Raw genomic sequence first — 144,179 nt, 5'->3', positions numbered from 1 at the left:
ATATCCTCTTTCAATGAACTTCATTTGTAAAGTTGAAGATTGTCTGGTGAATTCTGACATTTCCGAAATGTTTCGTCTGTATTTTAGGAATTGGCTCAAGGGTACGCTCTCCAGCGTTGTTTGGGGATGAAAGCTTGTCGCTAGTAATAAGCTGTTCCTGTCCGTCTCCTTTGTGAAGATCCGTGTTTCTAGTTTTCCTTCTTTTACGTAAATTTCAACGTCCAGGAAGTGTATACTGGAAGAGCTGGTAACTGATGTAAACTTGATTCTGGGGTTCATCAGGTTCAACATTGAAAAAAATTGTTCCAATTCGTCCACTGGACCAGTCCAGATTCCGAAAATGACGTCAATGTAACGTGTATAAAGTGATAGGTGTCGGGACCACCTTCGGGGGGTTAATACATTTTCATATTCTAGGTAGAACATGAATATATTGGCGTAGCATGGTGCCATGGCTGCTCCCATGCTAGTTCCTGATACCTATAAGAAGTAGCGTTCTCCAAATTTGAAGAAATTGTTCATAAGAACCAATTTCATTAAAGTCAATACAAATATTCGGTCTGCCTTACAATCTGCTGTTCTTAGGAGCATCCACTCCACCGCCTCTAGACCAGTTTCGTGGGTGATGTTCGTGTAGAGGGATGTATCATCCATGGTGAACAGGATGTCACAGCCTTCCATAAATTCCACATCTCGTAATTTTTGTAAAAAATGTGTTGTATCCTTTAGATATGTTTCTGTATTCTGAATCAACGGTTGCAGTATCTGATCCAAATACTGAGCTAGGGGTTCCTGAGTTTCCTTATCTGTCTGCAGTCCTGCCCTTCTTATTTCAGTCATGATTCACAGTTCCTTGAATTTCTTGTTGCCAGTCTGCAGTTCAGTCCTTGTTATCCTAGTCCTGAGTTTTCTTGCTGCTGGTCTATAGTTCAGTCCGCTGTTCCTAGATTAGAGTGCTTAGTTTCTAGTCTGCACTTCCAATCTCCTGTACCACTGCACTTACATTATTTTCTTCTTGTTTTTCTTCTTTCATTCCTGGTCTCTGTCCTGAACCTTGGTCACTTTGTCTTCTATTCTTTCTCTGGATATTTCTGTTACTGTTCTTGTCCTCACTTGTGCTTCCTTTCTTTAGATTTTGGCTGCTGGGTTTCCCAGAAGTCAATCTCTGCCCCTTTCCTTTGTCACGTTTCAGTATTGTCGCTTGTGCCATATCGTTAACAGTGTCCTGGTTCCTGCTTCAGGAGGCAGTCATTGTTTGTTCAGTTCCTGCTGGACCCGTACAGGCTTCAGTCTTGTGAGTACTGTTTCCTTTTTTGTGCCGTAGGGTCCAGACACAGACACCCATTCCTGCTGCTCCTTTCCATGAGCATTCAGAGTGGGCCTTTAATAGAACCAGCTCAGAAGGTTAGAGTTTCCCCAGACCCTGTTGGAAACTCTTCCTCTTTCTGCACACCCCAAGTGGAAACCTGATGTGTTTGTCTGACTTGTACTCCCTACCCTTTTCTGTTCACTGCCTTTGTTGCCTGTCTGTAGTTATTGCCTATCCTTTCTTGTATGCAGGGCTCCTTACACTACTGTCTCTTGTTCACTTTCCCCCCCTTGGATTTGTTGGAACCTCTCTGCCCTCAGGCCCCTGACACTCAACAATGCTTCTCACAGTTTCTCATGTAGGAGGAAGAATGTTTTTTGCATGCAACATAGTATTTTCTAGAACAGGTTGGACAGTAGTAATCAAGTTTGTATTTGATGGGATCAACGAAAATTGAGATTGATTTTCTTTAAGCAGGTGGTGTCCACTTTTATTACTCTTATGAGTAGATTTAACATTTTTGAGAAAATCCCACATTGGCAATAGCTGCTCTTTAAAAGAAGATAAAAAAAGATTATGAGAACCACAATTCTCAGTTGCTATATTGATAGTTGTTGAAGTACTGTCTTTGGTGCCATATGGAGGAATTTAGAGCCTTTTATCAATATACATCTACCATTAGGCCGGATGCTGTCGTGTGTATGTTGAGTCTGGTTTCCAGTTGCTTAGGGTGCTTGAGAATTTCTGGGTCTATTGTATTAGCCTACTTCTCCGTGATGGTGGTGGTGGGTCCCTGAGGTGTCAAAGGATTTGAAATATGTCTTTCCGGATGACTAATCTCAATTGGCGATGTGGTGGCTTTGGGTCCTTTTAGCTCTGGTATCTCTAATGGAGTGAATGGCAGTTATTGGCCAGGGCTAAAACCTCTCTCGGATTTGTAAGTGTAGCATTGCTTTGATGGACCAGACCTGGGTTTGTCTTCATGGAATTATGTAGAGGTGAAGGAGACAGAGACTTCTTGCTGTACTCTTGCATGTTCCGGTGCAGTTGTTATGTTATGTTATTTTGCTGGCACTGGTAGGTTGAACGCCCTTGGGAACCGAAGTTCAGATCAGTAGACAGAGTAGAGAGAGTCAGAGGTGCGTGTGAGCACCGGTATGTGTGCAGCTGGTGCGGTATTCGTGTAATAGCTGCTTCTTATCAGTAGGTGTGGTGGTTGAGAGATCAGGAGTATGTGTTCGTTCTGGCAGGATTTATCCAGACCGAATGTGGCTGCGTTAGGCCTGAGGAGAACGCCTGGCTGGGCGGTGATGAGGAGTGTGAGGCGGATGTTGGTATGAGAACAGTTATACCGAATGGTGTCATAGTATCTCTATGTACTAGTTGAGTGGTGGTGTAAAGGAGAGAGTAAGCGTGGTGGTGTGATATGATGGGTTATATGCACTTTCAAACGTTCCCTACATTCCAAACCATACTATATACGTCACACAATTCTATGCGCTCCAGTCCGTTCCATGCACTCCTATTCCCTCCATGCACCCCAGTCTGCTCTACACACTCCGGTCCGCTCGACGCGCTCCAGTCCACTCCACGTATTCCAGTCCCCCCCACGCATGCACTCTTGTCAGCACCACGCATGCACTCTTGTCTGCCCAATGCATGCACTCCTGTCAGCACCATGCATGCACTCCTGTCAGCTCTACGCACTCATCCCCTCTGCGCACTCATCCCCTCTGCGCACTCATCCCTTCTGTGCACTCATCCCCTCTGCGCACTCACCCCCTCTGCGCACTCACCCCATCTGCGCACTCACCCCCTCTACGCACTCATCCCCTCTACGCACTCATCCCCTCTGCTCTACGTTGTCCACTGATTACTTGAAGGTCAGAAGGTTTTGTGTGGCTTGGGGGCTTTAGATTCTTTTAGTCACTTTCCATGGCTTCCCACCACCAGACTGTTTGCTTTTTATAATACCCAACAGACAACCAAATATCGAAGCAAGGCAATTGTGTAGAACAGATAAACATAAAGATCCTCCTAAAGAACCGTCAGATCAGAAGACGGGGAAACACGTGTCGAGGACACAATATAAATCAAAAGAGGACAAGTATTAAGAGGACATAAGAGGAACAAGCAAAAAGCATGAAGATAAAGGACTTAAACAAAGTGTAAATAATGAGCACATCAACAGACTGTAAGCCATTTATTACAGTGAAAAGAGGATACAAAATAATTCAAAAGAGGACAAGTATATAGAGGACGAAAGAGGAACAAGCAAAAAGCAAGAGGATAAAGGACTTAAACAAAGAGAAAATAATGAGCACATCAACAGACTGTAAGACATTTATTACAGTGATAAACTAAGTGCACAACTGCAAGACATTTATTGCAGTAATTAGTAACATGAATGCTTAATAAAAAGGCGCCATTTCAATCAATACAGCATTGTTCTGTTGTTTTTTTCAATTTTTCAACCCTTGGACAGCCTGAGGGGAACTGTATTTTGAATTGGGAGCTGCCAGTTTGACTACAAAAAGGAAGAATCTTTAACTAAATAACCTACACACATCAACAATATTGGGCGCCAGTAGCTGTTTTAAGGCTGATTTTCTACAAATATAATTAGGAGTACCAGGCAGCAAAGGCAGACCATTTCTCACCTTAATACTGTTAAATTTACTATCATGTTGAAGAATTTTGCAAATAGAGATAAGGAAGCGGAACGTCTTTTTTCAAGCCAGACTATTAAAGCGACAGCCAATGATGAGACTCATACCAAGTCACTCAGACAACTCTTCATAGAACAAGAAAGATTACTAAAAAAAGAGATGTCAAGATGGTGGGACATTAAAACCTTAGAAAAATATTTAGAAGTAGGCAGAATTCCGAGAGGCCTTAGAATATGTATCTTCCCCTCATTTGAGGAAGACGACATAGACAGCCTAAAAGATTGGGAAGAACTCTTGACAAATACGTCCAAAGAAATGATACATAAACTAATTATAGATGCAAAGAAAACACATGAAAAATTATTGAAGTTAACCGAAACCATTAAAGGACAAATAGAAGCACTAAATATTCCAGAGAAAACTTTTAAGAACTATCAGATCCTCGATAAAATCATAGAACAACACATGGAAGCAACAAAACTTAAAAAGCAACGACAATTTATAAGAGATGAAATGGACTATAAATTCAAGAGAGTATACACCTTTCAGAAACCTATCACCAAACCAGTACAAAAACCAATGCCTCACACGTCTAGAAAACCAAGTATGCAACAAATACTGTCCTCGTCAGACTCAGACTCAATAAGTGACAAAGATTTAGACCCAACACAAGCAACAGCGGAGGCAACAGGTACCCAAGATTCCAGTTTATCCACACCATCGACAACTTTTTTAGAAGAATACCAACAATACAAGAAGATGAGAAGTTACCCAAGTTGGGCAAAAATACCCAACAGACAACCAAATATCGAAGCAAAGCAATTGTGTAGAACAGATAAACATAAAGATCCTCCTGAAGAACCGTCAGATCAGAAGACGGGGAAACACGTGTCGAGGACACAATATAAATCAAAAGAGGACAAGTATTAAGAGGACATAAGAGGAACAAGCAAAAAGCATGAAGATAAAGGACTTAAACAAAGTGTAAATAATGAGCACATCAACAGACTTTAAGACATTTATTACAGTGAAAATAGGACACAAATAATTCAAAAGAGGACAAGTATAAAGAGGACACAAGAGGAACAAGCAAAAAGCAAGAGGATAAAGGACTTAAACAAAGAGAAAATAATGAGCACATCAACAGACTGTAAGACATTTATTACAGTGATAAACTAAGTGCACAACTGCAAGACATTTATTGCAGTAATTAGTAACATGAATGCTTAATAAAAAGGCGCCATTTCAATCAATACAGTATTGTTCTGTTGATATGATGGGTTATATGCACTTTCAAACGTTCTCTACATTCCAAACCATACTATATACGTCACGCAATTCTATGCGATCCAGTCCGTTCCATGCACTCCTATTCCCACCATGCACCCCAGTCTGCTCCACACACTCTGGTCCGCTCGACGCGCTCCAGTCCGCTCCAGGTATTCCAGTCCGCCCCACGCATGCACTCTTGTCAGCACCACACATGCACTCTTGTCAGCACCACGCATGCACTCTTGTCTGCCCAATGCATGCACTCCTGTCAGCACCATGCATGCACTCCTGTCAGCTCTACGCACTCATCCCCTCTGCGCACTCATCCCCTCTGTGAATTCATACCCTCTGCGCATTCATCCCCTCTGCGCACTCATCCCTTCTGTGCACTCATCCCCTCTGCGCACTCACCCCCTCTGCGCACTCACCCCCTCTGCGCACTCACCCCCTTTACGCACTCATCCCCTCTGCTTTACGTTGTCCACTGATTACTTGAAGGTAAGAAGGTTTTGTGTGGCTTGGGGGCTTCAGATTCTTTTAGTCACTTTCCATGGCCTCCCACCACCAGACTGTTCTTGCCCATTGGGACTGTCCTTGTGTCCTTATGTGGTTCAAAGGTCCAAAAGGTACCACAGTCATCGCACCAAAATCAGTCTACTATCGCTTGTGCTGTTATGGACAAAGAGAGTGCTCCCAGACTTTCAATTGGTCTTGTCCATTCCTGTATTAGGATTAGAATCCCCGGGTTCCTGTAAGAGGCAGTGCTATGGGAGTTTATGGGACAGATAGGGACTAAGCATAAATTATGCTATGGATGGATAACTCCAGAAGTGCAGGGTTCTAGCACGGCTAAACCTCCCTTCGTCCCATGAGCCCCACAGATCACTCCTTACCACCTGATATTGATGGCACTGTCATCCGTAAATGTGCAAGCAGGGCGCGACGAGAAAATATAATAAAGATGTACCAATGTCAGCAAGTGTGGGCTGCTTCAAAGGCCTATGCACAGGATGTTCTCCAGGCCTGTTTATGTATCCAATATCCAATACGTCTGGTGTCTTGTGTCTAGCATGTGTACGCCAGGACACATACCAAGGTACTCAGTGTTTGCCCCACGATTCAAATTGATTTCAACATCCAGTTGACCCCAGCAATAGCCCAGATCCAGCAGGACCACAAAAACAAGAAAGCAGGAACAGAGGGGAACAGCCCGCTCCGGCCCCACTCCACTCAAGTGAGCCCTGTAGTACCTTTTAGGGGGAGGCCTGGATCAGGCCCGGCACAGTGTCACCCAAGCCCCTCCTCGATACGCTGGGTGTCAGTGTCTGCAGGGGGGACAACCCATTCTAGCCCCGGTCCACTCTTCCACCCTCCAACACTCTCTGCGGGTCTCTTGATGTCTCTCCAACTCCACCTGCAAATTCAGCTGCACAAATTATCCCAACCCCACCCCCATACTCTGGGACAGAAAGAGGCAACCTGTTTGATAAGAATATTTCATTTCATTAAAAAATAAAAGTAAAAGGTTTCAATTACCGGTGATTTCATATCACAATGCAGGGCGATTACACCTCTAACATGGTTAGAGAATGCAGGCTTGCAATAAAGTGCAAATAAAATACAAGGCAACCTCACTCCATATATCTCAATATTCAGAATAATCACACAATTAAAATTATTGAATTGACAACACGTGTTTGACACAGCAACCTATGTTTAAATTAAGAAATGAATTGCCGCTTTGAAAAACATGTATGTTTAATATTTATACTGTGTATGAATGGTGAAACAACAAGGGCCAAAAAGTATTCGAATATGATCTCACATATTGAAAATACAATGGCAAGGTAACATTGATAAATTACTAGAAAATCAAGTGTTAGTGAAAGGTCAAAATGTAGAGGATAAGCAAGTCAATAATGGTTGAGTTGGCATAATGTATTATGGTTAGAACACCTTAATTCTTATGAAGCTATGAGATTAAGAACAGTTGGGAGTGGGGTTTAAAATTACATTTAATTCGTTGTGACATGTGACAGGGGAACCTGAATCAGACCACATGTTTCTTGGATCTCATACACAAGGCTGTTCCTAACTCTCTATTGCTGTGGGCTATGCATAAAGTTACATGTTAGAGGCGTTTATTATACAAAGGATTGTACAGGGCAAAATAGTTTGTAAACCCGCTGCTAACCTGTGGAATCCCGTGGGTAGCCTGGTATAGCAGATCCTGTTGCTTCAGCTGTACCCTAAGGTAATTCATTAGTAATGTTTGATTCACATATGGTGGGTGCCCTGTAATCTATTTAGATTCTAAGTAAATGTTCAATTTAAAAATGTTGTGAATTATCAGTTTTATTTAATTTTGGAATGTTGTAGTTGAGAATTGGACAGAAGAAAGAATGCCATCATATCTCTCTCTCTCTCTCTCTCTTTCTCTCTCTCTCTCCATCTCTCTCTCTCTCTCTCTCTCTCTCTCTCTCTCTTTCTCTTTCTCTCTCTCTCTCTCTCCATCTCTCTCTTTCTCTCTCTCTCTCTCTCTCTCTCCATCTCTCTCTTTCTCTCTCTCTCTCTCTCTCCATCTCTCTCTCTCTCTCTCCATCTCTCTCTTTCTCTCTCTCTCTCTCTCTCTCTCCATCTCTCTCTTTCTCTTTCTCTCTCTCTCTCTCTCCATCTCTCTCTTTCTCTTTCTCTCTCTCTCTCTCTCTCTCTCCATCTCTCTCTTTCTCTCTCTCTCTCTCTCTCTCTCTCTCTCTCTCTCTCCATCTCTCTCTTTCTCTCTCTCTCTCTCTCTCTCCATCTCTCTCTTTCTCTCTCTCTCTCTCTCTCTCTCTCTCCATCTCTCTCTTTCTCTCTCTCTCTCTCTCTCTCACTCTCCATCTCTCTCTTTCTCTCTCTCTCTCTCTCTCTCTCTCTCTCCATCTCTCTCTTTCTCTCTCTCTCTCTCTCTCTCTCTCTCTCTCTCTCTCTGCCCCCTCCCACTCCTTCTGTCTTTCTGGTTCTCCTTATCTGAAATATGATTGGTCTGGATGTTGGTACGTAATATCTTGTCTGGGTGACTATTTTCCATTGGATTCACCTTTTAACACCTGCCAATACCTTCCTTTTCAGGGTGCCTCCGATATGGAATAGCTCTACTGATTCAATGCTATCATTGGCAAATCAACCCATGAGAATTTTAGAAAAATGCACATCCTAAAAACCTTTGGCTATGAGTGTCAGAAATTAGGAAAGAGTCACATGCTCAGTGTATCCTTCCATAGAAAGTACATACGTCAATGAAATTGTGTTATAATGGCTTTCCTGGAAATGTATATAGTCATTTGTTTTGCTAGATTAACTGTATTCTTTAATATAGTTTATTTGGAAATGTTTTACATATTTCTAAACAGTGAAAATGCATGTGTGGGTAGAACTGCTTAAACTGCAATGTCTCTGGCCTTCTTGTGATGCAAGAAATGCAATGATTTCAATCTTTAACTCTCTTATAAATCTTTCTCTAATCTGTAATGAGTATATATTATGGGATCATGCTTTTCCAAACATGTTTATGTAAATGTCTTATTTGTATCTATAATGATCCAACTACAAACTAGATTGGCCCTTTGCACAGACAAGAAGGTGGACAAGATCTACCTTCTCAAGCTCTTCGCTCATCCGCCTCCAACTCCCTCAGAGTCAGTCGCTTCTCCAAGCAACGAGTTGGTGGTAGATCTCTCTCTTCGGCAGGGGCCTCCCTCTGGAACAGCCTCCCTACCTCCCTGAAACTTGAGGAGAACCATCTCTGGTTCCGGAAGCACCTCAAAACCTTCCTCTTTGCTTCTGCTTTCTCTTCCCCTGTCCCCTGCTGAATTCCTGGCTGAAACTGCACTGGATACCTGGCCATCCTTTCTGATCTCGGGTCCAGGCCACGCCAGTTGCACACCAGCACTGCCTCCCTGGCAACCCCTGCGCCTGGGGACTGTTTTCTGTATCCCTACAGTCCCCCTACCAGCACCTATGTCTTCACTTAACTTGCACATGCCACAAGCTGGCCGCTTTTTATTTATTTTATCTAAATATTCTACTATCCCATGTACTGCACTTCCCCTTTCCCTTCCCCCACGCACTTTTCCCTTTCCCCCCTCTCTTGCACTTGCACGATCTGAATGACACCTGGCCTAGTAGGATCGTTGTCTGTCTTCGCTTTGTTCCCCCTCCCTTGCCTCGTGGTGCCTTGAAACACTTGTGTATAAGCATGTTATAAATGTCATATCATATCATATAATATCATATCATGTTGTTCAAGGCTCCTGTAGGAAAGATAGGTCAGGTTGGAAGATGAGGTTTTGGTTACAGCTCTGAATTGCATGAGTGATCCAATGATTCTGAGGTGGAATGGCAGGGAGATCCACAAGAGAGCAAGGAAGATCAAGAAGCACCTGCCACCTCTGATCCTGCAGCTAGAAGGAGGCACTGTAAGTGATAGTTGTCAGAAAAACAAAAAGAAGTGGATGACTGGTAGAGATGGATGTAGCATTAATTAAAGCTGAATATAACTTATTCAAAAATGTTTTTTTGTGTTTTTACATTCCAGGTGTGAGGAACTGCCATCTGGCAAGCGCGCACAAGCCGTGGCTTTTATAATTTTTTTAATTCCTGGTAAGCGCCCTGAACTTTTAGCGTCTTTTGACCTGGCCTTCTTATCACTACCTCAGAGACAACACCGCATCGACCCTGTTCCTTCTCATGATCCAGCACGGGCCCCTGTTACCCATGTACTGATCCATACTCCTAACTCTTGCATCTTTATTTATCAGCATGAGTCCCTGGCCTGTAATATCCGCACTGCATGAGATGTGCACTCCTGCGCTATGCTGAATTAGCAATCGTCCGAGCCTGTAACAACTGCCTAATGCCGAACGCAAATAGCCTTACGTGTTTAATAGTTTCATTAGAGGTCTGATACTGCTCTACTACCCTGAGATCGGTCCCCTCGCACTACTGTGCATTACCTGCCAGTGCATTGCCTCATCACGGTAACTGTTTTCTAGAGTTGTTTAACTTTTGCATTATGTTATCGCCTAGCATTTTCAGTAATCTCATTGAGCTACACCACTGTTGCCTGTGATGCTGCTGCACTATTTTTAATGTCTGGATAAGATTATCGTTTGGTCTTGACACAACACATTTAATACACCTGACTTGCTAGCATTTAGCCCTTGCTGTGACCTCGCATTTCGCTCTAGTATATTATTCTTACCTTCTCTGCACTCCTTATGTATTGCAATCGTAGCTTCCAAACTGCCCGTATATCGTATGATCTGCATTAGCCTAATGCTGCATATCGCATTTTCTGGAGCAGCCTACTGCTGAAAGCCTATTTTTCGTAATAGCCTACTGTTGCAAAGTGCTACCCAACAGGCTTATAACGCCAGCAGCACACCCATCGGCCCAGCCTCCTACCATGGCCTCTCTAAGAAGAGCGACACTCGCCATGGCTACTTTCCTTCCACTACTCCACAATATCTCACCTTTGAATTGTCTTCCCTCTACTGGAGGACAAAAGACAACACCCTACACACACACACTATGGCTTCCTCCCAACTAGAACCACCTTTGTCACCGATAGAATAGATCACTAGATTTGCCACTCCCCATCTCCTCTTATCCCATGTACTACGCCTTCAAGAAACGCAAAACTAGGTTCTCGCCTGAACATACCCAATGACATTAGTCCCTATGTCGCCTGCCCAACACACTTGAGAAATGCTAGACTAAGCTACTGCACCAGCCTTAAGCTTAAGCCTCCCAGGACGCTGACCTAACAGACTAGGAACTACAAACTGCCGCTGACTCACACTGACACCTTTATTAGCCATGAACGCGTCACGATACCCCATCAGATAACCTCACAGCATCTACCTCCATACAATCAAGGGCACCCTCATTAACGCTCGCTCCTTGGTAGCTCACGCTCCGGACATTGCAGACTTCATCATCGCAAATCAGTTAGACTTCCTTGCGCCATTCCAGAGAACTACAATATCATTCGCTCTCTCATAGAAAAACCGTGATTGGGGGTGGGGTGGCCCTTATTGCAAAAACCAATCTGAACATTAGAGAAGTCACCAACACAGTTCTACCATCTGCTGAACTTCCATCCTTCAAAATACAACTATCTAACACCCAAACCATACTTCTACACCTCATATATAGACCACACGGTGCAATCTCCACCTCCGAGGAGGACATCTCACACTTATTGACAACTGACACTAAACCAGGCTCACAAATTATTCTCATGGGCGATTTTAACCTGGGCCTCAATTACCCTAATGATACTAACGCCACTTCACTCAATGGCACTATCATTCACTCAGGTCTTACACAACATATCAACAAGCCTACACACACAAAAAGGAGATCTTTGGATTGGTTAGCTGATGCCAACTGTGACCTATCCCTGATTGACTTCACTCCTTGTGCATGGACAGACCACCATTTAATCACCTTCTCCTACCCAAAGACTCGCCTAAAACTGCACTGACTATCAGGGCACCTCTAACCGCAACTAGGAACAAAAACAATATTACCATAGACAACCTCAGACCTCTCCTAACGCCAATTACCAACGCTAACCATCCCGTACCGAACGCAAATGCAACTGTCCTCGTAGAACTCTATAACAACACTCTGGAACAAGCCCTTAATCAGATAGCTCCCCTCAAACTAAGAAAGGCCAAACCAACTGCCCGCATGAATAAATGGTTTTCAGCAGAATTAAAAGCCCTTCGTAATATTAAAAGAGCAGCGGAAACCAACTGGAGACGAGCCCCCTCTCTCACATCTAAAGATACATTCTCGTCTGCAGCTTCTACCTATAAAACCGCTATCACAAACGCTAAAAAAGAGATTTTCAACCTGAGAATACAGAATGCCAAATCTGGCAAGAAAGAGTTATTCTCCATTCTAAGAGAACTCGAATCACCAGTGCCACCCACAGATGATTGCATCAAGGATAAAGTCTGGTGCAATAACATCCAACTAGCACTATTGACAACATAGTAGCCCTCCTACAAGCTAAAATAGAGTTAAAAAAGGCTAGCCTTGCCTCCAAAAACCACTGTAGTAGTAAAAAGAGCTTTACCAACCCCAACTGCCCTCCTTTCCATTTCTCCCCAGTCACCGAGGATGAAGTAGTAAATATAATTGCCAGCCTTAAACCTTCAAACTGCCAAGGTGACATGTGTCCTGCCTCAGTCATTAAGTACGGGGCTAAAGATCTAGCCCCCTTCATCACATCGCTGATCAACTCCTCCTTTAAAAAAACTCATCCATACCGAACAACCTTAGAGAAGCCTAGGTCCTTCTCTCCCTAAAAAGCCCAAGTTAGACCCCAATATACCCACTAATTATAGACCCATAACGACCCTCCCCTTTCTCCTTAAAATACTAAACAGAGTGGCATACGTCCAAATACAACGACATTTGGAAGACAATAATCTCCTAGGCTTGCGACAATCCGGCTTTAGACCCAGGCACAGAACTGAAACTGCCCTCCTGGATCTAAAAATCCAAATGCATGAAGGCAAAGACGAGGGCACTTTGGCATCTTGCTCCTGTTGGATCTATCCGCCGCCTTCAACTTAGTTAACCACCAAAATTCTCACTCAACACCTTTCCTCGGCTGTCGCATTCTCACAGAATGCCACCAATTGAATTCAGTCCTTCCTGTCTGATAGGTCGACTAGGGTCTTCACTCCTTCAGCTGTAGCTGACTCTGTCCCAATCCAACGTGGAGTACACCAAGATTCTTGCATTTTACCTACACTTTACAACATCTTCACCAAGCTCCTCTTTAACCGACTTGACGATCTGCGTGTCACATATACCAATTACGCGGATGACACCCAGGTCCTCATCACACTCACTGGGTGCTATGAGAGAGATACTGCAAAACTCAATGAAATCTACCTTGAAATTCAAGCATGGATGGCCACCCACAGACAACGGAACTGCTCATCATAGGTTATCAGGCCCGTCTCAACAAATTGGACACTAGGCAACAATCATTCACCATTGATGGCAACAAGTCTCAAAAGAAGTCAAAATGTTGGGCGTGTATCTCAACTCCACACTATCGCTCAAAAAACAAATAAACGCCACTATCTCATCCACGGCCTACACGAATAAACTCATTAATACCTGTAGGCCATTTTTATCAACCACAAGCTGCCTCACATTGTCTAGAGCTCTGATATTATCTAGACTAGATTATTGTAATACACTCTTCCTAGGCACCACTAATAGTAATCTGAGCAGACTCCAGGTCTTACAGAACAATGCTCTTAGATGCGCCCTTAACCTCCCTCGCCTGGCCCACATTTCTACCATCAGTAAGGAAGTCCACTGGCTCCGCATCCGGGACAGAATTAAACTAAGATCGCTTGTCATCACACACAAATGCCTTTCACTGACTGCCCCACGATATTTATCAGACAAATTCTCCATGCATAGCACCTCTAGACCCACCAGAACACCAACTGAATATTCCCAAATTCAATCTGAAAACAGCAGGAGGATCTAGCTTCCCAGTGCTAGCAGCGAAATCTTGGAAGACACTCCCCTGGACAATCAGGTATGAAGAGTCATTCTAGTCATTCAGAGCCATGGTGAAAACCTGGCTCACTACTCAGTAAGAATATGATACCTGCATGCATATCTATACTGCATTCTGTAACTCCATACTGCATTCTGTAACCTAGTCGGCCTGTACCACGATTTGGACCACACTGTAACCCGGTCCTTTGCTACCCACTGTATTTTCCTTTTATGCATCTTGCATGTGCAACCTTTCTGTAACTATGTTGCTCCACAAGACCAATGTACCCCGTTACCTGAGGGTTTGTCCGCGCTATATAAATAAACAAACTAAACTAAACAATTATACAATTATTTGGGTAACTCATCTCTGAAAGCGTAATCTGCTGATTAGATTCCCCTTTCATAAGCTCCATGCCAAAAGCATAAAATACATGTGTTCCCTGCTGCATCAGCAGCCTGAACTGCAGTAACTGCTCTCAGTGGCACAGAGAAGGTTCAGAGGTCACAGGGGCCCACTTGGCATCTGCAGTTATAGCCATGTCTCGGCAGTGCAGGGGCTGCATTTAAGATATGCACCCCTGTTTCAAAAAACGGCATACCTTTGAGTTTGCTGGCCTGGTGAAATGTAAAACTTTAAATGCATAAGCCATACATGAGTTTAAGCTATGGTGGTCAGCATCGCTCATATTTATCCAAGCCACATCAATTTGATATCACACATGTGTCAGCCCTGTGAGTCAAGTTCAACTGTGAAAGGGTTTTGTGTATTCTCTGCCAGACAGGTTGTCCTTGCTGCTGCTAGCAAGACTGTAGTCTTGGGGTTCCATCTCTTTGTTCTTTTGTGAGGGCAGGTAACACCCACCTCAGAGAGACAGCAACACCACAGAACGCTTTCCCGAGGACAGGAATCAAAGGGCACACCCATTCACACCAACGTGCTGCACATTAAAAGGGCACTTGATCCTATTGATAAAGGAAGCTGATGGGGTTAGTGTAGACGAGGTAGCCCTTTACACCTGGCTCTCTGTCAGCAACAACGATACCCAGGACCTCACAGTTTTGAAGGTCTTCAGCAGTTGTCTGCCAGCCTATCCCATGTTTGGGAGTCCAAGAACAAGGACAAATCTGCTCCTTGACTTCCTGGTTTGGTATTCACAGCACGCTGAGGGACAAGACAGCCAGGATGTCTGTTTTCATTGCATTGAACCAATCGAACTGCTTTTGAACCAGGCTAAAAAAACAGATCCCACTAGAGCTGTCTTTGGAACCCAACTTAACAGTGTGCTTACATCTTTTATCAGTTCGTCAACACATCATACCTTCCAGAGACTATCACCTGCTCGGTCCAAATCAACTGCTCATTGCTGGACCCTGACTCAAACCGCTGGACTGGCACTAGCCAACTCGAACCAGCAGTTACACAAACCCGCCTCAGCCTTGAACTGCTGCTTCATTGAAGCACACACTGGAGCATCAGGATCACCACTTCAAACCACAGAAGAGTAGCTCCTCGTAACTCTTTGACTCTACCCAAGGGTTACCTCACATCTTCAACAGGCTCAATCCCAAATAGATCCTGGTGAGCTGCCCAACCTGCATCTCTCGAACTCTGCCTCCAAACCACTTTGAGCCAACGTATTCGCCTAGCTCAAGGCCAGCTCACAGCTTGGATCAACACAACTCGCTGCACCGGAACTTGGCTCTAACCGCTCACACAACAGCACAAAGCCTGGTTCGACACTGTCTTATTGTAAAGAACACTAAAAAGAACACATCCGGGCTGCTTATTGGAGCCTAGCCAGTCCACCTAAGTCCTAACCCGGCAAAAATGGACACAAGCATTTTTAATTCAAACTCTCAGAACCTCCTACAAATGGACTGCGATCACCGAGAGCATTCAAACCACAAAGCATATTGAGGCCATACAAATGGGGAAAGGGTGCTATATAAATGACAAATACAATACAATATATGAAAATTAAATCACACGAAAATTTTCTCTCTCTCTCTCTTTCTCTTTCTCTCTCTCTCTCTCTCCATCTCTCTCTTTCTCTCTCTCTCTCTCTCTCTCTCCATCTCTCTCTTTCTCTCTCTCTCTCTCTCTCCATCTCTCTCTCTCTCTCTCCATCTCTCTCTTTCTCTCTCTCTCTCTCTCTCTCTCCATCTCTCTCTTTCTCTTTCTCTCTCTCTCTCTCTCCATCTCTCTCTTTCTCTTTCTCTCTCTCTCTCTCTCTCTCTCCATCTCTCTCTTTCTCTCTCTCTCTCTCTCTCTCTCTCTCTCTCTCTCCATCTCTCTCTTTCTCTCTCTCTCTCTCTCTCTCCATCTCTCTCTTTCTCTCTCTCTCTCTCTCTCTCTCTCTCCATCTCTCTCTTTCTCTCTCTCTCTCTCTCTCTCACTCTCCATCTCTCTCTTTCTCTCTCTCTCTCTCTCTCTCTCTCTCTCCATCTCTCTCTTTCTCTCTCTCTCTCTCTCTCTCTCTCTCTCTCTCTCTCTCTCTCTGCCCCCTCCCACTCCTTCTGTCTTTCTGGTTCTCCTTATCTGAAATATGATTGGTCTGGATGTTGGTACGTAATATCTTGTCTGGGTGACTATTTTCCATTGGATTCACCTTTTAACACCTGCCAATACCTTCCTTTTCAGGGTGCCTCCGATATGGAATAGCTCTACTGATTCAATGCTATCATTGGCAAATCAACCCATGAGAATTTTAGAAAAATGCACATCCTAAAAACCTTTGGCTATGAGTGTCAGAAATTAGGAAAGAGTCACATGCTCAGTGTATCCTTCCATAGAAAGTACATACGTCAATGAAATTGTGTTATAATGGCTTTCCTGGAAATGTATATAGTCATTTGTTTTGCTAGATTAACTGTATTCTTTAATATAGTTTATTTGGAAATGTTTTACATATTTCTAAACAGTGAAAATGCATGTGTGGGTAGAACTGCTTAAACTGCAATGTCTCTGGCCTTCTTGTGATGCAAGAAATGCAATGATTTCAATCTTTAACTCTCTTATAAATCTTTCTCTAATCTGTAATGAGTATATATTATGGGATCATGCTTTTCCAAACATGTTTATGTAAATGTCTTATTTGTATCTATAATGATCCAACTACAAACTAGATTGGCCCTTTGCACAGACAAGAAGGTGGACAAGATCTACCTTCTCAAGCTCTTCGCTCATCCGCCTCCAACTCCCTCAGAGTCAGTCGCTTCTCCAAGCAACGAGTTGGTGGTAGATCTCTCTCTTCGGCAGGGGCCTCCCTCTGGAACAGCCTCCCTACCTCCCTGAAACTTGAGGAGAACCATCTCTGGTTCCGGAAGCACCTCAAAACCTTCCTCTTTGCTTCTGCTTTCTCTTCCCCTGTCCCCTGCTGAATTCCTGGCTGAAACTGCACTGGATACCTGGCCATCCTTTCTGATCTCGGGTCCAGGCCACGCCAGTTGCACACCAGCACTGCCTCCCTGGCAACCCCTGCGCCTGGGGACTGTTTTCTGTATCCCTACAGTCCCCCTACCAGCACCTATGTCTTCACTTAACTTGCACATGCCACAAGCTGGCCGCTTTTTATTTATTTTATCTAAATATTCTACTATCCCATGTACTGCACTTCCCCTTTCCCTTCCCCCACGCACTTTTCCCTTTCCCCCCTCTCTTGCACTTGCACGATCTGAATGACACCTGGCCTAGTAGGATCGTTGTCTGTCTTCGCTTTGTTCCCCCTCCCTTGCCTCGTGGTGCCTTGAAACACTTGTGTATAAGCATGTTATAAATGTCATATCATATCATATAATATCATATCATGTTGTTCAAGGCTCCTGTAGGAAAGATAGGTCAGGTTGGAAGATGAGGTTTTGGTTACAGCTCTGAATTGCATGAGTGATCCAATGATTCTGAGGTGGAATGGCAGGGAGATCCACAAGAGAGCAAGGAAGATCAAGAAGCACCTGCCACCTCTGATCCTGCAGCTAGAAGGAGGCACTGTAAGTGATAGTTGTCAGAAAAACAAAAAGAAGTGGATGACTGGTAGAGATGGATGTAGCATTAATTAAAGCTGAATATAACTTATTCAAAAATGTTTTTTTGTGTTTTTACATTCCAGGTGTGAGGAACTGCCATCTGGCAAGCGCGCACAAGCCGTGGCTTTTATAATTTTTTTAATTCCTGGTAAGCGCCCTGAACTTTTAGCGTCTTTTGACCTGGCCTTCTTATCACTACCTCAGAGACAACACCGCATCGACCCTGTTCCTTCTCATGATCCAGCACGGGCCCCTGTTACCCATGTACTGATCCATACTCCTAACTCTTGCATCTTTATTTATCAGCATGAGTCCCTGGCCTGTAATATCCGCACTGCATGAGATGTGCACTCCTGCGCTATGCTGAATTAGCAATCGTCCGAGCCTGTAACAACTGCCTAATGCCGAACGCAAATAGCCTTACGTGTTTAATAGTTTCATTAGAGGTCTGATACTGCTCTACTACCCTGAGATCGGTCCCCTCGCACTACTGTGCATTACCTGCCAGTGCATTGCCTCATCACGGTAACTGTTTTCTAGAGTTGTTTAACTTTTGCATTATGTTATCGCCTAGCATTTTCAGTAATCTCATTGAGCTACACCACTGTTGCCTGTGATGCTGCTGCACTATTTTTAATGTCTGGATAAGATTATCGTTTGGTCTTGACACAACACATTTAATACACCTGACTTGCTAGCATTTAGCCCTTGCTGTGACCTCGCATTTCGCTCTAGTATATTATTCTTACCTTCTCTGCACTCCTTATGTATTGCAATCGTAGCTTCCAAACTGCCCGTATATCGTATGATCTGCATTAGCCTAATGCTGCATATCGCATTTTCTGGAGCAGCCTACTGCTGAAAGCCTATTTTTCGTAATAGCCTACTGTTGCAAAGTGCTACCCAACAGGCTTATAACGCCAGCAGCACACCCATCGGCCCAGCCTCCTACCATGGCCTCTCTAAGAAGAGCGACACTCGCCATGGCTACTTTCCTTCCACTACTCCACAATATCTCACCTTTGAATTGTCTTCCCTCTACTGGAGGACAAAAGACAACACCCTACACACACACACTATGGCTTCCTCCCAACTAGAACCACCTTTGTCACCGATAGAATAGATCACTAGATTTGCCACTCCCCATCTCCTCTTATCCCATGTACTACGCCTTCAAGAAACGCAAAACTAGGTTCTCGCCTGAACATACCCAATGACATTAGTCCCTATGTCGCCTGCCCAACACACTTGAGAAATGCTAGACTAAGCTACTGCACCAGCCTTAAGCTTAAGCCTCCCAGGACGCTGACCTAACAGACTAGGAACTACAAACTGCCGCTGACTCACACTGACACCTTTATTAGCCATGAACGCGTCACGATACCCCATCAGATAACCTCACAGCATCTACCTCCATACAATCAAGGGCACCCTCATTAACGCTCGCTCCTTGGTAGCTCACGCTCCGGACATTGCAGACTTCATCATCGCAAATCAGTTAGACTTCCTTGCGCCATTCCAGAGAACTACAATATCATTCGCTCTCTCATAGAAAAACCGTGATTGGGGGTGGGGTGGCCCTTATTGCAAAAACCAATCTGAACATTAGAGAAGTCACCAACACAGTTCTACCATCTGCTGAACTTCCATCCTTCAAAATACAACTATCTAACACCCAAACCATACTTCTACACCTCATATATAGACCACACGGTGCAATCTCCACCTCCGAGGAGGACATCTCACACTTATTGACAACTGACACTAAACCAGGCTCACAAATTATTCTCATGGGCGATTTTAACCTGGGCCTCAATTACCCTAATGATACTAACGCCACTTCACTCAATGGCACTATCATTCACTCAGGTCTTACACAACATATCAACAAGCCTACACACACAAAAAGGAGATCTTTGGATTGGTTAGCTGATGCCAACTGTGACCTATCCCTGATTGACTTCACTCCTTGTGCATGGACAGACCACCATTTAATCACCTTCTCCTACCCAAAGACTCGCCTAAAACTGCACTGACTATCAGGGCACCTCTAACCGCAACTAGGAACAAAAACAATATTACCATAGACAACCTCAGACCTCTCCTAACGCCAATTACCAACGCTAACCATCCCGTACCGAACGCAAATGCAACTGTCCTCGTAGAACTCTATAACAACACTCTGGAACAAGCCCTTAATCAGATAGCTCCCCTCAAACTAAGAAAGGCCAAACCAACTGCCCGCATGAATAAATGGTTTTCAGCAGAATTAAAAGCCCTTCGTAATATTAAAAGAGCAGCGGAAACCAACTGGAGACGAGCCCCCTCTCTCACATCTAAAGATACATTCTCGTCTGCAGCTTCTACCTATAAAACCGCTATCACAAACGCTAAAAAAGAGATTTTCAACCTGAGAATACAGAATGCCAAATCTGGCAAGAAAGAGTTATTCTCCATTCTAAGAGAACTCGAATCACCAGTGCCACCCACAGATGATTGCATCAAGGATAAAGTCTGGTGCAATAACATCCAACTAGCACTATTGACAACATAGTAGCCCTCCTACAAGCTAAAATAGAGTTAAAAAAGGCTAGCCTTGCCTCCAAAAACCACTGTAGTAGTAAAAAGAGCTTTACCAACCCCAACTGCCCTCCTTTCCATTTCTCCCCAGTCACCGAGGATGAAGTAGTAAATATAATTGCCAGCCTTAAACCTTCAAACTGCCAAGGTGACATGTGTCCTGCCTCAGTCATTAAGTACGGGGCTAAAGATCTAGCCCCCTTCATCACATCGCTGATCAACTCCTCCTTTAAAAAAACTCATCCATACCGAACAACCTTAGAGAAGCCTAGGTCCTTCTCTCCCTAAAAAGCCCAAGTTAGACCCCAATATACCCACTAATTATAGACCCATAACGACCCTCCCCTTTCTCCTTAAAATACTAAACAGAGTGGCATACGTCCAAATACAACGACATTTGGAAGACAATAATCTCCTAGGCTTGCGACAATCCGGCTTTAGACCCAGGCACAGAACTGAAACTGCCCTCCTGGATCTAAAAATCCAAATGCATGAAGGCAAAGACGAGGGCACTTTGGCATCTTGCTCCTGTTGGATCTATCCGCCGCCTTCAACTTAGTTAACCACCAAAATTCTCACTCAACACCTTTCCTCGGCTGTCGCATTCTCACAGAATGCCACCAATTGAATTCAGTCCTTCCTGTCTGATAGGTCGACTAGGGTCTTCACTCCTTCAGCTGTAGCTGACTCTGTCCCAATCCAACGTGGAGTACACCAAGATTCTTGCATTTTACCTACACTTTACAACATCTTCACCAAGCTCCTCTTTAACCGACTTGACGATCTGCGTGTCACATATACCAATTACGCGGATGACACCCAGGTCCTCATCACACTCACTGGGTGCTATGAGAGAGATACTGCAAAACTCAATGAAATCTACCTTGAAATTCAAGCATGGATGGCCACCCACAGACAACGGAACTGCTCATCATAGGTTATCAGGCCCGTCTCAACAAATTGGACACTAGGCAACAATCATTCACCATTGATGGCAACAAGTCTCAAAAGAAGTCAAAATGTTGGGCGTGTATCTCAACTCCACACTATCGCTCAAAAAACAAATAAACGCCACTATCTCATCCACGGCCTACACGAATAAACTCATTAATACCTGTAGGCCATTTTTATCAACCACAAGCTGCCTCACATTGTCTAGAGCTCTGATATTATCTAGACTAGATTATTGTAATACACTCTTCCTAGGCACCACTAATAGTAATCTGAGCAGACTCCAGGTCTTACAGAACAATGCTCTTAGATGCGCCCTTAACCTCCCTCGCCTGGCCCACATTTCTACCATCAGTAAGGAAGTCCACTGGCTCCGCATCCGGGACAGAATTAAACTAAGATCGCTTGTCATCACACACAAATGCCTTTCACTGACTGCCCCACGATATTTATCAGACAAATTCTCCATGCATAGCACCTCTAGACCCACCAGAACACCAACTGAATATTCCCAAATTCAATCTGAAAACAGCAGGAGGATCTAGCTTCCCAGTGCTAGCAGCGAAATCTTGGAAGACACTCCCCTGGACAATCAGGTATGAAGAGTCATTCTAGTCATTCAGAGCCATGGTGAAAACCTGGCTCACTACTCAGTAAGAATATGATACCTGCATGCATATCTATACTGCATTCTGTAACTCCATACTGCATTCTGTAACCTAGTCGGCCTGTACCACGATTTGGACCACACTGTAACCCGGTCCTTTGCTACCCACTGTATTTTCCTTTTATGCATCTTGCATGTGCAACCTTTCTGTAACTATGTTGCTCCACAAGACCAATGTACCCCGTTACCTGAGGGTTTGTCCGCGCTATATAAATAAACAAACTAAACTAAACAATTATACAATTATTTGGGTAACTCATCTCTGAAAGCGTAATCTGCTGATTAGATTCCCCTTTCATAAGCTCCATGCCAAAAGCATAAAATACATGTGTTCCCTGCTGCATCAGCAGCCTGAACTGCAGTAACTGCTCTCAGTGGCACAGAGAAGGTTCAGAGGTCACAGGGGCCCACTTGGCATCTGCAGTTATAGCCATGTCTCGGCAGTGCAGGGGCTGCATTTAAGATATGCACCCCTGTTTCAAAAAACGGCATACCTTTGAGTTTGCTGGCCTGGTGAAATGTAAAACTTTAAATGCATAAGCCATACATGAGTTTAAGCTATGGTGGTCAGCATCGCTCATATTTATCCAAGCCACATCAATTTGATATCACACATGTGTCAGCCCTGTGAGTCAAGTTCAACTGTGAAAGGGTTTTGTGTATTCTCTGCCAGACAGGTTGTCCTTGCTGCTGCTAGCAAGACTGTAGTCTTGGGGTTCCATCTCTTTGTTCTTTTGTGAGGGCAGGTAACACCCACCTCAGAGAGACAGCAACACCACAGAACGCTTTCCCGAGGACAGGAATCAAAGGGCACACCCATTCACACCAACGTGCTGCACATTAAAAGGGCACTTGATCCTATTGATAAAGGAAGCTGATGGGGTTAGTGTAGACGAGGTAGCCCTTTACACCTGGCTCTCTGTCAGCAACAACGATACCCAGGACCTCACAGTTTTGAAGGTCTTCAGCAGTTGTCTGCCAGCCTATCCCATGTTTGGGAGTCCAAGAACAAGGACAAATCTGCTCCTTGACTTCCTGGTTTGGTATTCACAGCACGCTGAGGGACAAGACAGCCAGGATGTCTGTTTTCATTGCATTGAACCAATCGAACTGCTTTTGAACCAGGCTAAAAAAACAGATCCCACTAGAGCTGTCTTTGGAACCCAACTTAACAGTGTGCTTACATCTTTTATCAGTTCGTCAACACATCATACCTTCCAGAGACTATCACCTGCTCGGTCCAAATCAACTGCTCATTGCTGGACCCTGACTCAAACCGCTGGACTGGCACTAGCCAACTCGAACCAGCAGTTACACAAACCCGCCTCAGCCTTGAACTGCTGCTTCATTGAAGCACACACTGGAGCATCAGGATCACCACTTCAAACCACAGAAGAGTAGCTCCTCGTAACTCTTTGACTCTACCCAAGGGTTACCTCACATCTTCAACAGGCTCAATCCCAAATAGATCCTGGTGAGCTGCCCAACCTGCATCTCTCGAACTCTGCCTCCAAACCACTTTGAGCCAACGTATTCGCCTAGCTCAAGGCCAGCTCACAGCTTGGATCAACACAACTCGCTGCACCGGAACTTGGCTCTAACCGCTCACACAACAGCACAAAGCCTGGTTCGACACTGTCTTATTGTAAAGAACACTAAAAAGGTTATATTGACAGCTAACTGCCCACTTTGGCTTGTATTTTTCAGATAATAGTATTCATTTGAAATTACTCAATACATCATGCAATACCTACAGCAATGAGTACATGACTCTGGAGGCACATCTTGAGACTTTGTGTGTGTGTAGGTGTATTACAATTCTGGGGCATTCTAGGGAAGCATAACCAACTGTCTCAATTGCGACTCACTGTCTTTCACAATCTCTTGCATGTAGCGCAGATCACTGGTTTTCTCCCAACATCATAGATTTGAACTGCCCCCTTAGTCCATTCTTGGGCCCTGGTGACTGGTTATGTCAATGGGATCCCCTTTGCATCAAAAACACATCCTTTTAAAGAACATTGTGACTTTTACTTACCTTTTACCCTGATTCCTGATCCACAGTGCTGCATCTTGTTATCTGCTTATTCTGTGCTTTTCCTCAGGGGTGGGTTTTGTGTAGTGTTTTCCATTTCGTTTTTCTTGCATATGGTTTGTCAAATTAAAATACATATGATTTTATAGAACCTTCATTGGATAGTCCTTTATTTTGGACTATTATAATTTGCTGTTCAGTGGCTACTGCATCACATTCACAGCCCATCGTGAGAGTATAACCTTCCCTCAACCAACATTACCACAAAAGGTGAAGGAGGTATATCTCTTAACAGTGACTGGTTTACCTTTATGATTGTGTTGGCACTTGGTTTATTGAAGTGTGAGTGATGAGTAAGCACCATAACCTTACCTCATCCTTGTACTCCTATAGGGCAAAAGTCAATTTGTCACACCAAGCACTTAAGCAATGTTGTGATAGAAGTTTATGTTAGGGCCCGGAGCCTGTGTCACTCTTCAATTGCCAGTAACATTCTAATACATTTGTTTAATGGTTGCTTTAGTGACAGGTAGAATATGTCTTCCAAAATCTGGTGTCATAGGCCAAGACCCACCTACTACAAAAATCCAATCCTTTCTGCATAATGCCTTTTCGTGTGATTTAATTTTCATATATTGTATTGTATTTGTCATTTATATAGCACCCTTTCCCCATTTGTATGGCCTCAATATGCTTTGTGGTTTGAATGCTCTCGGTGATCGCAGTCCATTTGTAGGAGGTTCTGAGAGTTTGAATTAAAAATGCTTGTGTCCATTTTTGCCGGGTTAGGACTTAGGTGGACTGGCTAGGCTCCAATAAGCAGCCCGGATGTGTTCTTTATAGATCATGGGTTGTATAAGGCTACCACTTAATACTTCTGTCCAGGCCTGCATGTCAATATATTTAAGAGCACGAAGCAATAATTTGCTATGCAGTGCCAGATGTGATTCTTATCTGTCGCAGAGATCAAAAGGTGTTTACATTTTCTATATTTTCTAATGACTCTAGCACAACATATGGTATGTTTGCCTCCGATAGATTAAAAAATACCTCACAGATCTGGCTTGTCAAAATATAATGTATTGTCAATATATGGATATTAATAGTAGTTTTAGTTTAACTGGAGGGGCAGCATTTGCCTTGGAAGCAAGATGAAGCGGAGCAACACAGGTTTGAACCCCGGGTCCGCGCTTAGAAACCTCTCGGTATTAAGCGCGTTCTAAAAACCAATTACAATTACAATGAAACACCAATGCATTCTTAAGTTTTCTTGCATGCATGAGTGGAACACAGATGTGCCCAGTTGATAGTGCATCACATCTCCCATGTGTCAATTTGCAAAATATCCCAAATACAGGTTTCTCGTTTATAAGAATGTCACATTTCAAAACAGAATTTTAAAGTGTATGGCATCATAGTTATTTCATTTGTAATGCCCACTTTACACTTGAATTTCCTGATTAATCTGTAGCATATCACTGAGATATTGATTTTCATGCAAGGCTTATATTTACGTTGCTATAGCAGAGTTGCCACCACATGCATTCAAGAAATAGCTGATGTGTTGTTACTTGACAATATAATACTGTGGCATCCCTCTCTTAACGCACTAAGCTTGGGCACAACATTTAAAGCCTTGTCGTTGGTCATTTGATAAGTTAGGCATAGTGGCAGGATTGTATTTGGGGGCCTTATTTATTATGCTCAATCAAGGGCGTGCAACACGATAGACATTGATTTCCATGAAGTTGCAGGCAACACTTCAGCAATTCATGGAGCCGTTCCCAAATATTCTTGATAACATAAAGGAACTGAAATGTGTGCACTTGTAGATTATGGGGATTTCAGTGCACACGCCTGTTGATTATGGTGCTAATATTGGTGTAAAGTGAGCTCTTTTTGCGATTTAAGTTAAAAACAATTATGTGTTTATATTCCAAGATGTAATATATTATGCTTACAATGAAAACAGTTACTATGTTTGACCATCATGCCAGCACTTAAATAAGTTGGGATTGTCAAAGCAACAGTGTTCGCTCTTTCCAACACTTCACTCTGCTCCAGTGCACTGGTGTTACAAAGATCTGGTGAGTGTCTGCCCTTGCGTAGTATCACCCATGGCCAAGCTTCCTTTCAAAATGTGTCAGGCTAGGTGGGTGGTGCTGGGGTAACAGAGGGACACAGTCTCCTGTGCTCCCTTCCCCCACCCCTTCCTGGTTTCACTGTCTTCGATAGCTTTACTGAGGGGCGGGGAGGACAGAGACCGTGAAAGCAACAGGTGGCATGCACAGCATTGCTATATCCCTCTTCCCTGTCCACCTCCTCACTCAAATTAACAATGGCAATTACTGAAGAGTGGGAGGACATTGCCGACGAGGATGGGATAGCGATTAGCAGGCCCGTCGGAGAGAGGAACACCGAGAGATCCGTCCCTCCCATATCGCCCAGTGTTGGGCTGCCCAGTTGGAGTTTTGTGGCCGGGTGCTGCGGCCTCTGCCTCCGCCTGTGAAGGATCGCAGTGAGGTCTGCCTGCACCGCCCTCTTATATTCAGCCGCGGCCTCTGCACCGCTCCAGTGAAGGGAGTCTCTTGGGCAGGAGCCCTCCTGTCTTGTGCATACGCCTGCGATCCCCACTTGGGTCGAGTGCGGGCCTATTGTCGTCGACGCCCACAGAATACTTGCGCTCGTTAGCGCATCAGGTGAGGGGGCCAGGCATCTGGGGGAGGTGCAGGCCACGCCCCCCTTTTTCTCCGCCCACCAATCACATTGTTGGGGAGGCCCTCGGACTAAGAGAAGTGCTGGACCTGCCCCTACTTCCTCTGTGTCAAACAGCAGTGATTGTTTCCCTTTTTTGTGCTCGTCCTCTGCGGGGGAGTGGCATTGTGGATCCACAGGCTGAGAGGAGGTTCTTGGCTCCCTCCTCTTGCACTCAGGATAATCAACAGAGTGTAGATTCGACCAGCTGCTGAAAATTGTGCTTCAACAAGCAATAGCAAGGAGTCCTTCAACAAAAGGAATTTATATTCGAAAAAGGCTGCACAGCAGCATTAATCAGTGCACATATCTCTAGCCAAAGTGTAATTGAGTTTCTGAGTAGAGACACAGTAACTGTGCACATACAAGTCTCTTGTCAAACTGTGGGAGTATTGCACCTATTAAGAGCAGACCAATCAAATTAAGGAATACATAGCAGTCATTCAACATGGCTGCAGCAAGTATGGCAGCGCCTCCACCATTCTTACCAGAGGAGGGCACACCTATCATTAGGTGGGATAGATGGAAGAAGCTCTTTGACACGTATCTTATTGCAATCAGAGGAGACAAGTTTTCTTCTGTTAGGAAAGAAACTATTCTCTTGCACAATTCAGGTGCCGAAGGACGAAGTGTGTACGATGGTCTGCCTGAACCACCACAAGGTCAAGGTGAAACTGACTCGTATAGCATAGCTGAAAAGTAATTGGAAATTCACCTTGAGCCTAAGAAAAATACTACGTTTGAAAGGCACAAGTTCTTCAAAAGACTGCAAGAAGCACAAGAACCAGTTGAAAACTTCATAGCTGCACTGAGGACATAGAGTAATTCTTGTGATTTTGGGTTACTCACTGATTCGCTGATAAGAGATCAACTGGTTCGTTGCACGAATAGTCCCAAAATTCCAGAGAGGTTATTGTCTAGAGACCTTCCACTAGAAGCTGCAGTTGAGATGGAACGAAGTATGGAACTGACAAGCAAGTACATGATAAACATGAAGGCAGAAAAGTCAGGAGGTGAAGTTGCAGCAGTCAAGAATATAACCTCAAGGAGACAAAATACATTCAGGGCAATGAAATGTTTCAAGTGCGGCAGCAATCGTCACGTCGCCTCAAGCATGTTCTGCCCAGCAAGGAACATAAATTGCTTGAAATGTAAGAAGAGGGGTCATTTTACGAGAGTTTGCAAAGAGGCTGGGCAAGTCAATAGTGTAGAAGTGGGAGTTCCTGAACAGGAAGAAAATCATACATTCCCCTTTCAAGGCAGGCATGTATTGGAAGTGGCTGAGCTGTATCCCAAAGGGAAGGGACCGATAGATGTATTCTTAATCGAAGGCACAGTTGTAACCATGAAGGTTGATAGTTGTTCACCATGGACCCTCATATCTAGGAAGACATTTGAAGGTTGTGTTCAGGGTAAGGTTGAACAACTAGATGAACATATGATCGAACCATATGCCTATGGGAATGTGAGGATCAAAGTACTGGGAAAGTTCAAGGCATCCATCGAATACAAAGGATGCATTTGTGAAGCTGATGTGTATGTTACACATGAGGGATCATCCTTGTTAGGGTGGACTGAACAGAGAAATGTGGGAATAAAGATACAGGCCAATGCTGAAAGTCCCATATCTGTTGCTGAATTAAAAGATAAATGGGAACAAGATTATCCCAGAGTATTTTCAGAAAACTTGGGAATGTTGAAAGAATTCCAGCATGAAATTGTTCTCAAGAAAGGGGCAGTGCTAAGGTGCATAAAGTCAGACCCATACCACATCATTTGTATGAAAAGGTGAAACAAGAAATACAAAAACTACTGCAAGGAGGTATTATTGAAAGAGTAGAAAGCTCTGAGTGGCTTTCACCGGTGGTGGTGGCAGCAAAATCTAATGGTGAAATCTGATTGTGTGTGGATTTGAGGGATCTGAACAGAAATATTCTTGTTGAAAAGCATCCACTTCCTAACATCGGTGAGAAGCACACAACACTTGAAGGTGCCAACGTGTTGTCAGTAAAAGACCTATCTCAGGCATACCACCAAGTGCCATTATTGGAAGAAAGTCAACAACTGACAGCGTTTATAACACCACTGGGAACATTTAAATACTGTAGAATGCCTTTTGGACTAGCATTGGCTGCTGCGGTATTCCAGCGAGTAATGGATACTGTACTGGAGGGAATACAAAATGTAAACATATTCCAGGATGATGTTTTGGTATATGCTACTTCAGAGAAGGAGCACGATGAAATGCTTTCGAAAGTGTTGAAGAGGCTGGATGAGGCAGGGCTGACAGTGAGAAGAAGCAAATGTAGAATAAATGTGGAGAGTGTGGGGTTTTTGGGGCATGTTGTGGATAAGAATGGTGTGAAGCCTAAAGAAAGTTTGGTATAAGTGATTAAGAATGCACCCAGACCAGAAAATAAAGAACAAGTAAGATCATTCTTAGGACTTGCAGAATACTATCACAAATTTGTAAAGGATTTTACCAGTATATCGACACCCTTAAGAGTATTACTGAGAAAAGGGGTGAAATATGTGTGGAGTGCGGAATGTGAAGAAGCACTAAAAAGAATCAAGGAAGCAATAATAAGTGCACCTTCAATTGGCAAATTTATGAGTTATGACAAATGTGTGCTAGTGGTAGATGCAAGTGGTATTGGGTTAGGTGCAACCCTGGTACAATACAACAAGGATAATGTTGAAAGATTAATTGCATTTGCCTCACGTTCCTTAAGAGGTGCTGGAACCAATTATTCTGTTATTGAAAGAGAAACACTGGTGATGTTTTGGGCTATACACCACTTTAAATATTTCCTGGGGGGCAGAACATTTGTAGTGAGATCAGACCACATGCCCATGGTTCAACTGTTTGAGAGTTCCAGGTGGGCAATGGGATCCCCAAGAATCAACAGGTGGGGATTAGGGTTACAAATGTACAATTTTGAGGTGTGCTACTTACCTGGAAAGAAGAATGTAGTGGCAGATTTCTTGTCCAGGCTACCAGTGGAAAAGAGGAAGGGTTTGGAGGGATTTTGAAAGAAGAGATGTTGGACGAGGCTGTTGTAGCAAAGGTGGAGTGTGCAGTAACACAAGAGGTGTGGTTACAACAAGAGCAGAAAGATGAAAAAATGAAATTGTTGAAGACATGCAACATGGAGGGGTGGTCAGAAAAGAAAGATTTAGATAAAAACTTCCAGATATGGTGGGAGGTTAAAGATGAACTGTATTGGTTAAATGATAAGTTGTGGAGAGGAAAGTTTTGTGTCCCACCGGAAGGAACGAGAAGCATGTTGATAGACTTGGCTCACCAGGGTCATGCGGGTGAGGGAGCTATGAAGATGAAGTTTTGGCAGAGTTATTGGTGGCCAGGGCTGGACGAAATGGCAGAAATGAAAGTCAAAAATTGTGTGATGTGCCAGTCCAGTGATAAGTTTAAAGTAGTACGTGAAACTCCAATGATTCCTAATACCATTCCGAGTCAGCCATGGGTGAAATTGGCTGTTGACATCATGGGCCCCATTGCAGGGTAGGGAGAAAGTGGTAAATACCTGTTGGTATTAGTAGATTTTCAATCTAAATGGATAGAGTGGGAATCAGTGAGAGAAGTGACTGCGAATGATTTGATTCAATTCTTGGAAGGAGTCTTTATGAGAGAAGGTGCTCCATCGGACTTAGTAACAGACAATGGAATGCAATTTGTTTCAGCAAGAATGAAAACATCTTTGTCAAGCTATGGTATAAAGCACACAAGAACAGCACTGTATCATCCCAGAGCGAATAGCCTGGTAGAGAGAGTGAATAGGTATCTCAAGGGAGGTATTCATATGGCATTGAACAAAGGGCAACCATGGAAAGAAGTTTTGTAACATGTGACGTGGAGCTATGTTACAACTCCACACTCTATAACTGGTGTTGCTCCGCTTGGGTCCCTAAAAGGGAGATAACCTGGCACCAAGTTGTGTCCAGGTTGGCTTGGATTGGCTAAGACAGTGGTTGTGGATAGGGAAGAGATAATGAAGTTGATTAAAGAAGGACAAGTGAAGAACAAAGAGCATTTTGATGTCAGGAAGAAAGTTAAAGCACGTGAGTGGAGTGTAGGCGAGGAAGTATTTATAAAGAATCCCAGATTTGTGGAAAAGTGCACAGAGAGCAAATTCCTTGGACCCAAGAGAATTTTCGCTGTTAGGGATGGAATTGTCGTTGTAGAAGGAGGAGAAGTATGGTCGAAAGGAAGGCTGGCGAAAGCAAATGAGGCACATCAATCCATGGATGGTGATGGAAATGGTCGGAATGAAGCAAATGATCAAATTATGGATGGAAATGGCAATAGTCAGATTGTTACTCGAGTTGATACGACTGGGGAGAGCTGTGTGGATAATGAGAGTGAGAGTGTTATTTCGAAAGGAAGAACAACGAAGAAACCAGGTTGGCTGAAAAAATATGTAAATTGAAATATTTATTTATATATTTGACTTTGATTAGATTTTTGTTAAATTTTTAAGTGGAAATTTGAAACAACTATTTCTCTTGTTGTTTAATTTAAGGGGGGGAGATATGTAGGGATGCCCTGCCTCGCGCCTGTGTTTACATTCCATGTGGTGCAGGCGCGAGGCAGAGCAGGGAGACGGTTGGCGAGCTGGTGTTAACAGGTCTCTGTTGCGGGTCTGCGTTAAATAAAGCTCTTGCTTCATTTTCACCTACCCGTGTCAGTGTCCTCACTTCAAAAGGCACAAGGGGAATCATCCCCCTTCTTCAGTGGGGTGCAAAAATGTCCCATGAAAATGTTTGGATTGCAAGTCAGAAATGAATGCTGCCTTATGGGACATTTTTGCAAAACACACAGGTTCCTCATAGTTTGTCCCACATCAGCATTACCAAATACATTAGTACAGTACTGTTACATCACCCATGCATTGACAAAGCAAGCCTACTGGAGGCGCAGAATGTCCTTTCAAGGGGGCTGTGTGTTGCTTAGTAACATGGGCGTAATTTTAGGGGGGGCAGAGGTGTTTGTTCCCTCCAACTTTCATGGCACACCGTTTTGTTCCCGTGCATTTGGCTGGGCACCTTTTCTTCAGATCTCATGTCCCCTTCACCCCCTGCCCCCCAATATGTTCAGCAAAGTTACTCCACTGCTTAGTAATATGGTCCTAGTGGCAAAGTGAGCGTGTGGAACACCTGCACAGGTTTTGGCTGTGCAGCTGAGTCATCCAAATTAGCATCTGTGCAAACACTGACCCAAACCCTTCAGGGCCCTCGGCAGGTTGGCTGCATTCCATAGCAGTGCTTTCAGTGACTTTTTCCATCATGCAAGGGCCAATAAAGAAACTCTTAGAAGAGTGGGGAGTTTCATCAGCAGTTCCTGGCAGAGCAGCAGCACAGCCCACTACTATATGAGAAGGATTCATGTGCAGCCAAATATATAGCTGGCAACATTCCTGAGCACCATAGAGTACCACTCTGAAATGTGATGCCTTCCTGCACTTCCCTTATGAGCAGGCATATTAGAACTGCCATAGCCCTGTAAACACTGCCTCTCAACCTCCCAGGTTTCCTGGAAACAAATACCATAAAACTGTCTAACAAATTCAGACCAGGAATCGTCACTTATATTTTTCCTTAGCCCCGCAATATCACAGTAGCAGAAACTCAAATACCATTTCCATCTTTGTACAAAGGGTCTTTCTGCCATGTTTCCGGTAGATTTCAATAGACCCTCATCTCTCTCAACAGCTGCTGTGGTTTCCATTGTCTCTTCCACAATGGGCTCAGGGGTTCTCATCCAAGAATGCGGGAACAATACTGGGATTTGCCACTTATCACATTATGGGCCTGATTCATGGAAGTGTTTTAGAATGGCGCAATCCCATAGGAAAACGTTCCATGAATCAGGCCCATATATGTGTTTTTATGCAATGGTTCCCTATGTTTCTCTGAGGCCATTCGTCTTAACTCTATATTTGAACCACACAGTGGATATGTTCTGTATTCTAAAGATAGTAACCCACCGCCCACCCCTCAGCAATAAAATCATTAAAGAGAGTCATGCAGATGTAATTTCTAAAGGTAGAAAAGTCTGTCTGATTTTATGAGCATCCTATAATATCCTTCCCAATTACTGAGAGGCAACCCCTTTTATGCCTCAGCCAATGTGTACATTTGTTTATCAGCGAGTCCTCATGCTCTTTTGTTCCCTTAACCAATTTTGAAACATTGATGAAAAAGAAGATATTCTTGAAAGGGGGCCCAGTAGTAGGGCTCCAGGTTCTATCTAGGGCCCTCAATGATGTGTGCGGTTGTTCCCTTGTGGTTTGGCAGTCACCACCCACTGTGTCAATCCTCTCAGTGTTGGATATTTTACCCGGTCTTCACAGTCCATTTTCAACTATCTTCCTCAGCAGCTGTGCCCGTTTTGCAACTAGATCCTATATAGCCTTATTGATCTTTTTAGATAAAGTATGTTGAGAGGGCCAAATCTAACTCCCTTCTCTTTGTGCACTACATGACTCTGCAATTTCCTGGTCTTCGCACGATTTCATTCTGGAGCACTTGCTCTGGTTTTCCACAGGAGATGGCAGTAATTCCCTCAGACATTTCAATTCTAAGTGAAGAGTTCCAACCATATCTCTTTCATGATAGCTACATATAACATTTTTAGAACATGCATTTACAAGGGCATGTCTAAATCCTGAGATATTACCATCACCAACAACAATGTCATTTTGCACCCGTAAGTGGCCTGCAAGCGGGCTGCTTGGCTGCATGCTGCATCCAAGTCTCTTTTTTCTGTGTCCTAAGAGGTGCGTCGGCAAGAGGAAGGTCCAGTGTCTTCTCGCTCCGTAACATGGAGGAGTTTCCTGAATATACCTATCAAGTAAAGACTTCTAGGAACATTCATGTGCCGGGACTTGTGTGGGACTTGTGCTGGGACATACTGGATCTGAAAGTGGTAGTTTATGAGCACCCTCTTTCTCTTTCCCTTAGCACTCGAGTGATGGTGTGACTCCGCCCGCATCCTCACAGAGACAGCCCACATAACATCAGGAGTATGAGCACCCGCGCGCGCACCCGGAAGTGGCCTGCAAGTGGGCTGTTTGGCTGTTAGGCGGTGAGGAGGTGAGGCGGTGAGGCAGGAGTGGCCAAATTTGAAAGGGAATATTTACTTATTTTTTTCCTTTTTTTTCTCTCCTTTCAGCGATCGCTGGGACTGATGCTGTATATTGAAATCTTGACCGCATAGTGTATTTGGGACACAGTAAACCTTGTTATGTTTTTGAACACAGCGCATTGAGCCATATTTGCAGGGGGAGTGTTCTCTATTCGCATTATTTGCAGATTGCTCTTCATCTTTACTTTTGTGTCCTTTATATTGATCCATTTCGCAGATTTTATTTTAATGTAGTTCTCGAGTAATACAGGGGCACATTTCATTACTTAAAATGAGTAAACTGGTATTGATTTCTGAGGTTGTTGGTCCCCTGATATTTCCATTACTATTAGTGCACCGCGATTTGCTTGTTTTTTCGTGTGTGATTGGAATATGTCACACAGAAGGTCTAGCGTGGAGTATGTTTACCCAAGAACCAACTTTATTGGGCCAGCTACTCGCAGTTCAAATTTACAGGAGACGTGGATTGATGATATTTTATCCGCACCCCTTGTACTTACACCAGTAAAAACATAATGTGAATGGCTATTAACATGCCCCTTCCTCTGTCACTGCCGACCCTAGCGACTTAGTCCTCCTAGACTCAGAAATGGAGGTTCACTCCTCAACGATCTTAAATTCTAGCCACCCCCTTTCTGAAAATGGGTAACACTTTGCGGTCCCTTCCAATCAAACAGGAAGAAATCAACCCACCATCTCGGAGGTGTCATTTATGGATACACCTCCAGATTTCTTCCCTGTGGATGCATTCCTATTAGCTCTATCTCAACATCTTGACAAACCATCTACCCCGCTTAGGGGAGAGGGTGAAAAGGTATGTAGTCTGGAGGGAGGATTTGTGCCACAAGTGATGAACCAAGTGTTAGAGGAGTTGAAAAAACACCCCACTTGTTTTTTGGACATTCGGATACTTCTAGAAAGACTATTGACTGTGGCAAAATCTTCCTCCACTGGTAATACTGGCAAACCTATATTGAATCTACAATCTCCTTTGTCCCAAGGCGCAAAGGAACTTGATGGGACCGGGGAAGACCGTGGCCCAGGGCTAACACATATCTCCTTCTATTGAACCCGCCCCCTGAAACACCTTGTGTCAACTGCCTCAAAAAAAAAAAAAATAAATAAAAGAAAAAATGTCAATGGTTCATTGGGTAGTAAATACAAAAAATCTTCTAAAAATGAATGGCACAATTTCATTAGGGAAGATATAGACCAAACTGAGAGCTTTGGACAGGGTCTCGATTGTGAAATAGTAGAACCATCAGTGATTGATATGGGCGAGTGGTTATTAGCTACTAATTCTCTTTCTACAGAAATGTCCCACAAAGAGAAAAAAGGACAGTCAAAGAAAAAAACTAATAGTAATAAAGCTATGGCATCACAAAAGTGTGATAAACTACCTGCAAATGGGGTTAGTGACTGTGGAGTGTATCAATTGTTCTCAAAACATTTGGGTGCAAATCTTCCCACGTCGCCCGTACGCTCTGTTTCCATGTCACTAAATTCACAGAGCAAAGTTACCCTGAATATTAAAGAACTGCCAAAGTTGATAATTTCTGATGAAAATAAGACCAATCGTGAGCTAGCTGATTCCTTTCAAAATTCAAAGATATCACAAGATGGACCCTCATTGAAAGTTCCAGACTTAAACAGAGGCCCAGTGTTGTCTTTACTCACGGTGCCTCAAGCCACTTTAGAATTAATACCAAATGCATTCAGTGACATCTCCAAAGTGGCTACACAATTTACAAATGATCCATCGATGGAACATCTTATTTGCTCGACAGTAGAGCACATATTAGCTTCTAAGATGAATCTTCCCGACCCTAGCAATAGCGACCGTAAGGGGGAGATTTTAGTCCATCAAAGCACCCAAGGGGTTCCAGGTATGGCTGAATTGGCGGAAGATGAGAAAGAACCCCCCCCCCCCCAAACCTGCAAACAGCACGTCTGGCTTCCCAGGTGAGTGATATAAGAGATAGTATCACTAGTGTGGAGAATAGAGTAGGAATTATTGAATCACCTCACCCAAATGACACAAATGATAGGCTGCCCAAATCTTATCTTGATACTGACTTAAAATTTATTAAATGGAGGCAGCCGTGCCACCTTGATTTTCCGAGTATTATTTTACATCCTTTATTTGATTGTGGTAGACAAGAGGCAATGAATAGAGAGAGAGTGCGGCTTCTATTCAACGATATTCCACCTTTGGCAAATCTATCTTCGGCAGATTTAAAGAGGATAGATTTCATTAATCCTTCATGCTTTGACCATGTACGAGTAGTGTTCCATTCTCACATGGTCTTGACAGAAATAGATCAATTTAACCACAGGGGATATGATACTGTGATTTTTGGTAATGAATTGTCGTATCCTGCTGATAATAAGGAGAGAGAGGACGGGAGATTTTATGTACCTGTGGGGGCAAACAAAAACCATGGTCTCCTTTTAAACCGGTGGAAGACCCTAGTTGGAGGTGGCTTGCTCTATCCTTGTGAGACTCCATCTCTCAACAACAATCGTTAAAACAAAAATTTTAACCAGAGCCATGATTTATTAATACTTTCTTGGAATTCTCGAGGTCATGCCCATCTATCCTCTTCTCCCTCCTTATGTCGGAAATTAAGGGAGCGAAATATAATATGCATACAAGAAACCTGGATTAGCTCTCCTTGGCATTTTGATGGTTTTGAGTCTCGCCACCTCCTGGCCACCAAGGGTGTGAGAGGCTGCCCTTCAGGAGGTTTGCTTGTTGCAATTAGGCTGGCAGGTAGTTTAGTAATTTTGGAGACTTCCCCCCTCCCTCCCTCCCTATGACCTTGGGGTGGTGGTAGAAGTCGAAGATAGTAGCTCTAGAGTATATCTCCTAATCTTAAACATTTACTGGTCTCAAAGGCAAAATCTTCGAGCTTTGATTGTTCAGCTGGATACACTGATAATTGATTTGCTGTATAAATTCGGGGTCCTCCAGGTCCTAATACTTGGGGTTTAAATTCACAAATTTTAAATATAAGTGATGAATCTTTATCATTTGATACGTGGTCACAACATCTAAATTCTCCACCCAAGGGATCGAAAATTGAGATTGATCTAATTTATCAACAGGGCTCCTATAAGGTAAATGAAGGTTGTTGCTGGAATCTCTTCTTTAACACATGGGGTCTGCACTCTTTAAACTACATTCAAACCTTGCACAGTGATATCCAGAAGAAACAACATACAGATAGTCAGGGTCTCTGAGTCCTTCTGCAAGGGTCCAATGGAAGGTCATATAGAAACCCTTGTGAAATCCTTCTTCAGCGCAGTCTTTCTCTGAACACTTTCGTGTTGAGAGAGTCCACCGCACCCTTGCCCCGGTTCCCTGGCCTGGAGAACCACCCCGTACAATAATTGCCCGCCTTCTGAACTACAGGGACAGAGACACTATACTCAGACTGGCCAGAGAAAAAGGAACGCTATACTATGAGGAAAACAGAATTCACATCTACCCAGATTTCGCAGCGAGTGTACAGGCACAGAGGAGATTGTATGAACCGGTCAAGAGACAACTTCGGCTGCGCCATGTCCCTTATGCCCTGATCTTTTTGGCCAAATTGAAGAATCAACATGGGGGAAGGGTGCACTTCTTCAAAACCCCGACAGAAGCCATGGAGTATGTGGAAGCCTTCATCCCACTGCCCATCAGAGACCGCGGGGCTGATCAGAACATGAGACCCCAGATGGGTGAGGAACGACATGACCCTGTGGACTGATTGACACACATGTTATATCCTTTTTAACAGTTGATTAGTTGAGATATTGGGTGGTTCAGACCACAACTTGTATATGCCGGATCGAGAGGGCTCGGGGGCGGCAGCCATGTAGCCGCTGCAAACAAGCCCCAGGAGTACTCAACAAGGGGATGCATAATTAGGTTGGGGATGTTGATGCGGGAGAGAGGTTTAGGGGGAAGAATGTTGGGTTTCTACAAGACATATAAAGGGTGGGGGATTTGGAGTTTGAGTCAAGTTGTGGGAGTTAAATGTTCCAAAATATATGGTCATGCCGGTGCGAATGACACCTCTGCCAAGAATTCACACATGAACACAGTGATAGATGCTGAATGCAAATACATATGTGTATCTAACAGGTGATGGAGTAAAAATGTAATTACTGTCTTGGAATGTTCGTGGGCTCAACAATCTGACAAAATCCAGAAAAATTGGTTCCTATGTTACCAGACATCAACCACATATATTAATGTTGCTGGAAACCCATGCACAAGGGAAAGTCAATACCGATATTCTTACTAATTGGGGCAAACAGAGATACCACACTGAGTACTCCACTCAAGCCAGAGGGGTGCTCACGTTGATACATACATCACTGAGATTTCAATACCCAAACAGCAAGATCGATTCCCAGGGACAATATGTGGTGGTCTGGGGGGAAATATCGGGACAACCTATCACCCTGGTCAATTCCTGCAGTCCCAATATTGACAACCCAAACTTTTACATTACCATTCTTGATATACTCACCACACTAGATGACACCTGGATAATATGGGGAGGGGACTTTAACACAGTGTTGGATACTACGTGGGACAGATCCTCTATTATTAAAAAGCCACCTACTAAGGCATCTGTCACCCTGCGACAGATTCAGGCGCAGTTATAACTGATAGAGGCATGGAGAACGCTACACCCGTATAAGAGACAATACACATACTATTCCTCTGTGCACAACTCAAAATCGCGCATTGATTACTGGCTTCTCTCCTCTACTTCCAAGCATTGGTGAAATGTGATATTTATCCCGACACACTTTCAGATCACTCCCCAATATCATTAGTGCTGGAGCTACGTGATACCCCAAATCCAGCCAGGAGATGGAGGATGCCAGCAGCTAACCTAATAGACCCCAATGTAGTGGAATACCTTCATACTGAAATTGCAGAATTCTTTACTAACAACGAGGGGTCTGTTGATTGGTATGCTACACTCTGGGAGGCATTTAAAGTTTCCGTAAGCGGGGTCCTTCTGTCTAAGACTACGGGGCTTCTGAAATCAGTGAGATTAGAACTGGCGGAGGATGAATCACGGCTGCACAACCTGGAACTAGCATACAGTGAAACCCATGATAAAGACATTCTTGCTGATATCAACAAGTTGTTACGAGATTTTGATAACCTTGCTTCCAGGGAGATACATTGCTGCCCCCATTAGGGCGCGTATATAGGGCAATAAAGCAGGCGGTCCCTGGCCAAATTAATAAAAGTTGAAAGACAACGTAATCCGATTGCGAGCATCCTTACAACAGAGGGCACTGTGATTACAAGGGAGGAGGGAATAAATCAAGAATTAATGAAGTTCTACGCAGAGCTATATTCCAATCGGGACAGTAAAACCAGTATAGAAATACATGAATATCTCAGTGGGCTGAAACTTCCAAAGCTGCCCCTAGAAGTCAAACTAGCTCTTGAGCAACCAGTCACAGGTTTTAACTATGGAGCCGATGGCGGCATCCATAAGACAAAAACATGGTAATAAAGACATAAGAATAGTAGGCCCTACCCAATCCATATCACTATATGCAGATGGCACGCTCTTATACATCTGGGACCCCGAAACAAACTTGCCACCTATTATGGCGGATATTCACAAGTTCGCTGAGTACTCGGGGTATAGAATTTATAATACTAAGTCTGAGATATTCCTGTTGACCCCGGACACGAAGTGTCCAACAAACACCTGTGGACTTAAATGGTCGACTCAGCACACCCGATAGTTAGGCATACTGGTATCCAGAGATAGGCAGACCCTATATGCAGATAACTACAAGCAATTACCACAGTCAATCACCACGAAATTAGGCCGGATAACTATCCTGAAAATAGTGGTTCTCCCCAAGCTCCTTTATCTCTTTGATAATATACCCATATGGCCAGGCAGAACCTTCTTTGGGAAACTCCGGTCCATGGTTACTACATTTGCTTGGAATAGAAAGAGAGCCAGGATGAAATGGGAGAAGATGGTTGAACCATATGGTACTGGGGGCATCACAGCACCGGATTTTGAGTTCTACTATTTAGTAGCGCAGGCTCAATTCGTCAAGCACTGGTATGACCCATCAGACACTGCACCCCACATCTGGATAGAGCGGTATGCTGCATCCCCAGTTGACCTCTGCTCTGTTCTATTCAGCTCCCATCACAAAGACCCATGCCAATTTGACCCAGTAAGTGTGACGGTCAATGCCTGGGCTGCGATCTACAGGAAACTGCAGATAGAGACACCCTATAACCCAGAAGTCCCACTATGGAACTTAATAGATATCTCCCCTACATTTGATGAAGAGCTCCAAAAAACATCGGACCCGAACGAAGAGTTTGAGATTCGAGACATGTTCCCCAACGGGAAGTATGTAACTTTAAATTACTTTAAAAATGCAATCGGAGGGGGACCGCTTAGGGCACTCCAGTATCAACGCATGAGAGCTGCGTTCAGAGATAGATGGCCTTTGTTCCCTGATCAACCCCCCCCCACGTGCATGTTTGCAAGCTGTGACCTCCGGTGGAAGTCCCGGAATCTCTAAACTATTTGCACTAATACAGACACACACTTCAAACTTGAACGACATTAAGGCTAAGTGGGAGGGGTACATGGAGGTGACAATTACGGAGGAGAAGTGGTCCAAATATTGTCAACTCACCAAAGCTGTCTTGCTGAATGCAGCTCTCCGCCTGATCCAATTTAAAGTCCTTAACAGATTACACTATACACCGGCCAGAATGGCCAAATTCACTGTGAACCAGGGAGTGTCCAAAATGTGGGGAGCCACAGGCGGAATCATTCCATAAGTACTGGGCATGCCCTCTGGTGGCTAGATTCTGGGGGGCAGTGGCAGACATTATTGAGGATATAGGGCAAATACCACCCTCTCTTGCCCCACAGAAATATTTGTTTGCAGACATTGGAACAGTGGCAGAAACCACCAGAAGACTTTTTAATGTTTCCTGTATAGTAGCCAAAAAATGTATATTGCAAAACTGAAAAAGCCCCACTGCACCGCAAATAGAACATTTCCTTCGGGAACTGGCGTTCGCTAATGAATGCGAGGAACAATATGTGTTAACACTGCCAAAAACTAGTCGCCCCAAGGACATCTGGGCTCCGTTCAGAATGTACCTATATGATATGGTATCAGACGATGAACTCTCTCCTGGACCTATTCCATGTGTGTGAAATCTAAACATGTAAAACTATTGGAAATGCATCATACAATGTATATTAATGGAGTGTGCTATTTGTAACTGCCAGGACCATTAATAAATAATGTTTTAAAAAATAACCTTGCACAGTGATCCCCACACTTGGTCAGGGGGGAGCAGATCTTCCACTATTGATTATATATATGCATCTGACTTCCTTTTCGACATTGTGAGATCTTTTGTGATAACTCCCTATTCCGTGAGTGACCATAAATTCCTGGAGGTGAAATATACATTTCCAGAAATTTGAAATCTGACACGTTCATGTCACAAAATATACAGGTCAATCAAGCGAAAAATAGAGCAACTTGGCATTCTAGGAATGTTCAGGAATTGAATAGAGTTTTTATATTAGACCAGCATACTACATCATTGGGAGAGAAATATTTGACATTCTCATATTCTAATTCCATTCCTTACACATAATCCTTGATTAGTAAAACCACCAAAAGTAGATGAAATCCAAGGCCTTTGGATACGCATTTGCACACATATGATCATTCTGTGCGCATGGCTAAAAATGCATTTCATAGACACTTAAGAAAACTCAGGACAACTGATATGTCTGGGGACCAATGAAGGGCAGGTGCTAAGAAACTGAAACAAATACTTACAAATTGGCTACAAGTCCACATAGCTGCTACGATACTTCTTTTTGCAGATGTGTCTAATTCTAAACAAATTCCAAGTTCCTGGAATCTATCGTATATAGTTCCAATTTATAAAAAAGGCGCCGGAGCTCTGCCACTAAATTATCATCCCATTGCTTTATTAGATGCAGAATGAAAAATATTTGCTAGTCTTATCCTGAAACAAATTGAAGATTGCTCAAACACAAACTCAATCATCTGAAGTTTACAATTTGGCTTCAGAAAAGGGATTGGTGCAGAGGTAGGTGGTCTTATGATAACCTTGCTTCAAGAGCTGGCATGGAAAGAAAATGAAACCCCTATCCATCTCACAGCAATGGATCTATATCTTGCGTTCAATTTAGTGGACAGAGCTATTTTATGGACCAAACTAAACTCTTTAGGTTTACCAATAGAGATTCTTTCTATTTTAATACACCTACAGGAAGGATCAAAAATCCATATTCGACAGAATAATGAAGGCCTTCTTTCCTTTCTCAAAAAGACCTCTAATGGGTTAAGGCAGGGCTGTATTTTTGCCCCTGCGTTATACAGTCTCTATATATCTGATATAGACTTAGCCTTACAGAAGGCATCTTTTATCTCCGCTATAATTGAAGGGATCAGAATAAGCTGGTGCGCATACGCAGACAGCTTTCTATTAGTGGATAAAACTCCACTGGGTTTGCAACGCTTGTTATCTGCTTTTGCGAAGTACATCTCCATGAATGCTTTAGTAGTAAATGTCCATAAATCACTTGTCATGCAATTCACTCTTCGGAAAAAGCCATGTCCACATAGATGGTTTATTGACAAGCAAAAACTGGAAGTCAGAAATTCAATGATCGACCTGGGCTTCCCAGTTTTTGACAAAGTTAACATCGGTCAACTATGAAATCATTTCATGGTGAAGTCTAAGCTAGCTGTAGTACAAAGGAAGATGATCAAACGTAAATATTGTGCATACTCTTGGGTTCCTCCATTATGTTTCTACAAGCTTAAGGTACTACCGAATTTGTGTTACGGGCTTGAGACTTGGGAAAAATAGAAGCTAGAATATGGCGAGCATTAGCAATCTCTCTTCCAAAATGTATCCCTTTAGCGGCATTAAGGTATGAACTTGGACTACAATCTATCAAAAGCATAGTTGAATGGAAATGTCTTGCCTTATATAGGAAATTGATCATGGTTGAACGCAAAAATGTATATCATAATCTGGGTCAGCATTTGAGGCAGGTGTTGACTAAATCAGTTTTTCTATGCAAACTTGCTGGTCTGACTAGCAAGCTCCTTGAGAGAACTGCTTGTGAAACAGAAACTTTAGTGGGTAATCCCCAACAAGTGAAACAACTATTACAATATGCGGATTGGGCATATACAATGCAGGTCGTATCAGAAACTACTCTCTATCTCCAACTGGTATCCCACTATAAATGTCTGGGTAACCCAGAACCATATTTAGTGAACATCCCTAACAAAAAGTGGAGAAATTCTTTTAACAGGTTCCGCTTTAACGTGTTACTAACGGGTGAGATTATGGAAATTCGGGGTAAACTCCCAGTTGCATCTATTCCTTGTAGACATTGTAAAATAGTGGGCATAATTGAAAATCTGAAACATTTGCTACTGGAGTGTAGAGTGTCATACTTTGGGAAATTTGTTGAGAATCATGAGCGAGTCGATTTGGATGCCCTTTGGCATTTAATGTTGTATGGCAACAAGGTTGGTCTCCAACTGGCAATAGTGAGATTCTTGTCAGATAAATGTAGTTTGATTAATCTTTGAGATAAATGTTCTCTGTAATTTTATGTTGCTCAAATGTGGGTGTTTAAAATTACTTAGAAGTTTTATTGCGGGACAATGATAGCGATCATGTTTGCACAAACCTTTTCTTAAGTTAAACTTGAAATAAGTGCCTTATGTGAAACCTTTGCCTGTGTTTGAATATCACTGAGATGCTGGACTGTCATGTTTTCTTGTATTAGAAAAGATTGTTTACAATGGACCATTATATAAAAATGACAGACAATAAGAAAAGAAAGAAATGAAAGAAGGAAAAATAATTATTATTTATTTTATTCTTTTAAATAATAGTGGAATTTGTTGATGTGATGAATTAAATTTTTTGAGTGTAACTACGTATATAATGATTTTTATTCTCTCATTCATTTTGTGTTAATTTTTATAAAGGTTTTTTTTCTTAAAACCAAAAATAAATAATACATAAAAAACAATGGGCCTCATTACACGGTAGGCTGTAGGGGTTTACCGGTACCGGTAAGGGCAAGGGTACCGGTAAACCCCAACCGCCTTACTACGAGTTCCCTTTGCGGGACCCGACTTTAACGGCTGGTTTTACCAGACGTTAAAGTAGGGTGCCGCAAAGGGACCTCGGAGCTAATTACAGTACCGCAATTTGCGGTACCGTAATTAGCACCTTCCCCATTCCCATTATGCCCTATGGGGACAAAAATGGGAATGGGGAAGAGCCTTGGTGAATGGGGAATTACCACCCCCGCTCACCTTGGAGTAGGGCGGTAATTCCGCCATCCACCAAGGCGGGCACGGTAAAATACCGGCAGCAACCATGGCGCTAATAGCGCCATGGTTACCGCCTACCGTGTAATGAGGCCCGTTGTCATTTATATCAGTACGAAGGCTATTTATAAATTCCATATTTCCAAGTGATATGTGCCTGCGTGACACAATATTCCCTTATCAGTATTTTCCAGTACAGGTCCCACTCGCTCGACATATTTGATGTCATCCTCTATAGAATGAAAAAACGTAGCCCAAACCTCAAATCATTTAGAAACAGAGAAATTAGATACAAACAATATGGGGGTAATTCATAGAATTTGGCACTCAAGTGGCGCACGTGGCTGACGCACAGTGTGCACGTGCGGCAATCTGCGCCAGCCGCGTGCGCCAAAACCCATTTCAGCGCACAGCGTATTCATGGATTTTAACATCCATAACCAGCCGTGGTGCAAAGTGGCGCAGCGACCCTGCAGCAGCACCAGTTATGCCCCCAACCCTACCCCGTGCGCCATGAGCAGCGCACAAATCCAGTACATGGCACAAAGGCCAGTGGACCAGCATACAGCCCCCAACCACGAAAACACGTGCAAAACTCCCCGTGCACCCCTCCTCATGCCCCACAGGTAGCCCACACCCCCAGTGCATGCCCCACAGGCAGCCCATCACCCCAGTCCATACCCCACAGGCAGCCCACACCACAGGGGGGACAATTCCCACGTGATTTCCATAGCGCGAGAGGGGTATGTGTATCCTGAGGGGTACGCGGGGAGTTTTTCACGTGATTTCCCTAGCGCGAGAGGGATACGTGTATTTGTGGGGTACGCGGGGAGTTTCACATGGGATAGGCCCTGTGTGAGCGGGGTACGTGTATTTGTGGGGTACGCCGGGAGTTTCACATGTGATAGGCCCTGTGCGAGCGGGGTACGTGTATTTGTGGGGTACGCAGGGAGTTTTACACACGATTTCCCTAGCGCAAGAGGGATACGTGTATTGGGAGGGGTGTGCGGGGAGTTTTACCGGCGATAGGCCCTGTACGAGTGGGGTACGTGTATTTGTGGGGTACGTGGGGAGTTTCTCACATGATAGGCCCTGTGCGAGAGTGGTACGTGTATTTGTGTGGTACGCAGGGAGTTTTACATGCGATAGTCCCTTTGCGAGCGGGGTACGTGTATTTGTGGGGTACGTGGGGAGTTTCACATGCGATAGGACCTGTGCGAGAGGGGTATGTGTATTTGTGGGGTACTCAGGGAGTTTCACATGCAATAGGCCCTGTGCGAGCGGGGTATGTGTATTTGTGGGGTACGCAGGGAGTTTTACATGCAATTTCGCTAGCGTGAGAGGGATACGTGTATTCAAAGGGGTGCACGGGGAGTTTTACACGCAATAGGCCCTGTGCGAGCGGGGTACATGTATTTGTGGGGTACGTGGGGAGTTTCTCACATGATAGGCCCTGTGCGAGAGTGGTACGTGTATTTGTGTGGTACGCAGGGAGTTTTACATGCGATAGTCCCTTTGCGAGCGGGGTACGTGTATTTGTGGGGTACGTGGGGAGTTTCACATGCGATAGGACCTGTGCGAGAGGGGTATGTGTATTTGTGGGGTACGCAGGGAGTTTTACACGTGATAGGCCCTGTGCGTGTGGGGTACGTGTCTTTGTGGGGTACTCAGGGAGTTTCACATGCAATAGGCCCTGTGCGAGCGGGGTATGTGTATTTGTGGGGTACGCAGGGAGTTTTACATGCAATTTCGCTAGCGTGAGAGGGATACGTGTATTCAAAGGGGTGCACGGGGAGTTTTACACGCGATAGGCCCTGTGCGAGCGGGGTACATGTATTTGTGGGGTACGTGCGGAGTTTTACACGCGATTTCGCTAGCGCAAGAGGGATACGTGTATTTGTGGGGTACGTGGGGCGTTTTACATGCGATTTGGCATTGTATGCCCGCCCGGGTGTGCGGTTTCCCCCCTCCCCATGCCCTGAAGGCAGCCCACACCACAGGGGACTACCCTACAACCCTCACCATGCCCTGCAGTCAGCCCACATGGCACCATGCACTTGTGAGCACACTTGTGAGCCCAGACTCATGTCCCCCTGCACCCACACCCACCCAGCTTTGATGGGCATCTGCCAGCAGGCCCCGACTCATGACCCCCTGCACCCCCGACTCATGACCCCCTGCACCCACGCCCACCCATCATTGAAGGGCACCTGCCAGCAGGCACAACTCATGTCCCCCTGCACCACTGCCCAGCCAGCATTGACAGGCACCTGCCAGCAGGCCCGACTCATGTCCCCCCCAACACGTCATCACGATCCACACACATGACCCTTATGGCCACCCAAATCCCACCCCACGCCACCCCAGTCCAAACACCCAACCAAGTATACCATCCACCCCACATTGAAATCCACCATTACATGATACATCCCAATCATGGCAAGTATGCACATCAATACATGTCCGTCACACACACACAATGGGTGCAAGTGAATGAGAAAACCCACATTGTGACATGCATGAAACCAATGAGAGAATACCACACAAATGAAATATTAAACCAAAATGTATTTAAAATAAAAGCAAGGAAATGAAAGAAACTCACACAATAATACAAATAATAAACAAAAGGCTGCATGTCCAAAATAAATGAAATAAAATACATGAATGCTGCATCAAAATAAATCCAAATGAAAATGTCTCCAAAGGGTTCGTCCATGAAACAAGATCCAAATGAAAAAATAAATCCATTGCTCCATGGTAAAAAATGAAAAAAAAGAAGTCCAATCCAGTCTTCAACTATATACAATTTCCAAATCCAGGGTCCATGAGCCCAACAACCCAAATGAAACCTACAAAAAAACCTACCTAATAAACAACAATATACAAAAATGTGGGGTATAGTCCATGCGCCGCAAATTAAAGAAAAATATAAAGGAAACCTAACACTAATTAACTATATACAATGGCAGCGGGCAAGTCCTACGGCTCACTTGTTGATTTCCCAGGCCAGGGCATCATCGAACTCCCATTCTACGTCCTGGAGGCGGGCCTGTTCCATGGCCCCGAGGTTTCTCAGGGATAACGCCATGTCCACCTCCAACTCCCTGCGAATTTCCTCGAGGCACTCAGCCCACCTCAGCGCCCTGCGCATGGAGTTCTCCGCCCTGACCATAGTGAGCCATGCCTCTTCCGCCCGCCGCCACTCCGCATCTATTTGCTGGCCCAACCGCTGCCACACAGAAGACACTCCCAATCCAGCCGATGCCTGCCCCTCTGATGTTGATGACCCCGAGCCATCATCGCTCCCACCTTGAGCTAGCTGCTGCCGTGCATGTGCCCTGCCTCTTGATGCCTGCACGTCCTCCTCCTGCTGGGGTCCAGTTGTTGGGGTGGCCACCCCTGCTGGACCTCCGACTCCCGACTGTGGCAGGGATGTGTCCTCCACCAGCCTGGCTGCTGGGTCAGAGGCAGCTCCACAGGGTACCCAGGTGATTCTTGGGGCGGAAGATGGCACGGAGGACGACTGGCGCATAGGGGGTTCAGTTGAGGAGGGGGTTGGTACAAGGTCCAGCAGACGGAGGAATCCAGCACTGGTGACCCGTCCTAGTAGGTCGACGCGGTCAAAGTGGCATCCCAGATAACGTGCAGAGTCTTCACAAAAACCCTGCAGGTCATCTCGGATGCCCCGTTGACGCAACGTCATCCCAGCCAGGACAGGCTCAACACGGTCCCAGATTGCCACGTCCGCAGGGAGAGGAAGGCCAGTTGCGTGCGTGCATCCCCTCCCTGAAAACGGGTCTGGACGAAGGCATCCCTGCTGGTAAGGGATGATGCAGTCACAGGATCGGGGACAGGAGTACACACAAGCACCTCCGCGACGGCCTGTGCTGCATCCTGTCCCTGCCCCTGGACTGCACCACTAGCACCAGTGGAATCCCCCCTCCAAACCCCGTGTGTGGCTCTTCCACATCCTCAACCAAACCCACCACCAACCTGGATGATTCCGTGCCATCGTCCTCCATCGGACCCTGTGGGGTCTCAGCTGCCCCTTCTGCTGCCGAGGAGTCCAGCTCCAACCTCCGCCTCTTGGACCTACCCTCGGCAGCTGCGGCCATGGACGCAGCACCAGACTCCTCACTCCCCGACGAGATGACTACCTGGGAGGGGAGCCGGGCCTTGCGTCTCCGGCTGGCGGTGCGATCCCTGCCGCTTTGCTCCACAGCACAGTCTCCAACCTCTTCATCAGTTGACGATGCAGACAGGGAGAGATAGAACACAGGCATCAGGGCACTGTACAATGGTCTGATACACACTTGACAGTTGCACATGAGTGGCAGTGTCAAACTTCACACATGGCATCACACTCTCCAACACACATATTTCAAATCACACACATGCGCAAATCAACAGGAATGTTGCAGCAGGCAGCACCATCCATACACATACAACAGCTTGAGCAGCCGAAGGTTAGCCTGACGTCACATGCAACACGGGGAGTGGAGAACACATGCACACTCTCCACCAGACATACATGCATCTGTACATCTCCACCAACTGTCGCAGTGATATCATCGCCATCCATGTCACATCTGCCAATCAGCCTCCTACATGTCGGTGTCACATGCATCCATGGTGTATCACAATTGCACACTTGTCAAATACACACCCATGCACATGTACATAGTGCAGATACATGCAGGTGGAACCAGCATCCATGTGTGACACATAACCATGCCACAGTACATACACAGAAATTGAAACATGTGTGCACCCACACATGCATTCGGCCAGCATGCATTTGAACACATACACCATTGATGTGTCTCACACATGACAGGACTCACATGCGGCAGGCTCATGTCCCTGTACATACACATCCATACATGGGCCTACAAAGACATATGTGCAACCTGCACACTCCTGGCACACCTCAACATGCACAGCATCCATTCAGTATGCATGTACACTTACCACTTGACTCCGGATGGGTCTGCCTCTCAAGGACCTGGAGGTGGAGCGCTGGGCATATACGTTCCAGGACCCTCATCTGGTTGTTGGTAAGGCGGACCCGGCATCCCTCAGCATCCACTGCTTTCAAGAGGCACCAGGCCTTGTTGAGGGTCCTGGACCTGAAGTCCTCCCAGCGCTTCTGGACGTGTTGAATGTCGCGGGCTGCCACCCCCTCCACGTTGATGGCAGCCAAAATGTCCATCCAGATCCTCTTCCGTCCTTCATTGTCGGCACGTGAACTTCCAAAGAGGGCATTATACTGCCCCAGGACTTGCACCACCAGGATACCAACTTCATTGGCACTGAAGCTGGTAGCCCTCTGCCTCTCTGCCGGGGGGTTGCCACTGGTGCCAGATGGTGTTGTGTCCGACATGGCAACCCCTGAGGCAGGTGTGGGTGGGCAACTGGGTCCTGGGGCTGGACTGTGGAGCAATGGAATGCCAGTCGGGAGTCTTTTGTTCCAGCAGGGGTGGTCCCAGCAACTGGACCCCTGCAGATGGCTGACGTGCATGCACCAAACAGCAGGACATGTGGCCAGCAGGTAGGCAGCAGCAGATGGCAGGTGGGAGCGTGCTCAGGGCTCTGTGGGGCCGAAAAATGGGCTTCTGGGCAGGAGCGTGGTCTTCCGTGTGTTGTCGCGTGGCCAGCTTGATACGGAGGGATTTGGCATGTGAAAAAAGTGCACGTCAGCGTGTAATTCGAAGAAAGGCCCTTAGCGCATAAGCGCACCTGTGACGTTACGCGCGCGGGCATTTCCCTCGTGATGGGTGCATAGTGATTCAACATGTGAAAAAACAGCATGTCCACGTGTGAATGCGTGTAATTCGAGGAAAGGGCCCAAGTGCGTAAGCGCGTATGTGACGTTACGCACGCAGGTGTTGCTCTCTGCATGGGTTAAAGGTGAGCGTGGGCCAGGAAAACACTGTACGTGCTGTTCGTGGAGACCGACGCATGTGTTTACTCTGCTGGAATCACACGCGATTACTTCACAGCATCTGAAGTCCGTACCTCTTCTTTTGGTGGGGTGTTGCCTACGCGCTCAAGCGTGTGTGTTTTTTTTTTTCCACGCAAGGCAGACAGTGAGTCGCATACACTTTTTTCCCACTGTGGTTCCCCCTGTGCATGCGTACCGTTTAGAGGTCATTGTAGCCCGCATGTTCCACGTGTATGTGTTTTTTGTGTTCCTGGGTGCCACACCGTACTGCTGGAGGTAATATTCACACACGTGGGCTACTGGCGTCACGTGCACACATTTCTTTTTTTATTCTAACTTCGTGAGCTTAAATTCATTTTCATTTATGATATTTTGATTTTTTTTCTTTTCAGGGGGTACCCGTCATTTCTCCCCAGCGGTCACAGACAGGCTTGCAGGGGCACTTGGGTATCTATACCATCAAGTACCCTGCCCCCTTCTAGCCAATTGCCCAGGACAATTGTTGAGCGAACCTCCCATAGCCCATTTTCCATCGGCGCAATGGTTGGGAGGCCACCAAAGGCTAAGGCTAGCAAAGCTGGCCATCCTCCAAGGGCTGGATGTGGTCGGGCACGTGGGCACGGAGACCAGGGAGGATGGGGAGTCCAGGGTGGCCAGGGTGGCTACAGGGGTGGAAGAGGCAGGGTGCCCCTCTGGGACAGGATGCACAGCATTGTGCTGGTGCAGACATGCCACCACCCCCTGTGGTTCCTGGTGATGCAGCTGTTGCATCACAACCTGGTGCCCATATCACCCAACAGCAATTTACATCTGCTGTCACAGGCCCACCGGTGGTGGTAGCTGCAGGTGCAGCTGTGGACACCTCCACCCGGGCTCTGGGTCAGGCAGCGCATGTTTCGTTGTGTAAGGAGGACTCACAAAATAATTTCCATCTTGTCCGGAAGGTGGGCTCATGTGTGTCAACTGTGGCTGTGACTGTGGCACACATATCTGGGGCAGTACTGACATCTCCTGCCCCAAGCAGCCGGGTGGTGGTAACTGCATGTGCAGATGCAGCCAACACTACCCCGGCAGTGACTCAGAGCCAAGCAAGACCTTCGGTCCTCATACCAACACCCACTGCTTTGGTCCAGTCCACCAGCGCCACTGCCCCCACTGATCAGGGCCACATTGCCCCCTCAGGGTCAGTACCACCGTCCAAAAGGAGGAAGCGTGCTCCTGCACAAGAGGCTGGGACCCCAGACATGGCTCTGGCCTCCGGCACGTCAAGGAAGAAGCCTTTCTGCAATCAGGAACTGGACTTCCTTGTGGGCTACGTGTCAGAACACCAATGCGATATGCTTGTGGGCCCACAGTGCCATACAACACATCACCAGCGTTGGGTCCACTGGCAGCATGTTGCGGATGGTGTGACATCCATGGGATTCCAGGTGCACACAGCTCAGGACTGCTACAAGCGCTGGAATTACCTCAAATGCAGTGCTAAGAAAAAGCATGCCTCCAATTACTCCATGTCTCTGGTGACTGGTGGTGGGCCACCATCAGAGGAGGATGAACTCACTCAGCATGAGAAGATCACTTCAGAGTTCTTCCCGGAGGAACAAATCCATCGAGTGGGAGAGAGGATGAACGTTGATGCATCATCTGGTGAGTATTGATGCGTGCAACTCAATGACATGTGTGTTTGGCATGTGTGACCCGCCCAGCTACAAGTTGGCTCTTACCTATCTTCAATATCCCTCTCCACATGTGTTGTTCACCCGGGGTCTGAACCTTCGGCCTCAATTCACAAAGAGCACCTGGCAGCTCTTAACTACTGCATTATAATTTTTTTGTACGAGTTGATGACAACCAACTCATGTCCTGGCTGCCCTTGGCCACCTCTTGTCCCTCCCTTATTTCTTTTTTATTTTTTTTAATTACAATGCACTTGGTTTGTTTCTTAAACCTTACATTTCTATATATTTACATTGCAGTGCAATCTTTTACTTTAGTTAAATTAAGAGCTTTCCCCAAAATCTTCAGAGGTGATGTCCTTCCAGAAATGAACGATTGTGGTCATCATTTTCCTATTGTTGCCATTAGAATGTCAGTCCAACGTTCTTCAATTTCGAGTTCATTTGGGGCAGACGCATATCTTTTGTTGTATGTTAAGTGGCTGTGATTGAGTGCTCCACATTCCATTATTATGTGGCGGATGGTTTCGATCTGTCCACTGATTTTTACAAAAGTGGCAATCAGTGCTGTTGTTTTCATTTTTTCCCATTTTCCCTTTTTCCTGTTATTTGGCGGGTGGGGAGAATATTCAATCTTAGTCTGAGGAACGTGTCGGAACTAAGTTCAAATAGTGTGGCAATTGGTTTAGAGCTCTTACTTCTCTGTCACATTTCAGATGTAGCTTGTAATGGTCTTTTATGGTTTGGGTTTCAATCCAGTCCATTCTTGCCAATTGCTTTTTTGCATGTTGTGGCCACTTTATCAACATGTCAAGCGGGATTTCTTTTCCCAGGCATATGTTCTCTACCGCTTCTTTCCATTTTGTCAGAGTTCTGTTGTTGATTTTCAGCTCAGAGGTTCGTAAGATGTCCATTGCCGGTATGATGTCTTCGCTGTGCAATTTTCTGTAGATGTCTAGGGTTTTCCACGTGACTATTGAATGTAAGGATTGTAGGCCGAGCTCATAGCGTATGAGTGGCATGGGGGTTGATTGCGGTAGAGCAAGAGCTTTCCGCCAGACGATGACCTCTAGCTGCATCCATATTGCTTGGTCCATGTTGATCATGGTTTCAGCTCCATATGATAGTATCGCTGGCATTTTTCGTTTGTAAAACTCAAGAACCGGCTTCAGTGAGAATTTTCCATATTTTCGATGGATAATTAGTGCTTGTCTGGCTAATGTTCTGGCTTTTGATTTCAGGTGGAGTGCCCACGGGAGTTCATTCATTGATTGATTGATCCAGATTCCTAGGTATTTGTAGGTGGCAACCGGTTCCAATTTTTGTTTTTGAAGATAGAATACTGGCAGTGGCTTTTTCTTTTGTGTTTTCTTAATTAGCATCATGATTTTCATTTTGGTTATGTTTATTGACAATTCATTGTGATCCATGTACTCTAGTGTGTTGTTTAGAGCAGTTTGTAATCCTCGAGGGGTTTTTGTGAGTAGTATAATGTCGTCAGCATAGATTAAACAAGGAAGCTGCTTGGCATTGAGTTTAGGAGGATTTATGGTTGGTGTGTGGATGCTTTCCTCATAATCAGTCCCTGCTTTAGACCGTGCCATGTGTTGATTTTCTTAGTTACTATGCCATCGGATGACATTCTCACCTGGATCTTTGTGTTTGAATAAAGGAGCTTTATCGGCTCTAGTATATCCTTCGGGCAACCCCACATCTCCAATTTCACCCAAAGTAGATCTCTGTTGATTTTGTCAAATGCTAGACTTAAATCCATGTAGGCTACATAAATTTGAGTTCTAGAGTGGTTAGCTTCGTGTTTCAATAAGTTCATGATTAGCAGATTTGTACTCGTGCCTACATTTCGGACGAATCCAGTTTGATGTACTGCTTGGTGTGTTGTTTGCTTTGGCCAGGCATTAAGCTTGATTAGAAGAAAGTTAGCAAATATTTTCCCCAATGGGTCAAGTAGGGCCAAGGGACGATAGTTTGCAGGATCTTTGGTTGAGCCCTGTTTGAATATGGGGATTATCGTTGCAAGTTGCCATGTTGCTGGTATTCTCTTGATACGATTAATTAAATCGATGATTGCTCTGCAGAAGACAGCCCAAGTTTTTGGATTCTTTTTGAGGATCTCATTTGAGAGCCTGTCGGGACCTGGGGCTCTCGATGGGTTAAGTTTCTGTATCGAGGTTTCAAGGTATTTAATCTTGTACGTTATTTTCCAACTCATTTAGTTTAGGGTAGATCTTTTTTGTCTATCTTCGATTGTTGATGTTCTTCCTTTATAGAGCTCTGTAAAATAGGAGATCCAGGCAGGTTTGGGGACATCTACTATCATGGCATCCTTTGAATTCGAGTTTGGATTTAACAATTCCCATAGACGCTGAGTGTTATTGTTTTTGAGAACATCCATCATGCTTTCTGCTTTATCTTGGTCTTGTATCATTTTTGTATTTTTCTTCCAATTTTTGAATTTTTGTTTCGCTAATTGTATTTTTCTTTTTTTGATTGGTGAAGGTTTGTATTGGGCTCTCTTCATCGCAATTTTCCTTTCTTTTTTTTTTCAGCAATCGATTTGTTATAGGTGTATTTATGCAACGGGTTTTGATGTTCTTTTGGGATGGTCGTCAGTGTAAATTGATTGAGTAAGCATCCATAGTTGACTTTGTTAGCATCTTCTAACTTGGAATTCATGAAAGTTTTTGTCAAGTTTCCTAGTTTTGCTTGTGATATCTTTAGACAGTTCATTCTCAAATTCGCTGTCAATGCCGGGATGTTAATTCTCCGTGGACAGGTTCCATTTATTTCCCATGTGCGCTTCAATATGTAGTGGTCGCTGGAAATACTGAATATGTTTACCGCATCTTTAATTATTTCAGAAATTCCTTTTGTTGTATAACAGTAGTGTCAAGGGTTTTGACCCATGTTGAATTATTAGACTGGGTAGATGTGGGGATGAGCTGTCGCCGCCCATCATTCTATCCCAGAACAAAACTAAATCAATAGACTGGGTAGATGTGGGGATGAGCTGTCACCGCCCATCATTCTATCCCAGAACCAGGAGAACCGCGCAGTTTTGCGCACACCAAAATGGTCGCCTGACCTGCCACCCACCAGTGCGAGCGTGATAGGCCAGGAGTGCCATGCGTGAAATGTGTGCCAAAGGAAAAACAGCAGTACCGGTGGCTAAAAAAAAAAAAAAAGCGCTTTGAAATCACCTTTGTTTCTCTGAAATGCAAGCTAAAAATGCCTATTTTAAACATTGCAAGATATTCAAAAATCTCAATGAACACCAGCAGACATTTGGCAGAAGGTAGACTTGTGTGCATACAAAATCTGGAAAGAGAAAGAGCCCAAAACAATGTTTATAACAAAACTGGCTGAGCTGTGGATGTCAGCAGCTGAAGTGAAATTGGACTGAAAGACACTAAAATCTAAATGTTTAAAATAAATGAGTGACCTACTGTTGAGTGGCACATAGTTTGAAACTGTTAAATGCCATAGTTTTGAACTTAGAATCAGCGTTCTAGCTGCATGTGTAAAAATTGCAAGTTTGGTTTGAAAGTAGAAAACTGGGAACTAAAGTGACATTTACCTGAAGCCTGGCTTGAAGAGAGTGAATTCTGCCCGGGAACTACCCCCGGCAGGAGTGAAACTTGCTCAGCCACTCTTCCCAGGCCTGGCTGCATTCTGCTGCCCCCACCAAAAGGAGATGACACCTCCCTGATTGAATCAGGGGTGGAGCACCTGGGGACTGCAGGAAACTAAACAAAGCACTGCCCTTGGCCCAGGCAAATGTTAAATTAGGGGGGTCGTAAATGGCTTCCTCTTGGAAGGAAACGGGGAAAGGCACTGCATGTCAGCAAGCTGAGCTTGGGGGAAGTGGATAAACTAGAAATTCCACCATGTGCTTTGGAAAACCTCACCCCTTTGGGGCCAGAGCATAATTTTAAAAAATGGATAATTCATAGTGCGGACTGTAAAAATTATATAAATAGCATCATCATTCTTGTGATTTTTCTGTGCACATTTTAAGAGGTGCTAGGACTCTGAGGTATGTTCTTGAGGATAGTAGCAGAAAAAAGGTTGTTACTCCAAATGTATGCATGTTAAAAATCTGACACTTTATCATCTGAAACCCATATCCCTGGTGCACATTTGTATAAAATATGGAAAGGTTTAGAGGTCGTTATCTGGATGAAAAGGGGAGAATTCTGTCATAAGTGGACATGACATCTTACAAAGACAGGGATCGGATGGTTTGGTGCTACAGAAAATATGTTAACTGGACAAATAATATTAGAAAAATGGTACATAGATAAATATGTATTTGGATCAGAAATAGATTTGTGTGCAATTTGACAAGGGGAGGATCCTCTGACCATAAACCTACCTCATCACTCTGACTCACAACCCAGTTCCCCCAATCAAGGGAGAGAGGAGGAACTGGCCAATGATTAGTTGAGAGGGTTGGGCATAGAAGATGAGCCGACCCTCCCACTTTCTAAACACATAAAAGGAGACTGTGCAGGACAGGTAGGGAGATTCACTTCCCACTTTAAGCTGATTTCTTGCAGAGCGTTTTGCCAGAAGACACCAGATCCAGCACTTAGACTTCAAATCCAGACAGAGACCAGAACTTTGAATTCAGACTTCAGAATTTGTCAGCAGGCCTCAAAATCTTTTGCAAACTGATTTACCCCAGACTTCCAAGGGGTAAATCAGTTTGCAAAAGATTTTGCAGCCCGGCTGAGCTGTTTGATTCTGGCCTAGAACCCTGTGCTGGAAACACCCAGAAAGCAGAGCTGTACCCGGAACCAGAGACCAGACCTTTGTGAAGCGCAGAGTGCCAGACCAGACCAGCAAAGCAGAGCTGACCCAGACCGCTGTAACCAGAGAACCGGTACTAAAGACCGTCCGTGGCGAGAGAACCGCAGTCAACCTGACCAGATCTGTGACGAGGCCCATTCCTTCCAAAATATAGTGTGAGTACCCAGCCAGAACTGTAAAAAACCAATCTCTTAGTTTAAAATAATCTAATTCAAACTATTTTAACCTATTGAGAACTGCATCATAGAAATCGTGTCCCGTCTTTTGATTCAAAGCTGCAAAACTGTCATCTGTCATTCTGAAACTTTAAAATTTCATTTCTGAAAATCTACCTCCACAATATCGTTCTTATCTCTTGAACCGTTTGTGATAAAAGCGAGATTTAACTTTTATTTTGAAGCTGGGATTCTAAGCCTTCCAACAAACCACTTGCTACTCCTTATACTTCCTTCCTAATTGCGCTTCACGCACGTGACTAAATTGCCGCGATTTGACATTTTGCTTCATTTCAGCCACTTGTAAAAATAGTTGTCCTTGCTTTCCTTTGCTGAAATTCGTTTGCAACCTGACCATCATTCATAGAGCATTGCTAAAGTGATCCTGAACTAATTTAAAGTAGCTATCACTCACCCTGAACCTCTAGAGGGAATTAAAATAATTTTTAGCATATTTTTCCCTTCTTTGCATACCACCTTTAAAGTTCTTTGCCTGTGTTTAAAATCATTCCTGTTGATCTAAGCTTGCTAGGGGGGAACTGAATTGGGATTGTACTGTGATTGTATTCCTGAAGACTGTGTGTGTCACTTCCACCTCCTTACATTGCATAGAGGGGGGGTGAATTGCCAAAAGGGGAAAAGTGATTATATTATGTTTTGCTGAAATCAGATCAAGTTTATTCCTGTGTTGCTTCTTTTCCACCTTGCATTTCCTTGTACTATATAAAGCATTCTCAGCTACCTTATCCTCAATACTATTCCTAAGTAATTACCCAGTGTGTTAGTATCACATCATCCATTGTTGATCACTCACTGTCATATGTCTAAGTGTGATATCAATTATTAATTTATTATAAAAGTGCAATATATATATATATATATATATATATATATATATATATATATATATATATATATATATATTGTTTAATTCTCAAATAAACCTTTTAAATTTGCAAAACAAACTTACTTCTGGGCTCAGTGGGGTCAGGGGGATTCTAAGAGAGGGGTGTTATATAAGGGTTGTCATCCAGAGTACACGAACTGGACATAAAAATATATAAATAAGGGCTTCCCTTGAGCAATCCCAGACAAGGCACTGACTTAGTGGGACTGCTTGATTGGAGTCATTTAACAGTAGTCTATGATTGATTTCATGTTTCCACATGACCAAGTAGGTGTAGGCACGGCCGTGACACTGTTACCTGCATCGAGGCGGTCGAAATTCCGGTTTCTTATTTCCGTTGACCATCTTTGTGCTCGATGGGTAAGCTGATGTTCTTCTATTTGGTTTCCTTCCTCGTCGTAAAAATGGAGGTTGAAGTCACCACATATGATGTGCTCGATACATTCATATTTCTGTGTGATGTTGTCAATCATAGATAGAACAGTATCAATTATATGCTCATCCTCTTGTTTTTTCGGATTCCAGTAAAGATTTGTTATACTGAGGTAGGCTATAGGAGGTGAGGTGCACTTTACAGTCTTTCCTTGAGTTATCTGCAATCGCTTTTTCAGGATTGTGTTTTGTGCCCAACACTCTATGTTTGCATATTCTATCATTTCATATGGTAAGTCCTGTTTGATCAGGGTAAGTAACCCAGCAGATGGCCTTCCTGTCGACCTTGCAATTGCAGGGTTATCTGTGTGAAGTATCCTCGCAGATAGGGGGCTCGATGAGCCATGTCTCTTGGGGACATATGATGTTTGCTTCATTTAAGACGCCATGCTCTTTGTAGAATAAATGAGAGTGTCCCTGTGTGTTCCATTAACACATTATCATCAATTGGTTATTCTCTATCGTTCGTTGTTATTGTGTCTTTTTGTCATGTGATTCATTGGAGTTGGTAACTGAATTAAAGTCTTGCCTAAAGCGGGGTTGGGGAGAGCCTCTCCTATTGTGTTCTCACCTATTCCGATGTTGTTGTTCTGAATAGTTATCCAGGGTTGTTTTTTTTTCTTTGTCATAAGTCTTATACCTATCCTGGTTCACCCTGCTTCCCAAGCTATCAGGGCTGCTGATGTCTGAATACATTCTGCTGCTTCTTTGTTCATTCGGAAATGAGGTGTCTGCTTGTATTTGGTCAAAGCCCTCTTCTGTGGTCAGATCAAATCCTAGTTGCCATATCTCGTTCTTGCAAGAAACGATTTTCGTCATCATTTTTGCAGAGTAGCAGTGTATCCAGATTTTATCTAGATTCTTGTCATCAATGAATTCAATTATTTTAAGGTCTTTGGTGGTAATAGATCTTATATTGGGTATTTCATGGAATAGCCGAAGTGTGTTTGTCCTGTACATGATCAGTTTCGTGTCTCGTTTTTGTCTTCTTTCTAATCTCAGGATATAACGTTGGGGGCTATGTGATGGATCTACAAACTTGGGGTAGATTAACGATGCATTTTGTTCGCTCCAGATTCTCTTTTCATGATTGCGTCATGCTTGCTTGTCAGTTTTCATCCTGACTTCCTCTCTGGATGTTTCCAGTGGAGTTGAGGTTAGAGAGTGATTTGTTGATCTTAAATCTTCATCAGAAATATCTTTGCATGATAGTTCAATCATTGTGTGTGTTTCTGAGATGGTTTCTTCATAGCAGTCTAGGATGATCATTGACAATGTATTTGTTTGGTCTTCGTGCTGGTCAGATCTCGTAGTTTTTTCATTGGAATCATGCTCAGAATCCTGTATTGAATAAGTTGACAGATTGATCAGTGATTCTAAACTTTCTTGGTCGTTTCCTTCGTATTTAGCAGGCTTTGTTGCCATGTTAATTCAAGGTGGCGCTTTTTTATGTTTGGGGGTTTCGTTAGCAGCAGAGTTCTGTTTATTTTTGTCAATTCTTATTTCTGATGGTTGGGTTTGTGCGTCTTTCTTATTTTCGTTTGTACTACGGAGCAAGTTTCTAAGGAACGCTCTGGACCCTCTCTGTTTTTTTGGGTTGACTTTTCATATTTTTAGTTTTTGTGTGTGGTGAGCCACTAGAATGTTGTTGTTCGAATATACTGTAGTTTTGGTTCCCCTTGTTTTGATTTCTTTTTGGTCCAGTGATTTCTGGGTTTTGTTTGTCCATACAGACGGGAGTGGTTTTACCCGTTTTACTGCATGGCACATCGGATGTTAAGTCAATTAACATAGTACTCAAGTCAGGATTCGGGTGCTCTGTCGTTTGAGTGCCTATGACCTTGTGGCTTTGCTCATTCAGTCTTGGCGCCTTTATTTCTGCTTGTGTGTTTGTTTTGCATGTCGATGTTAAAGAGATAAGTGCTTCAATTAGGCATGCTTTGTCCTTTTTGTCTTGTCTTGCAATTTCAGCTAAACGTTTCTGCCAGATATGACTGGTTTCAGCTTCAATACTAAGACGTTCGTGTATATTAATGTTTCAAGGTTCTTTTGTTTGGCATAGATTGAACCTAATAGCGTTGTATGCTCTCTAGCAGTTTCAGTGTTTAATTCTTGAATCTTGACATACGGCATCATCGTTTGGGTTGTTACTGCCATCAACATATTTTGTAAATCAACCATGGTGGTTGCGACGGATTCACAGTGTTCAACTGTATTTATTGGGCATGTGCATTTAGTGGTATCATTCAGGCACACCCTTGTGTCTTCCATTATGTCTAAATTCGTCATTTGTTTTAGACTGGCTGTTGATGAATCCATGGGAATATTAGTTTCCATTTTAATGAATGGATGGGCAGCTTGGTATGTGTGGCGCCTGTTCTTCCTGTTTTTTTCCTGTAATTCCATCAATGCTTCTATTTCAGTCAAATCCAGGGATAGACGCTCCATACGTTTTGCATTAAGGGGCGGAGTTCTTGTCACGTTCAAGTCAGTTTTGGATTTTTTCATTGCATTTTAGCAATCATGTCTCTCTCTTGTTGGGCACTAGTTCCTGATGAAAGTGTTTGAACTTTTTCTTCTGGTGCTTGTTCTTTTGATATTTCGTTCTTTTTATTCTCTTCATGGGTATCTGTTGGTTCAGATGCGTGTTGATTGTCATTGCATTCCTGAGCTGTAGTCGTGGCAGCGACACACTTGCTGTTGCGTTTAAGCTTCTTTTCCTGTTGTGCTGTACAGGTTTTTTTTTTCATTTTTATTGAGGCAGTTAATTGAGGGGTCGGGGGGCAGTTCATTCTTATCACTAGGCTGTAGGGTTTTATGGGCAGAAGTGTGCATCTCCCCCATTATTTTTGTTCTCAATCTGGTATGTGGGTGATTGATGTGAGGAGTGTCTTTGTGATTTCCAGGCATGTTTGTTTTTGTCAGTCTTCTGAGTGCGGGTTAGCCGGCGGGTTGTAGGACCCAGGGGAGTCTTTCTCCAACGGCGAGGCACTTGGACGTTTAGCAAAGCGCATCCGAAAACGCAGCCGAATTATTTCATGGCAGGCACGTTTGCCTCTTCCCCCCTGCCGACAACTAACAGCGCTGGCACGGAAGCAGTTGAAAAGCAGCCGACAAGCGTGGTAGGCGCCTGGGTCAGGTCGAGGGGACGGGGGGAGCGGGTGGGATGTGTGAGTCAAGAATGCTTGGCACAGTCCTCACACACCTGACACTCGCTTGGGGGTGTCAGGAAGGGATTGAACAAGGATGTTTGTGGCTCAATCAGGTCTTTGCAGCAGAGGCGCGTGGGTCAAAGGACCAGTCCCACAGACCTCACATCCCAGACACTCATTCAGGTGCACCTGGGAGGTGTTTAAAACTGCTGTATACGCTCAGTCAGTTCATTGCAAAAGGTGCGTGTGGGTCAAAGGACGGGGGTCCCACAGTGCCCACACGCCAGACACTCGCTCAATGACACCAGGGAGGTGTTGGGAGTAGGTGTGTATGGCTCGGGCAGTTCTTTGTGATTGGCGGGCAGGTAGGCAGGTGAGGGCTTACCATTTAATTCTTCTCTGTAGCAGTGGGGTGGCGCAGCTTACGAATGAACGTTCTTCAGTTTGTTTTCTTATCTGCTGGTTCAGACTTCCGCTTATCTGCTTATCCCGCGGACTCCAGCAGACTCCACACTCTACCTCCACACTCCGCGGCCCTCTCCGTGGCCAGGTGGGGGTTATGTAGAGACAAATAGGCTCCTCCTCAATGGAAACAGAAACAGGGAATGTGGCAACTCCAGCAGACTCCACACTCTACCTCCAAACTCCGCGGCCCGCTCTGCGGCCAGGTGGGGGTTGTGTAGAGGCAAATAGGCTCCTCCTCAATGGAAACAGAAACAGGGAATGTGGCAACTCCAGCAGACTCCACACTCTACCTCCACACTCCCTTATTTCAGATAGCCTCATTGCAATTTGCATGTGGTGTACTACCAACAGTCTCTGTCTGATTGCCAGCAAGACTGACATCCTCCTCATTGATGCACCTTTTCCATCCTTTGCAATCAATCTCTGGTCAGCACCACTTGGCCCTCCTCATGCCTCCACCAACAAGGCCATGAACCTCTGGGTCACCTTTGACTCAACACATCCCTTTTACACACACATTTGTGATGTATCCTGGAATGGATTAACTTATTGCTCCACCACCTCAAGGCTACTGTGCCCTCCCTAACATTCTCCTACATGCTCGCAGTCTGTCAAGCTCTGGTTCATTCAAGGTTGGGGTACTGTGACAGTCTCATTCAATAATCGACCGGCCTCCACCCTCCACCACTAATCCGGTACAGGACTGCAAGACTTGTCCTTGGCCACAAGCCCTGGGATCCCATCATTCCAGCTATGTGAACCCTTCACTGGCAACTAGTGGATGCAAGGATGTTACTTCAGACCCTCTGCATTGTGTACAAGGTTTCTTTGGGACTGGGTAGAAAATACCTTCGACAATCCCTCTACCAATTCCTCCCCGCTTGAGTCCTTTGATCCTCTACCCCACACTCCCTCAAGCTCAGTCGTTAATTTAATGAATGAGGTAGGAGCAGATCTGTGTGTACAGCTGGGAGCTCACTTTCGAACTGCCAACTGGACACGTTGAATCTTGAGGGGTGATATATCTGCTTCTGGTAGCACCTCAACACCTTCCTTCTTGCTCCTGCATTAGCCCCTCTTCTACCCAGCTGAACAGTTTCCTCTGTTGGCACTGTGCCCCTGCACACACTCTTTCCATCGGATGAGGTACCTGCTCACCCTGCCTCCCTGCTGCACTGCCTACAGGCCTCCCATATCAATGGGTCCAGTGGTTGTCCCCATACAGTCCAGCACTCTTTGTCTGCACTCATCAGATTTGCCCTGTCAAAATCATCTTGCACTTGCCACTTGCTGGCTGCACTACCACTATTTGAATGGACATTCTATCATTGCACTTCATTTGACTTCTTTGGTCTGTTCTGTTTGGCACATTCCCTTCTCCCCCTTCCTGGGTCTTCAACCCTTTATCCCTTCTCCATGCACTAGCGTGTTCTGTATGTCACTGTGCCCAGTATGATAGTTGTTTTGAATTCCTTTTCTCCCTTGTTCCCCTCCCTTTGCTTGTTTGCACTCTGAGCCACTTGTGTACGTGTGCAATCATGATGGTGCTGTGTGATGTTGACCTGACATGTATATAACCATGTCCCTCCCATCACTGTTTGGAAATGCACTAGCGTAGATGCCTCCTATCACACATGTACTGTGCATAGTTGATTGTAGTTGAGTGCTGCACATGAACATGCATGTTACATGTATCATGGTGTGTTCGGTTACATTTCTACCTGTGTCTGTCTGTGTGGTAACACATGCTTATGCTAGGTGCTGACTATTTGTTACCATCTCTCATTTTTGAATTGCATGTATGCCCTCTAGAGATTGTGTGTGATGCAGGTGATGTGCAACATGCAATACATGTGTTGCATTCACATTTTGCACACATCCTTTACTGCTTTTGGAATGGCCCTGCATTGCAATGCTACTGGATGCATGTTGGGGTTTGATTTGCCTGTGACATGGCTGTTTCATTATTTGTCTGTTAATGTTGTGAACTGTATGTGTGTGCTATGTGCTACTGACGTGCGTGATCTTGTTTTTCTTTTTTATGTTGCAGGTAATGACGCACTGGCGGCAGAGGGTGAAAATGTCATACCAGACACGGTGGTCAGTTCACATGACCAACCAGGCACCAGTGGTGGTTGTGGGGTGGCAGCCCACGAGAACCCACAGGTGCTCCAGGCCATCGTGTCCAGAGCTGACTCTGAGTCAGGTTCTGATGTATCCTCTGACCAATATGTTGAGCCGGATCTGCATCATGACGTGTCATCGCCAGTAGGTGATCCTGTGTCAGATGGTCTTCTGTCCGCAACACCTGCAGTAGGGGGCCAGGGAGGGTTGGAATGTCCACCTGTGGTGGTTACGGGTGCACGGTCACACTCAACACCAGTTGGCCATGTTCCTGGGGCATCAGGTCGACAGAGGGATGCAGTCCTGCAGCCGCAGGCGGCTCCAACCCAGCAAGGACCACGTCTCCTTGGGCCCAGCAGGTGTGGTGTCCGGCAACGCAGTGGCCGTGTGGCACCGGGGTCAACTGAGTGGGAGCGTTCCATGATTGCCATAGCACAGTAACAGGGGAGAGCAGTTGAGATGATTGCTCAAGGTATGGAAAGTGTGGCCCATTCCATCCTCCCTTGTCATGATCTCTGCTTCCAAAAGGTCAGGGTTTTCCCAACTCCCTTGGAAGCAGATCCATAACCCAGGTTCCGAGTGCCAACCAGTCCCAATTGGGACCTTTTGGACCCAGTCCTGGCGCCAGTGGCACCAGGCTCATAAATATGCCCAGTCCCAGCGCTGGAAGCGCTGGGCTCATAATGCTTGGGTGGACTTACCTGCAGCAGACCATGCTGCTTACTTGCCTGCCAGTTGAGCCTCTGATCCTCTTCTGTTTGGAACTACTTTTCCGTTGGGTGGGGCTGGAGCCACTCCCTAGAATTAGAACACTGGAACTCTTCTGGAAGGCAGGAACTCTTTTCTTACCAGGAAATCTTTTCTTACTTAGGCGTGGCTGTGGAAGGAGACACCTAAGCACTACAGGAGGCTATTTAAACCACACCCGGTGGATGAATCTTGCTTTGCGTTATTCTGCACCCTCTGCAGCAGGACGCTCATCGTGTCTTCTGCATCCAGTCCTGGGCCTAAGGAAAAAGGCTTACCATCCTGAATCCAGTCTTCAGCAACACCTATAAAGACAAGAAAGAACAGGTTAGCATTCCGGCATCTGAAAGGCAAAGGCTTACCTACTCTTCGTGCGCTCCGGAGGTCTTCATACTGCATTCCGGCATCTGAAAGACAAAAGCCTACCAACTCTTCGGCGCTGCATCCGCATCTGAAAGACAAAACAAGGTGTGTTTAAAGACATTGGGGAACTTTAATACTCACGTGCCATTACTCCTTTCCACATCTAATCCAGTGGGTATTCCGGCACCCTGCAGCCGCTCCGGACTCGTACCTGCAAAATAAAAAGACAGTTAGAGCGCATCGTGAAGCAGGCAACAAGCGCTTACTCACGTGCTTCCAGGCATTCTATTCATCACACGGGCTCCATCTTCAACTCACTTCAGCCCGTCATCCGCCATCGCCGGAACCCTGCAAAACAAGAGACATCATTACTAAAGACTTTAAAAAGACATTTGAATGACTCGAAACTTACCGTTCGTGCAGTAAACGACGGACAGCAGTCCTCTGAAGTCAAGAGGCCTGCGCTACCTATCCAGTGCAGAAACTGGCTACAGCACCCTGCCCCGAGGCAGATGGAGAGCTCGGCATTCACTTACCTAAGGTGAGAGCGTTAACCTTTGGGGGTCTACAGGAGAGGAGAAGAGGAAAGAGATAGGGACACCCCAATAACCCCAGTTCATTAACCCCATATTTTCTATCTGCAGACATCTTACTCTACACGTCAGGCATACAGTGCACAGAGGTCCAGCCCAAAGAGCCAACCGGGTGCTACACATCACCTTTGAAGATACGGTAGTCGCCCAGTCAAGACCGGCGCCTCTGCGAGAATCAGGTGAGCGTTACAGAACGCAAAGCCTACCGCAAAACTCTCGCCCAGGCGCTATGGAAACCTCGGATACTGACCCCCTAGCCCGGTTACTTGGGGAACTAAGGGCAGAAGTGCACGCAACTCGTCAGGAAACGAATGCTCTAAGAAGGGAACTAATTATTTCCAAGGAGAGAACAGACAATCTTGCTAGACAAGTGCTACAGTCACAAGCCGGACAGACCCCGTTACCCGCATCAGGGGCAAATCTTCCTTCAACATCCTCTATGAATCCAGTGCAGATCAACCTACCTGGGAATGTACCTCTGGCTCCGCCCAAGCGATTTTCTGGTGACCCAAAGAGGTTTGCAGTATTTATCAATCAGTGCCGGTTGCACTTCTTATGCCGGCCAGCAGCCTTTCCAACTGATCAAGCTAAAGTAGCTTTTGTACTTTCGTACCTTAGTGGCAATGCGGCAGACTGGTCGATCCCTCTAGTTCATCAAGATGATCCGGTTCTCCATGATTTTCAAGCCTTTCAGCTTAGTATGGAAAAACTGTTCGCAAGACATTCACAGGGGCAGGCCTTGGACAATGAGCTTCTTTCGTTGCGACAGGGTAATCAAGACCTTTTGGCTTATATTGCATCTTTCAATAGACTAATAGTGGAAACTCAATGGCCTGAGGACAAAAGGATTACGCTGTTTTATAGAGGTCTACGTGGAGAGCTCAAAGACGTTTTAGCCCAAGTAGTGAATCCCCCACAAGACTGTTCGGATTACATAGACTTGGTCGTTCAAATAGATCACAGGCTGCAGAACAGGAAGGCCGATCGTTCCAAGTTTGATGCTCGAGTATTTTCCAAACCGCCAACTCCTTCCAAAGGAGTAGACTCCGGGGATCCCATGCAAATAGGGGGTCTGAAAGGTCCTCTAACACAACGGGAGCGGGAAAGGAGGAAACAGTTGCAATTATGCCTATATTGCGGAAACTCAGGGCACTTTCTTCGAGACTGTCCGGTGAAACCTGCCAAGAAGGCAGTAGGAGCTGCAGTTACCAAAGTTACAAACTCTGAGCAGGGAAACAACCTCGCCCGACAAGAATAGAGGTCCTCTTGCCGAGCGTAAAAACCAGTTCCGTGACCTCGCATTTCGTGATACCTATGGTCCTCATTAGCCCTAACAATCCGGATCGATTACATGCAATTGAAGCTTACGTCGACAGCGGTGCCATCGGCAATTATGTGGATCATGAAATGGTTTTGAGGATGAATCTAACTCTTTGTCCCAAGGCTGTAAAGGACGTCATCACTACGGTGGATGGTACGGAGATAGCCTCCGGGCCAGTAACGCATACCACTCAAGAAGTGACGCTAGTAAGTCAAGATGGACACCATGAGAAGATCGTGTTCGATGTGATCAAGGCCCCTCAGTTTCAGATTATTCTAGGAATACCTTGGTTAGAGAAACACAATCCTCTGATCGATTGGCGAGCAAGAACGGTCCAGTTTCCAGAATGTGTCTCTACTTGTCACCCTCCACCTGGTGTTGCACTGGCCGCAATTTCTTCAGAGACTCCCCAGTTACCTCCCGAATACCTAGAATACCAAGATGTTTTCCGGAAGGATCAGGCTAACTCTCTACCTCCTCATAGGTCTTATGACTGCCAGATAGACCTGATACCTGGATCTACTCCTCCTTGTAGTAGAATTTATGCCCTCACCGAGCCTGAGAACCTTCACCTTCGACAATACCTGGATCAATACCTGGCAAATGGGTTTATTCGTCCTTCCAAGTCCCCTGCTTCTTCAGCTTTGTTCTTCGTTCCAAAAAAGGAAGGAGACCTTAGAACTTGTATCGATTATCGCTCCCTGAACCAGATCACCGTTAAGAATAGATATCCGTTACCTTTGATCCCTGAACTCCTGGACCAAGTCAGAAAAGCATGCATATATACAAAGCTGGATCTTAGAGGAGCTTACCACTTGGTACGTGTAAAAGAGGGCGATGAATGGAAGACGGCCTTCCGCACCAAGTATGGGCTATTTGAATATCAGGTCATGCCCTTCGGACTTTGCAATGCCCCGGCAGCCTTTCAATATTTTATGAACGATGTCCTCAGAGAGCTCATAGATGTATGTGTTGTTGTTTACATTGACGACATCCTTGTTTATTCTTCATCGGAATCTGAACATCGGAAACACGTGAAAATGGTCCTCGAAAGATTGCGTCAACACAAACTTTTCGCTAAGTTGGAAAAATGTGTTTTCAACGTGACTGAAGTTGAATTCTTGGGATTCATATTATCACCTGGCGGAGTGCGTATGGATTCAAAGAAAGTCGATGCAGTTCTCAAATGGCCATCACCATCCTCCGTAAAAGGTGTGCAAAGCATGTTAGGCTTCGCTAACTTTTACCGCAGGTTTATCCCCGAGTTCTCTCGAATAGTCCAGCCCATCACTGCCTTGTTAAAGAAAAACAAACGTTTTGAATGGTCTACCGAGGCGGAACAAGCTTTCCAGGATTTGAAGACTAAATTTATCTCTGCACCAATCTTAAAACACCCTCGCCCCGAACTCCCCTACATCGTGGAAACTGATGCTTCAAGCCTTGCCATGGGGGCAGTTCTATCACAAAAGGACCCGGTAACCAATGAGTTGCATCCCGTGGCATTTTGGTCCCGCAAATTCTCGCCTCCTGAAGTCAATTACACGATTACTGACAAGGAACTTCTGGCTATCAAGTCTGCCTTTAAGGCTTGGCGGCATTATCTGCTGGGGGCCCGACACACCGTTACTGTGATTACGGATCACCGAAACCTGCAATATTTGAAAACCGCAAAAGCCCAATCCTCTAGACAACTCCGTTGGGCATTATTCTTTGCCGAGTTTGACCTCATAATTACCTATCGACCTGGTACAAAGAACGGTAAAGCCGATGCCCTTTCTCGGATGGGAGTGGAAGAACACTTGATCAACCCTAAACCTGTACCAATCATTCCCGAACAAAGAATTCTGGGTGTAATCGCCACAGAATCCATAGAGGAAGTTAAGGATAAAGCCAGGCAACTTGTAACTCCAGCAGATATACAGAATTGGCATCTGCAGGGAAAGGACTTTGCAGCAAAGGACAACTTATTGTATTTCCAAGAACGATTATACCTACCCAGCACAGATTTACAGAAAAAAGTAATCTCTTGTTATCACGACTCTTTAATGGAAGGTCATCCCGGTATAGCCAAGACCTCAGAAAAGATCAAGCGCTACTTCTGGTGGCCGTCTTGGAAAAAAGATATCAGAGACTTTATAATGTCCTGTGGAGTATGCGCCCAAAACAAGAGTCAAAAGGAAAGACCAGCAGGCCTCTTACGCCCTATTGACATCCCACCTCGCCCTTGGCATACGCTTTCTATGGACTTCATCACCGATCTACCTCCATGCTCCGGATACAATACGATTCTAGTAATCGTGGACTTATTCTCCAAGATGGCGCATTTCATTCCACTCAAAGGCTTGCCAACAGCAGCAACTCTGGACCGAGAATTTCTCGAAAACATCGTCCGACTGCACGGTTTTCCTTCGGTTCTAATTTCGGATCGAGGTAGTCAATTTATTTCTCATTTTTGGCGAAGTTGCTGTCGGTCGGCTCAAATTGATGTGAGACTATCGACCAGTCACCACCCTCAGACCGACGGACAAACCGAGAGGACCAATCAAACTCTGGAACAGTATTTACGCTGCATGCTGCAACAAACTGAAAAAACTTGGAAAGATATCCTTTGGATAGCCGAGTATGCCTACAATAACTCTGTCCATTCGGGAACTGGGAAAACCCCGTTTTTTCTTTTGTACGGCAGTCACCCTCGAACCTCGGAGTTGGATCCCCTCCAAGATCTTGAAACACCAGCAGTAGACTACCTGCATTCTACAATCACCCAAGCCTTTAAGGAAGCTGTTTCTCACCTTCAAAGGGCTAAAGAACAATACAAGAAAGGAGCAGATCAACATCGGAAGGAAGCCCCTCACTATCAAGTAGGGGATCAAGTCTGGTTATCCACCAAATATCTATCTCTAAAAGGGCCACGCACATTCAACCCAAGATACCTTGGTCCCTATTCCATCACTACCATAGTAAACCCAGTAGCAGTCAAGTTGGACTTGCCCCCGCACATGAAGATACATCCGGTCTTCCACGTCTCCCTATTAAAACCCGTGCAACCTCAAACCCGACTAACCAAATCTCCAAAACCTATCCTAGTGGATGGAGAACTCGAGTTTGAAGTCAAAAGCATTCTGGACTCCAAGATCTCCAAATCTAAACTATTCTACCTAATTGACTGGAAAGGCTACGGCCCCCAAGAGAGATCCTGGGAACCTGCTGAATATGTCCACGCTCCTCGCCTAATCAAAAGATTTCACCGAACATTTCCTGACAAGCCAAAACCCCCGGAGAAGCCCGGTTTGGGAGGGGCCTTGAGGGGGGGTACTGTCATGATCTCTGCTTCCAAAAGGTCAGGGTTTTCTCAACTCCCTTGGAAGCAGATCCATAACCCAGGTTCCGAGTGCCAACCAGTCCCAATTGGGACCTTTTGGACCCAGTCCTGGCGCCAGTGGCACCAGGCTCATAAATATGCCCAGTCCCAGCGCTGGAAGCGCCGGGCTCATAATGCTTGGGTGGACTTACCTGCAGCAGACCATGCTGCTTACTTGCCTGCCAGTTGAGCCTCTGATCCTCTTCTGTTTGGAACTACTTTTCCTGTTGGGTGGGGCTGGAGCCACTCCCTAGAATTAGAACACTGGAACTCTTCTGGAAGGCAGGAACTCTTTTCTTACCAGGAACTCTTTTCTTACTTAGGCGTGGCTGTGGAAGGAGACACCTAAGCACTACAGGAGGCTATTTAAACCACACCCGGTGGATGAATCTTGCTTTGCGTTATTCTGCACCCTCTGCAGCAGGACGCTCATCGTGTCTTCTGCATCCAGTCCTGGGCCTAAGGAAAAAGGCTTACCATCCTGAATCCAGTCTTCAGCAACACCTATAAAGACAAGAAAGAACAGGTTAGCATTCCGGCATCTAAAAGGCAAAGGCTTACCTACTCTTCGTGCGCTCCGGAGGTCTTCACACTGCATTCCGGCATCTGAAAGGCAAAGGCTTACCTACTCTTCGTGCGCTCCGGAGGTCTTCATACTGCATTCCGGCATCTGAAAGACAAAAGCCTACCAACTCTTCGGCGCTGCATCCGCATCTGAAAGACAAAACAAGGTGCGTTTAAAGACATTGGGGAACTTTAATACTCACGTGCCATTACTCCTTTCCACATCTAATCCAGTGGGTATTCCAGCACCCTGCAGCCGCTCCGGACTCGTACCTGCAAAATAAAAAGACAGTTAGAGCGCATCGTGAAGCAGGCAACAAGCGCTTACTCACGTGCTTCCAGGCGCTTCTATTCATCACACGGGCTCCATCTTCAACTCACTTCAGCCCGTCATCCGCCATCGCCGGAACCCTGCAAAACAAGAGACATCATTACTAAAGACTTTAAAAAGACATTTGAATGACTCGAAACTTACCGTTCGTGCAGTAAACGACGGACAGCAGTCCTCTGAAGTCAAGAGGCCTGCGCTACCTATCCAGTGCAGAAACTGGCTACAGCACCCTGCCCCGAGGCAGATGGAGAGCTCGGCATTCACTTACCTAAGGTGAGAGCGTTAACCTTTGGGGGTCTACAGGAGAGGAGAAGAGGAAAGAGATAGGGACACCCCAATAACCCCAGTTCATTAACCCCATATTTTCTATCTGCAGACATCTTACTCTACACGTCAGGCATACAGTGCACAGAGGTCCAGCCCAAAGAGCCAACCGGGTGCTACACATCACCTTTGAAGATACGGTAGTCGCCCAGTCAAGACCGGCGCCTCTGCGAGAATCAGGTGAGCATTACATCCCTTCTGTTAGGCAAATGGTGCTCCATCAGCGGGCTATGCAGTCCATCTGCCGCTCACTCAGGCTGGGCATGACGGCGTATGACAGGGCGCGCCAGGCTCAAATGGCGGTGCTGCGTGAAACCCTTAATGCTCAAACAGAGGCACACCGTGAGGCCCTCATGGTGGAACAACAAGCCCTCTGATCTACTCTGGCTGACCTCATGATGGATCAGAGTAGGCCGTCAGAAGACAGGTTTGAACAGCTTGAAAGAACCATCTCGGCTGAACTCTGTGCAAGCCGGGAGTCACTCCATTTGTCATATGAGGCCATGCAAGCAGAACTCCGTCTCACATGTCAGTCCCTGCAGGAGGAAGCACGTGTGACAGGTAAGGTAATGCATGCTGGCCTCAGTCTCATTGCCCGCCAGGACCTAGCTTACCAGACCCACATACTTGCTGCCGTTGAGGGGCAAAGCGTGGCTAGGCGTGGTGAGTCAACTGCACCACCTCCACCTTCTGATTCAGATCCAGAGGGTGACGATGACAACCTATCTAACCTCATAGGTCGGGCCGTGCAGGCTCTGAGCCCAGTGAGGTTTTTTTTTTTTACCTCGACATCTACACATGTGGGTGTAGAGGTGCACCCTGTATCTCCCCCTTCCTGGGTTTCCTTCCACCCCCAGGGTCATATATGGCCATTTTCTGCACATTTTTTAAAATCTTTTTTCCAGCAGTTTTTAATCTGAAATTTTTCATTAAATGTGTATCGTTTTTGGTAAGTATGTTGTCTTTTAATTTTGATTTTTCATTTGATTTAAATTTTCTGTTATTTTGCTGTTATTTTTCAATTATTTCACTTTGTTTTTTTGGTTATTTTTTTTCTGGTTTTCTTCTATTTTATTGATTTTGCTTTTGTTTCATTTGTTACTCTTTTCATTTTATTTATTTCAATACATTATTTGAATTTATTTGTATTTTCTTTAAAATTCTATTTTTTTCAATTTTATTTTGTCTATTGTGCATACATGTGACAGTGTGGTGCTTTGGAGCATCAGAAGGCATCCACTGTATGTTCCTGCTGGGCCATTCAGGCTTGTCTTGTGTATGTGTTTTGCTTGGGGTCCTGACACATATGCTACTCTTGCTTCCCTTTTCCATGGGCTCGCAAGGATGGCTCGGTGTAACAGCATATCACACATGGGCATTGGGCTTCTGTCATATCTGTGGTCATCCTGCAGTTCTACTTGTGTGTACACCCTTAGTGGGTATTCCAGATGGGTTCTCCAATCCATGTCTGCACTTCACTTTGGTGAGTATTAAGCTGCCTGTGCATTTCATCATGTTGCTTGAGATGTTTGTGATGTATTGAATGTGATGTTGATGCACTTCATGCTGTAGCTGGTACCATGCACCCTTTGTCTGCATACAGCACACTGATGGTGGGAGGGGTCCATGTGCTGGGAATGTGGAATTGGGACAGTTTTCCCACAGTGATTTTGATATGCTACATGAAGGCTGCACGCTGAGTTACCCCTGTCACCACGCATTTCAACAGCCACCCATTCCTTGCTAGCACCACTTTTGACATTTCCCAGCCCTGGCTGGTGTTTGGATGTGACATCTGAGTTATGACTACATTGTTTGTCATTTTAATTATCAGTTTGTGTCCTGGACCTGACCCCCCCTCCTACTCTTTGCACTTGGCCCTTGTGACAATCCGGCCAATCAGGATGCTTGAGGCTGCCACCATTATCAAAGGCCCACTAAGGTGGCCCTGTCTAGACCTGTCCACATGCCTTCTCAGTCACTTGAAGACCCCTCTGTCTCCCCTGCCCCTGTCAGTGTCCCTCTGTCTCCCCCCCTTCATCCTCATATCCCCTACTCTCCTTACCGGCAGGTTTCCCTCAGCCCTCTGTGTGTGCTTTCTTTCACCATCTCCCATATTGGTCATTTTGAGTTTGGCCCCCTTCTCCCTTCTCTCCACCCCCCTTTGGCCTCCTCCTTGTACTCTGGCTGTCATTTTCAACCACTAGCCAATTGCCATTGACTATGGTGATACATAGGCGCTTGTTCTTTGAAGACATTTGCCCTTCTGCCTCCATCCTTCAACGCCCCACCTTCACCATTTTAAGCATTATTTTAACAGTTTATTTGATCATTAGTCCCTCCACCACTGATTACAGGTCATCTCTTCCCCCTTTCCCTTCTGTCTTTCTTCTCCACCTCCCCAGCACTATGTTGATTCTTTGTAGGCCTACCACAGTTTGTCACTTGTTTTGTTACTCTCCTCACCTCTTCCATCCTCTTCCGTCAATCCCCTCCTTATGTGAGTCCTGCACTGCGACTATTCCTGTCAGGCATGGGAATGTTGATGCTAGTTATGTCATCCTACAATCCGTCTCTAGGCTCTCCCTTATTGGTCCTGGCATTTATTATATGTACTTTGCTTTTCCAGTTCATTCTCACACTGTGGACTGTTTGAAGGACATGTAGGAATGTACTGTTCTTCTCCCGTATTCACTCCCTCATTGATGCACTTTGATGAAGTTTTTGTGTTGTTCATTTCATCGATTTCTACGATTCAGTGATGGGTCACTGTCTGCCATTGCTGATGTGGTGTACTCTGTACATGATATGTTCTGCTGGTCAATGGCTGATGCAATGTAGTGATTTATTTTGACGTGTTAGGGGATGGGTGTGGTTTGAGACACAGGGGGGTCCTTGGTGCTATGTTCATATGTGCTGTGTACGGGACACTGGCATTCACTTCATTTCACATGCATGTATTCTAGAAATGTCCATATGGACGAATACACTTAGGCAACACCGCCCCCAGATACATTGCACCCACATTGCCTTCTCATGCATGCTGTGTCATGACAATCCATGTTCACTTCCGAGTCATTATTTGTGGACATGCATGAAAGGGTGATATTTGGTTGTATGCCATTTTTTGAAATGATGCAGAGGGGTTTTCACAAATGCAGTGCACACTCACTGTGCTGTGCAGTGTGCGGTGTTTGATATGGCCATTTGCTATTGTCTAGTGTGCATGGCGAAAGGTATTCAGACTTTTGTTGCTTGAACGACTGGTGGCATGCATTTGTGGCACCGTTTTCAGGGTGTGAGGTTTTGGTCACTCCTTTATTCTGATTCCATGTGAGGTGTAATTGTCTGGTGACTACTTACATTTCTCACATGGCACTTCATGACTATTGTGTCATGTGTTGTGCATATGGTTGGATGTGTTCACGTTGCATGCCATGGTATGGTGTGGCAGTCAGGGTTGAGAAGTGTTGGGAGGGTTTGGGTGGCATGCCAGTCCTTTCATGCCCTGTTTAGCAAAGGGGGAATGCCTTGAATGTGTTTCCTTTGGTCGCATGGGAATGGTTGTGTTTAAGTATCTAGGGATGCACACAGTGTGGCACTTCCGTGGACACATTCTCAGGGTGGTAAGGTAGTGACAGTTGACTGTCCCTTTGTCATCATCGAATGTGACCTGGTATGTGCCAGGCCTGTGTGCACTCCGCAGGGGTTGGAGTTTAGGTGAAAAATGTGGCCACAAGCTGGGTACGGGCTACCTCGCCACGTGCCCTTTCCCCTCCCATGGGCAGCGGCCGTGCATGTGGTTGGGGGAAGTGGGGGCACCACCATGTCCACCGGTACACCATGCCGCATTGCAATGTTGTGCAGGACACATGCTGCCACAATGATCCTGAACACTACTGGGGGTGCATATAGTAGCTGGCCTCCAGAGCGGTCAAGGGAGCGAAAGCGTGACTTGAGCACTCCGAATGTGCGCTCCGCTATGGCCCTAGTTGCAATATGGGCTGCGTTGTATCTTACCTGGGGTGGCGTGGTGGGGTTCCGTATGGGCGTCATCATGTAGGTGCTCAGAGGGTAGGCACTGTCCCCTGGTAAGGTGATAATAGTTGTCATTAGTGGGGCTTTTGTATTTGTCTGTGTGTGACATGTATGCATGTGCACAGGCATTTGTACTCATCTAGGAGCCATGTGTCGCCAAGCTTCCCAGCTTCCAGGGCCCGGCTCAGGGCGGACATTTTGAATATGAAACTATCTTGGGTGGACCCAGGGAAGTTTGCATATACAGAGGTGATGATCCCCTTGGCATCACATACCACCTGCACATTGATGGAATGCCAGTGCTTGCGGTTTCGATAGATGTGCTCTGTGGCCTTAGGTAGACGTAGGGCCACATGGGTGCAATCTATGGCACCGAGCACTTTGGGAAGTGTGCCAACTTGTAGAAGTCCTGGACCACGGCCTGCCTTTCTGCAGGTGTTCCGAGCATGTATATGTGCCTGCAGACTGAGGGACGCGCAGTGATGATTGCCAACACCTGTGAGACACCCCCACTATGGCAGTTGTCTGCTGAAATGACCCAGTGGCCAAGAAATGCAGTACATTGAGCACCTTCTCCAAGGGACTCAATGCTTGGGAGCACAGGGTGGGTGATGTGAGTTCATCCTCCCACTCCCTGACCAGCTCTAGGAAGATATGAGGTGGAAACCTATACCTACCATGGACCTGGTCATCAGGCATCCCAAAAAGGCTGGTCCTGGGCAATAAAATGCAGGGCCTGGCTATTCTCCTCCTCCTACGGTGTCCCACGATCACTGCTGCGAGGAACGGGACATTCATTGTAGCTGTATATGCTTGTTTGTTGTTTGTGTGCACTTTTATGCTGCGGAAGGGCGCTTCCACCTGCTTTCGTGTGGCGGACGTAATTGTGCGTGTGCGTGTGTTTTGACGTGCGCAGGGTTCCCTATTCGATTCCATGAATATGTGTAGTTCGCGTGCATGTGGGCGTTCCGTGTACTTCCCAGCGGTACTTCCCCTTGTACGCCCTTATTGCGTCTGCTTGTGCCACTGATTTCGGCGCACGTTTATTCCATGAATTACCCTCTATGTCTTTATCATTGTTTACAATTTCATTAATACTATTTGTCGGCACCTGTTCAGAACTTCTTAAAATATCTTTCTTTGAGCGTGGATTAGGTAATATTTTATGAAGTTTCACTGGAATACTACAGTTCAGTCCACCTTAAGGCCACCTTGCTGTTGACTCCTAGCAACTTCATAATTAGGCACTGTGTCACCCACGGCAAATAACGTTGGAATGAACATTTTATTTCCCTTTAATTTACTCAAATCATTGTTACAGCTAAGAATTTTAAACAATACTTTTATAAGTACCTTTTGTTACTATAAGTACCTTTACTGAGAAGTTGTTTGAAATATCATCTTAAGCATTAATTGTAAGAAGGTTTGTAACTTCATGAATCCCACAGGGGATGGGGGGATATCCTTTATCATTTTGAGAGCCTTTTCCATGATCTAAGGAACATACTAAGGGCTCTATCTCACTAACTAATTTACCCCATCAATTGGATTACTTATAATTGCTGAATGATTAACTGACCTCCGAAGAAGCAGATATGCAGATTTGCTATCCTCCTACCATAGCGGACAAGCCACAAAATCACAACCGAAGATGCCCCAAGGCTGTGTTCTCCGCATTCCAATTCGAGTTTTAATAGTTACCACCAAACATTTGCCCACTCCGAATCCCTGAGGAGTAGCAGCTGAACTGTTTGCACCTCCGTCCCTGTGCCAGCAAAGTAAATCAGAATTGTACCTCAATGAAAATGGCCTTTTAATTGCTCAACCATCAAAATAAATACTCCTCCATTCCTACTACAGGCCATCAATTTCATGACCGAGACAAAAAAATCACTCCAGAACTCTCCAGCCATCCCAGGATTAACAATACAGTTATCCCACCTTACATAACAAAGCCCTGAGCATGCCCTACCTCCTCACATTTACTGGCACTAATTAATCACATCATCCCCCAGCCCGCCTGCCCATCAAATCCACCTTCCTTCTATTCTGCAAATGTGCTAGAAGAAGACAATGGATGTGGGATGGAATAAGGGTAGAAGGGCAAGGCGAAGTGGTGGACACCCCTTTGCACATGTGTGATGTATGTGGTTGGGGGAAATCCATTCCCACAAAAGGCGTTCCAGCCAGACCACACTCCACCGTGCCCAGGCCCTCATTATTTGTGGAATGATCAGCCCACTCCAAAGTGATATCTCTCTCTCTCTCTCTCTCTCTCTCTCTCTCTCTCTCTCTCCAAATCACCTTCCATTCTCTGGCCCACACAGCATCACCCAATGCTCGTGCCCATCCCTTGGCTAAGAAACAGGGCCATTGTAACAGAGCCCCTACAACCTTCGGTCCCAAGTTCGAGGTCAACCTGGTCTTTCCTGGTGCACTGCCTCAATTCACCTGTTCTCCTGCTGTATTAAAACCAGTGCTTCAATGCTCCCTTGTTAGGACCGTTTTTGTAAAGTCCACCCAAAGGGACTTGGCGGCAATGACAGAGCAGCCAGGTTTATGTTAGGAGGGAGAGAGGGCTGTAGGAAGGTACAAAGGAAGTGTAGCATATATATGGTCCAAAGTAACACTTATACACTGATTTATTGTAAAGAAAATGGTTTCTTTTTCATATACACACAGGCAAAGGGAACTCTTTAGAAAGGTAAGTACTATAAGTCATAAATACAATATAAAAACCAACACAATGTTTATGGTAAGTGAACCAAAGTATCAAACACATTTAGAGTAGCAGCATGCAATTGAAGGGGAGTAAAACCATTTTATTAGACTTTTAGAATGATAGTATGTAATTCAAGGTAAGCAGACTCTATTGATAGTGAACTATGTTACGTATTAAGTTTCAGGAAGAATACAGTTCTACTATTAACATTGCAAGTAAGTACCTGGCCGCTTATGTAAGTATTCTGTTTTAGGAATAGTACAATTACACTACTATCCTTTATAGGTAAGTACTTTGCAACACATTTAACGTATTCTTTTTAAGGAATATACAGTTACACCAGCATTACTTTTTAGAATAGTGGAACACAATTCCAAGGTTAGTAAATAACTTTGTAATACTTTTCAGAATGGCAGTACGCAATTAACAGGTAATTAATGACTTTGTAACATATTTGATTTCAGGAATATACAGTTACAACATCAGCACATAGCAAGTAAGTACTGTGCAACACCTGTTATATTTTATTTAAAGAAGCCTTATACTTTAGCAGTCCTTCCCTAATATAGTCCATGAGGGTTCTCTGAGGCAGAAGGAGACAATGGGGGTTGAGTGGTCAAACAGTAGGAAAGTCAGAGTTATAAAGGATTTCCTGTCTCACAAGTAAGTAACAGACCTTAGAGTTGGTGAAAGTGTTCAGAGACTTCATAGAAGGCACCTGATTTGCATTGTAGTGTTAGGCCTGTGCGAACGGTATGGGCAAACTCCCAACTACACAAATCACCACCCTAGCCACACAGCAGTGACACAAAGACTTTGGGTACGTTTTACCTCAAGCCACACAGTACCTCAGCAGTGAAGATGAGCTTGCAGATGGACTCCTTCATGATGCGGAGGCACAGGAACCGGTCTCTAGATTCTTGGTCGTGGTGATGAAAGAATGGATAGTGGATGGGAAATTGCAGCAGCAGTTGAGAGGAAAGGCTCCCAACAGAAGATGTTTCAGTGCTTCTCGCAGTTCTGTGGATTTGGTGATCTTTTCAAGGTGCCAGATGAAGAACAGTTGTCGTCTGATGGATTCACCTGGAATCAGCTACAGCCACCTTCTCTTCTTTTTCCTCATCGGATTCAGCTCCAGTGTTCGACTTGTCTTCAGCTTCCAGATCCAGGCCATTTATCAAAGAATCCAGCCAATCAGCACACATGCTACATTCAGCCTCATAATTAGGACTGGTTCCAATCAGGTATGCCAGAAGACAAAAGACTGAACAATTCCAGACTCCTTCCTCATTTTCTGTCTTCACAGACACTCTGGAGCCCCGGCGGGCTTCACAAAGGATTGCCGCCGAAGACAAAAATCAAACCAGGACCTCCCCCTCCCAAGACAGCAGAAGAAGGACCAAGAAAGGACAAGCACACAACAAATGGTGAAGAATTAATACAGCCACCATTCTAGATGAATGGTGACTCATCTGTGCATTACCACGGCTGAGTTGACAGCCTGCGAGTAAAAAACACACAAAAGTCAGTAGAACACATCCACTGTCCCAGATATAAAGGTATGCTTGTCACTGTAGCAGAAATGTTACAGGAGCAGTGAGAAAGGGGGATACAGTGGATCCCCTCAGCACTCCACATGAGGTGGGGTGTGCTGATCTCACAATATAAAATGCAGAAATGATACAAATATCTCTCTATAACCTTGAGAATATGTGTTTGGCAAGGTAAGTAAAGGACTGTAACAGAAATGTTGCAGAACCAATGAGAAATGGGGAACGATTTAACCCCTCATCACTCCACCTAAGGTGGGGTGTGCTGATCTCACAATGGGGACTGTAGAAAGGATAAACAATATCGTTCTACCCTTAGGAATATTAGTTCAAACAAGGTACCCAAGAGAAAATAAAAAGGGAAGCCCAGAAGGGCTCCCCAGCAACACTGCACAGAAAGTGCTGTGTACTGCAATAATAAAATGTAGATGTCCAAAATAGGAAAGTATGATTCCAAAAATAAAGTCTGGAGCTTCACAAAAATGACTTCCATGAAAAGAGTAAAAGAAAGGGTGAGTGGGGAAAAAGGTTTCCACTCATTCAGGAGCATAAAATAAATTCACAAGTGCAGCAAAATGTGCTAGGGGTCTCACAGGTGAGGGGGATTTAGCATAAATATGAAAATCTAACCTAAGATCACGTTGTCACACTACTAACCGCTTACCATCCTTTTCCACATAGTCCTCCCATTCTCTGCATTAATTTAAATACCCACAGAACGAAAGAAGGCTGAAGCACCCTCGTGTTCGAACTTGCCTCTTGCATGCCAGATCTGGTCCACTGCTGAGTCCTAAATCTGAAAACCTATACATCTGTTTGCACCTCTCTGCTGTAGGCATCTGACTAAATGAGCCCCACCTAAAGAAAGGATTGATCCACAGTCCACCTTACCATTCTTTACTGGGCAGTTCTGGGTCTTTAGCTTCCCCAGCTTGTATCGTGTGTGTCGGGTTGCCCTGCCCTAGTTGTACGCCCCTACCCCTGTTGCAGTATCTCTTTCCTGCTGATCTTTGTCTCACCTCTGCAGGAATTTCTTAGCTGCCAGAAACAAGCAGATGTTGCATACCACTCAAGGGGACAATCCTGGAAATTACGTGCCACCTGAAACCCCCATCCTTTGGTTTTCCCAATCTTGCTGCATCACAGCAAGGCTTCATCTGCCCCTACCCATTCTGACAGAAAACATCCACATACAGCTCCCCCAGAAACGGCCCATAAAAAATGTGTTACACTCAACATCTTGCACTACTGTACCTCAGTAGGCTTCATGCCCACTGAGATACCTTCTGCATAGTACTCACTCTTCCACTGGAGGAGTCTACCCTAGTGAGAAGATTGCAGCAAACAAAGCACCTGACCAATGACCCCAGCCACAAGCAGTTCTGATCAATAGTCATTGACCCAGCTAAACCACCTTTACTGATTTTCTCACTGCCCATACCAGGAAAGATAAATCAATGTGTCTCAGTGGAACTAAGATACAGGCATGCAGCACCCCAAACAAACGTAGGGAAGCATAGAGATGTTTGCGGCTAGGTTTGTGTGAAAAGTGTGTCATTACTATAGCAATCACCTGCACTTAGGGCAGCGTACAGGGCCAGTAACGGCCTGCCATCCTGAGCCTAGGGAAGCCTAAGTGAAGGGAGGGCCTCAGAGGGGGCGCAAGGTTGTTCCCGGCACTGTACACTCACAACCCAGGGCTCGTTAGGGGTGCGGATATGATTTTTTTAACTTTCTTTTACAGGCATGTTGACTCCATGCACATTGTGCAAGCCCAATCTCCCGTAAAAAACCCAAGATGGCCACCACGATCAAAATTTGGAAAGGGAGTGAGTCCCTTATCTATTTCAAAGGGGGCTGCAAGGGGAAGGTACCCAGGGAAGGGCCTTGGGTGGCTGGATAAATGTGGGCCACCTGATTGAATGAGTGCCCTTCCCCAGGTTCGACTAGGGCATGGACGGAACAGGTGGGCACATAATGTGTTCAGGTAAGGGGTACCTTGTGTGGTACTAGTACACACCTACTCAAAACTAATGGACTCACACTACTTGGGAATGACCTGTGAGGGGAATAAACCTGACCCAACCCTGAATTCTCTACCTCACCATCACTGCCCTCTCAATGTAAAGGACTGACAGATAACGTGTACTGCTGAACTGGACCACACAGCTAAGACTGCAACGGGATGCAAGGGGTGCATGCAAGAAGGAACAGGGCCCGATCTGCTCCCTGGGCCCACTGCTCTTGCCCAATGCCAAGTTTCACACAATCACTTCCCATTAGAGGAACAGCCCTAGCAGCGCAGCTGCATCATGTGACTGTGATTTGCCTAAGAATAGGGATTCCAGATTGGAGGGGTAGGTGGTTACTGGTGTGAGTGTGCCTAAGATGCCCCTGCAGGGCCAGGCAGTAAGGAAGCAAATTCAATGAAATGGGAAGCCTTGGACGAGAAAATATGGCCACCCTGGCGGTGATGGAGCTCATGATTGACACACATATATCATAAAACAAGCCTTCTTTGTTTAATATGTCGGGAAAAAACAAGAAAAAACAACTGATGCTGCAATCAGCATCAAAACCAAAAGCTGATAATAATAGGCATTGCGTTATCAAGAAAAACATGGTACGTTTTCACGTTTTTACCAGTGCTCACTATTACAAACTGGGACCACATGCAATAGTTCCCTCGTGCAGTGAATTTTGAAATGCCACATGTAAGTAAATGTGCTAGTGCATCTCTTTCACTTGCAGAACATGTTTCTTTTCCCTTATCAGCAAAGAACATCAGAATGTGCGCATGGTAAAAGTGGACGTCCTCATGCCATTTGTCCTTCCCGTATGTGCAGTTGCACAAAGTCGGAGGATGGTGCTTCCAGGCATTCCAATTAACATTATATGCGCAAATGGTACGCACATTAAAATGCATGGAATAGCAAACCAATCCCGTGCTGCCCTTTCAAATGGGTGCAGGGCAAGGATCAATGCACATAAGTGCCATGAATGGCCCTTCGGCACATGTTCCCCCACAAGATAACAATCCTGCATGCATTTCCTTAGCTATCATAGGCTTTTTTTATGACCAGTTCTTACCATGTGCATGCAACACGTAGAAAAGAATGTGGGCCTTGGTTAAAATGTTTAAGGCATGCAATGTGTTTAATTTGCCACATATGTGCTCATGTGCCCCTTATTTTCAGTCATAATCACACAATGGGTCTTGGCATCTATCTATAAATATTAAATGCCATTGCAGTTCTACCGCATGCATGGTATTTTGTTTAAAACAACCAAGATCCATAACTAGCCCCAAAGTAGTTGGGAAGCTGTGTTTCATGTCGCCAAGAAACGTCACTGTTGTTGTAGATGCAGTTTATGAATTTACTTTTTGGAGACTATGTTCAGTTTACACCTGTTTAGCTTATACGTTTTAGGTTCATGCACCTCTGCAGAGGCCTGTGTGCCTCTTTCAGGTTATGGGTTCCATTCAGGTTATGGGTTCCATTATCTGTACTGGAGCCCATTTCTTTGTTGTACTCCGCAGACAACAAAAGTTCTCATAATTATTAGAGGCACATCTGATTCAGAGCATGTCAGTTTCAACCCTGTGAGATCAGGCAGCTCTGGGAAGCTGTGGAGATGCCAGGCTCCTACCGCTCTACATTACATGATTGAATGAGGAAATAGGGCAGGAGGCCTGGCTCTCTTGATTTCTTAGGAGGAAAGGTAACGTCCTCTTGCCAGCCATGGGATCTCCCAGCTAGAGACAAGGGAAAGCCTGGCATCAAAGAGCTAAGTGCATGACAAAAAGCTGCCTCACAGTAGGGGGGGGGGGTTGCACAACAGAGACCCATTGAAGTTGCAGGCTGGGAAGGGGGTCAGAGTTAGGACAGCCAGGGAACATAGGTCAGGTGGGAGAAGGGTTCCTCCATCTTACGTTCTGTGGGCTGCCCTCTCCTTCCTGTCTCGTCCACTTCCTCTGAAACAAGGTACTCTGGTTATGACCTCAGAAGGCAAGGGGCACTTGTCTCAAGGAGGGGGGATTGGGCTCCTTAAATCAGGCTTACTTTCCAATAATCCCCTGTGGCCCTTTCTCCCACTACTTCTTTGATTCACTTTTGGACCATGCAGCACATAAGGACGAATTCATTTGAACCACTTTCAGAGAGTTGATCTTTCCAAAGTCCCCAGCCACTGAAGTGAAATGTTCCACGGCGGAGGCAGGCTCTGCTCCATATCCACTCCAAAGGCCACTTTGGGGGACACTCTTGCTTAGGACTAGGACCTGCTACTCTGCACCACACTGTAAAGCGGTATCTCTGCACATATCATGAGCGCTTAAGCCCATGATACCATAACACTGCACTGCCTATCAGTGCCTGTCACAGGGCCTCATTACGACCCTGGCGGTAAGGGGTTAACGCCAGCGTTAGCTGCGCCGACCCCTTACCGCCAACTACGAGGTCCCTTAGCGCCATGGCGCTTTTAACACCTGCTTTTAGCAGGTGTTAAAATCCATGGCGCTAAGGGACCATGGAGTTAATTACGCCACCGTAATTTACGGTGGCGTAATTAACGCCTTCCCCACTCCCATTATGCCCTATGGGGCAAAAATGGGAATGGGGAAGGGTAAATGGGGATTGGGGACTTACCGCCCCGCCGACCTCGGAATGGGGCGGTAAGTCCGCCAACCACCATGGCGTAAACGTAGTTTACGCCATGGTGGTAAAGTCACGGCCCAGGCGGTAACTTACCGCCTGGGTCGTAATGAGGCCCACACTGTCTGTGGGGAACTAGGCAATGTTGCCAGGCAATAACATTTTGAATGGCTATTCTCCTTACCATACATTTAAACACATCTACGCTACCTAATATACTTGGGAGCAATCTTACTTCTGTTCTGTGTAAGGAATTCTACCATCCGCACAGGGGGGGGGTGCACTCGACTGGGTTTTTTTGATATTTTTTAAAGAAATGTAATGATGGGAGATCAACCTCGGAAAATGTGTGGGGCTAATCCACAAACATTTTCCTATGCTCACTGCACAACAAACACATAGATCTGTGTACTCTGGGTGGACACAGCCTACAGGCGCTGCCCCCCCTGTCCCATTTAGTTGGAATGTGACAGCCAGGAGTACAGGAAGGCATCTCAAGAGGAGGAGAGCAAAACCTTCCTCCGGCCATGGGCAGCCTAATTAACAATCAAAGGCTCCAAGGATCTGCCCTTCCCACTGTCAGTCCTGCTGGTGGCAGCGCATACTGATGAGTTAATTGAATCAGGCCTGCGAGAGGCCTGTTCGCAGAGCTGACAAAGGGTAGGAAACCCCAACACCTTTTTGTCAACCTGAAGTCAGCTCTCACCCCTCAGTATCAAGGGCAGTGAAGTGGCACGTCTGGTACAGGTGTTTACAGTAGGCAACCCCTGAAGGGGGACCCCCATTCAGAGAGTAGGAGTATGTGATTGGATGGATACAGAAAGTCTGTTCTCACCACAACTTCAAGGGAGACCTGCCTTCAATCATGAACCAAAGAGAGCTCCATTAACCAGCGAGAACCTTTGATCCGCAACAGACAGGAAGATGGGTGGGACTTATTAGTAAATGTGTTTATTCCTTTACCTTTCCTGTTGCAAAGCACTCTGATTATGACCTCACACATAACAGAAGATTGTTGGGGGGACCCGAGATTGGTTCATTAAGGTAGGCTTAGTCTACACCAATCACTGGGGCCCATTTGGCTTTAAAAGGGGATTGAGTCCCTCTTTTGAGCAGATCATCTGAATGCTTCTCAAGGAGTTACAAGAAGAGCTCATTTGGACCCTGGCTGAAGGTACAGTCTATGTTACAGTTTCCACCAGTGAAGGAAGACCAGGATTTCCAAGAGGGAAGCAAGATCCCTCCCCTAAACATCTCCCAGGGACGAGAGGGAGATACTGAATCCCGAGGACCCTCTAGCAGATCCAGATCCAGAACTGGTACCCAGCCAGCACACAGAGTGCCCTGCGAGGCTCTGCAAGCAAGCTTCATAGGTGGGAAGTGCATGAGAGTATCTAAACCGAAAGAAGGAAAAGGCCGTTGCCAGCAACACTCTCCTCAGCTTTGGGCTGGTGGCCTTAAAGGACGACTCAAGCCCAGCAAAGAAGCTAGGAGGAGTGCCCCGACAAGCATCAACCAGCGTCCGCCTGAAAGGACATTTTCGAGGCAGTCGAGATCCTCAAACTGCAAATGACTGCACCGCTGACTGTTATCATGCCACAGTCGTTCACACCATCCGAGACGCCTCAAAGAGTGCTTCAGCCCCACTGACCAGCACTGAGACAACTATTCCAGATGCTGAGCCTGCTGTGTAGGCCAGCCTGCAACCGTCCATCCAGCCTCACTCGCCGAACTGCCTGCTGCCTGATACCCACAGCTGTCGCCAGACTTGAACTCTGTCGCAGAAACGTCGCAGAAACTGCAAAGCGGACTGAAACCGACTCGACCCTGTATAGCACCAAGAACTTCTACCAGTACAAGGTACATTGTGGTTCTGTCCCTGTGGTCCTTCTCCAAAGGTCCCTATTGACATTTTATGACCCATTGCTTCCTTTGTACTGAAACCAAGTATCCTTGAACTATTGAGATTATTTACTTTACCGACTACCCTCCTGTCAGTATCCAGAGTGCATCCCCTTTCCTTCTTGAAACTGTCAGTCCTCTGTATTCCTTTACAGGGTGGGTTGTATTTTGTAGTGTGCTAGACATGTCTGTTGTGATAATAATAAAGTAGATATGTGTATACAACCTTAACTGGACAGTGCCTTTTGTCATTGGGTAATACTAGTATTTTTGCTGTGTTGCAACTAACCAACGATTCATGACCTTGCAGGGATAAGCCTGCTGTTCTGTCCACGTTAACAAAATTGGACAAGGTTTGTAATTGGCTTGTGTTTCCAATCTGTTCGGAGCAGGGCCGGTCTTTGTGTCAGGCAGCTCAGGCGGCTGCCTGATGTCAGTCAGCCTGTATGGGGCGCCGCGCGGTAGTGCTCTGAGTGCTTCAAGCCAGGCCACATGCACCAATCAGGCCTATTCAGAATCATTTTAATGTCACTCACACATCAAACAACGAAACGTCACTCACGTCCATGTATTACTGCTGCTTCAGGCTGCCTTTGCCTTCAGGCAGGGCAGGGCAGCAATTGACAAATAAATTAGCAACATTTGTTTGTTGCTTTCACTTCCCCGGCCCCGGGTCCCGCTGGCGCCAGCCAGGCCCATTGGTGCACTGCACGTGCAGCGTGCCCTCAGGCTATGTGCGCACGCGCACTGATAGATTGATGATTGGGGCTGGCTGGCGCCCCCGCCATTCGGAAAAGAGGAGCGAGTGGTGGATGCAGCAGCAGCAGATCAGGTAAGTGTTTGGGCCGACTTGTGCGTGTGTCTAGGTGTCCCCCCTGCTCTAGTTCATTTTGACAGAGATTGGAGGCAAACAATCTCTGTCAAAGTGAACTAGTAGCACGAATGTGTAATAACAGAGACGTCCATTATTAGAGCGCTTGGAATCCAGCCGCTTGATTCCAGCGTGAAACGTTACATCAAGCAGTGCACCAAGCATGCTTGCCTACATTTGAAAATCAAAATTCCTGAGATTTATGAATACAAAGGTTTTTCTTGAATTTTGCAGTACCGAAATTGGACAGTTTTTGTTTTTCATCAGGTTATGTAGTGCAGTGGTGAGTTGTCTAGACTGCAAACCTGATGGCTGTGGTTCAATGGGGCTGAGTCCACCCTAACCTGGGCAAAATGAAAGAAAGCAAAAGAAACGCGAGTTTGCATTGAAAGCCGGCAAAAAAGAATGAAAGGTGAAGCAAAATAAACACGCGTTATTTTGCTTCACCTGCATTCTTTTTGCCAATGTGCTGGAAGCGTTACAGTCATTACTGCAGAGACAAAGCCACACTCAGGCAGGGAGTCTATGGCAGTGCAGTCCTACAAGCAAAACAAAACAACAACAAAAAAGTAATCAGTGAAAGCTGTCCCCCACCAAGATTCCTGAGATTCCAGGGTCTTTCCCGGAGACCCAGAGAAATGGTTAAAATTCTTGAGTCTCTGGGAAAAATCCGGAGGTTAGGCAGGTATGACACCAAGTCATCATTATTATTATCCCTCTGCTCTTATAGAGCTCCTTTTGAAAAGTAATCCCACCACAGGTAGCTAAACTGCGTATTCCACATTATTAATTGCTGCCTGTGTTACAAAACAATAATGCAAAGTTGTGGAAAATGCCCAAAAATTAGAATAGGCAATGCATAATCCCTTAAAGTGTGTGACATTCAAAAGCTGTATCTTTTTAGGCGCCCAGGTGGACTAGGTCACTGAACTGCAGATGTTGTCGAACTATGAAAATGTGATGAGTGAGACCTCTACTTACTTGCATTCTTTTGATGAGGTTTACTCGGCATATAGGGGCAGTGGTGATCTCGTCTTGCGTATAGGGGCTACGTTTAATAAGCTTTATACTAGGCATGATTGGAGCGGCTAAATCGGTTGGCGTCATTGTGTAGTTTGTCATTATGTTGTCCATGTCTGTTATCGTATCTATTAAAAAACGAGTTGCACTTGTTCTAGCATGCTCAGTTGTCTTAAGATGGCTGTTTCTTACTTTATGTATGACCTGTTTTAAGGACTGGGCGTTTGTTGGCAATGATGAAGGGATGCCAGCTCAAGTGGGAGGTGGGAATTCCAAGCGCCTGGAGATCGAGCACGGCATGCAGACTAAAGTTTGCAACATGTACTGGCAGCCAGCCAGCCAGGTTATTCTCATCGACATAATATGCCAATCTCTGGGAGATTTTGGGAACCGGCTTGTTTTGGTGTGTTTGTCTAGCGCCACAGACCTTGAGTGCTGTCAAAGTGCCTCTGTTTTCTGGGCCATTTCGAATTTTCACCATTTGTGCAGTGGCTTGGTATGTCTATTGGGAGATATCGCTGCCTGGAGTTGTTGTCGCCACCTGAAACAAAGTAAAACCACGTTCTCTTCACATTTCCATCTGTCACATCTTGGAATGATAACCTACTATCATAAAAGTATTCATATGGTTAGTCTAGTATTGCCCCTTATGAAATACATGTGAGGTGGTACGAACAGAACACCTGGCTGCAACACAGGGCCAGTGGTCAGTGGGCCCTCAGACAGTTTTAAACTGCTTCCCTAAGAGCAGGTGACAGAAAAACCATTTACTTGGGCAGCAACAGCTGTTTTTTCACATTAGAATTCTTCTATGAAGTACTTGAATTAAAATGAAATGAAACTAGCTTCATTTATATAGCAATGATTTATTCATATTGAGGAGGGGTTTTGTCGCACAACAGAGGTGTAGGTTGGGATTGACGTGAGCCAGTCGGGGGAGGAGGGGTGCATTCTGATGAATGGGGAAAGGGGTGCCAACAATGCTTCCCTGCTGGGGTGCAATCTGGTGTAAGACCGGCCCTGGTTCGGAGCCCTTCTGGTGTACTAGTGATGTGAGGCTGATTGATGGTTTGCAAACCAATATTCATCCCTGGACCACTGGTATCCCAGAGGTTAACTCGTCGCAGTAACAATTAAAAAGTGTTTTATGCTAAGTGTCTACATTTCTCTGTCCTTCTTTGTCCTTATTCAATTAGATTTTCCCCATATGTATTATTACTTCATCAGTAGAAGATGATCTTCGGCTAAACCATTACTAGATAAAATGCACTGAGTATGCCAGGTTAGGTTGTATTCCCTATACAATTTCATACAATGCGTGTTAGGCTTTCACTACATTCAGAAACCCTTCCTATTTCTCTATTCCTCTGTCTATGTCTCCGTTCGCATTTAACTATCACAAAGTGTATACCAGACGTGGCCACTGTTGGACTCTGGTTTTGCAGCCCCAGTATTACTATCCTGGAGGTTGGTTTATTTGCTTTGAGAAATTAAACCAATTCCCTGACATTAAAAAGATCCCATGTATCATGGGGTTCGCTGGAGCACTCCCCCAGTCAACCAAACAGCCATGTACTACAAATATATATATGTATCTTTCTTAAAACTGTCTTCAAGTAAATACTCCCTCCTCCAATCGACACCTTTGACTTTTCCTTCTAATATTTTCTGCATTGCAGATCCAAAAGACATTTTGATGGGATCGACATACAGCCAACAATCCGAAAAAAACACACCTGTCTCACTTTAACCTGGCTCGCCTCTGCTTGAGACCCCGCTTGTTTTAGCTTTGCCCTCTGCCTCGTTTCCCTCCGCCCTTTCCCGGGTTTCCTCTACTCAGCAGACTAGTACTTGATAGTTCTGGCGGAGGCACAATAGAGCCCTTTTCAGACAATCGTTGGCACTCTGAGACAAACCATGGCCGTGATTTGGCGCAGTATAGAAGCTTTACTACATTACATACCATGAAATGGCCTTTATACTTTAATGTTAAAGATATGAAAATGTTGCAAGAAAGATCAATAGCGACCTCTTGTGGCCTTATACTTTGTGGATCAATACATGACTAATACGCATTGAGACAGGCATTCCTTTCCCTATGAGTGTATTAGCAATGAAATACCATATATAAATATATTAATGTCCTCGACCTCTTAGTAACTCATGTATTTTAAGCATGCCGGTGTATTTCTTCGTAACCATATTTATTTCATAGGTTTTGACTCCCTTTCCCATTCTACAAGTCATAGGCAATGCTTTCATGAAGTTGTGTATTGGAAGATCTGTGTGCACGCAGAGATCAGTGAAAAAGTGGTGATATGTGTGGGATGTCAGACCTTATTGGGCCACGCCACTACTAAATTAATCAATGGTATAGTAATGAAACAGAGTTGCTGTGCTGAGGAAAACTAGCACACAACCAACTGCGGGTCCAGGCATAATCAAGTGTAAAAACATAACCCCAGTGTAAGCGGTCTCTCTCAAACCCAATCATTGAACATCGAAGAAATATGACTATTGTAAATGAATTGTTTAATCCTATGCTAGATTCTGCACAAATTCAAAGCAATATCTTACATTAAGTGGGCTTATATGTGAATGCAAGCGTCCCCAAAAACGTAGCCACCTTAGTGAGAGGCAATAACGGACACACCCCAGGAGGCAATGAGACCAAGACCAAGTGCGGGTGAGATCAAAAGGGTTTTTATCTAAACCAATATAGGGCATGCAAAGGACTCTGCACACTCCAAGAGCGCTCTGTCTGACAATAACAAAGACAGTCCTACTTATTACAGAACTGCGTCACGCATGACACACGCCATAGGGGGCACATAGTCTTAGGGATTGGGTGGTGATGGCTAGGTGGTATACATTGTAAACAGTTGCTGCTCCAGGATTGGCGGACGTCTGTGCAGTGCCACGCGGGTGGATGGGTCAGCTGGGCTCATCAGGGTGGAGTGCTGGGCTGGACATGACCTGTAGTGATGATAAGTGGCGACTGATACTTTTCCCTTGTGGCCAAACATTCACACTCATTCATCATGCTATACAGTTTCAGTTGTCTTGTAACTCTTGTAATACATTGACCTCAGATCGAGAGGGAGACAGGGACATTGATATATAATAGGAAGTACCCCAATACATATGTTGGACAGACACCTTAGGTTCAAACAGGTTAATCCCATGAGTCCATGTGTGGGGTCAGGGGCACAGGAGGGGTTACTTGATCGTCCTGTCAGTGAGGGATGGTGTTACGATCTGTTGGTACAGGGGTGGGCGGCCCCCTTCGAGGGCCATTAACTTGGGGTGAACGGGGATACCAATGGGCCGTGGGGGGAATGTAACCGGTGCCCGGGAGACGGTGGGATTTAGGACCAAGTAGCTCGTAATTCATAGAGTCAGGCTGTGGCAGCCTCTGACATGGGGGAGGTGGATGCTTGAAGCGGGTCCAGCAAGATTGGGAGGGGAGGCGAGGCTGTGCTGTTCGAACACCAGCTATCCCCGGTGAGCCTGGGAGGGAGGAGGGGTGAGACGACCTTGCAGCTCTGAGCCTGTCTCCCTGCACAGGGCAGTGTATCATTCCATTTGGCAAGGGGCAGGTGACAACACTTGGGGGCTTCTGTGTTGTGCACATATATTTACATTAGTAAGAATATAAGCTGGGTGACTTTGTCATTTAGCACAACATTTCATAACAGCAGTTGACATACAAACATGAGGTAGTGTTAGATTGGTTGGTGTGCAACAGAGGGCAATACATATTATTCCATGATACAGTCTGGCTCCAGTCTCTTGGTGGGCCTTCATGCATTTCAGTGATTCATTATTACATTATGTACAGGGGCTGTCAAAAAGCTATCACATATCATATGGCCACTCTTCTACACAATAGCAGCAAAGGTTAGTCAACGCGACAAATATCACAGAAATGTTTACCACACAATACAAGGTGCCTCGAGGGTGGGCAGGGGTAAGGGGCGCCACACAGTCCAACTTCGAGGGCTTGGTACAGGGTCAGGGCATGCAGGATTGAGCTGGTTTTGGTTGTTTCCTAATGAACTCGGCCACGACTGGAGCAATGATGTACTGTGGAAGGTTAAACGATACAGTGTTTATTTTGTTGTTTGTTCGTGTCTGGTTGCTCGTGAGAACAAGCTCCCAGCGGATCTACCATGAGGTGGAGGCCGGGGGAAGTGCAGGCCTCTGTGAATGCGGTCAAGCAAGGGTCAGGCTGTGGCTTTCTATGTGTGCAAGTTGTTCTGCCTGTGTTAGATTTTAGCGCCTTTGACAAAATGGAGTTGTCTAGTACAAAATGATGTCTGTGTTGTGCCATATATGTGGTCGTGCAGCCTCACGTGTCGATCCACAGCCACCTCGCCTCCCAGGCCCTGGGGCACGGGGGCTGCCGACGAATCATGAGTCTTCACCTGGGTAGGACATGTAGGCTAGAGGGGGGGTCCTATTGACCTGCCCTCCCCTACATTTCCCCCTTTCGTTACTTAAGTAACAAATACCATAATTCCCCTAGCCGCTTGCGTTCTTTTTCATCCATTACTGCTTCTTCCCATGCTGGTGTCCCCTTTATTGGCATCCACGCTCTACATACTCCTCGGAGGCTTTCTCCCCTTCTAGCATACTCATCTGGCGTGCAGGTCATATATATATATATCCCCCATCTCCCTCCAGGTCTACCCATACTTCTGTGTACCATTCTAGTTCCAGGTGCTTTTTTATTGTTGTATGATATAACCTATCCCTATCTACTATATCCCCATCATATTATTTTGGCACCATTCTGAACTTTGGCTTAGAGTTCTCACCAGTCTGTACGTGTACCTCCTGTTGCGTTTGTGCCACTCCTCTAGCGTTGCCCATTGTTACCATCATCATTGCTCCATTGGGGACTGCGCCTGCGCAGCAGCGAAGACCCATCTGGCACACACAAAAAAAATCAAGAAAAAAAACACGATGAGGGGCATCAGCATTTTGACGGCGAGTCCCATCCAGGAAGGCACCTATGAAAAAATGTTATCGAACCATGTGCTTGACTCCGCTCTGCCTTTTTTATTCATGCGTTCCCCCAGGTTGTGCACTGCGGTGATAACGTACGATAGTGTCCCATTATCTGCGTCTTCAGAAGGCACGAATGTGCAACAAGTGCTCCCGATTTTTCAGCAAACACCTCCATCCATCACCGTCAACAGGTCTAGGACATACCTGTTTTACATTGTCATTAGTCTCAGAGCCCTTAGCTCCACCTTGATCACGTTGAATCCTTCTTCAGTGTCATTTGCCAGTTGGATCAACTCCCAGCGCGTGATTTGCAGCCACTTCGCGATCGTTCGTGCCTGGAAGCTTGGGACAAGGGAGGCAAAAACGGTCTCTGCTGAACTGAATAACCTGTAACTGTCTGGGATCTGTGCCAATAGTTCTGAGGAGGCTTTTGATATATAGTTTGACGACCTTCGTTTCTGGGATACGCCCCCTTCGATGTGGCCTTCCGACAGGGCATAAAGCGGTGTCTCCTCAGTAGGTGGGGCGTTAGCTGTTAAACAGACCTTTGTCCTGCTTCCTTGTCCGATGTGCCTCTCGGGGATCACCATTAGGGCTGAGTGCAGCGTTGCCAGGGAACACGTGCCCCTCCATGATGGTGGGAGGTGCATGTATGCCCGTTTGCCACAGACCCAGTAAGTGTCCATCAGGGCGGCTGTCCCCTTTTTCATGTCTGGTATTATGAGTGTTTTATTGCAGTTCGTGTTTCTTCCAAGATCATGTTTTCCTTCTCCCAGGAAGCAAAGTTCATTTGAGATTTCTTTCTGCAGCTTGAACGGTTTTTCTATGGCGCTCACCCATGTCAGTTTGGCTATGTGTTCTGTCCAGATCGTGGTACAGGTTTTCTCAACCCATTGTAGCTTTTTGGTTGGCAACCCTCGCAGCGCTTCAGCCTTAGACGTTATCACGTCATCCTTCATTTGTTTTCAGAGAGTAGAGTTCCTTTTATGATGAAAAATGGTTCTTTCAAGCACACCACTCCTTTGGCTCTTGAGTAGCATGTCTTCTCATTTTGCATTATTTCGAACGATACCGTGTGTGCCTGGAAGGTGTTCTTAATTCTACACAGAGTGAGATGAAGGAGACATTGGGCATTTGGGAGAGGCAGTTCTTGTGGCAGCAAGACTTTAGGTGTGCCTGATGCATGGGGAATCAATGAGCACACATAGCAACTTTTGTTGGTTGTTTGCTTAGCTGTGGAGCTCATGTCTGCATACCATTTATTTGATTGGTGTGGGTGTCTGGGATCTTCTATTGTGTCCAGCCCCAGGCCGGAGTATTCGTCATATTTTTCCCTTCCCACATCCCTCCTCCTTCTACTGCTTTTAAGGAATTTTTTCGCATTCCTGGCTGCTCGTAGTAGTGTATCCCTTTCCCCCGCCCCCCCTTTTCCCACTTGTCATACAGGGTCATGAAGTTATTAGTAATTTCTGCATGTTCTTTCATTCTATCAGTGATAGAGAGAGATTCCACTTATTTACATTTATCTTTTAAATTTTAACACACGCTAAATATACTTGTCATATATTGTCATTCAGTATTCTTGTACATTACGCGAAGACATTCAGTGTGGCTGTTTTGACATTGTTCTACCCGTGTGCTTCTATTACGTTTTCACCTTCTGCGCTGTTCACCTGTGTGATGCTGTCATAAGCCCTTCGGACGTCTGTCAAATGTATCCAATATTTCAGGCCTTTTACCTTTACAGCCGTGGGCGTGCAATACACCACCTCGTATGGGCCATTAAATCTTGGGGAATTCCACCTACGTACAAAGCTCCTGACATAAACCATGTCTCCTGGCTCTAGCTGCCCTGTTGGTGTTTGTTTTTGTTTTTCTGATGCATCTGATTCTCCCTCGCCAGTGAATGGTGGTGCAAGCTGCCTTGCTATCATGCGGGCTGCTTTAGTAAGTTTTGTCAGATACTCATTAAATTCTTCTCCCAGTACAGTTGCGCTCCTGTGGGTGTCAGAATGTCTGCAAAGGGGTGAGTTTTCTCTGTGCATTCGTCTTCCTGTCACAATCTCATGGGGTGACAGATGGGGGTCCTTGCTGGGCTGATTTCTCAGCTCGAATAGGGCCAAGGGGAGACAGTGCACCCAGTTATTTTTAAGAGTGAAGCAAAGCTTTGAGAGCCTCCCTTTCAGGAAGCCGTTTATTTTTTCCACCACGCCGTTACTTTGCGGGTGATAAATCGAGCACAATTTGTGTTTTATGCCCAACATTGATATTACTTCCTTAAAGAGATCATTAACGAAGTGCGTGCCATTGTCAGAGCGAATTACATCACAAATTCCCCAGCGTGGGAATACCTCTCTCACCAAAAACTTTGCAGCACTCTTCGCATCCGTATGTGCACATGGTCCTGCCTCAACCCACCTTGAAAAGGGGCACACTACCACTATCATGTACCTAGCTCCATTGCACCTTTCCCACATGTCTGCATAGTCAATATGCAGCTCCTGAATGGGCCTATTGGCTTGGGTATTGTCCCTCTGAGTGTTCTTAGAGTCATGCCTGAATTTTATATCTGGCACGTTGTACATTCCATTGCCAATTTTGAAAGTTGTTCTAGCAACCCAGGGACGAACCAGTGTTCTTGTATTTCTGCAGCAATGTGCTGTTTTGCATTGTGTGCGGGAAAATGCAATTGCTGGAATGCCACTTCTAATAATTTAGTAGGCATGACCACCTTTCCTGTGTTGTTTTGTCACCACAATAAATCAGTTGCTGACTGGCTGCATCCCCTCTTCTCCCACAGTTCTTTTTCCTCTTCTGTTAATCCTTCTTTCAGCTCTAATATATGTGATACGGGCATAGTGTTGTAACCGCCTGTGAGGTCCTCCACTGTTTCCTTCCTCACTAATACTCACCTGTCCTTTCTTTTACAAAATAGGATGCTTCTTTGGTGGCAGCGTCCGCTGCCGCGTATCCCAAAGAGACGAAATCGGTGTTGGTAGTATGGGCTTGGCATTTCACTATTGCCACTGCAGTGGAATCTTTCAATGCTTTTATAAGTTCTTTCAAGAGTTCTGCATGTTGCACCGGGGACCCATCAGCCCTATTAAATCCCCTTCTCCCCAACCTTACAAGTCCACCATGTACCATTGTGGTCATGTATGCTGAGTCTGTGTAGATTGTGACTGCACACCCCTTTGCAGCATGCAGCGCTTCAATCAAGGCTATGAGCTCTGCCACTTGTGCTGAGAAATGGGCGGGCATGCGCTGCTGTATTAGCACCTCATACTCACCATCTTCCAATTGGACGACAGCCAGCGCTACATGTTTTTCTCCTATTTCAGAATTTATGGAGGCTGACCCGTCTATGAAAAATATTTCACCTTCAGCTAGTGTGTTTCCCTCACTATTGTTGCCCCACTTTCCTCTCCTTGGAATGTCGCACAGTCATGTGCTTGTATGTCCTCAACATTGCAAGGTTCTGAGATGAATCTAGCAGGGTTGACCACCTTACATCTCACTACATGTATGTTGGCGCTTGATAGGATTATTTTTATTTTTTTTATTTTTATTGTATATGGTTTACAAATAAACCTTTACAAAGAAAGTTAAAAAGAAAGAAAACATTCATTACATCTAAAATTCAAGTATACAAACATACATTAAAAGCATAGATCCAAATTTCCAGATAATAAGGGACAAATTTAAACGATTCAGTGCAAAATACAGTTCGATATCAAAATTCTGACATTGAAAATATGGAGTTTTAAAAATAGACAATAAGCCTTCAGAAATTGAAAATTTCATATAGTCAAGCATAATCATGGGAGAGGGGCGTATACATCTAGAGCTTTAATAAAACCCGCCACGGCAACTCCATCCTTAATATTAGTAATAACGAGACACTGTGACCAGATCAGATTGTCCGCCCCCATTTGACCCATAACATTGAATCTAGCTAAATATTTGTCACTTAAACATGTCAGAGCAGTACAATCTAAAAAGAGATGCCGAGAGGTTTCAATCACCCCACAGTTTTACAAAAGCGACAGATAGAGTCTAAATAGGAAAACTCCTTCCTTTTATGTAGGACTTCCCGGGTGGGAAGGAAATTCCATCTGAGTTTGATAAGAAGAGAACGATAATATCTATTGGGAAATTGAGTCAGAATAAACGACAACAGACCTCTTTTCTTATGGTCGAATTGTAGGTCTCTCAGTGAGGGATAGGAATGCAATTTTTCAATGGTGTTACTCCAGTCATGACTAAAAAGACACTCCTTAACCTTGTTGGGATTAGTTAATAGAGTGACCCTATCAGTGGAAATGTCCAACAGGGTCTTGTCACAGAGATCACTGAATGCTTTAAGATATAAGTTACGGACTAGAGGTCCCTGAGAAAAAATAGTGTGACCCACATCAGCATAGAGGGTATCAGGTTTAGGAGAGAGCAGAGCTGAAAAAAGAGAAAGGACCTTCCAGAGAATCCTGGCTCGCAGTGAGACTAGCCCTAGTTCGTACCTAATGGCCACTAGGATTATTTCATGTACGGTGGCTCTTTGTGTGGTCAGTTTGGTTTTTGATCTTTCTAGTATTGCGAACAACGAATGTTCCACGTACAATGTCACTCAACACCCCATTACTATGGTGGCGCTTTTCTCGATGGCGAAAGCAGCAGCTGCGAGGGCCTGTTCGCACGTGAAGTGTCCCTGCATTACTGCATCTAGTGTTCCACTGTAGTATGCCAGATGCTTGAGCCCCAATGATGTTTTTTGCGTTAAGACTGCTGTCATGAGTGTTCCCTTGCAATGTGAACAGGTAGAACTCGAGTTCATAGTCTGGGTTCACGAGTACTGGTGCACTTGATATGAGTTCTTTGAGTGAGGTGAATGCATCGCACACTTCTGAGTCCCACTGGATCTCTGTATTTTCCTTCTGTGCTTCTTTGAGTGCCTGAAGCAAGGGGCATGTGTATGAAGCATAATCTAAAATCCATGCACGGCAGTAGTTGCAAATCCCTAGGAATTTATGCATGTCCTTCACTGTTTTTGGTCTTCCTACAGCTGAAATGGCCGCTACTCTGTCTGGAATTATTCTCTTGCCATCTTTTGAAATCAATTTCCCCAGGTACAGTACTTCACGTTGACAGTATTGCAACTTGTCCTTGTCAACCTTGTACCCCTTTTGGGCTACTAATGTCAAAAGGGCAATGGAGTCTTTTCTACAGTCTGCTTTGTTTTTACTGCAAATCAGCAAATCATCCACATACTGGATAATCGTGCTATCTGACGTCATGTTTCCAAGATCTTCATGCAATATTCTGTTGAATATGCTGGGGCTTTCTCAATAACCCTGGGACAATCTGCAGTGTTCGTACCTCCTCCCCCCTAGGGTGAATGCTGTCAGGTATCTACACTCTTCTGCGAGTGGTATTGAAAAGAATGCATTCTTCAAATCCACCACAGTGAAGTGAGATGCATCTTTTGGGATACTGCGTAGAACAGATGCAGGATTTGGGACCAAAGGGAACTCTTTCTGAATGACGTCATGAAGTGGGTGTAGATCTTGGATCATCCTCCATGCCCCTCCTTTTGTTTTTTGATGGGCTAAATGCATGTGTTACATGGGGAGCTTGAGGGTACTATTATCCCCTGTGCCAATAGTGCGTTGATTGTTTCCTTTATCCCTTCTTCTGCTTCCCGGGACAGGGGGTATTGTTTTACTCGGGGCAGTATGGCTCCAGGCTTAAGGTTAATTTTCACTTGAGTGACCCCATGTAGTAGCCCTACGTCATGTGGACCTGCTGTCCATAAGTGGCAGGGCACGGATTGCATGTCATCATTGAAAAACGATGGTGGGGCCCCCACTACCGGCATTAGCTGTACTGGCACCTGTCTCTGCTGTATCATTATTTCACAAGGGATGGCTATCTCCATTATGATTTCTCCATCACTCTCTGAGTCTGTGAAAAGCTCCTCATCTGACAAATCTTGAAGTGCAATGTCGGCGTTTATGCATAACACTGTACGCCACTCGCACCCGTGTATGTCCATTGCAATTACAGCTATTCTTTTGGCCGAGATTTGTACTGCATGTTTGTCCAGTGACATGACTGTCTCTGGCACTATCTCTGGGCTGGCTATTGGACGAAAAACAAATTCTGCTGGCACCCTCCACTCCAGCTTTTTTAACTCTGGGACCACCCGGGCCAATGTTTTTAACCCATGGAGGAACATATCTGGGTCCACCGGTATGCCGTGCACCTCTGGGCATGTTGCTCGCAAATATATCACTAGCATTACATGCATGGAGCACATCCCTGAGGTTGAGCAAACAATCCCTCCTCTTCTGGTAAACGAAATAGTCATGTTAAGTTTGCTGAGGAGATCCCTCCCCAGTAAGTTGACAGGGGATTGCTCATAATACAATAGGGGTGCCCTCACTGTTTTTCCCCCTACTGTTACATCAAAATCTTCGGTGTAAGGAACTTCAACCACCGCCCCAGAGAACCCCTGCGTCTCCAATTTACAATTAGATAGAGGAAACCGGCCTTCACGTATACATGACTTCTCGGCTCCAGAATCTACCGTAAAGATGAATTGCTTGTTCCCTATCTCTGCCCCTATCAATGGTTCCTCAGTTGCATTGAAGGTCGTCGATAGGATTGGACAGGCAAGTGCTCCCTGTGTGCTGTCCTATGCTGGGTATCTTGTCGTTCCCCCTTGGCTGAAAACGTTACCTGACACTACCCCTACTCCTCCGTATGGGCTAGGTGCGCTGTTCGGTGTCGTGGTGAAGGGGTTGTTTTGCGTGTAGGGGACGTGTTCACTACTTTGTGGGTGTTGTTGAACATTATGTGGTCATTCCCTATACTGCTCGTGCCCTCTTTGCTCTTGCTGTTATCTCTGCCAGTTCCGGGGCAATCCGTATGGGCTCCCGGGATGGGGGTGCCCACAAAACTGATCATCTTGATAAGCTGGGTTCGGTCTGCTTCTACACTCGCGTGAGAAATGTCCCCACCTCCCACAATTCCAACTGTTTCCTTGCCCCCTTCTGGGTCCTGGTCCCTCATTTCTGCCATTACCTCCATTGCCTTGTCCACCTCCTCGGCGCCCCCTGTACCCACCTCTCCTGTTGCTGGGGTGCCACAGTTGCCACTGCTGCCCTCTGTAGTACTCCTGTCCATTGCACTGACTTTGCCCGTTGTCTGCCCAATTTTCAGCCATCCTCCCCTTTATCGCTACCAGTCCCTCCTCCTCCTCTGCGTCTCTGTCGTGGGGGAGTGCTGCTACAGCTGCAGTGACCTTCACTAGTTTCGTTTGTATTAGTTTAGCTTCATCTGCCAGCCTTTTTTGTACCACCTCCTTCTCCCTCTCTTTGATTCTTTTGCAATGGTGAACTATTATGCTCTGTATTTCTGGCCATACTTTCGCCTGTATCCCTGCTATTTTGGCAAGCGCTTTTTGGACTTCTTTTGGGAGCCCCCTCTTTATTATGAAGTAAAATAAGGATGTTGATTGGTCATACGGCATACCCGTTTCAGCTCTCCACATCTCCTGCACTCTGAAAATGAAATCCATAGCCTCTTCCCCATCATTCATGGTGCATTGCATCACTGACTGTAAATCTGGCGTGTCTGGGAATGTTTCCCTCAATGCGTCCCAAACCCGCGCTCGTACTGTATTGAAAGCAGCGCCATCATGTCTGTCACTGTCCAATGTTATTCCTGGGAAAACTGCTTTTGCCCACACCCGGTCTGATTAGTCACCTACTGCTGACACAAGTAAACTCATGACATCTCCTATGGCCAGGGCTACTACTACGGTATGCTTCTCGAAGGCATATATCCACTTACTGGCTCCTCCGGATAGCAGGGGCAATGATTTTAGTAAATTAGCCTTATCCATTTGTGCCCAGGGTATGTCATTTGGTCTTCCCACCCCCCAATTTATCATCGGGAGTTGTAGGCGTCCCTTGCTTCCTCTCCCAATACTCACCTTTGACCCTTTCTTTCCCACCAGGGCCATCCTTCCCATCCTGTTCCTTAATCTCCCTGTCCATTCTTGTTTCATTGCTCTTCCCAATGGTGTCTCCCCAAACTCCACTAAATCACCTCCCGTGGCCTTTCCTAATCTCCCAGCTTCTTGCTCGGCCTCTTCCAGATCACACCATCGCTCTTCTCTCCCTTTGTCCGCCACTTCTTCTCCCTCTGCACTCCCTCCAAGGTTGTGTGCTCCCAGCTCTGCTATCCTTGTGGGCTCCTCCTGTATCCTGAATAGTATCTCCCCCTTTTTCAACCCCTCATCATTTGATTTATCTAGGGTGTGTGATCGGGACAATCACTCTGATCCTGTCGTGCCTGGCTCACTTTGTTCACATATGCTTTGTATCCTTGATAGCTCTTCTCTGGCTATTGAGAGTTGTGTATCTAAGTCTTCTGTTAGTTTACATATGTTCATTGATGGCGTACTCACCCGCCCACTTGTTCGGGGACAATCATATGGTGGTGGTGCTGTTGGTCGTGCTGTGGGGACAGGGGTGCTGGTGGGCACATATGTGGGTCACTATACCCTTCAGCAGGTGCAGGCTTATTCAAGAGTCGGTAAAATCGGGTTACCTCCACCGATCCCTCTTTCCCCCGTCCTCCTTAGCACCTCTTGCTCTTGCTGATGGGAAGGCAGTGAGGGCAGGTTGATCGAGTGTGGTGTCTATTTTCTTCGGTGGGGTTATTTCCTCGAATAATCGCCACAGATCTAGTATTTCTCTCCTGTTATGAAAATGTTTTCCCTTGTATTTTAGGAATATGCAGGTGGCCACCGTATCCAGAACGCTCTTATCAAAGGACCCTCCTTGTGGCCAAACCTGGGGGAGACCCTCCCCCTTCAGCTCTGTGACCCACTGGTCATGGTACTTAGTTATTCTTTCCGCATGTCCTGGTAAACTTCTACAAATGTGCGCTAAGGGTGTCTCCGCCCCCATGTTTAGACCAGTGTTACTCTTAAGTCAATCTCTTCTATCACTATACGTGTGTAACTGTATATGTGGGGCTCTACTCACTGCCGTTCCTAACGATCAACTTATACTTTTACTCAAACAAAAATATTTATTTTTCAAATCTTACCAGGTCACACTTAAATTGACCAGAACACCTGGAATTCACCTAAATCAGTATTAATATATATAGACAATCGATTGCAAAAAATCATAAACACACAATGTGCACAACATACGACAGACATCCATCATACTTCAGCATATACGCACAACATTTACCCTCTCTGCCTGGCCCTTCGCCTTTCTCTACCGTGACACCCCCTAACCCTCACACAACTTCTTTTGTTTATTATTATTTTTTTTTTATGCAGACCTTGTTTTACCCCAAATAAGGAGAAGAGAAAGAAAGACTAGTTCTAACTTATTTACCATGTCTCTTTATTTAGACTCCCTCAATGTATTTTTCCATTGTTTTACTTATTCCAAGAACTAGTCGAGCTAGCACTACACGGCGCTGCCTTCTACCCCCTTGCAGAGTTAGGTTCCTGTCCTCTTTTCCCTTTTTCACTTTTGCATCCTAATGGCCATATGCAAAGAAAGACAAAGTATTAGAAATTGAAAGTCCCCTCTATGTCCCCAACTTATTTCCCCTTGTCCTCTCTATTATTTCCCCTTTTAGTATCGCTCGGACTTAATACTCACGTGCCCGTCTTGACCCGAGTCTTTCCGACTTGGTCCGTCCAAGCGGCGCGGCCTCGCACTCAATGGCCCCACCCGGCTCCGGCGAGCGGTACTAAGGGTTTTTTCAAATGGGACCCGTACCCTCTCGCCCTAACTGCGTGCGCACGTCTCTGCATACCAGTTGCCGTAGGTGGGCGGCTCTGTTGTACAAAAGGAGGTATTGTCCTGGCTGTAACAGTCTAAGCTAATTGCAACTTATTCAAATGCAAATAAAATCTGTTGTGTGTTAACTGCCTATTTGTGGCACTATTTATGCGCATCCATAGGGCGGCTCTGTTGAGCGGGCGCGCCGTGCGTCTCCACTGCGGCAAGGGCCGTCTCATGCCAAGGGGACAATTATTAAAATAAATCACGTCTATGGGGTCACCTCTGAATGTAAGCGTCCCCAAAAACGCACCCACCGTAGTGAGAGGCAATAACGGACACACCCCAGGAGGGAATGAGACCAAGACCAAGTGCGGGTGAGATCAAAAGGGTTTTTATCTAAACCAATATAGGGCATGTAAAGGACTCTGCACACTCCGAGAGCGCTCTGTCTGACAATAGCAAAGACAGTCCTACTTATTATAAAACTACGTCACACATGACACACGCTATAGGGGGCACATAGTCTTAGGGATTGGGTGGTGATGGCTAGGTGGTATACATTGTATACAGTTGCTGCTCCAGGATTGGCCGACGTCTGTGCAGTGCCACGCGGGCTGGATGGGTCAGCTGGGCTCATCAGGGTGGAGTGCTGGGCCGGACATGACCTGTAGTGATGATAAGTGGCGACTCTGATACTTTGCCCTTGTGGCCAAACATTCACACTCATTCATCATGCTATACAGTTTCAGTTGTCTTGTAATTCTTGTAATACATTGACTTCAGATCGAGAGGGAGACAGGGACATTGATATATAATAGGAAGTACCCCAATACATCGGTTGGAAGGACACCTTAGGTTCAAACACGTTAATCCCATGAGTCCATGTGTGGGGTCAGGGGCACAGGAGGGGTTACTTGATCGTCCTGTCGGTGAGAGATGGTATTACAATCTGTTGGTACAGGGGTGGACGCCCCCCTTCGAGGGTCATTAACTTGGGGTGAACGGGGATACCAATGGGCCGTGGGGGGTATGTAACCGGTGCCCGGGAGACGGTGGGATTTAGGACCAGGTAGCTCGTAATTCATAGAGTCAGGCTGTGGCGGCCTCTGACATGGGGGAGATGGATGCTTGAAGCGGGTCCAGCAAGATTGGGAGGGGAGACGAGGCTGTGCTGTTCGGACACCAGCTATCCCCGGCGAGCCTGGGAGGGAGGAGGGGGAGACGACCTTGCAGCTCTGAGCCTGTCTCCCTGTACAGGGCAGTGTATCATACCATTTGGCAAGGGGCAGGTGACAACAATTGGAGGCTTCTGGGTTGTGCACATATATTTACATTAGTAAGAATATAAGCTCGGTGACTTTATCATTTAGCACAACATTTCATAACAGCAGTTGACATACGAACATGAGTTAGTGTTAGATTGGTTGGTGTGCAACAGAGGGCAATAGATATTATTCCATGATACAGTCCGGCTCCAGTCCCTTGGTGGGCCTTCATGCATTTCAGCGATTCATTATTACATTATGTACAGGGGCTGTCAAAAAGCTATCACATATCATATGGCCACTCTTCTACACAATAGCAGAAAACGTTAGTCAACGCGACAAATATCACAAAAATGTTTGCCACACAATACAAGGTGCCTCGGGAGTGGGTGGGGGAAAGGGGCGCAGAAAAAAAGACCTTGGCCAGGTGGTCAGCGGTGCGGGCTGCACTCGCTTATTCCACTATATAGTGGTGTAATTAAAAAAATAGTAATGATAGAAATATTCTTAACTTGTATCCTTTTTCAAAAAATGTTTTTAATTGATCAAGCTCCAATAATATGGTACGCCAATTTTCCAATCAAATTGTTGTGGCAGAATTAATCACAAATGCGGCCTATGCATTTCGGGTCAAAACCCTTCCTCAGGGCCTGTGATCACATAATTTTATATAATATTTGTTCTCAACTATCATTGCACATTCAGCATATACCACAAAATCAAACAAAAATGTCATCAGCTGACAAATTATCAGTGAGATATTTACATATCAACATATTGATTGCATCCGTTGTCATCATCATATAGTTCAACAAGAAAACAGTAGCAATAATACGTTACCCAATTTCCATTTAGGTGGTGTGAATTTCATGCATCATTTTCCGGTTCAAAAAATGTCAAAAAATAAAATCAAATAAAAATAAAAGAATAATAAAAAAACAATAAGTATAAAGGAATAATCAGTGTGATGATCATGATAATGTCCGGGGGTAAGGGGCGCCACATAGTCCAACTTTGAGGGCTTGGTACAGGGTCAGGGCATGCAGGATTGGGCTGGTTTCAGTTGTTTCTGAATGAACTTGGCCACGACTGGGGCAATGATGTACTGCGGAAGGTTAAACGATACAGTGTTTATTTTGTTGTTTGTTCGTGACTGGTTGCTCGTGAGAACGAGCTCTCAGCGGATCTACAATGAGGTGGAGGCCGGGGGAAGTGTAGGCCTCTGTGAACGCGGTCAGGCAAGGGTCAGGCTGTGGCTTTCTATGTGTGCAAGTTGTTCTGCCTGTGTTAGGTTTTAGCGCCTTGGACAAAATGGAGTTCTCTAGTACAAAATGGTGTCTGTGTTGTGCCATATATGTGGTCGTGCAGCCTCACGTGTCGATCCGCAGCCACCTCACCTCCCAGGCCCTGGGGCGCGGGGGCTGCCGATGAGTCATGAGTCTTCACCTGGGTAGGAGATGTAGGCTAGAGGGGGGGTCCTATTGACCTGCCCTCCCCTACATAAGTTATTACGGTGAAAAAAAAACTCTATCAATTATATGTAGTCTGGTTTACTAATCACTACCAATCTGTGAACCAAAGAGGGCACCAGACCCTCATCAGAAACTGCATGGCAAAAGGGACAGGCTTATTATGTTGTCTTATGCTGTTACCAAGCTTAAATTGGGCTGGTTCCCCTCCTCCTTGACAGGTGGGAACTCTTCCAGCACCCTTCCCACTCTCTGTCAGTCTCTCGGACTACCCTGTGCGGGTGCCCATGGCATAGTCAGATTTCCATCTACATTTAGATCAAACACTTTGAAAGTCTCTGACTATGAGGATAATAATACCCAGCTAGGTGTTAGACCAGTGCTTAAAGTGAGGTACAAAATCGAAATGGGTGGCCCTCTGGAAAGAGGGCGAGAACAAATTGTGCAGGGTGTGGCCTAAAGGAAGGGCAGGTGACGTAGACAAGGGAAACCTGTCCCAAACTAGCAATATATTATGAGGCGCTGCAAACATGTACTTTAGGCTAGCCAGTATTGCCTTATCTCTTCTAGTTTGCATATAGTCTGCATACTGTAAATACAGCTCCCTCTTGTTCAATTCCTAAATAAACTACTATCTGTAAAGAAAATGCCTTTCTAACTCTGTGAGCGACTCAATCCGAGAGTAAATCATCTTCATTCTGTAAATAAATGATGTAATTACCACTATGATTGATAGCTCTTCTTGAGTACTCATTTAGGAGGTCGGCTCCCCTGCCTGTCGCCTGATAACCTGCAGCGATTAACCACCTGCAAAGAAGGGCTAAGGACATGCACATATTCCTTACGGAGGCCCAAGTCTTCTCAAACTAAATCTGTGTAACTTTAAATGTCTTAAGTTCTTCAGCTGGCCCTAAAACCATACGAGAGCACCTGCTAGAAAGGGCAGGAGGACAAATAGCACCTATGTAAACTACTTGGTGCGTACCATAAAGTCAAGGAGCACTTTTGGAAATGCAAGAACGAACGGGGTAATTAAACCCTGGTAGTAGCCGTGCCGGTAAAAAAAGCACGGCTGCCGCCAGAGTCGTTTTTTTTCCGTCGGCTGGCAATGGGGAATTACCGGGGCATTACAGCCTCGACGGTCCCAGTAATTCCCCATTTCCAGGCGCCGGTAAAAATTACTCCCCATTCCCATTGAGTCCCATCAATTGGAATGGGGAGGACAGTAGCACAGTCAAGGTCTGCAAGCGGGTGCCTTTCCACCTGCCAGGTCACACCTGGCGGGCGGAAAGGCACCTGCTCACAGAACTCGGAGTATGCCGGTCCGGTAACAGTGGTGCCAGTAGTTTACCGGCACCGATGCTACCGGGCCAGCATGCTCATAATGAGGCCAAATGTATATATATATATGACATATCTGTGATAGTGATTCTAGCCAGCAACACTTCGGAGTACACTGGTGGCCTTATTCACTGTTTCAAAGTGGTGTCAAACTACAAGTCATGTAGACACATTTGAGGAGAGTTATCCTTTGGGAGTCAACTGTCCTGCTTTAGCAGGCAGATGGCTTCCATACACATATTCTCTTCACAGTGCCCATCAAACGGATGTCTTGCCAGGTGTTACTCGTGTCCTTGCACATATTTCTTTCATGGCACTTATTTTACTGCTTGTGAGGAACCAAGGGAGCCCTGGCAGTACCCAGTCTCATGGACAGTTTTTGGGGGTCTCTAGGGCTCTACCACTATTAACCCCAACACACTTGAAGCCCTGTGTAAGACTCTCCAGCTCACATCACCATACTCCTCCACCCCAAAGTTTCTAAGAGAGTTCAGCAATCAATAACTCAAAGAGGCACCTAAAAACGATAATGTGTAGCCAACGAAGATTAAAACTGAAGTCATCAGCCTACATCCTGGTATGCCTCTGTTTGGCTTTTATATATCAGCCACCCTATCTCACCAGTAGAGAGCATTGGGTTGATCATCTTTGACTGCTCACACGCATTAAGATGTAATCATTGAAAGCAGGGGTGTTGCTAGGTCTGGAAAAGACTCGGGGCTACGCTATTGTTGGAATTGTCGGGACTTGGGGCTAGCTAGTCTTTTGGTTGTAGCTCCTGAGATTCTATCCGGGGCTACAACCAAAAGACCAGGGGCTATAGCCCCCTTAGCCCCCCCCCTAGCAACGACTCTGATTGAAAGGCTGAGGGAAAGCATTCAGTGCTCCTTAGATGGATCTTTCCATATCGTGGGAGGATAGCTCAGGGGCAACGTACTCGCCTTGGAAGCAAGACTACACGGAGCAACACAGGTTCGATCCCCGGGTCCGCACTTAGAAACCTCTGTGTATTAAGCGTGTTATAAATAACCTATCATATCATATAATTCCTCCCCTCAACACTATGAGCAGTGTTATCATAGCCTTGGCCCCAATCGTCCAGTGCCCTGCCTCATATTCCTTCCTTCAAGGGCAACTAAAGCACCTATGTAGCTTCTCCTGAGATCCAATGGAAGCCTTTATAATGAGCCAGCCGTTAGACCATTCACCGGCACCCTGCAGAGGAAAAGCACACATGTAGCAATCTCTCTCTAGCTCTTTCTATGATTGAGTTCCACAGTTATTCTTGCAAAGGACCTTTAGGCTGAGGCCACAACCCAAAATCCAGTGATGCACAGTTTATGGAGCCTCCTTCCTTCAAGAAGGTAGCTTTGGGCAGACTCTCATCCAACATTCAAGCCATCCCACCTGCAACACACAGCTCCCGCATCTTGATGTCATTTTGGACAGAAAGATGCTCTGCAAAAAAGGCTGATTCCTCTTCATTTGTTTGATTTCAGATTTGTCATTGTGCCTCTGCATTCACAATCTACTCACAATCTACTGCTTTACTCCTGCTGGGGAACATGCCTCCTCATTCTCCTCTTAAAACCTTTAGGTCAATGTTCTCTTTTAGAGATCTTCAGAGGTATGCATAATTAGACATTATATGGCAGGCATACATAAGCAGAGCAATTACAATGAACCGTAAAGTAATGGTGCAAGTGTATTCACAATGAAAGGATTCTAACCAGCGCAGATGGAAAGACAGATATTAAAAAAGAAGATAGAAATAGAGAGGGCGTGGGGTAAAGGAGACAAAACAAAAAGTGAGTAAAAAGATAATGCAGAAAAAAAATTAGAGATAAGGAGAGAATTAATGCAGATAAGAGGGGAGGCTAAGGCAGACTTTCATACAATGACGGCTGAGGATCAACAGAATACACAGGGCAGATTGGGGGCTAGCTTGATTCTTTATTTTTGATGAAAAGGAGGTTGGTTTGGGGTAAGACCAAATGACTCGCACTTCGAGACAAAAAAATCAAATAATCAGGTCAGAATGGTTAAACCCCACACTAACGTGAGAGGGAGTTCAGATTATATTAAAGACAAGGAGGTGAGTGTTATGCATTACAATCTTTAGTATCTGACAGCACAGCAGCAAAGAAAATACTTTTACACAAAACAAGTTTCTTAATGCTTAGACTGAAAACAGTATTACAATCACAATGAAGGGAAGAATCCCAAACCAAGATGAAGGACAGGTCATGCCCTGCTAACAACCAATAGGCAGAGACCCTCCTCCATATAAGTCCTTTTCTGTAACAACATATCCTCTTCTGCAGCTGCACTACACCAGACGCCATCCCTGAAGACCAGACACTGCAGTACGGAAAACGATCCACGACCAGCTTCGGGACCTTCTTGCACCATGTCATCCTGGGACACGCTAGGAACTTCCTTGAAAGGGCCACCTCACCCCAAAGCTGGATGCAAAACAAATAGGAAAGGATGGGTCGGTGGGTGGACTAATATTCAACTCATTGGCCCTCACTACGACCCTGGCGGTAAGTATCGGTCATTACCGGAATGGCGCAAATAACGTGTCCGTGCTGGCAAGAGACCGCTAAAAGCGGCACATTACCAGTTCTCGGGCATGAGCATTGCGCCATGCCGGTAATTAAATCACTGCCATGCCACTAAAGGGCGAATAATCCCACTTACCGGCATCGTATGCAGAACAAATAGCACCTCCGCCACCCTAGCTATCGACATTAGCGGTCACCACTAATAGCGGCAACCGCAATTAGCGGGAACCGCTATTACCGGTGACCGTAAATGAGCGGATCCGGAAGTAGCGTCAACGCACAGGAACGGGAAAGAATCCATTGCCATCCTTCCTCAGTCACCAGGAGACATCTGACCCCCACAAACCTCCAACACCACCCCTTTGACATCAGGATGCCAAAAGTTGTAAAGAAGAGCGGAGATCGGCTGCCCCAGGAGCACTTCTCAAGGGAGGAGCGGACAATGTTGGCCGAAACCCTCCAAGAACATGCAGACGTCTTTTTCGCCACAGAGATGGCCCGACCGGCGCTGCTGAGGAAAAAGGCGATTTGGGCTATGGTCGCCCAGAGTGTCAGTGTTGTCGGCACAACACCCCGCACCGCCAAACAATGCCGCAAGCGGTGGGACGATCTACGGCTCCGCTTGAGGAGCATACTTGCGGCAAACCGGAACATCGGCATGGCGACTGGTGGAGGTGCTGAGTCGCCCCTAAAACTACAGCCATGGGAGGAGATATGTGCCTCCACCATAGGCACAGAGAGCATAGAGGGAGTTGGGGACATGGAGAGAGGAGCCCCGTCATCAGGCGATGCAGGTAGGTGTCTCAAGTCTAACTATGCCAATAGCACCATGATGATGTCCAGATGAATGGGAAGTGCAATGATGCATACCAGGGTCCACCAGACACATTAGTACAAGACTGCCTACATGCAGTGCTCAGCCTACCCTTGTACACATGCATAATGTACCCCGTTTCTGTAGCTACCCACATGCCTCCATGCATCACCCACCCGAGAGTGAGACTACCTGTATGTCACTGCCTCCAATGTGACTCATCCAGCAATCAGAATCAATGCAGCCATCACAATGCATGCTCAATGCCCATGGACCCATCACTAACCCTCTCCCTCCTTTGGTCCACCACAGGCTCACAATCAGACAGCGCCTATGATGACACAGGTGCAACCCCTGCTAAGAAGGCCAGAGCCGAAGAGGCACGACACCGGCCCTCCACTTCGGGGAGAACAAGGAAAACCCAAAGACAGGAAATGTCCCAGAGCACAGCACAGGCCACGGCACAGATGTCTTCCACGTCCACCACTTCGGTGCCACCAACATCCAGCATCTGCCCAGTGTTGTCCGCCAAAGGTACTGCATCGGCTGAAAGCAGCACCATCGGAGAAACAGCTACCACCGCAGCAATCTCGGACGACGAGGAAGGGGATGTTGTGCATGTTGACACTCCCCCCACTGGCCCCCTGCATTCCCCCCACCTGTCCCCGTGCAACCAGCCCGACAACAGCATACATGGGCTATCGCCAGGAAACTCATGGCTGGCTACTCCCAGCCCAACCACACATGTGCAGCAGGGTAACAGTATAATGGACACCCCTCAACCATCAGCCACAGCCCACAACACCCAAGAGGGGATGCAGGAAATAATTAATCGCCAACAACAGCTAACTGGCCTGATGACACAGCATATTGCAGAATGTGCCAGTGCTGAGGAGGAAATGTGTGATTTTGCTACTACCCTGAGGTCTGCTATCGAGTCCAGTTCAAAGGACATATGTGCTGAACTGGCCGCGGTGCACCACGTACTGTCCGAGTTGGTTCAAACAGTGCGGGACATGCTTCCATGTGAGCAACCCAGTTCTTCCTTGGCTGCCAGTTCCACCAGGACCAGCCCCGTGCGCAGGTCGGGCAGGAACCTGCGGTGATCGGACAGGGGTGCACCGGGTGCTGGGAGAGGGGGATGCCAATAGGCACAGCCTTGTGTACTGGTGCCATATGATCCACTTGTGCATAGTCCTGCACACCATGTGTTGTGGAGTAGAAGGGGGAGGGGGGGAGTGGGTGTGTTGGGGAGTCGAGGGGGAGGGGGGAGTGGGTGTGTTGGGGAGTAGAGGGGGGAGGGGGGAGTGGGTGTGTGGGGTGGTGGGTATGTTCACTTAGTTTTCCCTAATTAATACACTTTTTGGTTAATCAGAAATCACATGTGTGGACATTGCTTATTGCGTACGTGTGCTTTATTGGTTAACAGTCTACATTGTCCATGTCCTTGACACACCCAGTGCCCCGAGTGCCATCTCCATGTAACACCCCCGTCCATGTGTTCTAGAAACATTGGTTGATCAGAGTCTGGCACATGGCACGTCCCTCCTGTGCATCGTTTCCTCCCTGAGGTGCTGCCCCATCCCCACCCTCCTCATCCTCTCCGTCAGGTGGTTGCAGTTCAGCGTCAGGGGGCAGGGGCACATTCCGTCTGATGCACATATTGTGAAGCACGACACATGCCATGACGATCTTTGCCACCTTTTCATGGCGGTACAGGAGTGCCCCACCAGACCTGCTGAGGCAGTGAAACCGTGCCTTCAAGAGGCCAAATGTCTGCTCAATCACCACACGGTTCATGTATGGGCACGGTTATAGTCCTCCTCGTGCCTGGTCTTTGGGTTCCGGACTGGGGTAAGGAGCTACCTCTTCAAGGGATAGCCTGTATCACCTGCATGTGGGCAACAATGTATGTATACGTTATCACATCACATTTGACCTCCTTTAGTGACATCATGGCATGCATTTATTTCTTCATCTCAACCCCATTTCTATGCATGAATGGAGTCACACGATGTGACTGCTATGCGTGTATTCCTCTTATGGACTGTTGTGCATGCCATCAACTAGTGTGCTCTGGGGGGTCCAGTTCCTTAGGATTGCCCATGCACTGTGTTAGTCTACGGTGGTTGTTTCTGTGATCTGGCAGATGTCCAGTGATTTGTATGCTTTCATCCTGGCACCGTTGATGTGAGCCTCATGATGATCTCACTACGCACAACAAATGGTGCCATGCAATTTAGTTGGGCCACTGTGTCAGTGTAGTGGTGTATTGATGTATTTGACCCTCATGTGACTCCTTTGTACGCAGTAATGGGGACTGGCCTTTCAGTTGATGGTGTTTGGTGCTGTGTATTGGCTATAGTCATTGCTTGTAGCTGCATTTTGTTGAAGGGGATGCAGTTTGATTTGGTACAGTACACATGCAGATGGCTGTAGAATGGTTGGGATACTGCTTCATTCACATGGTAGGGCTGCTTACATCTTGCATTATGTGGTCAGGTGTAAGCTCCAGTCTGGGCTGCTCTGGGGTATGAGCTTGCTCCATTCCCTCTGGCACTCGCAGCCAGGTGCCAGGTGAAGTATGCATCTCTCCCCCCCCATCTCAGCCAGGTGAAGTATGCATCACCCCCCCCCCGATCTCAGCCAGGTAAAGTACGCATCTCCCCCCCCATCTCAGCCAGGTGAAGTATGCATCTCTCTCCCCCCCCCCCATCTCAGCCAGGTGAAGTATGCATCTCTCCCCCCCATCTCATCCAGGTGAAGTATGCATCTCTCCCCCCCCCCCATCTCAGCCAGGTGAAGTATGCATCTATACCTCAATCACCTACCCATGTCACATTTCCATGGGCATAACATGCGACTCACCGAGAAACCAGGATCTCTGCCCTGCATGTCGCTCCATGTAGCGTGGTATTGTGGAGTTGCGCAGGACCATTGAATCATGGGTTGATCCGGGGAATCGGGCACAACAATGTGTGATGATCTTGTTTGAGTCACATACCATATGCACGTTGATTGAGTGGTATAGTTTACGGTTGCGGTACGCTACCTACATGGAATGTGGGACCACCAATTACACATGGGTGCAGTTGATGGCGCCATTGCAACCAGGTATGCCAGCCAGTGAATGGAAACCCACTTTGGTATTTGAGATCTCCTGGGCAGACCGTGGTAAGGAAATGTGTTTGTCTGTGTGCTTGATGAGGGCATCAAGCAGTTGGTTCAACGTACGTGAGAATAATGGTTGTGAAATGCCATGCAGCTGCCCCACTGTGTGCTGGTAGGTGCTGTGGCCAGGAAGTGGAGTACAGACACTACCTTCAGTAGGGGTGGGATGGCAGTGCATGTTTCAATCAGGCTGACAATGTCGTCATGTATCATGTCCACAGTGGTGGTGATGGTATCCCGGTCCAGGCGGTACAGGGTGTGGATCTGCTCAGCGGTTAGGTTGAGTGGACTGGCTCTGATGCGTGGGATTGGGGGCTGCCTGCGTGGTAGCACTGGCTGTGCTGGTGGGGCATGCTGGCCCTGCCTTGCCCTCCTACTCCTCCTGCGTCTCCTCTGTGCTGCCTGTTGTTGTTGTTGTTGTTGTTGTAGCACTTCCACTGCAATCAGATCCTCCAGCCCCAGCATTGCCAGTAGTATAGGAATCATTGTGGAGTGTGACTGGGTGTGGGAAGGGGTGGGGTGTGCTCCTTTTGTGCTTGCCCAGTCTGTATTGCCTCCACCTGTGCTGATTGTGTGCACCTGTGGGAGTTGGGAACACTGCACATGGCCATTTACGGTTGGTCCGCGATGGCGGTATTTGCACCATGGCAGTAAGGTACTTTACGGCCTTCACAAGGGTGTTAATTGCATGTCCGCGTAACTCGCAATGTTCCCCACTTTGTGGCATGCCGGTATTTACGGCATGGGAGGTCGCGTGCCTGCGCCCTTGGTGCTTTTACCGGCACCGTTGATTACGGTGCCGCTAATAGCGCTTTCTCGGGTCATAATCGCCGGAGCGGTAAGCGATGCCGGTAATACTTTACCGGCATCGTTTTTCACTTACCGCCAGGGTCGTAATGAGGGCCATTGTCTTTAATAGAATCTAAATCCCCTCTCACGTTAGTGAGGGCATTAACTTTGTATGTCAAGACAGGAGGCTTCATATTATGCAAGTTTAAAGCCCTTGCATCACATTAAATGCAACATGATCAATACGTTTATGATGAAATGTCTTGAACGTGGACTCTCTGGACTAATCAGCTGCCTTTAAAATTTGCTCCAGACTACCCCGACGAAAGCGGCCTTAGAAGCCATTGCACCCCTTACTGAATGTGATCCGAAAGAACAAATGTCAATACCTGCTTCTTTCATGACCCACCTAAGCCACCTAGCTAAGGTGGCCGGGGACACAGGCTTATGGGGTTTTCTGTAAGGAATTAGCAGCTGAGAGGTACCTGGGGCCTTAAGTCCCTCTGTCTTTAATTCAAAACATTTTAAGCATTGCACCACACAGTTTGTGATCTTCTGGAAAAGCTGGATATGAAATGGAGGAAATCATGCACTTAGTTTTCCTAGAGGCAAAGAAGGTCACTCCTTGCGGGGAAAACACTATTATCAACATCTAATGCCCTGATATCTGATGCCCTTTTGATGGAAATGAGACACAATAACATGGCTAGTTTGGAGAAAAATTGCTGCAAAGACAACTCATTATTATGAGGCCAAGAATTAAACAATTCCAAGACCATATTGACATCCCATAAAATGCAATACCTAGCCTTAGATGGGACCTTATTGGGAATAGATTTAAAAGCCTTGCGCACCAGGAAGTGCTTACCCACTGGTTCCCCTTTCACAAACACATGTCCAGCCGAAATGGCTGACCTGAACCTGTTGATAGTTCTGTAGGCATTACCCTCTTCGAACAATTCAAACAAAAAATTAACCACCTCTACTGAGGTGCAGAAACGGGATCGAAGTGCAGAGCCACACACCAGCCAACCCAGTGGCTCCATGCTGAGGAGTAGCCCGATTTGGTGGAAGCTGGCCAGGAGTCCTTGATAATACAGATAGAGTCCTGTGAAAGTCCTTGGAAGCACCAGGAAGAGCTGAAATCTTCCAAGCCATAAGGGAGAGATACCCCAGAAGGACCAGCGCATGAGGGAGACCTGTAAGGTCCGTTAGGAGCCAAGGGTGAAGAGGGAGACGACGAGAAACGTCCATCGCTAGCTCTAAGGAGGCTGGAAACCACAGCTGGGAGGGCCAAAAGGAAGTTACTATTACCAGTGTTGGAGCTTGCCTGCACACTTGTACCAGGACTCTGGATATCATGGCAAATGGAGGAAAGGCATCGGACAGGGGGACCGACCAATCTTGGAGAAATGTGTGCGTTGCTAATGCATAGGCGTCAGGCCTCCAACTGTAAAAGCAGGGAACTTGACGAGTCTCGAGGCAAAGAGGTCTACCTAAATCGGACCCCAGAGAGAGAGGATCTAGGCAGAGCTTTGTCCAACAACCAGTCTCTCCTGTCCTGAAGATGTCTGGAATTCCAGTGTGCCACTGCATTGCTGTCCTCAGAGATAGTCTGTCTTCAATAGAATGTTCCTGTCCAGGCAAAAATGCCAGAATCTGTTTGCTAGATCCGCCAGGGCATTGGAGCGAGATCCCCCCAGATGGCTTATGTAATGAACTGCTGAAATATGGTACTACGGTGGCAGCCTGCCTCACCCCACTACCCTGGACCATGTCTCCAAGGTAAATATCAGGGCCCCAGGACCAAGGAGCACATACAGTGACAGGCATTGTAGATGAAGCCCAGATATGGCAGAGGAACCTGATAAGTGCAGGGCTTACTTTACAGGTCAGAAGAATTGCTCCTGTGCCAAGGGACATGAACCATTAAAAGAAATAACCCAGGCATATGAAGGGGGAATAACCCTGTTGCCTTGGAGAATGACACACAGGTCAAACTCAGTGATGGAGATGCCACTGGGAATATGGAACAACTCTACCAAGGGTTCAGGGTTGGAGGCAGCAGCCAGCCAACAAACAATAATTTGATGATGGTGGTAACAGCAGGAGGTGACCCAGAAGGGTCCAAAAACTGAGCTGAGTTGAATTGGTAGAGCCTGAAAATTCATCCAGTGAAGGGAAACTCCCCTCCTCAAGAAGCTTGGTACAGGACAAGAGATTTCTGCAGGGAGGCATCACAGCAAAGTCCAGGAATCAGTCCCAAATTGGAACATGAAGATCAACCAGAATGCATGACCAGGGAGTGGATGAGTGGATGAGTGGATGAGGAAGAACCCAGAAAGAGTTTCCAGCACTTTGAATAGAAACCCGGTGCAAGGGCAAATTAGCCAGTGCCCATCTGGTATAGCCACGTCCAGTCTTCTGCAGCTGCAGCCCATCTTCAGCAGCAGTCTTCCAGTAGTTGAGGTGTGAGTCTGAGGAATGCTCAGGGTCTCCCCTAAATAAACACATTCACTCCGGGGCTGGTCAAGCCAACTCATCAATTGCAGCCTAAGGCATGACACAAAGGTTTGATGACCAGCCAATCAGTCTTCTCTAAATATGGCCAACCACACTGGCCCACTTACACAGGATGTAGTTGCATTAGTACCCAAATGGCTACCATTTAGACCTATTTTGTGACTATTGTAGTAAAAAAACTACAACCATTGGTGACACCAAAACTGAATGCAGCGTCTAACTTCCTACTCTGCAGAAAACTGACAGTGTCGCCCTGGAAGAAAAATGTGTGCATTGTTTTTTTTTAAAGCAACCTTACTCTGGATGTTGTGTGAGCTACCAGGGCAGCACATCAGAAAAAGGGTTACAATGACAGGGAGAGTTCAATTAAAGTCTTCCACTACACAAAAAAAAGACACCGTCCCAAGAAAACCAGCAGAGAAGAAGCAAACAGTGTAGGCTTTCAACATAAAAGTAGGACTTCAATTTTAAAAGTATTTGTATTTGTATTTATTTATTTGTATTGTGCACCTTGCCCAAGGGCTTACGGGCGCATGTTTGGGAGGTTACAGGTTACAGTAGATGTAAAACAATATACAGTTACAAGTTACAGTTACATCAAAGTCAAGGTTACAAGTTACAGCAGAGGTAAAAGCAATATACAGTTACAAGTTACAAGTTATATTTACATCAAGGTCGACAGGGTGGCACGCCTATGCCAATTATACATATATAAATACAGACATGTTGTGAGTCACAGAGAGTGCGGTCTGCAGCGCAAAACAGCACCAGCAACTGACAGATGCCAGGGTGGCTAAGGCATCTTGTTCAAGTAACCGTAGTTTGGTTTTGGCTTTAAATGAGTGGCAGTGCGGAATGTTCCTTAGGACATTGGGAAGGGAGTTCCAAAGCTTGGCGGCAAGGACAGGGAATCTCGACCCTCTAGCAGATCGGAGCTTGAAGCTGGGTATATCCAGCGTGTATGCCTGGGCGGATCTCAATGGCCTAGTGGATGTGTGTTGCGTGAAGCATGATGCTAGGTAGGCAGGAGATACATTATTCTGTGCCTTGTGGGTTAATATAAGTGATTTGAGTGATATGCGGTGAGAGATAGGTAACCACTGAAGGTTACATCTGGTATTGGAGATGTGATTCCGTCTGGGTATGTTGAGTGCTGCCCTTATGGCATTGTTTTGCGTGATCTGAAGTTTGTCAAGGTTTCTTTGGCTGGTCCCTAAGTAGAGGGCGTTGCAGTAGTCGATTTTAGACAAGATGAAGGTTCTAGCGAGTATCAGACAGTTGCCCGTCGTCAGGAAGGGCCGGCAGGCTGTAATCAGTTTGCAGGTGTAAGATGATGCAGAAACAACTGCATTAGTTTGTCGATTGAGGGACAGGGTGGAGTCTAGGTATATTCCTAGAATTTTTGTGACATTGGCGACTTTAATATCATTCCCGTCAATAGAGAAAGACTTATAATTGGGGTCGAGTTTAGTAAGTTTAGTTTTTGAGCCAAGGATGATTAACTCGGTTTTTTCGTCATTAAGGCAAAGCCCATGATTAGCCATCCAGGCCTGGATGATAGTGTAGAATGTATTAACAGATTTAGAGTCGGTTACGTAATCACCAGTGATAGGGATGAGTATATGGGTGTCATCCGCATAATTAGTGTAGGAGACACGCAGATAGTCAATGATATCAAAGAGTGGTTTAGTGAGCATGTTATATAGTGTGGGAGATACACAAGATCCTTGTGGGACTCCACACGGGACGTGGGCTGGATCAGCTGCAGCTAGAGGAGAGAAAACCCTCATGGTTCTGTTAGCAAGGAATGAGCTGATCCAGGATGTTGCTGCGTCAGAAAAGTGGGTGGCAATTTTGCGATGGTGACAGAGGATTTGATGGTTGACCATGTACTGCCATGAATACTCCTCAGTAGTGAGATAATGAGAGAACAGGGTTTGCGTGCAGTAATTCCCCTGGATATAAACAGCCCAGGCTTGGTCATGGCTGTAAACTGTAAGATTTACCAGTGAAAGACAAGAAAAATACCTACTTGGGAAAGAAACCTCTGGGTATTAAGCGCGTTATAAATACGCAACTAAGACATATTCTTGTAACAGCGCCTCAATGCCCCCGGGCTGTGTGTGCACTTTAAAAATTCAAATAAATAAGATATATGCTGGTTCACAGAGGGTATGTGGGTGATGGCACCTTTGGGTACAGGAAAGGCTGAACGCTGAAATCCATATGCACAAAAAAGGAGACATATGCAAAGAGGAGTGTAATTAATTGTTATAGGCAAATTCAGCTGTTGGTAATAAGGAGACCCAGCCTTCATCCATAGACAGAGAGAAACAGTGCAGATATTGCTCCATAGTTTGGTTTATTCTCTCAGTGAGTATGAGGAAATAGACCATCCGCATGGTGGGTGTTCGCTGGCCTAGGCTTTTTTGAATTTTTAAATGAAATTGAATGATGGTAGATCAACCTCTGGAAAATGTGTGGGGCTACTCCGCGCAGTCCCCCTGTCATAGTTAATTAGGATATGACAGGTGGAGTACAAAGGCTCCATGGAACCGGCATGTCCTTTTCTTTAGCCCTGTAGCTGGTGGCAGCGATTCGGATACTAATCACAGAGCAATTCAAATACGCCCACAGGGGGGTGGGGGGATTGCTACAGAGGCTAACAAAGGAGACAGGAAACCCCAACAACCTTTCATATACAACTGTGTCAACCTGAAGCCAGCTCCTGCCCTCAGTATTGATTGACAGTGAAATGTCATGTCTGGGACTGCGTGTTTACAGTAGTTCTCCCCGCAGGGGAACCCCATTCATAAGGTATGAATATGTGGTTTGCAGGAGCAAGAAAGTCTGGTCTTGCCGCAGCTTCAAGGCAGACCTGCCGCTTTAATCAGGAGACACAGAGAGCTCCATTTACCAGAGGGACCCTTTCATCCACCACAGATTGGAAGATAGGTGGGGCTTAGTATTACATGTTTTCACCCATTTTCTGTTTCAAAGCACTGTGGCTATGACCTAATGCATGCAGGAGATTGTTGGTGGGAACCCAGGATTGGTTCATTAAGGTAGGCTTAGCCTACACCAATCCCTGTGGTCCATTTGGCTTTAAAAGAGGGCTGCGCCCATCTTTTTGCAGATCATCTGAAGGCTTCACCAGAAGCAGAAAGAAGAACTCATCATTGGACTCTGTCTGAAGGTACAGTCTGCCTTACATCTTCTGCCAGTGAAGGAAGGCCAGGACCTCCGAGATGGATGCAAGATCCCTCCCCTAAACATCTCCCAGGGAACAGTGGAAGATACCGAATCCAGAGGACCCTCCAGCCACTCCAGAACGGGTACCCAGCCAGCACACAGTGTGCGCTGCGAGGCTCTGCAGCAAGCATCCTAGGTGAGAAGTGCCAGGGAATCCCTCAACCAAACCAAGGACAAGGCAACTGCCTGCAAAACTCTGCTCAGCTTTGGGCCGTCCGCCTTAAAGGATGACACAAGCCCAGTGAAGAAGCTAGGAGAAGTGCATCGACAAGCATCTACTAACGTCCGCCTTAATGGACGACACAAGCCCAGTGCAGAAGTTAGGAGAAGTGCATCGATGACCTTCTACCAACGCCTGCATTAAAGGACATTTTTGAGCCAGTCGAGTCTCTTGAGCTGCAACTGACTGCACAGCTGACTGTTGTTATGTTGCAGTCACTAAAGCCGTCCTAGACGCCTCTACCAGTGCTTCAGAACCGCCAACCAGTACTGAGACGATTCCTGACCCGAGCCGCTGTGTAGGAGATCTTGTAGCCATCCGTCCAGCTGTCCGTCCAGCCTCTCTCGCTGATCTGGTTGCCACCTGTTAACTGCAGCTGTCTCCCGTCTTGAACTCTGTTGCAGAAGCTGCAAAGTGCCCTGAAACTGACTCGACCCTGAAGCATACCAAGGACTCCTACAAGCACAAGGTACATTGTGGTTCTGTCCCCCTGGTCCTTCTGCGAATGCCCCTAGTGACATTTTACGACTCATTGCTCCCTTTGTGCTGAAACCAAGTATCCTTGAACTATTGTGATTATTTACTATACCGACTACCCTCCTGTCAGTATCCAGAGTTTACCCCTTTTCCTTATTTGGAACTGACTGTCCTCTGCATTCCTATACAGGGTGGCTTTCTATTTCGTAGAGTGCTAGAACTGTCTGTTGTGATAATAATGAAGTAGATATTTGTATACAAACTTTACTGGACAGTCCCTTTTATCATTGGGTAATAAATGTATTTTCGCTGTGTTGCAACTAACCAGCAGTCCACAACCTTTCAGAGCTAAGCCTGCCATTCCATCCACGTTACCAAAATTGAACAAGGAGGTTTATAATGTGCTTGTGTTTCCAATCTGTTTGGATCCCTTACGGTGTACTAGAGTTGTGGGGTTGATTGATGGTTTAGAAACTGATATTCATCTCTGGACCACTGGTGCCTTGTCTTTACACATAGGGGGTCATTACGAGTTTGGAGGTAGCCATGGTGCTATTAGCGCCAGGGCTGCCTCCAAACTCGTGTCCGGGTTCCTTGAATGGGGATTTACTGGGTCATTCCAACCTTGGAGGACCCGGTAAGTTCCCATTCAAAATACCCATCCCCCTTCCCCTTCGAGCCCCCATAGGGCTCAATGGGAATGGGGAGGGAGCTAATAACGGGCCTGTTGACAATGGGCCCGTTATTAGATCCCTGGTCCCTTAGCGACTCCCGTTAAGGACGGCTGGTTTTACCAGCTGGCCTTAGTGGGACCCGCTAAGGGACCTCGTAATGAGGCAGTAAGGGGATAACGGCACCGGCATCCATACCGGCTCCGTTAACCCCTTACCGCCAGCCTCGTAATGAGGCCCATAGACTCTATGGGCCCCAGATACCATCAGAATACCACATAAGAGCTGTAGATGCCAGAAACAAAGACATGTAGAGAGGCAGGAACTGTATGTCTTGTAGGAGGGGGAAGAATGGTGTTTTTTTATTTTTTTATTTTTTTTTAAACTTTATTTACACAACATCCATAACAAATCCCAATACAATCAGCGTACATCAAATAACACATGGAAAAAAACCACAAGAAAAGCACAGCATTTTACACAGTACTAAGTACACAGTGAGATATACAATACCCTAAATCCCCAACATCTGAAATACATCTCTCAATTACCCCCCCACCCAACAACTATAATGCCAAGTTAAAACAACTGCAAAAATCTACCCCACATTTTCTCAAACAAAGCCAATTTACCAAGTCTCCTATACATAATTCTCTCCATATTCGCCAATTCATGCATCTCAGACAACCACGTCTCAACATTCAATGTCAAAGCATTCTTCCAGTTCCTCAAGATAATTCTTTTACCAGTCATCGCCCCTCTGAACAACCACTTCTTCTCACTTTGAGTGAGATCATCCAAAGACTCATCACTCCCCAATATGATCACACTAAAATCCAAGACCGGGAGACCAACAATCACTTCATCGCACACACGTCCAATCTCACCCCAAAACAGTCTCACCAGCCTACAATCCCATATCAGATGTTCCAGCGTACCGATCTCACACGAACATCTCCAACAATCTGCACTCTCCAACATCCCTCTTTTACACATTCTGTCAGGCGTCCAATAAATTCGATTAAGAATTTTAATCTGTCTCGACCTTTCTGTGAGTCCCAGCGAGCACAACTTCACATTCATACATATGTTTTGCCACAAGCCCTCTGTGATATCCATCCGATTCTCCTGCCCCACTACTCTCTTAAAGAATCATTCCCCTAATAACACGACACAAACACTTTATACAGGCGACTGGCCAGTGCCCCACCCAAACCCACCAAATTCCTTGCAAACAGATCCAATGCAATTTTCCTCTCCAAATCCACAACACCAATCGCACGTTTAAGCTTCACAAAAGAATGGTGTTGTTGTTTACTGTGTCTCTGTTATTTCTGCAACTCTGGTGTTCCAGAGTCTCCTCCTTCCACCCACCATAGCCTTTGTAGTGGCCAGCCTTGCACCTTGACCTGGTGGGTGTTTTCTCCTGTCCTTTCATTGCATTGAGAGGCAAGGGACTTACCTGTGTGTGACCGTTACTCTGCAAACCTCTCAGGAACATCTTGCTTGCTGGTCAATCTCAAGCCTGGCAAGTAGACATTGGGGCACTTAATGCGTTTGATGGTCCTTGAAAATGTGGGTTGCTGCATTACCTCCAGTTTCACCTCACTGTAGGATGACCCGATTTAAAATATAAAAACCGGACAGGGCACCGACATAAAAGTAGAACTTCCATTTTAAAGGTACTACCATGACCACTCATCAGAAGTGAGATAATGAAAGGACGGGGTTTGGGTTCGATAATTCCTCTGAATATAAACAGAATAGATTTGGTGTGGCTGTAAGAATGTTCAAAACATAGCAACTTTTCTTTTGATTGCCATTTCAGGTCTTTCTATGAAGTACTTACATAAGCAGTCTTTATGGCACGATTAATCAATGCACACTGCTGTTAACCAAAAGGTTGGGAGTTTGAGGCTAGTTTATACAATCACCCCTGTAATTCAGACAATGGTCACGCTTCATGTTATCAAAACAGGGTCTGGGGTTTTCAAATAAAGAAAAGGGGGACAGAGGGCCTCATTCCGCGACACTCCCAGAAAAATCAGGACGTCTGGTCACGCTAACTTTACTGCCAAAATCCAACTCTCGCAGTAATGTGGAGTAAAACATCAAGCACTAGGCAGGAGGTTATTTCCCCCACACTACCACAAAATGGAACGATTTGCCTTGGGTGCAATTACCACTCGCGTTACTGCAACTCATAATCGGATGGATTTTAGCAGCATAATACATTTCAATGTCGGTAAATGAGATTGGGCCTCATTACAAGATGGGCGATAGCCATGGTGCTATTAGCACCATGGCTGCCTCCCATACCGTGTCCGAGTCCGGTCTTGTTCAATGGGTACTTACCGGTGCAGACCCACCCTGGCGGGACCGGTAAGTCCCCATTGAACAAATCATCCCCCATTCCCATTTGATCCCCCATAGGGCTCAATGGGAATGGGGAGGGCGCTAATAACGGGCTCGTGAATCGCAATCCCGTTATTAGCGCCCGGGTCCCTTAGCGGGACCCGTAAGGGACGTGTGGTCAGACCACACGTTCCTTACGGTTCCTTCCAAGGGACCTCGGAATCGGGCAGTGTTAGGCACAAACCTGTGCAGTTCCCTCTGGGACCACTGCAAAAAGCTTAAGTCTACAGGAGTTAGCAGTAAACCCAATTGGTAGCAGTCTGCACCACCCAGATTTACCTGGTAGCTGTGGCTGAGCAGTCAGACTTCTCTCAAGACGAGTTAAGCCGTATTTGGAGTATGCAAGATAGGGCAATTTACACAGTAGAACAAGCAGACACGGATCAGAGCTTGGGTGTAAAGATATATAATTATTTATTTAAAAACACATCTATGGAAAACACACTGGCACTAATATGGCAAACAACTTCAATCACAGTTACTATAAGTATATATCACTCCCATAACAATATTTCGAGAAGTCTAGGTTCAACGGCAACACTTATTTGCAGACAGAGGTGAATGCTTTAACCTAGATGGCACTCTAGTATTCGTTAGAAAGGGAGAGAAAAAGGCATGGTAGGAAACCAACTCAGTACCAACACTTTTACGCAACCAATGCAAGGCGAGCAAGGCAGGGTCTACTGTAAATCACAAAGTTCAGAGGCCAGGCCCACTCGGAGAGAGGCAAGGCTGTATGTCCCAAAAGTATCACAGTGGAAATGCACTTCAAGTCTTTGCAGCAAAATGTCACAGAAAGGTTGGACCAGTTTTAGAACAAAAAGTTAAGAAGGTCTGGAGGCGACCCAGTGGACAGGTAAGGATTTAAGACACCTCACGCTAACCGTTTCAAGGGAAGCCAGGTGGACACAGTACCTTGAAAGTGAAGAGCCAGCTCCGGCGGGGGCAGTTGTTCCTGGTGGTGGTTGCAAGTCGGGGCTTTGCCAGAAGATGAGATGATCTCGTCGTCGAGGAAAGTTAAAGATCGTTGCACCACCAGGGAAGAGACCAGTCGCGGAGTGCTCAGTCACAAGGCACCACCTTTTGGTCACGGTACAGTGGTTAGTGGCTATCCGGTTGCCGGGGTGCTCAGCACGGACAATTCGAACACTAGACGTCATGGAAGCGAAGAAAAAGCAAGGGACTGGTTGTTCCCAACAGTCAGGGGAAGAAGGCTCTCTGCCGGGAGATCTCCTCTGTCGTTGGGAAGTGGTGAGTCGGTTCATCAGGGCTCCACCAGAGGTGTCGTCATTGCAGGTCGGCTCAGCTTTACCCTCGTCGGATTCTTAGGTCCTGTGGCGACTTCTGAAGTTCCAGTCCCAAAAGCCCTGCTTTTATGCAGAAAAACCCCCATTCATTCAGCCTAGCTAACAATCAAGCATGCTAAGTGGTGAGCGGGGCGGCTCACCACTCGGGCCAATCACACAAGAGTGCGACCTGAGTTGGCAAGGCAATTCAGGCAGTCCAGGGTGCCTAAACCCCCTCTCACACCCCCTGTGGTACCCAGACAGAATGGCACCACTCTGGAGGGCTTCTGTGCAGAAGCCCGCCAAAAGTGGAACAAAGGGCTCAACCTTTGGTTCGGAGTTACAGAGGCGAACACATACGCCATTTTAAAAAAACGAGTTCTGGCAGAAAATACCAACCGGTGGATTTATTTCAGACAAATAAACCGGCGGTATGTTAGAGACTAATGTGAAAAAGTATTAGCCTCCAACAATGGGAAGAATCCCATAGAGAAATATTTGCGGTTGAATATAAAAAGTAGTATCCACTGCCACCAGCCAAAACTCGATCGGGGGAGACGGAGACGTGCCCCCTCGACTAACAGACCCCGGGGCAATTGAATTGCCCCAGCCAGTACGTCCACAATATGATGGTTTGTACTGGTTCTGTTCAGAATTTAAGACTAGTAAAGTCAATGGTGACTTTACATGCCCTGGGAGACAGTAGTCAGTCCCAGGGTATGGAGTCTATACTGGGGAGTCACTATGACACCCCTATGTTACTGCACTGAGGGTGCTGTGTAACACACATCACAAAAACACATGAAGCCCTATGGAGTAAAAGACCCCATAGCCCATTCAACACATCTAGAGTCAAAGAAACACACTCAAATCATGCCCAGGAGTGAGGGTAAAAGAGTCTCACTCTTGGCAGGAGAAAAAAATAAACCCCAAAAATCCAGCAAAGCTGCTGGGGGACTCACTAGGTTAGGAAATTCAGCCTAAACAGAGAATTCTCTCTAACAGGCGGTAAGGGATTACTGGCACCGGTCTCCTTACCGGTGCCCGGTATCCCTTACCGCCCGACTCGTAATGACCCGCATTGTGTTATTTCCAACAGAAATACCACACAACTCATAAAGAGGGTTAATGTCCATTTATTATTTTAACTGCTTTTACGCTGTTTCAAATTCCGGTTATACATGTTAGAACATAGGGTGGTAGTAGAGGAACTTTGCATTGCGCAAACGCAATGTGCACAGGGGCAAACATTGGACCAGTGCAAAAAATATGCTTTCAATGCATTTCATCTCTTAGGTTGTAACGAGTTGGATGCCATCAGCATAAACCTTGAAGGAGTGGGTTGCTACAATGGCAACTTCCTCCTCATTGTGGATCCATGGGACGTTGGCCATGGCCAGTGGCAAGTTTCGTGGTGTGTGTGCGATTCATTGCCACACTATGTAGGCACTCAGATTGCCCAGGGGACAGGCCTGATGGTTACTTTACCCCCATTGAGGGTGTGTGACCTCTGACCATGGCATGGCTTTCTGTCTTGACGTATGTCCTGCATTGCCACCTGAAGTATCCACTTTGCCCCCATTGTGGGTCCATGGTCACTGACCTTGCCCTGCAGCCATGGCCAGTGACCACCTTGACACCTGAAGTAGCAAGTAGGTGTGGCTTCTAGCCACTTTATGCCTATTGCGGTACCATGTGCCACTGGCCATGACTTATGACACTACATGGTTATACTGAAAAACATACGCTTTATTACATAGTTACACAAAGTCACCAAGTTCAAATAAGTACTATAGGTATAGAACACAGCACACCGGACAGACAGTGTAGATATAAAGTAAGGGCCTTAGTGAGCTGAATACTCTTCTCAAGCTTAAAGCCAATGTTAGATGGATGCCTGGTGCTAAGGCATATACATCATAATGATAAGGGATGGGAAGAAATGGATCCCTAGATATAGGTAAAAGGCATCACATAGACATCTTCAGGGCCCACTTTCCAGAACATGAACTGGCTCGGTATTCCCCACAACCTGCAACGCACAACAAGATAAAAAGAACACAAGTAAGTACATATAGTGCAGCACAGAAGGAGTGAAAAATGTAAACAATGTAAACAATGCCCCGAGGGTCAACAGAAGGTACGTTGAACTAACCTGAACACATATCAGTTCACCCCTTGAATCGTACATAAACATTGTGGCTACTTTTATAATATGTTATCCTATTAAAATGGAGTCAAGTACAGTGATTTATTACATTACGGGGGTCAACAGGAGCTGGGATGATTTTCCATGAGAAATTCCGCCATTGGCAGTTGCCACCTCCAATTGTGGAATATTTGAGAATCTGTCAATTTCAGAGTTGTGCACTGGATTCACCTTTACTGCCCCACTCATACTGACCCCCTGAACTCTATAATAAATTACAAGTGAGTACACAAATCTGATATTTGGGAGCTGCTGGGCACCCACGTAAAATGTTTGAAGTTAGGTAAGTACTTTTTGCAATCACCTGATAGTAAAAAGGCAAAGTCCAAAGGCAAACTACAGTTGTAGGATAACATTAGGAAAGAACTTGTTAGGTACCAGCCATGCAGCAAAAACATTTTAAGAGGCTCAGATACGGATCATTCATAGAGTTTAACTGTGATGTGTATGCAACAAGTCATTTTATCTTATGAGACTCGATTATGAGCCTTGATTACAAAGAACTCCACCATTGCATTGGATATGGCACAGTTGAGACATTGCACCATAATGAAGAGTGTGTATATCCAAAATGCTTTGGACTCACATTTGTGCCTGTGTCTATCATTTAAACATTATTTTAAATATTATAGTTTTAAGTTATATTTTGTGAAGACTTTTCAAATTGTAAGCATTAACATGTGTGAGCATTAACATATGTGTGTGAGTTAGCCATACACCATTTGTGAGATTTTCACAAGAGTTTACAGGGGTTGCAAGATAGATGTACAAGTACTCGTGTTACCCCACAGATACAGCCAAAAGAGCAACCAACCCACAGAAGTCTGAGTAGGGACCAGTTTAGCTAGCCCCATCTCCATGTTGTACAAGAGACACTGCCAGCACAGATGGATGGAAGGAGAACAGGATGAAAACAATTCAAGGTAATGGTACTACAGCAGTGTCCTGCTACACCCCACTACCCTGGACCAATTCTCCAAGGTAAATATCAGGACCGAGGATCAAGGATCACATACAGTGACAGTCATTGTAGATGAAGCCCAGTAATGGCAGAAGAACCTGGTACGTGCAGGGCTTACTTTACAAGTCATAAGAATTGTTCCTGTGCCAAGGGACATGAACCCGTGAAAGAAATAAGCAAGGCGTATGAAAGGTGGAATAACCCTGGCACGTTGGAGAACGACACATAAGGCAAACTCAGTGATGGAGATGCCAATGGCAATATGAAACAACTCTACCAAGGGTTAAGGGTTGGAGGCAGAAGCCAGCCAACAAACACTAATTCGATGATGGTGGTAGCAGTTGGAGGTGAACCAGAAGGGCTCAGAAACGGAGCTACGGTGAATTGGTAGAGCCTGACAACCCACCCAGTGACGGGAAACTCCCCACATCAAAGAGCTTGGTACAAGAGGTTTTTGCAGAGAGGCATCACAGCAAAGGCCAAGAATTAGTCCCAAACTGGAACATCAAGACCAACCAGAATGTAGCACCAGTGAGTGGATGAGTGGATGAGGAAGAACTCAAGATGGGTTTCCAGCCCTTTGAGTAGAAACCAGGAGCACGGAAAAATGTGCCAGTGCCCAGCTGATATAGCCACGCCCAGTCTTCAGCAGCTGCAGACCATCTTCAGCAGCAGTCTTCCAGTAATTGTGGTAAGAGTCTGAGGAATGATCAGGGTCTCCCCTAAATAAACACATTCCCCCCCGAGGCTGGTCAAGCCAGTCCATCAATTACAGTGGAAAGCATGACACAAAGGTTTGATGACAAGCCAATCAGGCTGGCTCAAAAAACCACCAACAACACTGGCCCATCTACAAAGGATTTAGATGCAATGGCTACCAATTGCACCGATTTTTCGACTATTGTAGCAGAAAAGGCTACAATCATTTGTGCACCAGGACCCCAAATGGCCCATAAAGCTGGGGGTTGCCCAATAGCACTTTAAGATGAGGCAGCAAAACCTGTGATATGGATGGGGATGTAGATTAGTACTCTAGCACCGAATCAATAATGACAACTCAATGGTTTGGCAAAGGGAGACCGTTTAAAGATAAGTACAAAAAACAGGGAGTTCAGTGAACATCCGAAACCGCTCGATCTTCCTTCTCGCTTAAACTCCAACGAACTTCATAGAAAACACATCTTTTATACTAAAAACTCGTCATCAATGACGTGTAATGCTTAAAATGTTACATGCAATTCTACTGGTTATAGGAAGGTAACTTTACTATAGGTACTATATCTGTATATGGTAACGGGGTGACAGGATTGGGTAGCCAGTGTCAGGTGGGGCATCTAAGCCCTTTCGTCAGAATAGCTATTGTGGACGTCACTAAAAGTACGACGTCTCATTGGTTCTACAAACTATAGGATCCTAGATTACTTGGTCCATTATGATTGGGTTGGCACCAAACCCCCTCACACTTTTCCACTGGCTTAGCAACATGCAGAATGGTCAGCTAGGTGCAGGGGCCCACCCGCTCTTCCAGCCTTCCTCCAACCATTGCCATCATCAATCACCTCCCCAATGGCCATGTGTCAATTATTTCTTGTTGGTTGGCCTCAAACTGCATCTCTGTCTGGAAGAGTTCAGATATCTGTTCATTGCACAAGGCCGTGAGTAGGTGTGAAGGCCCAACTCTTCTTGCTTGGCAGGTCACGTGATTCAAACACCGTGAAATCGTCTCATTTTCCATGCAATTTGTGTATTTGATTTAGCTTTCTGCCCACCACCTGCCTTCTGCTGCTTATCTTGGCTTCTTTGAACAGGATACTCCGCTCTTTGCTTCATAAATCGTATCTACGGTTCGTCTATGTCAGCCGATGCAACCTTGGCTTCTTGGTATAGGTTGCATGTGTCTGAGTTTCGTTTCTTGTCTTTTAGCTTTCGATTCTCGTGTTGAAGGGCTCCTCTCCTGCGGCCTTTAGTAACGTTTGGTTGATTCTGCTCTTGTGCACAGTGGAAGTATACCTATATAACATGCTCCTTTTTGAGGTAGATATGTATAGGTGGCTCTTGCTGCAATCTATCTTACCACTAAGCATAGCAAGCCGCACGATTTTCTCAGCTTTCTTGTGGTTTCAAGCATATGTACACGTGTAAACTGGCTGCATGTCTTCATCACGCTTATGGCATAAGCTTCTTACATTTGACATCACTCATTTCACTTTAAACTCAGGATGTCGCTTATCCATGGTGTTTCATCTCTTTTCGTCATTCGCAGGTTGTCATATCTTCTATATGTGAGTCAGTCCAGGTTCTTGTGACATCACCATTCGTCTTCCTTTAGTACTTTCTTTACTTCTTCAGGCATTGTGTTTTGGCAATCATCAGTTTGTCTCACTTGTAGATATGGTTTTCTCAATGGGTACCTTACTTGTTACTTAATGGAATTACGACAGTAATGTCGATACTGTGTTCCCACAATAATCAGCAAAATGTGAAAAATCTCACCTTGACAGATCGAGTAGACCGCCAGGAACAACCAAGTGCAGCCGTGAAAAGCTACCCTAGGACAGCCCTGTCCTCTCCGACCCGGAATGGGATTAACCAGGGGAGAGAGCAGGGTAGCCAGGGAAACCCTCGATGGGGAAGAAAACCCTGGTAGAATCTGGAAGTGTTGTGGATCCGGATGGTTGATGAATGTCTTCTACGAGTGGCTGTGGCAGGAAGGCTTCGTCTGGATGAACGAAAGGTAAATGATCAGAGTAGTAGAAGGGAATGGGAAGTGAAAATTAAATGGTACAGTAAAAGGTTCTCACCCACGGAGTGAAGGAGAGGATGATTGATTTAGGGCTCCGAAGGAGAAGAGATCGGGAGACAGGAGCTCTAAAAGAAATAGTACTTGGGTCAGAATCTGAATTGGGAGAGACGGAACGAAGTTCCGATCTTATGGCACTTACAGCTATCGGGTGTTTCAGCAAGGATGAAAGCAGGGTTGGCGTAATCGTGACGCCGATGGATATCTGGGCTTGATGAGAAATCCCGAGAGATAGCGAGACTGGAATGGAAGCGAGAGTCCAGAGATGAGAGCTTGGGGAACAAAAAAGGTTTACAGGGTTAGTCGAAAGGCAGATGGTAGAGGCAGAGATGTTGAAATCCCTAGAGGCGAACTCACGGAGCGTCTGTAGAAACAGAAGCGACGCGAGGGGTTGCCGGCTTCCGTGTTTGATAAAGGATCACGTGAGCAGGCCGGAACGTCTCAGAGAAACGTGAAGAGTCTAGACCGCTACTTTCAGTACAGAAGCCATCTTGAGAAGGATTCTCGGGAGTCGTGTAGAGAAGAGTACCACACAATCGATTGCGAGCCCATAATGACCACCTCCCACAATGTGTAACAGTATACCCCCTCCTCCTGGGGGGAGAACCCGGTTTACCCGGGTGAAAAAGAAAGAACCGTCGAATCAACTTAGGAGCATGAACACCAGAAGCAGGTTCCCAGGACCGTTCAGCAGGCGAGTAGCCCTTCCAATCCACCAAAAACTGCAATTTACCCCTCCTGTACCGAGAGTCACAAATACCGGCCACTTCATATTCAGCTCCAGTAGCAGTGAAGACCGGAGGTGGAGGAGGGTTCCCCGATCTCCGAAAACGGTCTGGAACGACCAATTTGATTTGAGATAAATGGAATACTGGATGAATCCGAGACCAGGAAGTCGGTAGGACGAGTTTGATTGCAGCAGTCCCAACCCAGGATAAGACTTTAAAGGGTCCAAAATATCTAGGAGACAATTTAGAAGGTACAAGATGCCGGGGAAGGAATCGGGATGCCAGCCAAACAGAATCTCCCGGGATGATAGTAGGAGCTGCCTGACGATGCTTGTCTGCGTTCCTCTTAGCCCGATCCTGAGCTTCTTGACGAGATAGTCTAGCTAGCTTCTGTCCCTCTTGAATATCCAAGAGAAGACTGTCAACCCCAGGGCAACAGGAAGCAGGAATAGAAACGGTAGGTACAAAAGAAGGGTGATACCCATAAGAACAATGAAAAGGACTGGTGTGAAGAGCAGAATGCTTGGAGTTGTTGTAGGCAAACTCCGCAAACGGGAGCAATTCTACCCAATTGTCTTGGGCTGCTGAGATGAAACATCTCAGATATCCTTCCAAAGTTTGGTTTAATCTTTCCGTCTGCCCGTTATTCTGGGGGTGGTAACCGGAACTTAAGGCTCTCTTGATTCCCAGAACGTGACATATCTTCTGCCAGAAAAGAGAGGTATATTGGGGGCCTCGATCTGATACAATGGTATCTGGGAGTCCGTGTCGAGAAAAGATTTCGGAAAGGAATATCTTTGCCATAGTCGCTGCTCCAGGAAGTTTCACTAACGGGGTAAAATGTGCCAGTTTGGTAAAATAATCGATGGTGACCATGATAGTGGTTTTATTCTCAGAAGGAGGTAGGTCCGAAACAAAATCGGTGGAGATAAACTGCCAAGGTTGGTCTGGAATAGGCATTCTAGAAAGTAAGCCCAGAGGAGACCTCCGAGAAGACTTAGACTGAGAGCAGATAGTGCAGGCTGCAACATAATCACGGATGTCTGCTTTTACTTCCGGCCACCAAAAATGTCTTTGAACAAGCTCCAAGGTTGAGGCGTATCCTCGGTGGCCAGCTGCTCGGGAGTCGTGACACATTTGTAGAACTTCTTGTTGTAGTGATGGAGTGGGAAGCAGAACCTGAGTTCCTCGAAAATAATAGCCCCTCTCTTCAGTGAGCCGATGTTTAGCGGCGATTTTCTCACATAGGAGTTTGTTCTGATTTGTAGCACTCAGTACTTCTTGAAGAAAATCAGTTAGGACTGCAATAAATCGTGCTGTGGGGAACATCCTTTCAGAACAAAATTTAGAAGCTGGAGAATCTTTCCGAGAAAGAGCATCGGCCCTTAAGTTATGTTTTCCAGGAAGAAAAGTGAATTCGATCCGAAAGGGAAGAAAGAAATAGGCCCAGCGGGCTTGTCTACTGTTGGTGGTCTGGGCATTCTGGAGTACTCTGAGATTTTGGTGATCGGTTCGGACTTTGACAGGAAAAGAAGATCCCAACAGCAGATGTCTCCACTCTTCGAAAGCCCGTTTAATAGCTAAGAGTTCCTTCTCAAGAACTGAATAATTCAGTTCTGCTGTGTTGAATGTCCTAGACAGATACGCGACGGGTCTTTCTTCCCCCTGGTCAGAGAGTTGTAACAGTACAGCTCCCATAGCGTATTGAGAGGCATCAGTCTCCACTATAAATGGCTTGGTCTGATCAGGGGTGATCAAAATAGAGGCAGAAGTGAAAATTTCTTTCAGAGTTTGAAAGGCACTTTGGGCTGCTTCGTTCCAGAAGAATTTGACGTTCTTCTTTAGTAGTTGTCTGATGGGCAGAATGATTTCAGAAAAACAGGGGATGAATTTCCTGTAGAAATTTGCAAATCCTAGAAATCGCTGGATGTCTTTGACACAGGAGGGAATGGGCCAATCTAAGGCTGCGGATACTTTCTTTGGATCCATACATATGCCCAGGCTAGATAACACGAAACCTAGGTAAGTAACTTGCTCTTGGTGGAATACACACTTTGAGGCTTTGCAATACAGATGGTTTGATTTGAGTCGACTGAGAACTATGTTAACATGATTGATATGGTCTTTCGGATTGGAGGAATAAACAAGAATATCGTCCAGGTATATTATTACAAAATGAAACAAGATGTCAGCGAACAAGTGATCCATGAATCGTTGGAACACTGCTGGTGCATTCACTAGACCAAACGGCATCACATGATATTCAAAGTGTCCGAACGGGGTGCGAAAAGCTGTTTTCCATTCGTCCCCAGGAGCTATTCTGATGAGGTGGTAGGCTCCTCTGAGGTCGAGTTTAGTGTAAACAGAAGCCCCCTGGACTGCCTCTATAATGTCTGATATTAAAGGCATGCGGTACTTATCAGGAATAGTAATCTTGTTGAGACCTCTGTAGTCAATGCAGGGGCGGAGTTCCTCAGAATCTTTTTTGGGAATAAAAAAAAGAGAAGAGCCCGCTGGGGAGATTGACTCAGAGATTAGACCATTGCGTAAATTGGCCTGGAGATAGTCTTTTAGGACTGCCTTTTCCTTTTGGGACAAAACATACATTCTGCCAAAGGGAATGGGTTGTTCTGGAAGAAGGTTAATATGACAATCGTCCCTCCTATGAGGAGGTAGAGTGGGAAATATGGGATTCTCAAAAACTGACAGAAACTTTCGATGACACAGTGGGATGATCTCTAGTTGGTTTATGGTGGGCATGGTTGGAAGGTTTGACACTTCAGTTGGAATGTGAATACCCACTGACTCCTGGGACAAACAATGATTTACACAGAACTCCGAGCCTAGGAATAAAGTACCCGCTGACCAGTTAATATAAGGGTTATGGAGTCGTAACCATGGAAGACCCAAGATAACAGGGAAGTGAGCGACTTTAATAAGGTCAAAAACCAATGTTTCTTTATGATTGGCGACCATACAAGTAATCGGTTCGGTCTGTTCCTTGATCGGGCCGGAGCTCAATGGACTTCCATCCACTCCTTGGATGGGAGTAATGATGGATTTGGAAACAAGTTGTATCTCGTGTTTTGTGGCCCAATCACTGTCCAGGAAACTGCCAGCGGCCCCACAGTCAATCAAGGCTGGTATGCCCGCCAATACTCGTTCTGAATGAATCATAGTTAGAGATACCACCACCATGGTTTGGCAAGTAGCTGTATCAAGCGACATTCCCATTCGATATGGGGAAATAGGATTTGGAGCCACTACCGTTCTTCCCCTTGAGGTAGGGCTTTGAAGTTTCCCGATTTAGAATTTGGGGCACGTCGTGGGGGAACCAAGTGACAATCCCTCAAAACATGTAGTGAAGAACCACAGTACATACACAGTCCTCCGGTCCTTCTTCTTTCTCTTTCAGAGGCGGATAGTGGTCCCCTCACAGCTCCAATCTGCATGGGTTCTTCATTTTGGACGTGTGGTTTATTTCCTGTTGGATAATATTCACTAAAGGATCGGGTACCCTTGCTCTTTTTCCGTTCATAGGATCGTTCCTGCATCCGGTACTCAATTTGCATGGTTAGCGTTATCATGTCTGCTAGGTTGGCTGGGCGAGGAACCCTAGAAATCTCATCTTTCAGCTCGTCAGTTAATCCCCTACGAAAAAGAGTTAGAAGACCCTCATCCGGCCATCCCAATTCAGACGACAACTGCTTAAATTGGGTGATATACCCTAATAGGTCCTTTCCACTCTGTTTTAAGTCAAGGAGTCTTTCCTGAGAGGATACAGTGATTTCTTTTCTCCCAAACATGGATTTTAGACTGTTAGAGAAAGCAGTATAAGAATCAAGAATAACATTGTCTGAGGTAACCAAGGGCGTGGCCCATGCCAATGCGGGCCCGGATAAGTGAGAAATCACAAACCCCACCTTATCTTTGTCAGTTGGGAAGAAACGAGGTTTAAATGTAAACTGGACCGTACAGCTATCAAGGAATTCTTTGAGCTTGTAAGGGTCGCCATCATACATTATCGGAAGTAATGTGGACGGGGGAGTATCGGAAAATGCTCTAGCAACTTGTTGTCGTAATCGTACATTATCTTGCTTAAGTGATTGTACCTCTAAAGACATGGCCTGCATAGCGGCCATTAGTTGCTGCATTTGTTGTTCCATAATGGTCTTCGTCTGTCAATATTCGGGCGTCGCTTACTGTTACTTAATGGAATTACGACAGTAATGTCGATACTGTGTTCCCACAATAATCAGCAAAATGTGAAAAATCTCACCTTGACAGATCGAGTAGACCGCCAGGAACAACCAAGTGCAGCCGTGAAAAGCTACCCTAGGACAGCCCTGTCCTCTCCGACCCGGAATGGGATTAACCAGGGGAGAGAGCAGGGTAGCCAGGGAAACCCTCGATGGGGAAGAAAACCCTGGTAGAATCTGGAAGTGTTGTGGATCCGGATGGTTGATGAATGTCTTCTACGAGTGGCTGTGGCAGGAAGGCTTCGTCTGGATGAACGAAAGGTAAATGATCAGAGTAGTAGAAGGGAATGGGAAGTGAAAATTAAATGGTACAGTAAAAGGTTCTCACCCACGGAGTGAAGGAGAGGATGATTGATTTAGGGCTCCGAAGGAGAAGAGATCGGGAGACAGGAGCTCTAAAAGAAATAGTACTTGGGTCAGAATCTGAATTGGGAGAGACGGAACGAAGTTCCGATCTTATGGCACTTACAGCTATCGGGTGTTTCAGCAAGGATGAAAGCAGGGTTGGCGTAATCGTGACGCCGATGGATATCTGGGCTTGATGAGAAATCCCGAGAGATAGCGAGACTGGAATGGAAGCGAGAGTCCAGAGATGAGAGCTTGGGGAACAAAAAAGGTTTACAGGGTTAGTCGAAAGGCAGATGGTAGAGGCAGAGATGTTGAAATCCCTAGAGGCGAACTCACGGAGCGTCTGTAGAAACAGAAGCGACGCGAGGGGTTGCCGGCTTCCGTGTTTGATAAAGGATCACGTGAGCAGGCCGGAACGTCTCAGAGAAACGTGAAGAGTCTAGACCGCTACTTTCAGTACAGAAGCCATCTTGAGAAGGATTCTCGGGAGTCGCGTAGAGAAGAGTACCACACAATCGATTGCGAGCCCATAATGACCACCTCCCACAATGTGTAACATTACTGTCCAAGGTTTCTTAAGTGCAGGTACTTCAATAGGTGCTGTCAGTCTGAGAGGTACTGGGCAGAGCCCCACTGCAGCTCTCTGCTGGTTTATTTGCTCATCATATGTCACATACTTTGGCGTGAAAGTTCCTGGCACTTCAAAATGGGTAATTCGAGTGCGGGTCAGGCTTGGGACCTCCTCTACACTCCCTCCCTCTGGGCGATTCAGCAACCACTTTCCTTTTTTTCCTTGGTATCCATCTTTTCTGCATCTTCTGCATTCACCTCTCCTTCATCAATCTGTTGAAATGTCTCTTTGGGGTCCATATTTTTATGACTCCCTTCAAGATTCCTGCTGCTCTCACGTGTTCGTCTTTGTTCCATGTCATCAGTTGGCATTGTCCATTTGGGCTGCAGTAGATCCATCTTCCCACATAATTTCTGTGTTTCTTTGGATACCGAAACTTTGTTCCTTCTGGTGCATGAATGCTAGCTTTCACAAAGTCTCTTATTTCTCCATCAGTCAGGTCTTTGGGCTTCCATCCTTGTTCGACATCAATACAATCTTCATCCCTATGGCTTTTTTCGCAGTTTTCTGGCACTGAGAGATTGGTATTTTGATAACACAAAATCTGAGCAATATCATCACTAGTAGGGCTCCTAGGAATTTGATTGCGTCTGCCATCCATTGTGGAACCCATGAAAATAGCAATCCAAACCAACTGTCATCGTCCACTTCATTGATTTCATCAATCATTCGATTCTGTAGTTTTGTCAGCATACCTATGGCATCTGTTAATGTTCCATTTTCTTCGTCGTGAGATGGTATAAATGTGTAACATGATTCTCTGATTTTTGCACAAACACCTACATCCATGCCTGTGATCATGTCAAGGACATATCTGTCCTGGAGAGTCATTAGTCGAATTGCCCTTAACTCTTCCTTGATCGCGTTGAATCATTTTATGGTTGTGTTGATGGTTTGCAGTAACTCCCATCTGGTTATCTGCAACAATTAAGTATTTGCTCCAGCTTGGACCCGTGGCATGAAGATTGTCATGAACACTGATGAGGTCAGGCTGAACAGCCTGTGTTCATATGGGATTGCATGGAAAACTTCTTCTGATTTGGCAGAAAAGTAATGCTCTCTCTTCATTCTTTTCATCAGTTCCACAGATCTCCTTTTCCTCAGATGAGCATCTGCTTTCGGAAAACTGTCAATGTTCAGATCACTTTTTGGAATCACCAACGCTGGAACATGGACATTCACTATCGTGCATATACCACCCCAACTCTTCGGCAGCCTGATATATGCCCGGGATTCACATGCCCAATAATGATCCATGATTAATGCGGTACCATGTGCCATTCCTGTGTCATCAAAGATACGTCCACAGTTCTGATGTTCTCCCATTTTCCTTGTACCATTGTTTCTAAAGCACAGTTTGGCATTCTCCAATGGCACTATCTGTAGGGGTCCTCCTCTGTCTTCGGCCCATGTTAGTAGTTTTGCAAGTCTGCGCCATAATGGTCCGCATATCTTCTGCACATTTTCAAATGCTTCTTTGCAGGCTCCAAGGACCAGCCATGCTCTGCAAATCACTACTCCTTTCTCCCATCCGTCTGGTGAAAGCACTGTTCCCCAGATTTGCATCTGAAATCTGTTCTTCCATTTTCTGGCTTCTTCTGGAGTTCCTCCTTGGACATTCAGTTTTTGATTTGCCTCTCTTCTAATCTCTGCCCCTTTAACACCAGGCTTCTTGTATCTGATCACAATGTGCTTTGTCTTTCCATTGTTCCTTGTCTTTATGCCCTGGACATAAACGTCTTCGTTTGGATCAGTTGCTTCAGTTGCCCATTTCAGGCATCCCTTCCCATGAACTGGCCTCTGGTCTTGTACATTGCTACGTGTGACAGACAATGTGCTGTCTGGACATACATTTCTACAATTTCTTTGACTTCCCCATGCTGTAAGGTAGGAGTGCACAAACAAAGCATTCCTCCCCTGAGTTCCATCTTCCAACTTCTTTAATGTGCTGGTACCATATGTTATTTACCAAATGTGCAGTGCTGTCCAAGTAGTTGTTGAGTTCATTTTCATCGCCTTGTATGCTTCTCTTTATTCTCATGGTTTTCATGTAGTTCGCTATCATCACACCCTAATAGAATCCATGTAGCTTCTTCTCACTGGCGGATTCTCAGGTACCCCAATCCATGGTTCAGGCCTCTTCATCGGTGCTAGTGGAGTAGGTGAAAGTCTGGCAATTCTTTCCTTCTCCTCTTTCATCCTTTTTCTTTTGGTTATACATGTCCATATCCACTCTGCCATTGGTCCAGTATATGGCTGTATTGTAGAACTCGTACTTGTCCCCTTCATAGGATCATGTGTGCTTATAAACGCTGTCTCGGTTGTTTCATTCTCCAACTTCTTTTGTCTCTTTAAAAGTTCAGCTTTTCCCATTTGTCTTATCACTTCACTTGTAGGGTAGCTTCTCATTGTTGGCTGCCCAAATGTTTCCCTTTCTTTGGCCTGTGGTTCTGTTTTTATTGAAACTAGACCTGGTGTATGTGCACTCATCGCTTGCATGCGTGTGGTTAACATTGACCCTCTTTCATTCTTACTCTTCCAGCTCTGTCTCCGACTTTTCAACTTGATTGTCACTGCACATGTGTCATTGCTAATCACATTCATTTCAAGTTTGCTCACTCCTGTGTCGGACCTCCTAGGAACTGGGATCACTATAAAGGGTTTTAGTGCTTTTGTGGGTGTCATGCGAACATTATTAGGTGGGTGCACTGGACTCGGACACTTTTTACACCTATACAAAATGCAATTCATATTGTCAGTGATAATAAAACAATGATGAATATAATACATAAATACATTATGCCCCTATAGGTTAGGCGGTGGCACTTAGTTCTGGAACAATAAGTACGTCTCTCCTCCTGGGGGATGACAATGCTGCTGGTTTGATTTCCCATCTCTATCATCGAAAGAAAAGACTAACGTTAATATATTCTATGCAACAATATCTCTGGATTTTGATGTCTTTGCTGGTAGGTTGCAGGTATTGGAACAAATGTCTGTGTTTGCCTGGACCACGGATTGTCTATTGTCTCTGGATACAGTTCTCTTTTCTGTATTCGAAAAATGTCAATTAATGCAATAAGTTCGGCAAGTTCTCTTTCACTGTACGTGTTCAAAATACAGAAGTTCCTAAGTCTACTCCTCTTATCTGTTTCACTCCGGAAGAAATATTGTGTCCTTGATAGTATGAATAAAGTGAAGTCTCTGGCGATACTTTCTCGATCTGTCCCTCGGCGGAAAGCTTCACAGTCTCCTCTGGGAATTCTGATGGTGATTAGAAAGTTCAGTTTTCATTACAATACCCTGCAGGGGCATGCTCATCGGTGTACAATTTGCTGGGTCTCTGATGAAAGTGAGGCTGTCAACACCGGCGGAAACACAAGTTCTGGAAAGTCCTCAATTAGGTGAAAGAAGACATTGCTCGCCAATCTACTATCTTCTGGTGACAGGGACATTTGTCTTGTCCTTGCTGAATTCTGGAACCATTTGGTACTCACTGTGAGTATCTTATGTGAACTCGGCGGGTGGGAAGAGTAACCTGAATAATGATTCTGTTTAGGATTATACTCAAGCGTTCTGTGTTTGCTGGATCTCGAAGAAATGTCATGACATCAGTGTGTCTCCTGACATGATTTGGGCAGTCTTCAATTAAATGAAAAAAATAGCATGCTGACAAGTCTATTAGCTTCTCCTTCTGCTTGGGACATTTGTTTTTTCTTCTCTGTATTCCGGAAGCAGGAAGAACTGCTGTGCAATCACGGTGAGCAGCCTCCTTATTGTCTTTTCGTTTTCGGGGTCTTGGAGAAATTCAGTGATGCTAGTGAGTCTTCCCACAGGTGATGGGTATGACCTCAAGATTAGGTCAAAGTAATTCAGAACATCTTTAGTGATGCTGCTGTTGTGGGGCATCATAAGTGATTCCGAACAAAGATCCTGTTTTGAATGAGTCTGTATACTGTATTTTCTTCCAATTTGTGTGTCCGCGATCACAATTTGGCATATTCTTTTCTTATCAAGGTTTCAGTGTGCCTCAGTCCAAGGTTCAAAGTCAACAGAGTATGTTGTGGCTCATACGTACAATTTTCTTCTTCACCCTGCAACTAGGATACAAAGAGTGTCCGTGTTTTATGTCCTTATCCCCTTTTTTGCTAGGAGGACATATCCAATTTTAAGCCACAATTTTGCACAAAAGTTCTTTATCTTTGTTTTGCTGGTCATGCGTCCTTCTTCTTTGTCATGGATCTCGTCTGCACATGCTGTGGTTCTTCCCCATTCTCTGTAGTCTCTACGCATTGGGGTGTGGGCAGGGGATCTTCTCCAATGTACTGCTTGATGTCACCCAGGAAAATCCAAGCTCTTCTTCCTTGTAGTTTGACTGCAGATGGAGTGACGTCTTCCACTGTGAAGGGTCCATTGAACCTTGGCTCGTCCCACTTCTTTCTCGTGTAGTTCTTACCAGGACCGTGTCTCCATGATAAATTGATGGTACACGTAAACTCTGAGCTGAGTGTGTAGCAATATCTCCTTCTGTGTTCTGTACTGCCCTACACCCTTTTTGTCATTGCTGCAGCTATCCTGAAATTACAGTAAGACAAGATGTCATGCAATTCAAGTAATTTTGCATTTCAGAGCCTAAAATTTATTCTGTTGGCTGGGCATCATATCTAGCTCTGTCTCGGGGTGTCAGCTGAGTATGCATCCTTCTGACTGTTGTTTCCTTTAACAAACCATTGAGCTTCTCACATTTCCCATTACCTTGCGTATGATACGCCAACGAGAACTTGTGCTTTATACAAAGCAGCAAGCTAGTCTGTTTGAAGACTGCATTTACAAAGTGAGGCCCATTATCTGACCTTATGATCTTGCATACTCCCCACTTGGGAAATACTTCTATCACCAGAAATTTGGCCACACAGATAGAGTCTGGGTGCGTACATGGACCTGCTTCTTTCCATCTAGAGAATGGACACTCCACAACAATTACAAACCTGTACTCGTTACATACTTGAATCATATCGACATAATCGACATGCAAGTGCTGAAAAGGTCCATTTTGCCTTGGGATGACTCCTCTAATTACTTTTAGTGTGTGCCCAGCTGTGAACTGTTGTCAGATCATACAGTTAATCATAAAAAATGCAACGTGTTCCGCTGAGCTCGGTACAAAACAGTCTTCAGCGATCGTTGCTGCTCGATTCTCTTTTAAAATGTGTGCTGGATAATGCAATTGTTCCAATGCTAATTTTAACAGTGATATAGGCATTACTGGTTTACCAGTGCTGTCTTGTCACCACAAGCTTTCGGAGGGGTTTAAGGAACACCCTTGCCGCTTCCAGAGGTTCTTTTCCTCCTGTGGTGCTTCCCCTTAGAGTTCCATTAACTGGGTTTGCCCCATGTTACTATTACCCTCAGGTTCACTTTGTGCAATGATCATTTTTTCATTTACATCAGTTATTTCCACACCCATTATGGTTTCGCCCTTGGATGCCATACGCTTGTCCTCTGTGTCTGCTGCTTGATTTCCTTGTGAGATAAAATCTGTCCCCTTCATGTGGGTGGCGCATTTCACGACTGCTAGGCCCTCTGGGAGCTGTAGTGCCTTAATGAGTCTGTCCAATAGGGCTGCGTGCTGCACTGGTGCACCATCCGCTCAGAGGTAGCCCCTCCTTTTCCAGCGTGCAAAGCCTGCATGCACTGTTGATGTCACATCAGCGGAGTCACTGTACACCGTCACTTCCTGGCCTGCGTGATTCTCGATGGCGAGTATCAATGCCAATAATTCTGCAGCCTGTGTTGAATAATGAGATGGTAATCATGCACTAATAAGTACCCAAAATTCTCCATTTGCTGTGTGCTTTACCACAGCAGTGCCTGTGTACCTCGACCCATCATTTCGATCGATTCTCGAAGAACCATCAACAACGACAATTTCTCCTTCCGCCAATGCATTTTCTTTCACCCTGGGAATTTTGTCATAGAATTCCTCATTATTTGCGCAGTCATGGATTGGTTCTCCTTCAGTGACTGGCTCTGCCATAAACATTTAGAAACATAAGGGACAGCCCTGTAAAGGAGAAGGACTATGGGCTTATAGAGTACATGGGTACATGGGGGTGTCCTTCCCTGGGTATTTCACTATTTTACTGTCCATTTGGTAAAATAGACTTATGTCCTTGTCATGAGGAGTACACTAGAAAACAATTCAAGTGTAACATATACATTATTTGTAACCTTATTAAACATTAGAATACACAGGTTTTCATCAATCTGACCAGTATTTATTAGTGGTCTGAAGCGGTTTATAAACTTAAAACAAAGTATTGTAGGTGGTATAAGCAGCAAAAACTCAATGGTATAAAGTGCTATTTGTGAGCAAATCCTTCACCTCCAGTGACTTGTGTAGTACAGTAGTTACAGTGGATATCAGTCACATTACAGCAATCTATATAGGTACATAGTAGCAGAAGCCGAGCACAAAAGGGTGGCCTAATCAAAGGTCAATGTCTGGGTTCAAATCGGTAGTTCAGATGTAGTGAGGGGTAGCCTCAATGAAGACAGTAGAGGGACCCCAAGCGTTTCAGCAACATTCTGTTCAAGAGCCTTCTTCAA

This window comes from Ambystoma mexicanum, chromosome 8, assembly GCF_040938575.1.
Source record: "Ambystoma mexicanum isolate Mex_15411 chromosome 8, UKY_AmexF1_1, whole genome shotgun sequence".
NCBI lineage: Eukaryota > Metazoa > Chordata > Amphibia > Caudata > Ambystomatidae > Ambystoma > Ambystoma mexicanum.
This window is presented reverse-complemented; position numbering follows the sequence as displayed.